A 144,179-nucleotide genomic window follows, 5' to 3' on the forward strand; every position below is an offset into this window, starting at 1 on the left:
CCCCCCCAATCTTTAGTGCAGTGCTCTACACACAGGAAGCACTCAATAAATGTGAAAAATTGTTTGGAGGAGATAGTTGGCCTGAGTTCCAGATGTGTAGCTACCTCAGCCATGAATTTCCCTCCAGAGAAAATGTCAAGAAGATGAGTGATCCTTTCTGAAAGAATGTTCATGGGAGTAGGTGTGGGCGACAAAATGATCTTTTTCTCAGAAAACGCACAGGAAACACTTCTTGTTGCAGTGGCCAGATTACCCTAGAGCTAATGGGTTCCTGCCTCTGTGGGGTGGGGCTTCCTGGCCCAGAACCCCACCCTTAAGAGTGAAATTCTGCAGACTGTAAGATTCCTGGGGGCTGGGAACGTGTCTACGAGCTCTATTATATTGTACTCTCCCAAGCTCTTAGTACAGTTGCTCTGTACTCAGTAAGCGCTCAATAAATACCATTGACTGATTGATTAGCTAAGAGTCTCTCAAAGAGTGGCTCAGTAGAAAGACCCCTTGCTTGGGAGTCAGAGCAAGTGGGTTCCAATCCCGGCTCTGCCACTTGTCTGCTGTGAGACCTTGGGCAAGCCATTTCACTTCTCTGCGCCTCAGTTACCTCATCTGGAAAATGCGGATTAAGTCTGTGAGCCTCATGCAGGACAACCTATTACCTTGCATCTAACCCAGTGCTTAGAACAGCGCTCGGCACATAGTAGGCACTTAACAAACGCCATCATCATTATTAGCGTTATTATTATACTAAAACTGCTTATCTGCAGAGCACTCTTGGCCAAAGCATCACATTATCAGTGTTTTTGGGTGGCAAGCAAGCTATCTCCATTCTGGCCAGATCTAAGCTTTTCCTGAGAACGGAGAGAAGGTCCAATTTATTTTTCCTCAACTGGATAACATCAGAGTGCAAGACCGTGTGCTATGCAACCGCCCTCTTCAACAGACTCATTCCAGTCAGATATCTTTTTTCGTTTATGGGAATTTAAGAACTGAGAGTTCTCCCGGGCTACAGGAAAATGGAGGAGGAGGAGGTGGAGGAAGAAGAGGAGGTGAGGGAGGAGGAGGGAAGACGAAGGAGAAGAGAGAGGAGGGAAGAAGAAGGGAAGGAAAGGAGGAGATGGAGGAGGAGGAGGAGGGGGAGGGTCTCCTGTTGGGAGTGAGGGATCACTGGCTGAGGAACAGGAGGAAGGCCCCCACCTCCGGCCCCCACCTCTGCAAGCCCTCCTCAGGGAGCAGCCCAGGAGCAGGACTACAGAAGGACTAGTCCCTCTCGTTCACCCCACACATCCTATCCGTTACCGAGACCTGCCGGTCTCACCTCTACAATATCGCCAAGATCCGCCCTTTCCTCTCCACCCAAACGGCTACCTTACTGTTACGGGCTCTCGTTATATCCCGGCTAGACTACCGTGTCAGCCTTCTCTCTGACCTCCCTTCCTCCTCTCTCGCCCCGCTCCGGTCTATTCTTCACTCCGCTGCCCGGCTCATCTTCCTGCAGAAACGATCTGGGCATGTCACTCCCCTTCTTAAACAACTCCAGTGGTTGCCTATCGACCTCCGCTCCAAACAAAAACTCCTCACTCTAGGCTTCGAGGCTCTCCGTCACCTTGCCCCTTCCTACCTCTCCTCCCTTCTCTCTTTCTACCGCCCACCCCGCACGCTCCGCTCCTCCGCCGCCCACCTCCTCGCCGTCCCTCGGTCTCGCCCATCCCGCCGTCGACCCCCGGGTCACGTCCTCCCGCGGTCCTGGAACGCCCTCCCTCCTCACCTCCGCCAAACTGATTCTCTTTCCCTCTTCAAAACCCTACTTAAAAATCACCTCCTCCAAGAGGCGTTCCCAGACTGAGCTCCTCTTCCCCCTCTACTCTCTCTGCCATCCCCCCTTTACCTCTCCGCAGCTAAAGCCTCATTTTCCCCTTTTCCCTCTGCTCCTCCACCTCTCCCTTCCCATCCCCACAGCACCGTACTCGTCCGCTCGACTGTATATATTTTCGTTACCCTATTTATTTTGTTAATGAATTGTACATCGCCTCGATTCTATTTAGTTGCCATCGGTTTTTACGAGATGTTCTTCCCCTCGACTCTGTTTATTGCCATCGTTCTCGTCTGTCCGTCTCCCCCGATTAGACCGTAAGCCCGTCAAACGGCAGGGACCGTCTCTGTCTGTTGCCGACTTGTTTATCCCAAGCGCTTAGTACAGTGCTCTGCACATAGTAAGTGCTCAATAAATACTATTGAATGAATGAACTAATGCCAAGAGAAGTGTCGTCTGAAAGAAAAATCCAACTGATAAAGCATGAGAAAATGACCACTCAGTTTCTCCTTTGACTAGTCTCTTCCCGCCCATTACTACTAAAGGTCGACTTCCTGACAAGGGGCACTTGAGGATTCCCCCTCTCACCTCCCACCACCTCAGGGTGCCCCTCCCCCTACAACCATTAATAGGCGGTGGGTGGGAACAGCCCCCCTCCCTCTCACCTGCCTCTGGCCATTTCAGCATGTGAAGTGGGTGATTTTTATGAGAACATGTTTGTGAGCTAGTTGTGATTTATACCGTCTGTAACAGAGAGTGAGCCCTTACGGCAGGGACTGTCTTTTCTCTATTACACCCATAAAAGTGTCTGGAGGCTACTAAGAAATGGGTGTGCCCCTAAGGAGAAAGTTCACTCTGTGCTCTGCCTGACTTTCTGTGCCCTCACCTTCTCCCCCAGAAGGCTTGGAAAATGCGGGATAAAAGCAAATCAAACGCACGGAACAGCCCGGCCTGCACCGGCCCCGAGAGAAATGCCCACGGCCCTCCCGTGACACATTTTAGGCACCTTCACGGGCTAACGTAAGCCAAGCTTTCCACGAGACGGTCCCGATGCAAGTGGCCACCTCTTTGCCCTGGATTTTCTGAGACGTAAAGGGCTGTGAGCCAAACCACTCAGGGACACGCCGAAAAGATTGCAGATGGTTGCGCCACTCCATATTTGATGTTGCATTTGCAGGCGTTTGGGTTTCGGCCTTAGTAGTAAATCTTCCTTTGTAATCTGTCCCCGACAGGCCACTGAGCGTTATTAAGAGGGAGTCAACAAGAGGGAGTTTGGCTGAAGACGATCTGACCCAGAATGAGGAAGCGATTCCCCTGTGCCGAGAAACTGTACAAATCGGAAGCTGGTGATAGCCCAGTAAAATGCCTTTAAAATAATCCTCCTCTAGGAGGTTAATCCTTAAAAACACAACTGCCCCTCCTCGCACCTCCCCGCCCCCCTCCCAGAGAAAACACGCACTGTTAGAGACCGGTCCCAGCGGGGCCAGTTTGGACAAATTTCCTGATGGTTGCCTGGGTTGGAAATGGACTGTGTCTGACCCAAATGTCTCGTATCTACCCCAGGATCTGGCACAAAGTAAGCGCTTAACAAAAACCACGATTACCGTCTAGACTGTAAACTCCTTGAGGAAAGGGATTCTGTCTACCAACTCTACTGCACTGTCCTCTCCCAAGCCCTTGGTAGGGAAGCGGCATGGCCTCGTGGATAGAGCCCGGGCCTGGGAGTCAGAAGGACCTGGGTTCTAATCCCAACTCCACCACATGACTGCTGTGTGATCTTGGGCAAGTCACTTCACTTCTCTGAGCTTCAGTCACCTCATCTGCAAAATGGGGATTAAGAATGTGAGCTCCATGTGGGACAGGCACTATGTCCAACCTGATTAACTCGTATCTATTCCAGTGCTTGGCACATAGTAAGCGCGTAACAAGTACCATAATAATAATAATATTTATTATTAAGCACTTACTACGTGCTAAACACTGGAATAATCAGGTCAGACACAGTCCCTGTCCCATATAGGACTCACAGTCGACGGGGAAGTTAAAGAAGACACTTAATTCCCATTTTGTCTCCTCTTACACTATCGAGTAGCCTCTTACCCGTAGCGACTCCATGGACACATCTCTTCCAGAACGTCCCACTCTCCAGCGGCGTTTGTTCTGCTGCGAGAACAACTGCAGGTGGGGGACTAGGGTCATGAGGTGATTCAAGCGCTTACCACAGTGTTGTGCACACAGTAAGCGCTCAGTACATAACGATCGAATGAATAAATGGTTTATCTATAGTTAGGCGGTTCTTGAGTAATTTAAATCAGGATATGTTTTTTCCAGGCTACAGTCAGGGCAAAGGGAAATACTTAGAGGTATAACCAGTCATAGAAATTGGTGGAATCCCTTCTCCCCAAGGGCTGAATTCTAGAGCGTTCACTCGGCAGAAAACACTGTGAATACTGTGAACTTCTCCAAAAAGCCCAAAGCATTCTCCTAGCAGTTATCTAAGTCACCTACAGTGCTCTGCTCACAGTAAGCGCTCAATAAATATGATTAAATGAAAGAGGAACGCCCTTCACATGTTTAGGTCCCATCTCCTTCAAGGGGCTTTAATGTTGGTATTTGTTAAGCGCTTACTATATGCCGAGCACTGTTCTAAGCGCCGGGGTAGATACAGGGCAATCAGGTTGTCCCACGTGAGGCTCACAGTCTTCATCCCCAATTTTACAGATGAGGGAACTGAGGCACCGAGAAGTGAAGTGACTTGCCCAAAGTCACACAGCTGACAGGTGGCGGAGCCGGGATTAGAACCCATGACCTCTGCTTCCTAAACCCGTGCTCTTTCCACTGAGCTTTCCCAATTAAAGCTTTCCCCCAAGTAAGCCCACTTTTCCCTGTCTCCCTCTCCCTGATAGGTCCTCTGTGCATTTGGATCCATACCCTTTTGGGCATTTGATATTTGCCCCACACTCACACAGCCCTTTCGTACATATCCATAAATTATATTAACGTCTGTCACCCACTCAAGACTGTAAGCTCTCTGTGGGCGAAGAACATGTCTACCAACTCTTTTGTATGTATGCTTAATAGAGTGCTCCGCACAGGGTAAGCGCTCAATAAATCCATTGACTGATTGAAAAATACACTGATTGAATGCTCCCTAGCTCCGCTTCTGTCCTAAGAACATCTATGAAGCTATCTTGAGCCCATGGCTACGTGTGACTGTGGCTATGTGAGATCAGTACATAAGTGCTAAGGGAGGCTGTGAGCACTTAAGACATTAGCGGGCACAGAAATGATGAAACAGCAGTGGGGGGCATAAAGAAGGGAACTTTCAAATAAATCAGGAAAGGTCTTCTGGAGGAGTTGTGATCTCAGAAGGACTTTGAAGAGGGGGAGAAGCACGGTCTGTCCAACGTGAAGGAGGAGGGTCCTCCAGGCAGGGGAAAGGGTTGGAGGTGAGACGGTTGAAAGCAGGACAGTGGCTAGAGTAGTTTGAGAGGAACCAATTGTGTGAGTTGGGATAAAGGGGAGAAGAGTGTGGATAATTAGGGGGGAGAAAGAGAGACGACTGAGCAGTCGGTCAATGCATCCACCATATTTAACAGTGTTGGTATTTGTTAAGCGCTTACTATGTGCAGAGGACCGTTCTAAGCGCTGGGGTAGATACAGGGTCACTGAGCACTCATTATGAGCAGACCCCTGTACTAAGTGCTTGTATCCCCGTGAAACTGTTTTAGCCACATTCATTCGTATTTACTGAACGCTTACTATGTGCAGAACCTGCCCTCCCCACCTGCCTAGCTGACAGAGATGAACATCTACACAGTATTTACACTGTTTAAGCGACTCTTGGCTGTAAACCCATTGTGGGCAGGGAACGTGTGTTATATTGTTATATCGCACCCACCCCAGCACTTAGTACAGTGCTCTGCACACAGTAAGTGCTCAATAGCTGTGGCTGATTGACTCACATCTAGAGAAAAGAGTGGTGGTATGAAATTTTATAGTAATGATAATGACATTTGTTAAGCGCTTACTACGTCCCAAGCACTGTTCTAAGGCCAAGCACCGTTCTAAGCGCTGGGATAATTTTTTTCAGTTTCACTGCAAGGCCAATAAGCTCAGCGCATCCACCAGAGGTGGATTTGGTATGGGTTTGGGTGTGTGTGTGTGTGACTCCAAAAATGTTCAACAACAGCACTAATTGGACGTCCAGCATACAGACCATTATTCTAAGGTACTTGAGGAATAATAGGAGTAGAAAGCACAGCCCTTGGCCTTGATGTTTGTGAATGGATGACTATTTGAGGGCAGGACTATCTCTGCATGTATAACCTATGATCATCAACAGCATTCAACAGCACTGGAAGCAGCGTGGCTCAGTGGAAAGAGCCCGGGCTTCGGAGTCGGAGGTCATGGGTTCGACTGCCGGCTCTGCCACTTGTCAGCTGTGTGACTGTGGGCGAGTCACTTCACTTCTCTGTGCCTCAGTTACCTCATCTGGAAAATGGGGATTAACTGTGAGCCTGACGTGGGACAACCTGATGACCCTGTATCTACCCCAGCGCTTAGAACAGTGCTCTGCACAGAGTAAGCGCTTAACAAATACCGACATTATTATTCACCGAGAGCTTCAGTGGAAAATGCGTGGCTCTGGGAAACGAGAGACCTGGCTTTGCAAGTAAGGGGATGCCAGCTGGAGCTATGCCATCACTGCCGAGAAGCAGCATGGCCTAGTGGAAAGAGCACGGGCCTGGGAGTCAGAAGGCCATGGGTTCTAATCCCGACTCTGCAGCACGTCTGCTGTGTGACCCTGGGCAAGTCGCTTCACTTCTCTGGGCCTCGGTTACCTCATCTGTAAAATGGGGATCAAGATGGTGAGCCCCATGAGGGACATGGGCCGTGTCCATCCAGATCACCTTGTATCTACCCCAGTGCTTAGAACAGCGCTTGGTGCACAGTTAGTGCTAAACTAATACCAAAATTATTATTATTATTATTCTCTGTGCTTCAATTTCCTCATCTTTAAAATGGGGATTAAATACCTGTCCGTGCTATTTCGACTACGTACCCCATGTGCGACAAGGACCGGTCCAATCTGCATATAACTGTGAGTGCTTGGCATGTAGTGAGTGCTTAATAAATAATAACGGTGGCATTTCTTAAGCGCCTACTACGTGCAAAGCACTGTTCTAAGCGCCGGGGGATACAGGGTGATCAGATTGTCCCATGTGGGGCTCACAGTTTTAATCCTCATTTTACAGATGAGGTATCTTAGGTACAGAGAAGTTAAGTGACTTGCCCAAAGTCACACAGCTGGCAAGCGGCAGAGCCGGGATTAGAAGCCATGACCTCTGACTCCCAAGCCCGGGCTCTTCCCACTGAGCCACGCTAAATGGCAGATGCAATGATTATCATTATTGGTGCACATTTCTGACTGAAAAATAATAATCGTGATAATTGTGATATTCTTTAAGCGCTTACTATGTGCCAGGCACTGAACTAAGCGCTGGGGTGGATACAAGCAAATGGGGTTGGACACGGTCCCTGTCCCAGGTGGGGCTCAAAGGGAGACAGGCCAGCTGGAAAATAGCTGGCTAACTTGGGTGGAGAAGACTACAGCGGGTGAAAAAGACCACCCTGCGGTCACTCGTTGGGTCACGGAGTCGTGGCCACCGAGAAGGGGCACTGTGCTGCAGTGACTTCACGCAGCCTGGCTCAGTGGAAAGAGCCCGAGCTTGGGAGTCAGAGGTCATGGGTTCGAATCGCGGCCCCGCCACTTGTCAGCTGTGTGACTGTGGGCGAGTCACTTCACTTCTCTGGGCCCAAGTTCCCTCTTCTGTAAAATGGGGATTAACTGTGAGCCTCACGTGGGACAACTTGATTACCCTGTATCTACCTCAGCGCTTAGAACAGTGCTCTGCACATAGTAAGCGCTTAACAAATACCAGCATTATTAAACTCACCGTGGGCAGGGAATGTGTCCGCTAACTCCGTTGTGTTGTTCCCTCCCCAAGCGCTTGGTACAGGGCTCTCAACAAAATAAACAGAGAGAAGCTGTACGGCGTAGTAGACGGAGCTCGGGCCTGGGAGTCAGCAGGTCGTGGGTTCTCATCCTGGCTCCGCCACACGTCCGCTGTGTGACCTTGGGCAAGTCGCTTCCCTTCTCTGGGCCTCAGTTCCCTCATCTGAAAAACGGGGATGGAGACGGTGACCCCCACCGTCAGGGACTCAGGGGCAGGGACTGTGTCCAACTCGATTTGCTTGTAACCACCCCAGCGCTCAGTTCAGCGTCTGGCACATAGTAAGCAGCGTGGCTCAGTGGAAAGAGCCCGGGCTTGGGAGTCAGAGGTCATGGGTTCTAATCCCGGCTCCATCACTTGTGTGATGTGGGCAAGTCACTTAACTTCTCGGAGCCTCAGTGACCTCATCTGTAAAATGGGGATGAAGACTGTGAGCCCCACGTGGGACAACCTGATGACCTTGTATCCCCCCCCAGCGCTTTGAACAGTGCTTTGCACATAGTAAGCGCTTAACAAATGCCATCATTATTATTATTACCACAATTATGACTATTACTGATAAATACTATTGGTTGATTGATTGATTGACTGGGGCACATGCGAGTTCGGTGTAGAGAAACCAGCAGGAGTTCTTGACAGTGTGCTGCTCCCTCTGCCTGCCTACTCACTCACTGCACTTCCATGTGCCCCACGGATGAAAGTGACGGAGGTCGGGGTTCTTATTAATAATAAAAATAATAATAATAATAATGGTAGTATTTGTTAAGCGCTTACTATGGCAAAGCACTGTTCTAAGCGCTGGGGGGGGGGGATACAAGGTGATCAGGTTGCCCCACGTGGGGCTCACAGTCTTCATCCGGGCTCCGCCACTTGTCTGCTGTGTGACCTAGGGGAAGTCACTTAACCTCTCTGTGCCTCAGCTACCTCATCTGTAAAAATGGGGGTTAAAAAATGTGAGCCCCACGTGGGACAATCTGATTACCCTGTATCTACCCCAGCGCTTAGAACAGTGCTGTGCACATAGTAAATGCTTAACAAATGCCATAATCATTATTATTAATCTCCCTTTTCCAGATGAGGTAACTGAGGCACAGAGAAGTTAAGTGACTTGCCCAAAGTCACACAGCTGACAAGCGGCTGAGTTGGGATTTGAACCCATGACCTCTGACTCCCAAGCCCCTGCTCTTTCCACTGAGCCACACTCTTTCTTGGTCCTAAAGTCTTAGAAACGAGGCTTGTCCAGTGCTGCCAATGGGAGAAGCCATCCTTGCGTGAGGAGCACGGTACACCGCGACCGTAACCGCAGCCAAGTATTTTCTAGACTCCTGCTGGGTCCAAACATCCACTGTGAGAAACACCTTAGTTGATTTGCCGCCGCAAACCTTCAGCGCTGAGGTACGGCCCCCCCCAGGCAGAACGGGGACTAGGCCCAGGTGTTCCGATCCCCAAAACTGGGCTCTTTCATTTGTTTATTCATTCAATCATATTTATCGATCGTTTACTGTGTGCAAAGCACTGCACTAAGAGCTTGGGAGAGTAGAATATAACAACAGACAGACATTCCCTGCCGAGGAACATACGACAGATGATAATATAAATCACTAAATTACCAATACGTACATAAGTTCTGTGGGGTTGGGAAGGGGGATGAATAAAGGGAGTAAATCGGGGCGAGGGAGAAAGGAATGGGAGAAGAGGAAAGGAGGGCTTTTGTGAGCAAGGGGAAACTGGCCCAGCTGTAGAACTAGGTGGGCCCTTAAGAAAATTCTGACATGGTCTCTGCCCTTGAGAGACTTACAATCTAATGGGGAAAACCAGCACACATAAGATAATGGGTGTGTGCGTTAGTGGAAAACGTGAAAATAGATTAAAAAAGAATTAAAAAAATAGCACACGAGTAGATGTGTTACATGAGTGTCAGGAGCTACAAGGGAGAGGGAAGAGAGGAAATGTGGGGAGAGGAAAAGAGGAGAGAGCAACAGGCTGTCATTCATTCATGCATTCATTCAATAGTATTTATTGAGCGCTGACTATGTGCAGAGCACTGTACTAAGCGCTTGGAATGAACAAGTCGGCAACAGATAGAGACAGTCCCTGCCCTTTGACGGGCTTACGGTCTAATCAGGTCAAGGCGGGGAGGGTTAATTTCCTTCTCTCGATGTGTATGATCAAAGTCGGTGTGAGGGGTTCTGAGCGTGCGTAGGAGACTGAAAGAGACATATAAGCGCGGAGGGAAGAAGGGTGCAAAATGGGGAATTGGGGGAAAGACAATAATAATAATAATGTCGGTATTTGTTAAGTTCTTACTATGTGCAGAGAGCTGTTCTAAGCGCTGGGGTAGATACAGGGTAATCGGGTCGTCCCACGTGAGGCTCACAGTTAATCCCCATTTTACAGATGAGGTAGCTGAGGCACAGAGAAGTTAAGTGACTCGCCCACAGTCACACAGCTGACGAGTGGCAGAGCCGAAAAATCGAACGCATGGCCTCTGACTCCCAAGCCCGGGCTCTTTCCACTGAGCCACGCTGCTTCCCCAAGGCAATGGGCCCCCTGTTATTTGCACTAGCTTCCAGACTGGTGGAGAGGTCCCAGGGGTGCTCCCCAACAGCCGCACAGCTTAGATCCCCGACGCCCAGGGTGCACAGGCCTCAAGCTTAGCTCCTTGAGGAGACAAATGACAGCCACCGTCTATTGTTCTCCCTCCAGCGCTTAGTACAGCTCAGAAAAATCCGTGCTTATGATTGACTTTGGATTTGCCCACCTACGAAGCAGTGCTCGTCACATTTTTCTCATTCAGGTCTCCAAGTGGTTATGATAGTCGTAGAGCTATCAGGGGAACTGTGTATGTGAGGGGCGATGGATGTGTAAAATAGAGATGTTTTCACTGGTGTAGGGCAGGTACTTTAAGCAGCGAGTCTTACTGGAAAGAGCACGGGCTTGGGAGTCAAAAGTCATGGGTTCTACTCCCAGATCTGCCATTCGTCAGCTAGGTGACTTTGGGCGAGTCACAATAATAATGATGTTGATATTTGTTAAGCGCTAACTGTGTGCAGAGCACTGTTCTAAGCGCTGGGGGAGATACAGGGGAATCAGGTTGTCCCTCGTGAGGCTCACAGTCTCAATCCCCATTTTACAGATGAGGTAACTGAGGCACAGAGAAGTGAAGTGACTTGCCCACAGTCACACAGCTGCCAAATGGCAGAGTCAGGATCCGAACCCATGACCTCTGACTCCCAAGCCCTTGCTCTTTCCACTGAGCCACTCAACTTCTCTGGGCTTCAGTTACCTCCTCTGTAAAATGGGGATTAAGAATGTGAGCCCCATGTGGAACCTGATTATCTTGTATCTACAGCCCAACGCTTAGAACAGCTGCACATAGTAAGCGCTTAACAAATACCGGTATTATTATTATTATCCTTAATAGTCAATACCATCATTATTCTGATAAGCTCCAGGGCTTGGGTCAGTAACGTACGGTTTGGAAGAGGTCGAAGGATCCAGGATAACGATTTGCGTTTCAGCATTCCAGGGAAGGCAAAAGGACACCTTCGAGGGCCTCGCTGCATAGCCGCCTTTCGGAATTTGTCCGTGTGCATGTGCTTGCCCGCGCTTGCCTGGTGCTCCAGGAGCTCCTCAGCCTGTTGCTTTTCCAGTGTCTGCCCGAAGCCATGCTAATGCATGCCGAGAGGGCTTCGCTCCTATCGATTCCAGAATGAAGGAACAAGGAAACTTTCGGAGGTGAAGCCCAGGCACACTTGAAAGGGCCACAGAAACTCCTCTCAGTGAGTCTTCTCACCCCCAAGGACGGGGATCTGGTCTAATTTCCACCTGTGTACTCTCTCCCAGCGCCTAAAACAGTGCTCTGAACCCAGGGAGCACTTGATGCTGCTGTAAATATTACTACTAGACCAATACTATTAATAACAATAACGATGGCATTTGTTAAGGATTTACTATGTGCAAAGCCCCCGATTAGACTGTAAGCCCGTCAAAGGGCAGGGACCGTCCCTATCTGTTACCGATTTGTACATTCCAAGCGCTTAGTACAGTGCTCTGCACATAGGAAGCGCTCAATAAATACTATCGAATGAATGAAAGCACTGTTCTACGCGATGGGATACAAGGTGATCAGGTTGTCCCACGTGGGGCTCACGGTCTTAATCCCCATTTTCCAGGTGAGGTAACTGAGGCCCAGAGAAGTTAAGTGACTTGCCCAAAGTCACACAGCTGACAAGCGGCGGGGCTGCGGGGCTCAGTGGAAAGAGCATGGACTTTGGAGTCAGAGGTCATGGGTTCGAATCCCCGCTCAGCCACTTGTCAGCTGTGTGATTTGGGGCAAGTCACTTAACTTCTCGGGGCCTCAGTTACCTCATCTGTAAAATGGGGATTAAGACTGTGAGCCCCACGTGGGACAACCATTCCCCCTGTATCTACCCCAGCGCTTAGAACAGTGCTCAGCACATAGTAAGTGCTTAACAAATACCAACATTATTATTAGAACCCATGACCTCTGGCTCCCAAACCCGTGTTCTCTCTACTGAGTCACGCTGCTTCCCTACTACTTCTCCCTCTAGACTGTAAACTCGTTGTGGGCAGGGAATGTCTACCAACTTTGTTGTATTATACTCTCCCAAGCGCTTAGTACAGTGCTCTGTACACATAAGTGCTCAAAAAATACTATTGATTGGTACTGTAGAAGCGGGACGACGATCGCTCTCCCTGAAGACAGGCCTCTCCTGCGGGAGAATTTGTTCAATCGTTCATTCGTTCAGTCGTATTTATTAAGCACTTGCCGTGTGCAAGAGCACTGTATTAAACTCTTGGGAAAGTACAATACGACAATAAACCGTGACATTCCTTGCCCGCAGTGAGCTCACAGTCTAAAGGGGGAAGTAGCAGAGGGAGAATGGGAGCGACTGAAAGGTGGTTAGGAGCCCAGGAGAGAATGTTTATTAGTTTTGGCAATACCTTGATGCTTTTAAACCCTCCCTGACCATTCGCTCGAAACATTTCTTGGAAACCTAGTCACAGAGAAACGATTAACTCACTTGTTTTGGGAAAGTCTATAATGGCAAAAAAGAGAGCAAAAGGTAGAGTCACAGAGAAAGTCCACTTACTAACCGGGCGCTGATCTACCACTGGCCTCCTCTCACAGTTACCAGGCTCGCAGACGAAGGGGCTTTGCCACAGTAATTCCTGAGATGTCGGTCGAAGAGCTTACTGCTGCAGACTGATGGTGTGGAACCAGCCCACGGCCGTTCAGTACATTAAGGCGCGCGTTTAAAACGCCAATCTGATTTTTAAAAGGAAAATGTGAAAATGGAGAATCTAGACGGTGCCTCGGAGGCTGGGGAGTGACTTATTCCTGGAAGAGGTTCATATTCACCTTGTTCACATTAAAGATGTCCCCTCCAGATTGTAAACGCGTTGTGGGTAGGGAATGTGTCTACCAGCTCTGTTATACTGTACTCTCCCAAGCACTTAGTACAGTGTTCTGCTCCCAATAAGCACTCAATAAATACGATTGATTGCTGCATAATTTATTTTGATGATATTGATGCCTGTCTACTTGTTTTTTGTCGGCTGTCTTCCCTCTTTTGGATTGTGAGCCCTAGTTGGGTAGGGATCGTCTCTGTTGCCGAACTGTACTTTCCGAGCGCTTAGTACAGTGCTCTGCACACAGTAAACGCTCAATAAATACAGATGAATGAATGTACCTCACTGACTCTTAACTCTGCTGCCTTTATGCCTCGCTCACACGGTTCTCCAGGCTGTACTCTCCCAGGACAGTGTAATGCATATAGTATGCGCTCAAATAATACCATAAATTGATTGGAGCTCCTTCCTTCCCCACGACAGACCCCAGCTCTCCCTGAATTCGAATCCCACCTCCTCCAACAAGCTTTCCAGGGAACATGTCTACCAACTCTGTTGCACTGTACTCTCCCGAGCACTTAGTACAGTGCTCTGCAGATAATACACGCTCAATTAAATACCACTGATTGACTGGACTGAGCGAGAGCGGTATGACCCAATGGAAAGAGCATGGGTCTGGGTTCTAATCCCGGCTCCCGTCCTCTGCCTGCTGTTTGGCCTTGGGTAGTCACTTCTCTAGGCCTCGCTTAAAAATGGCCATTAAATCCTACTCCCTCCTACTTTGACTGTGTCTGACCTGATCAACTCGTATCCACCCCAGTGCTCAGAACAGTGCTTGACACATATTAAGCACTACGATACCAGTTTCCCTCCAGCAAACCGTGAATGTATCGATACCCTTCTTAGCACTCAGGTACGTCTCATGATGTTGTCGTCTCCGACCCGTAGCAACGCCATGGACACATTCATTCATTCAATATTTATTGAGCCCTTACTGTGTACAGAACACAGTACTGAGTGCTTGGAAAGTACAATTCGGCAACAAATAGAGACAATCCCTACCCAGCAACGGACACATTTCTCCCAGAATGCCCCACCTCCAAATGCAATTGTTCCGGTAGTGTAACCACATATAGGCCCACTTTATTTTTGACCATTCTAGTTGTAAATATCTTAATGGTTGTCTGCCCAGCCATCTCTGCCTCATACAGAAACTCTCCACTGGCTTTAAGGCATCAACCAGCTCTCCCCTTCCTATCTTACTTCCTCTGCCGCTACTCTCCTCACTGTACCATTCTCTCGCCTATCCTGCCGTTGACCCCTGGCCCGCGTCCTACCTCTGGCCTGGAATGCCCTCCCTCCTCATATCCGCCACTCTCATCCCCTCTTCAAAGCCCTACTGAGAGCTCACCTCCTCCAAGAGGCCTTCCCAGACTGAGCCCCCCTTTTCCTCTGCTCCTCCTTCCCTCCCCATTGCCCCGACTCTTTCCCTTTGCTCTACCCCCCTCCCTGCAGCACTTGTGTATATATATATGTACATATTATTCTATTTATTAATGATGTGTATATATTATTTTATTTATATTGATGCTATCGATGCCTGTCTACTTGTTTTATTTTCTGTCTCCCCCCTTTTAGACTGTGAGCCCATTGTTGGGTAGGGATTGTCTCTATCGCCAAAGTGTACTTTCCAAGCGCTTAGTACAGTGCTCCGCACACAGTAAGTGCTCAATAAATACGACTGAATGAATGAATGAAAGAAAATGGGCACCCAGTAAGTAACTACCACCACTACTGACCACCCGGCAAACATTCTGACAAAGCTCTCACCTTTCAATCCCCTAACACGTAAAATATCCAGAGAAACCCTCATTTCACTGAGGTCTTACACAGCTTTAATACCAATAAAACCTGCAACTATCGGATCCGTTGACTACGTCTGAGTTACGGGTCACCAACACAATCATTCTGATCCAGGTTTCGGCTTGGAAACACTAAAAAGGTTAGAGGAATAAGTATTTTAATTCTGATACTATCAGTCTGAGTAAGGGTACTTTATTGGGTGAGAAAACAAGTCACTGATTTTCTAACACCAAAAATAAGATGAAGTTCGAGTTGCTGACAAATGACTGAAAAATTGACGTTATTGAACAATTAAAACTCTAGTTTCCAACTGTACAGGTTATTGAATACAGTTCAACATCAATTCTGCCCAGTAAAACTAAGAATCCAGAAAAAGTTTTAATCTGTCAAAAATCCACTCATATATAAAACGTTTTAAAATCTCCTTATACAAAGCCCACAAAAACGGGGCAACCTTTCAAGTATTCACAAGTACACTCGTTTGATAAACAACTGTGTGTCCGCCACTCGACTTTCTAAAAGACAATGTAAAATATTTTTGCACTGAATCCTCTGGCTCTCCAAACACAATTAATAGAGTAATACCCTGAGTTCTGCCGTAATGCTTGTTTGCACTATATATTTTGGACAGAACATGACAGGTGTAATGCCTGGATACACATGCATTTTCCTTAACGAGGGGTTCTCCGGAACTGGAATCCCCATGTTATAGAAGAACTGCCCACAGTTAATAGTTGAATGACTAACGATACACAAATGCTGGCCAAGACCTCTCAAGTCACTCTTATCGACATTATTACATGGCAAATATTCACATTTATCAAATGGAGCATGGAAACCCAGGGAAAGGAGGTGGCAGGATTCAGATGCCCAGACGCCCTGTCTGGTGCTGTTTAGGACCAGGATACCCTCAGTTATGCCCTTCAAAGCCCAATCCGTGGATCTCACACACGAGCAGCAGAATCAGTGTCTGGAATCTGGCAAGAAGACCGGGAACGTCTTCGTTTTCCACAATAATCAGACAGCTCTCTCTAGGAAAAACTTCCCAAAACTATTCAGAACCAGCCAATTATCAGAATTTCAATTATTTCAATTATCAGAATTTCAATTATCAGAATTTCAAGATCCTTAAGAATTTAATTTCTCACGATTTGCAGGAGGAAGGAAAGTAACCACTTGGGCTTACAAAACGGCAGAACCAACAGGAAGGTCTACGTGCTGTGAAACCCAAACAGGACAGATGAGGACAGAGTCTCTCTGGGGACAACAGATCTGTGATTCCATTTTTTGGATCGGTTTCTACTTGTTTACTAGGCCACAGAGGGCACTCATGAGGGAGAACTATAAAGGCTGGTCTTATATTTTGAACGTTAAGGTCACCATTTCTTTTCATCTCTTCAGGCACTTGGATGAGTTGGTTGGAGCACCTAATTTTAGAGCATGAGAATGCCAGAGCTTTAGGGGATGAGACTTCCAAGCAGGGGGAGGAGGGAGGCTTCCAGGGCTGGGACCTGTCCACTCCCTACCCCGGACCAAAGGGGGGTGGGGGGGAGAAAAAGCCCCCCACAACCCAGAGTTTGGGAAGGAGGGGAGAAGGGTAAGGGTGACAAAGGGTGAAGAGAATCTTTACCTGGGCCCTAGTGTCTCTGACGCTCCAAACAGACTCCAGAGTCAAACATCTAGTACAGGGCGCTCGGTACCCAGTAGGGTCTCTCTCAATAAATACTTCTGATTGGTTGGTTTGGATCTGGGATACGGCAGGAAAAAGTCTCCCACCTGGCTCAGAGTGGGTATCCTGGCCAGGTTAATGGCATCTCTCATTTTTGGCCTAGTTCCAGGGTAGTGTGGCCTTCCAGCAGTGGGGGAAGGAGTACAGCCATACCTTGGCCCCAGGAGGCTAAGTGGTCCAGGTTACGCTGTTTGCCCTACCCCAACGGGGGGGGGGGGGGGGGGGGGGGGGGGGGGGGGTGGGGGGGTGTGGTTGGAGCCAAGGAATGAGGAAATGATTACCATTTTAAAAACCAGAGCATTTACAGAACTGCTACTATATAATAAGCACTGTGCTAAGTGCTGGGGAAGATGCAAAATGACCAGATTGGGGGACAGTCCCTCTCCCACACAGGGCTCACAGTCTAGGGAGGAGAATGGATATTAAATTCCCATTTTACAGATAAGGACACTGGCCCAGAGAAATCATGTGACTTGCCCAAGTCACACAGCAGGGAAGTAGCAGAGGTGGGATGAGAACTCGGGTCCTCTGACTCTCAGGTCCGTGCCCTCTCTACTAACCCCTACTGCTTCTCAAAACTGTTAGGGACTTGGATTGGGCCTTCTGCAATGTCCCAAACATAGTCTTGTTCTGTCTTACAAAGTTCTGTAATTTCCAAAAAATCAATGACCCAATCTCCACAGATCAGTCTTCCCGTTCTGCCGTTAATGATGGGACGCCATCCGGAGGATTCTTATTTGAAGGTTGTTCATTTCAACCGCTGCACCCACTGCCAAGGGCTGATAATTAATTGCCACTCGCCAGTTTCCAGATCCCACTTTAGGCCCTGGTCAGAAAACCAATGAGTCATTTTCCTTGTTCTGTAGGTTGACTCTGCTGCCATTAGACTATTTGTATCTTGACAATTTCTGAGAAACAACTTTTCAAAACAAACAAAAATCAGCAACCGTCAAAAAGCTCTGTGTGCACAAAACACAAATCTGTCCAGTAATACTTGTTAAACAGAGCAGGAAAAATGGTTTCACGGTGGTTTCATGTTGAGTGACAGCAGTTACTGCAGGAGAAAAGACTGTGACCCCCAGCTTCAGTTTTAGCCCAGGAATGGCTCGATTTTCCGGAGGCTTTGCCATACGCTTTTGCCATCAGTGGAATGGCCGCCCTCTTCCACGCTTACTCTTCAGGTGATTGGCCGAGCGGCGAAGTCTCTTCCTTTCCAGGTGATGCTGCTTTTCAGCTTCCTGTTGTTTCTTCTGCTGCTCTGACTAAAATATTTAAGTGGAAAGAGGGGAGGAAAGAGAAAGGGGGTGTTACACAAGCCAAAAAGAGCAAATTCCTCCTCGTTTGCTAGGTCTGTCTTTTTGATCGTCCATCTGGAGTTACGCAGGGTGAGTTGGAGACTGGACGGGGACATGGTATGTACCACATTACTGAGAACAGCAGGAAGAACCAGACTATTTACTTTCACTATTTAAAGACCAGAAATCTTCCAGGGACAGGAGATCCCCTAGGCAAAAAGACAACTCAACACCTGGTTTACTGCGATTTACACTTCAAAAGACCAAAAATATTTATTCATTCTTTTCTCATAGATGCTGGATAAGAATAAAACTTCCAGTTGATAGCCGGTTTCAATTCAGAAGACACCTCCGCCCCAACTTTGGGGGGGGGGGGGGGGGGGGGCGAAACATCCTAGAAATGTGGACGTTGCCTGAAAGAAGTGAGGCTATGGATCAACATTGAACATTTCAGTTCTTTGTTGATGGTTATCGCTCTTTCAGTTCCCTTTCCCAGCAGCTTAGCCAAACCTTGAAGGGAACAGCACATTTCAGAACATTTCGGAACAGCTATGTAGTTAACCTATGCAAAATTAACAAACCCCGGTTGTTTTACTGTCGTCTTATGAATGTCAATTCATAAAGAGTCCAACTGCAAAATAGTTGAGAAAAGCAACAATTTCTATTACCAAGGCTTTATGAAAAGACTACTGTTTCCCAGACAATTCATTTAATTACTACTGGTTGCTGCATGTTCAGTTACGGATTCTACTATAATGCGGTCAATTTTTCATTATTCTCGAGCTAATTATCTAGTGTGAGGGATCTTTCAGGATTTGTTTTACGGGGGCAGCCATTTCACTGTCTAGAACTTCTTCCAGGAGGTGGATAGAGACACGGAAAGGATGAAAAATTCAAATCAGCCAACTGTTAGTTGCTGCTCAGGGAAAAAAAAAATATAAAAATGCTTATGGGAACTTTTATGCATGTTCTTTGTACACATTAGTTATACAAGCTACTGCAAGACCATGGATATCTAAGGACAGCGGCACCTCAACCTTTTCTATCTGAGGCTGATGTGATATTTCAACAGGACATTCTTTAGATTAAAAAAAAGTAAATTTTAAAGTTTTAACGCCAACTGATAAAAGAAATGGACTTGAGAATAAACGGCCATTGTCTAACATAGTCACGGTCTCTAATGTATTGAAATATTTTAAAAGGAAATAATTCAGTACACCTACACTTACAAGTTAGGTCTTTTACAGTCTACTACAAGAGGCCCACTTTAAACCACTTCTAGGGTTTTTTTCTACCTTGAGTAAAAAAATATATAGTTTGAGGCTGATCTTCCCATATTTTCTTACAAGCAGGAACTGAGTGTCTTCTTGTCAGCACTTTATAATTTGAAGCGGCTATAAAAAATCTGCTTCTGAGCCCAGTGAAATGCGTTGAAATGGACTGTCAATGTCATTCCTATCGGTTCCAACAGTTGGTGAGCTCCTGAAATACGGATTCCTCTCCCAGCTGCATCAAGCTGCAGAACTCTGGCCAGGCTCATCATTTTTGGAATTCCAGGGAGAATGCGTATAAGGTGTTGGAAAGGGGTTACCGTAGGGTATGGATCTTTTGGGGAAGTAAAACGTAAGTAACGAGGTGATTATTGTTTTTTCGAAAAAAAAGAAAAAGATTTAAATGTCTGAGTGCTACTTATGTCTTTATTGTCATGATTCATATGTAATATCTACATGGCAAGCACTTCTTTGAAACTCTTACTCCCTTCCAACATTTGTGAGGGCTGCAATTGGCAGAGAAAGAACACTCAACATCACAGCTCCCTGATGGAATTCAGAGGAAAGTTAAGATCATTTTGCTTAATTTAGGTCTTCAAACTCCAGCACCACTACAAAAGGCGCCAAATCATGGTTTTGAGGTTAGGGCTCTTTAACGGAGCGAGAAGAATATGACATATGAGAATGTGAGATCACAAAAACCTGACAACGGGTGCCAACTGTCCAAGGAGATGCCAGACTTTTTACAGAATGGAAAGAAGGAAGATTCCCCAGAAATGAAATAAAAGGACAAATCAAGCATCGCTCAGTGGAAAGAACCTGGGCTTCGGAGTCAGAGGTCATGGGTTTGACTCCCGGCTCTGCCACTTGTCAGCTGTGTGACTGTGGACAAGTCATTTAACTTCTCTGTGCCTCAGTTACCTCATCTGTAAAATGGGGATTAACTGTGAGCCTCACTTGGGATGACCTGATTACCCTGTATCTCCCCCAGTGCTTAGAACAGTGCTCTGCACATAGTAAGCGCTTAGCAAATACCAATATTATTATTATTATATTAAATTCCAAACTACATGTCCATTCTACTGACTGCCGTGATGCCACGAGAACTAATCCTGTAAGTGCACTAAATCCATTTCAATTGACCCTGGCAGATTTAAGATGGACTTGGATTGACAAGTTCATTCTGTCCGTGAAAACGTCACGAAAAATTTAGCCGTGCTTTAAATTATATCCTTGAGGTTTTGGTGTTTTCATCCCAATTGAAAACAAATGAACAAATGACTTGAAATTAGGTTCAATCAGATGAACTCGAGCCAGGCTGACCCCCAGATGGGTGCCTGGAGATTAGTAGTCCGATGAGGCCCCTTCAAGAGTGGCAGTTCAGACCCAGACTTGGCGTGACTCGCGAGGGTCAGGGAGAGCAGCGGTGCCTTTTTCCCGAGGAGGCCCGGCTCCCTCCCTCACGGCCACCAGGAACCTTTGGGCCCTGCCAAGCCCTAGGCTGCCATCCGGACACATCATCTGGCTGTTCACCGGGCCCTGGATGACTATCTGCCCCCAAACTGACCCAGCCGACTTCAAATTATTTAGCTGGCGTAGGGTAGCAGAGAGAAAATACCCCCTGAAGGATGGCTAGCTGATTTGATAAGGGCTTCAACTTGTGGACCAAGAAAACAGGAGTCTAATGCAGAGTGTCTGTCTTGTCTGCATTGAGGGAGTGTTTGGAATAATCAGGGGCAGAATCCACGGCTCTCTTTTCTCTAAGTGGTACAAGTGACCTTTGGTAAACTCGTTTCATTAAGCAAAGGAATCCAAAATACCCAGGCCCATTTCACTTGCACTTACAAAGCAGAGCTGCTTTGCGACAGGCAGTGCTAAAAAAGAATAAACCAGGTTCAGGCAGGGAATGCACTACCGTGACGACAGCTTTTGCTGTAGAAAAATCACAAAATTACCAGCATCCGGAGAAACAGGCTTGTCACTAGTGAAATTAAAATTTACAGTGAGCACTCTTGCTCTAGGAAGGTGCTCTAAACACGCAGTTGTTTTGGCTGGTTGGAACCTTGGTTTTAAACTCCATTTCGAAAGACATCACCTCAGGCAGCCCAGCCACTCAGATACTACCTGGGGGTATTGGTCCCTAACTAACTCTAGAAGGATTTGGGCTGGCTCCTAAATCACCAGGCAAGCGTCCTTGAAGACCTGGCAATCCAACGTGGCTTTGCCCACTTCAAGAAATAGACGCCCAAACTGGGCCGGTCCTGGCTCTGGATGAAACATTAAAATAGGGAACTTGTTCTTCCTAGAAGAGAAAAGCTTGGGAGGTCTGAAACCACTGTGAGGTCAGCAACACACAGAATGTTGCCTAAGGCTGAGATCTTTTGGGTGGAAGTTGAGGTCATTTCACAGATCAACTGGGAAAGGAAACATACTACTTTTTAATGCTTTTCGCCTCTCTAAGGGCAGAAAGACGAAGGATTTACCTTGCTTCTGTGTATGCTGCCTTCCATAAGCTATTTGAAAGAAAAAAACTTACCCTCTTTAATGTGAATGTCAATTGCTTGCTGCCAACGGAGGTATCAGACACATTCAGGGTTCCAAGTTTTGCTTCTAGCTTCAAACGATCTTCAAGAGTTTTTCTGTAGAGGCGGATGGAAAATAAAGATACATTTCTTTCCACTGCCTTACAAATTACAGAAGACTGTTTACATAACAGAAGTCATCCATTCAGGCCAAAAAAACGGAGCTTTCCACAGCAACAGGGAAGATTTGAAATGACATTATTTACTTTCATTAGTTAATTTAGCATACCAGTTGGTCAAAAAAAATCACCGATCAGTCGATGATTTGGGAAAATGACAATGCCACATTATTTAATGGTTCCCCTTTACCAACCCAAAACATTACACAAAATAGGGCCTAACCATCTTTCCTAAGCTCTTTATTTGTTGGTCAAAGTAAAATGCCCTAAAGCATAATTTGAACAATGCTCACAAATGATGTTTGAGCACTAATAGTTATCCAAATTCTATAAATGAAGAAACACTGTGAAATGAAATGATTCGGCCCAATGCTAATCAGCAAGACGAGTAAAGGAGCAACTGAAGGAAAACAGTGATTGTTTCCAGCACCTAGGAATGTGTTTAGCTCTATCAATCGCAATGCTTCTTTCAGTTATAACTACTGCCTTCACTCACTTCACTCTTCTAATGCCAAACTACTCACTGTACCTTGATCTTGTCTGTCTCACCGCCGACCCTGAGCCCACGTCCCGCCTCTGGCCTGGAACACTCACCCTCTTCATACCCAACAGACAATCACTCTCCCCACCTTTAAAGCCAGATATGAAGACACAACTCCTCCAAGAGACTTTCCTTGACTAAGGCCTCATTTCCTCTTCTCCCGCTCCCTTCTGCGTCGTCCTTACACTTGGATTTGTTCCCTTTATTCACCCACCCTCAGCCCTGCAGGACTTTTGTACATATTCATAATTTATTCAGTTATATTAATATCTGTCTGCCCCTCTAGACTGTAAGCTCCCTGTAGGCAGGGAACACATCAACAATGTTATACTGTACTCTCCCAAATGCTCAGTACTGTGCTCTCCACACAGTAAGCACTCAAATATGATTGACTGCCTGTGGAATGGCTAGTGTACTATGGATACACCTGAAACAACGTTGCAAAAATGCTTCTGTTGGACTTAACTGGGACAGTGCTCAACGTTAAAGCAATTACCAATACTCTACCTGTCCGGATCATTTTTCTAAAAAAAGTTCTGTTGACATCTCCCTGCACAAGATCTTCCAGTAGTTGTCCATCCATCTCAGCATCAAACAGAAACACCTTACCATAGGCTTTAAAGCATTTAGTCAGCTTGCCCCTCTACCCCACTTTGCTGATCTCCTACTACAGCCCAGCCCACACGCTTTGCTCCTTTAATGCCAGCTTGCTCACTTTCTACTTAACCTTCTCTACCTAACTGTCGATCCTTTGCCGGGAACACCCTCGGCCTCCATATACAAGACTACCCCTCTCTCCACCTTCAAAACCTTAAAATCCTAACTCCTCCACGAGGTCTTCCCCAATTAAGACCTCTTCCCCTCTACTCCCTCTCCCTTCGGCACTGCCTATGAATTTAGATCTGTTCCCATTAAGCACTTGATAGTCACCCCACCTTCAGTCCCATTGCACTTAGGGACCTATCTGTAATTTATTCATTTATATTAATGTCTGTATCCCCCCCGTTTAGAGTCTAAGTTCATTGTGGGCAAGGAACACGTCTCCCCAACTGTGTTGTACTGAACTCACAAGTGCTTAGTACAGTGCTCTGCATAGTATGCACTCAATAAATACCATTGATTGACTGATTAAATTCTCAAAGGCTCAGCAAAAGTACATTCTCCTCGGCATGGCGAAAGCAAAATTTTACAGGTGGGTATCATCTTTGGAGGGGAACTGAGGAGGAAAAAAAGGAACCTGCTAAAAGCACCAAAATGCACACCGGCACATTCCCCTGAAGGTTCTACCTCTTTATAAAACAATAAACCATTGGTATTCAAAGCTAATAAGAGTTCTGAATAAGTATGGAGCCACTGGGACTAGCTGGATTATAAAGAACAATAATTTGTGTAGAAAATGATTTTTCAAGTAAATTGAGTAAAATTACTGTCTTGTAAGAATGACCTTACTTCCTCCATGATCAGGAATTTAAATTCTGGTTTTTCTCCACTGTACTTTCAACAAGAACCTGTAAAAACTTGTTTAGTCTGTGCTATTTGGGAAGACAAGTTAAGCTTCAGCGTGAACTATGGCAGAAGATCAGTCGCTGACGGCGACTGTGTTCTGAGATTTCTACATTAAAGAAAGCTCCCTTCGAAAGTCAATTTGGTGAATGTAGGTGCTAACCTGCAACTCTCCAAATGACTGCTTGCACAGCACTTCAGAGGCAATTGAAAAAGTAAAAGACAGGCATTGTAGGTGTTAAATATAGGAAAACACCCTTGAAAATGCTCAAATTCTACAGGAAAGGTAAAAAAAATTCCAAGCTAAAATAACAGATTACATTAGTACCTCCAAAACTTTGAGAACATTAAAAAAGTTGCAATAAGAATGTTCAAAGATTTGTGAAATACTCAAATAGGACTTCAGTTAGGTATGTTCCATTTGCAGAAAATGACAAAATCAACACAAATTGAATGAAATCTATCCCCCAAATCTAAATTAATATCAAAACTAGGAAAGTGTAATCAAGGAAGAGCTAAAGTGGAAGCACATTAATTAGTACCTAGTCAAAAGGTGAGATGGGGCTTCGGGTGGTGGTCTATAGAGACTGAGGTTATTTAATCGGGAAAAGAGAGCTGTGAACAAGAGGTTCACACAGCAGTCTTTAGCGCATGAAGGACGAAACAGGGTTTAAATCAAAGCAAGGGGAATTCATATTTGACAAGGGAAACCTTGGTTATAATAGCTGTGGAATAATAGACTATGCGCCTCTGGGGAATCATAAGCTCATTCCTTACAGCACTGACAAATTATGTACTTTTATACATATCCTTATACTCTTCTATTGCCCTTAGCTGTAATTTATTTCAACCTCTGTCTCCCCCACTAGATTATTAGCTCCTTGAGGGCAGGGAATAGTGTCTACTATCTGTTATACTGTATCCCTCCAAGCGCTTAGTATAATGCTCTGCACACAGTAAGCTCTCAATAAATACCACTGATTTATTGAGACCTGGGATGGTTTTGGGTACAGTCGGTACCGACTGGTAATGGACGATGGACTGGATGATCTCTTGAGATTGCTTCTAGCCCGGAGACTGTACAATCCAAACTGGACACAGAACAATTCTTAAATGAACTTGTCTAAGAATTAAGGTCGAGCATTTAGGTTTTAGGTTTAGCATTTAGGTCGAGAAGCAGCGTGGCTCAGTGGAAAGAGCACGGGCTTTGGAGTCAGAGCTCGTGAGTTCGAATCCCAGATCTGCCACATGTCGGCTGTGTGACTGTGGGCAAGTCACTTAACTTCTCTGTGCCTCAGTTCCCTCATCTGTAAAATGGGGATTAAGACTGTGAGCCCCATGTGGGACAACCTGATTCCCCTATGTCTACCCCAGCGCTTAGAACAGTGCTCGGCACATAGTAAGCGCTTAACAAATACCAACATTATTATTATTATTATTTAGCTTCTCTATTAAGGGACAAATCTGATTTACTCCTCCCTAGAACCTTATTTTTGTATTCAATCGTCCGAATGAATGTGGATGGCATGAATAAATGAAATCCACATACAATCCAAAAACCTCGCCAGAACAAGTGGCTTCATTCTCCCCCCTGATCAAGGTATTTTGCTCAGGCTATGAGCGAGCAGCAGATTGATAAATTTATATCTTTTTTGTCCTGCCTCTCCACTAATGAGCTGAGAAGTAGCCACGAGGAAGGCAGAAGAAAGAATAAGGCTGGACAATCTACAAACCAAATAATCAGCCACTGAATTATTAAGTGACTGTGCAGGGGGTTATTAAAATTCCTGTTTTAAATGTGTTCATTTTCTAGTGTGTTACAAAGGCTTTCTTTGTTAATTGGTCTGCAAGGAAGCTATTAGTGCAGCATCCCACCCACTCTGATGAGAAAGTTCCACCTAATATGGTGAGAGGGATTACGCTGTCTAACCCCCATACGAGAATGTAAAATGGAAGAAGTGCACTTGAAAGACTATCTTGGGCAATATGCAATAACTGTTTAAGTCCACTGAGGAACCCGCACAGATTGACAAAGTGCACCCTATATGGTCTTCGGTAAGGATAGGAGGCTTAAAAGAGTTCCCTCCATATTGCCGCCGACATCTTAATTATGTTGACAGGCTCTAGCTTTCTGACTTACTTGACAGAAATAAAGACTCAATTGTTATCCCTAGAGTGGGAGAACTGCATTTTTGTCCCTTTGTTATACGTAACTCAATGAATTTTTTCTCCAATTTTCCAAAATGATTTTCTTTTGGCTTAGAAAAAGAGTGGAAAAGTTTATGCCAAAAGGAAATTTTTTTTACTTAGTACTGAGAGGAGGGAAATGGAAATTTAGAGTGGTTACATTTTCAGCTTTAAGCATAATGGCCGTAACAGAAGCAATGGAAAACACATCACCCATCACTTCAAAAACTTGCGCTTAATCACATTTGATATTACTAAAGGGGGTATATTAAATATGAACATAAGACTACAGTTCATGCACTTCCATTTTTCTGTGAAACACATCAATGTCCTTTAATCTTAAAATACAGGTCACTTCACAAATGTGTGAGCATAATTGATAGTTCCTGTCATTGGCAACAATGTGGCGAATCTAAGACCAAACTTCCTAAGAGGCTCAAGCTTCTCTGTAACATTAAATCACTTGTGAGGACATACTATGGAAGATAAGAACCGGATTCCTTATTTTGGGGCTACGGTGTTGATTCCCTTCTTTTCCGCTTCAGAGCTGAAACTAAAAAAGTCTCAGCTTAAAGCCTAAGAGTGAGACACTACTCCAAAGTTGCTTGCATTTTTTTTTTTTTTTTGCTTATAACACGGACTTTTCTTTGAAACCTCAAAAAATGAAAATCGAGATCGATTTTACTCTTTACAAGGAAAAAGGCTATTCTTAATGTGCTACTTGGAAATTGTGAAAAATCCATTTTAAATTAAAAAATGAACTTCGATTATATTGTGAAAAAGAAACGTTGGTCCCTAACAACTGAATTCCATTTGATTTTAAGTTCCTATAGGAAGGGAACATACATTTTGCTTCTGTTGTACTCTCCCAAGCACATCACACAGTATTCAGCAGGTGCTAAATAAATGCCACTGACTGGATGCTGTGAAGGGCAGAATAAGCTATATTCAATTGGAATCCCACAAAAATCAATCACCCCATGGGTATTCACAGCTTTGCACGCCCTCTTTCCAAACAAAATGTTAACTTACTATGACTGATTCATAAAAGTTTAACTTTTATTCTTTTCCCTCTATTATTCTGCTGCAATTCATGTCATTCGGAGACAGTGCCTATATTGCTCCTGTCAATCACCTTCAAGTTATAACCTACTGTTTCCTTCAAATCACGGCTAATAAGCATTTCTAATGTTTAGAAACAACTGCTTCAAACAGTACCTCAAGCCATAAGTTACTTCAAGCCATAAGTTTCTCAAAGTGAGTACTTTTCGTCTGGTATATGCCATCGATTCTCTATGCCATTTTCATTATCTAATTTTCTGATTTACCCATTACCTCCTTGAATCGGGTGGGGATTTTTTAATGGTATTTGTTAAGCACTTACTATGTGCCAGGAACTGTACTTAACGCTGGGGTAGATACAAGTTAATCAGTTTGGACACAGTCCCTGTCCCACATAAGGCCCATGGCCTTCATACCCATTTTACAAATGAAGTAACTGTGGCCCAGAAAAGTGCAGTGACTTGCCCAAGGTCATGCAGCAGACAAGTGGCAGAGCCGGGATTAGAACACAGCTCCTTATCACTCTCAGGTCCACTGCTCTATCCAGGAGGCCACGCTGCTTCTCTGATTGAATGACAGCAAACCAGAAGATAATTGAACCTTCAGAAAATCAATGGGTGGGGGAAACGCTTGAAGAAGCCATCTAATGTAATTTTATTTCCTGTAAGCGAGACAACAATGAAATAATTTCAGAAAATCCCAGTCCTGGAAGGCCAAGAAACCTTTTGGGAATTTCAACATGGGCATTTTTTACGTTCTTCATTGAGGTGACAGGCTTAGAGCTCTCTTTGCTGTTCTACCACTGTGGATTTCAGTGTATCAAGTGAGGCTTGGCATCAACCTTGCCATCAGGAAAGCAGTGTGGCTTAGTGGAAAGAGCCCAGGCTTGGAAGTCAGAGGTCGTGGGTTCCAATCCCAACTCCGCCACTTGTCAGCTGTGTGACTTTGGGCAAGTCACTTAACTTCTCTGTGCCTCAGTTACCTCATCTGGAAAATGGGGATTAAGACTGTCAGCCCCACGTGGGACAACCTGATTACCTTATATCTACCCCAGCGCTTAGAACAGTGCTTGGCACATAGTGAGCACTTAAATACCATCATTATCAACCAATCACATCTGAGTGCTTTCTTATGTGCAGAGCGCAGTATTAAGTGCTTGGGCGAATACAATAAAATATCCTCCCCCTCTAGACTGCCAACTCATTGTGAGCAGAGAATGTGTCTGCTTATTGTTATACTGTAGTCTCCCAAGCACTTAGTAAAGTGATTTGCACACAGTAGGCACTCAATAAATATGACTGACTGTATGAGTATAACAGAGTTGGCAGACCCATTACCTGCCCACAACGTGCTTATAGTCTAGAGGGAATACTATTTCTGATCAATTCTTGGTCTGGAAATTCTCTGTGGGGAAATCTCACCAGAGTTAACTATGGCTCTATAATCTTCAGGTTGGACTACTACAATGTAGCTAAATGAGCCAACCCCGGAGACTACCCAGGAGATTAAGAGTCTGACCTTGTAGCTTATAGTATCACATCATCTCACCACCACACTAGTCCTTACTTCACTCTGCTGCTTGACTGTAAGCTCCCTGCAGACAGAGAACGTTTCTATCAATTCTCTTATAATGTACTCTTAGTAAAGTCCTCTGTACACAGTAAGTGCTCAGGAAATACGCTTGAGAGATTGTCCGGATCCTCTTTGTAAAACACTGTTCAATTCACGACTCCAAACTCCTCAAAAAATCTCCAACGGTTGCCCATTCACTCCTGCATCCCACAGAAACTCCTTACCGTCTGGCTTGAAAGCATTCAGACAGCTCACCCGCTCCTATCTTACCTTGCTGATTTCCCACTATAACCCAGCCCGCGTGCCAATACCAACCTATTCACCGTACTTTGATCTCATCTATTTTACCACCGACCACTCTCCCGTATTCTCCCTCGCGCCTGGGACTCCCTCCCCATTCACGTACGGCAGACCACCACGCTCCCCACCTTCAAAGTCCTAATAAAATCACCTTTCTTCCAAGAGGCCTAAGTCCTCATTTCCCTTACTCCCTCTCCCTTCGCACTGTTTACGTACTTGGATCTGTACTCTTTACCTCCACACTTAGCCCTGGAGCACTCGTGCATATCCATACTACATTTTAAGGTCTGTTTCCCCCTCTAGACTATTCAAATGTCTGTTGCACTGTACTTCCCCAAGAGCTTAGTACAGTGCTTTGCACACAGTAAGCACTCGATAAATGCCACTGATTGAACCACAAGGCGGGAGTTTGCTCATAGGCCTAGGAGTCCCAAATGCCAAATGACATTCAGGTGGTGAATGTGAGGGATGTCTAACTACTTGGCATTTTTTAATGCAGGGCATTCACTTCGGTGAAAAGCGGGACCTTCCAGCAGGTTACCCACCACATTCTCTCACAGTGTGTCACCATCAGTGACAGTTTCTACACTACTCTAAATTTAAAAGGTAGTTACAATTACATGAGACACACTGCCAAGTGTATGCTCTGCTAACTAGCTTCCATGTGCTGCTAATTTAACTTGAGATACTAAGTCACTACAGCTTTGCCGCCTCTAGGACCTTGGTTACCTCAGAGAGTCTGCCTCATCATGGAGTGCAGTCTACCTCTGTTAATAGCACCATTTCTGCCACTGCTATGGCTCTGTTATATTCCCTTTCCCTTAAAGATTGCCATTTGCTTCTCAGGCTATTTACTCTCATGACATTTGTTTGAAGAAAGAAGGGTCTGGGGTTCACAGTTCCAAGATTTGCATGTCACAGAGTCAGAAGCAGAGTTGTACCGACGGGCAGGACTCTGGATAACCCTGAAACCACCACAGTAAAAACTAAATGACTGACTCCTAAAGGCTCTGCCCAAGATGCCTCCCTTTAAGCTTGGAGTGAAGCGGGCTTCCACCTCCTCTTCCCCAAAGAAGAAGGCCAAGGTGAGTGAATGGGCAGCGTGCCAGCACAAGAAAAACAGTGTGTGCCCCGAGTGCACGTGGAGATCTGAGAATGACCCCGCCACGCTAAATGAAATGTTCCTTACTTCATTAACTTTTGCTTTTTGGCAGAATCCTTGAAGCTTCTGAATTCTTCTCCTGCTTTGATCTCATAAAACTGGGGCTTCAGTACTGTTTGCTGATCCTCCTTGAGCCTTTCCTGCCGCCTTACTTTTTCCTCTTGGTGGATAAGTTTTCGCTGTTTCCTGACCTCTTCAACCCAGTCTTTTTCATCATCCGAAGTCTCAGAACTTTCCGCATCACTTGGTTTTCCTTCCCGTTCTTTCTCCTCTTCCTGAAGACAAAAATAGTCAGTGGCAGCACACATTTCCCCACCTCCCCCACAGCACCTTTTAAAACAGCTTTTGCCAAAACAGAATACGTGACCATTTCTACATTACTCTAATTTTACGACAGCTTTAATTATAATTTTCAAGGGAAACGTGCAGTTCATCTGAAATTCTAACTCAGCGAACACACCAGCCTCTCATTCTAAAGTCATATACGAGAAGACGGAATAAAACAACGATTTTAAGCCACTCCAAAGGGCAGGATGCAAGTTACCTGTTCCAGAGCTTCTTGTTGTTCCAGAAGTCGTAGCTTCTTTTTCCTTTTCTCACTGACTTTAGAAACAAGAGGATTTAGAAGTCTAAATTCTTCACTCTTCTCATCCACCTGGAAATCGGGGTTCTCAAACATAACTTTGAATCGATCATCAGAGAGAATGTTGGGTATGCTCTAAAAGACAGAGAGGGGAAAGATCGTTATTAGCATGTTTCGAAGTTAAACACGGCAAACATCTGGCTGGGGAAAAAAATAACTGACAAAAATTTCTCTCAATTACAGCTTTCAGTAGTTACAAAGCAAGAAGCTGAATAAGGCATGAATTAATCATCACCAAATTTCCTCAGAACTAGACTCACAGAGAACTTTCCGAATGCCCCTAGGTTTAAACTCCCACCACAAAGACAGCCCCCATTAATCAACTTCTCAGGTGGTCAGTTCTACTTGGCTCTCATGCACTCGGAGCAAACAATTATTCCTCAGAGAGGCCTGTGTCTTTTTTGGCTTAATGGTGCATGCAGGACACATTCGTCAGATTTGTTCAATCACCGTTCTTAATGAAAATTATATTTTCAAGAAAAACATTTTTCGGAATTATGAGATTTTAGGCTTAAAACCAAGCATTATTAACGAAAAACAATTCCAGACTTAACATTCAGGGCTGAACAAAAAGCCATATTATGCTTAAAATGAAATACAGAAAAAAATGAAACGGCAGGTTTCTCTGACTTGAACATGTTCGCTTTTGCATGACTTGGAATTCTTTCCAGGCAACTTCATTATTTTGTTCTCTCTGACTACTTAATCACCCTCAAAGAGAATGGGGCAAGATTTTGTACTTAAACAATATAAACCAAAATTTGGAAGTCCCACGACTTAAGGTGAATTGACTATTTAACAATCTTCTCCCAATTCCTAAAGAAATCTGTTTCATTTTTAAGGAGGCATTTGCATTTTAAGAGTCTGTATGAATATTTCCAGAGTTCCCCCAATTTTCCAACAACTTGGAAGTTGCGGGTTTGCAAACCCATTCTTATGGGAAACTCACCCTGTCATGCTCACCCGTTCAGATACCATGTGCACATGCAAATACCAGTTCCCATGACCCAGCGGGCACATTACATACAACCAGGCTTATGTGACCGGACAAACATTCCTGAATTCCCTAATGATGTTCTAGCTGAAGCATGGGTTCTGGCAAGAAAGGGTATGAATATTTATTCTCTATGCACCCTAGAGCAAAGATGAAACATTGCCTACATAGATTACATTATTTGATTTAAGTTGGTGGAAAAGTTGAAGACAACCACATTTTAGATTAACATTTAGAAATGAAAAAAAAAAAAAAAGACAAAAAACCTTTCTGACCCAGCTGCAAAAATACCACCACCAGGGGCTTTCCCTGGTCCAATTATTTGTTTTCACAGCTGTCTAGAAAGGAAAAAATAAAAAAGGGTTTGGTTTAGGTTGGAAATGTTTTGTAAGTTTATGAATGTCTAGCTAGTGATTTACCCTAAAACAAACTAATAAACCAAAATGCAATCACCTGCCACTATAGGGAGATATTCCAAACAGGCTTTACCTAAGAATACTACTTCGCAAAGGCTACGAGTCTGTTCTGAAGAGGATATTTGAAACTGCTGCTTCTGATAGAGCTCCCTTTATCCAAGACCATCAAAGCATTTATAAAGATCAGTGCTTTGAATAACTCATAAAAGATGTTGGAAAAAATGGATACCATTGCCCACTTGGAAAGGCAGAATGTTAAAAAAAAAAAAAAAAAGATACCGTTTGCAGATGTTGCAAACTGATTTGGCGCAATAGTTTCCAAGCAGCAACCTTCTAGAGTGATGATTTATTATTTTGATTCAAAGTTCCAAGTCTTATTTAATCATCTCTGAATCTGTCAACACACCTCAGACACAGCCACCCAGACAAGGAACACCCATGGCTTAAAGACGTCTGATGTTGCACTATGTCCCTTTGAACGAGCTGCTGCAAGAAAATACCATGAGCGAATGAATGAAGCATTTAAGTTTGGAACAGAGGTGACGGTCCTTTTCCTGATTTGAACGTTGCAAACAAAAACTGGCAAACCTAACAAAAAGTGTGCGTGCGCGCGCACACATACACAAACACGTCGTTTATTGTTGCAGAGCCATGGTATACAGGGTGAGGAGGAAGGTGACACCCACCTAAGTAAAACGCCCAAACTGAAAGCTTTGGGGAAATGTCTCCGAGGAAGGACGGATATTTAGGATTCCTTCTGGCTGAGCAGATACTAGATGACAGCATTACTGGAAGGGGCAAGTGGTGCCTAGCGAACCCCTCTCAAATTTGCATACACTTTCACCTGAATTTGGTCCTTCCTTTCGACCGGTTCTAAAATTCAACATCTTTCCATTTAGACGTTTTTCAGACAATAGGGAGTGGGGCTGGGGGCTACACTTCCCATAAAGGTATGCTTTGTAACAACAGATCAAAGTCAAAAACTTTTTAATTAAACCTCTTCAGTTGGCCATCTGAATTGTTGATTGGTTAGATTGCATTTTATTTATTACCAACCCATTTGCTCTGTTTGCCATCTAACAATTTTGACACTTGGCTGGTTACCACGACTTGGGCACATATAAATCTCCCTCGCCTTTGTTAAAAGCTTCCACTGTACCCATGCTCCCACAAAACTGCACAGAACTAATTCCCAAAAGATTGTATCCAAAAGCAGCAGGAGCTATCACAGCTATTAAGGTGGCTGAGGTTTTGAAGATCTTAATTCAAAGTCAACACTAATTATCTGCTAATGGTTTTAATGCTTCATCTCAAGTATGGAGTGCTGTGAGGAGGCCCATTGTTCAAATATGTGAAATGAGGCTCTTGACAGATGAAGCCTCTGGTTTGTGGTGTTCCTTTAAATCTTCCGTTCAGCTTAGGTGGGGGGTTCACGGACTGGGGAAACTGAGGTGACAGGAGGAGAGGAGTGAGAGGAAGAAAACGAGACTCTTTCTACCTTCCTGGCTTCTACTTTGCTTAAAACTTCTGGGCTGTGTTCTGGAACGAGACAGGAAATGAGAACGGAGAAGGAAGTGGCAGGAGTCTCTTCCTCTGAAAATTTCTGACACCCAAATCACAGACACCAAAAGTCATTATCCCACTTTCCATCTTCTTCCACTTCTTCCATCTCCCCCTCCACAAAAGCCTATAGGTGGTTGGAGGCACCCCTACCAATGCCAACTTGGACAATCAGAGGGTTGCCCAAACATCAAACATGTTTAATTATGCATGTCTGTAACTGTTCTATCTAGTCAGAGGCTCTGTGGTCGAGGCACGATCCCAAGAATGCTTTTTTTAAATGAATGACAGTATGGAAGAAAACTGGAGGGGAGGATGCACCAGGATTTGGGACCTGGAGTCTGAGCAGGCAGAACGGAGAGGGCCACAAATAAACAAAAGAAGAGGTGGAAATTAGCACAGTGGCAGAAATAGATAGGGCAGGTTAAGTAGTCTGGACTATCCATCGTAAAGTCTTCAAGGCTGTTGCTGAAACTGTCTTGGATATTTCAACGCTCTCAAATTACAGGGTTACAAACCAAGTTACGTGACAATCATAAACTTGCTGCCTCCACTTATCAATGGTATCTACCTAGTGCTTACTAAGTGTAGAGAACTGTAGTAACCACTTGGGAGAGTACGATACAATAGAGTTGGTGGACACTATCCCGGCTTACAATCTGATGTGGGGAGACAGACATTAAAATGAATTACAGACAGATGGAACAGAAGAACATAAGGCTAGGTAGATAAGTGTTGTGTGGGCTGCGGAGGGATGCGAATCAAAGTGCTTAGCAGAACACTTATCGATAGAGAAAATTTCAATGCCATAGTTCCATCAGTTCTAAGTCAAGAGGCCTAACTGATGCTCTCAGGATTTTGGCCACTGGGTTCTGATTCTTTCTGTTCCCACAAGGACACCGTTTCAGAAACACGGTGAAACGGTGTCTTCCGTAACACCAGCCTAAGAAGGGACTCTCCACAGGATAAGGCATGAAAAAAGCCTAAAAGCGCTCAACAAATTTTATAGAAAACTACTCCAAATGAAGTCTTAATTATGGAGAACTGCTCCCCAAGGAATCTTACCTTCATCTTCTTTTTCCATGTGGACTGCTGCCGCTCCTCCTCTTCCTCAATCAGCTTGAGAGCAAGCTCTTTATTAACCTTTGGAAGTTTCTAATAAAGAAGAAAAGAATGAGCAGATGTTAGGCTCACACACATATACTTGAAGAAGTCAAACTGTTTTCAAAAGGACCGAGACCAAAGAGAATTAAATAGCCTTTATATGGGCAGACAATGATTATAATATGAACCATCTGAGAAATGGGAAACCTGGTCCAAGTGAGGTTTCATTAGGATAGGCATGGCCCTACTGCAGTGCGGCTCGCACTACCCTGGACCAGCTCCCAAGAGTTGGATATTGGCTGCCCCTCTATGGCTCAGAGTGTGTGACCAGAGAACCTCTGATGCTGGGGAATGCAGGAAAGCAAACACCAGAGGTTGCCTTTCTCTTCTTTCTCTCCACCCTCCTCGACATATACACACACACACACACACACACTCTCTCTCTCTCTCTCACTCCCCCCGCCCCATACATCCCATAGAGGCTAGTTTCAGTTGGCTGATTTACGTGACAAGGAAATGCCCAGTTGCAGCTTAAAAAAGAAGGATTAAAGGATCAAAAGAGGTGCAACTATTTAAACTGCAAATTAGGTAGATTGACAGTGAAAAAATACCACTGGGATTACTGCTTGGGAAAAAACTTGGACAGTGCAGGAGCACTGGCAGAGCTGAGGGGCAGCAGTCACCCCGGGGGGCCCGTTTCCTTGGATTCCCTAGAATCTGAAATGTCTCCAGATTTGGGGACACTTCCAGGACTGGAGGCTACATTTCAGAAAGCAAACGAGCAAGATATTGGTTTCTCCATCAACTGGCTGGGTCTCCTACACCTTCTTGCTCAAGAGAAAAGTCCACAGCAGGGGTAAAGAGCCAGAAACACTTGCTCCCATCCTTTGGAAATAACAGTCCCAAGACCAGAGTCAGCTTCTGCTCGGAAGACAAGTCTACCTACTTTCTGCTCTGGGGTTGATCCTTTCTCAATATCTAAAGGTTCTTTCCAACTCCGATTCTTCCACTGGAATTGACAACTCTCAATTGGACTCTGTGATTCTTCCAATTGGAACGGACAGTCTATTAATTCTTACAGCAAGAACAGCTGTGGATTTTAGGGAAAGCCATTTTTTATTCTTCATTGGCTTTTAAGTTGCACAAAACAAGCTCACCAGGTCTTAAAAAAGGGAAAAATCCCTTATCCTCTTCTCTCTTGCATATTTACTATGATTTGAAGGGAGGGAGAAAGGCGGACATCTTGAGGAAGTTTCAGGTGATTGATATATTCTATGTCCTTTTAGCCGGGTGGAGTGCTACCTGTTTTAGGTTCTTGCAGCATTTGATAGCTAATGAAATGCACCCTCTCTTAAGCATTTGATATAAAATATGTATTCCCTTACCTAGATTAAGGATAAAATCCAATTTCGGTTGGCAGGGAAGATTTCAAAATGGAGATGACAGCAGATTTCCCACATCATGCAATTTGAGAAATAAACCCTTACCAAATTCAACGGTTACCATATTTACCTTTATTTTGACTCTTTGAGCGCGTGCTTCTTCTATTTTCTGTCTAATCTTATCCTTTTTGTATTCTTCATATGCAAATGGGTTTACCATCAATTTCACCTTATGAACACAAGCATGAGAAATAAGAAAAAAATATGTATCAGTAGCCTAATTCATAAACATCTTGGCCATTGTTTAAAAGAAAATGAAATAATATTTTCAAGTTACATTTGTAGTATTTCCACATTAAACAATACACATCTGGGAAGCAGGGTGGCCTTTTGGGAAGACCCTAGGCTTGGGAGTCGGTACATCCCTCTATGGGTCTTGGCTTTGTCATCTGTGAAATGGGGATTAAATATCTAAGTTTCCCTCCGACTCAGACTGTGAGTCCCAGGTGGGAGAAGAACTGTGGCACCTGATTGCTGTAAGCTCGTTGTGGGCAGGGAATGTGTCTGCTTATTGTTGTACTGTGCTCTCCCAGGCACTTAATGTAGAGCTCTGCACACAGTAAGTGCTCAATAAATATGACTGAATGAATGAGTTGGTATCTACCCTACTGCTTAATACAGTGCTTGGAACATAGAGAATGCCTATCAAATAGTCTAATTAATACTGTTATTATTATTATTGTTATACAGACATCTAGGGAAAAGGTTACAGTTAGGTTAAGAACCGAATTTGAGTTTTGTGTTTACCTTGTGGTACAGTCTTATATCCATGAAAAAGCCATGCATATATGCTCTGAGGAGAGGTGATCCAATGAGATGAGTAAGTCCTGGGGAGGGAAAAAAAAAGAAACATACAGTCATATTAAAAAAACATACACAAACACATGCAATTTAAGAGATCTTCTGAACAATGAAGATTTTTTCTAAACAAGACTGTAGTCTGTTTGCTTTAGCCAACTACTTAGATTTGATTTCCATAATACTTTACAGAATTTCATGAAAATTTATCACCCAGGGAGTACAAACTGAATAGTGGCAACCAGGAACAGCTTCTCTTCATATAAAATAAATGCCTGAGAATAGCAGCTAGGCTAACCCCTAATGCTAGAAGCTCTCTCACCCATAATCTCACTTCACCCGGGAGGAAAAAAGAAATCAGGTTACTGCTGCCTCAGTGAGGGGCTGTCAGGTGCCCTTATTCTCTTTCACCACTCTAGGCTGTATACTCACTTTGGGCACCGTATACCCACGGCTGTTGCATTGTACTGTTCCTAGTGCTTAGTAGAGTGCTCTGCACACAGTAAGCACACACAGTAAGCACACACTGATAGACTGATTTAACCAGAACTGGGCCAACAAATGTCTCAGGTTTGAAAAGCAAACAAAACACCTGTATTAAGTTTCCACGAATGCTGAGCAAGCCTGTATTATTCCTGAACATCACCTTATACTTTAAATACTCAATGTGATAATGAAAGCAAAGAAGCAAACAATGGAAGGATGAGAATGAACTAAAAATGGAAACTGCAGATCCTGGGGGAAGAAGAGAAATAAAGATTTACCAGCAATCCACCTTCAGAATAAATTATCAATGGGTGCATATATTTTTCAGAACTTTGTGGTTCCCGATGTAACATAATGAGTTAGGATTGCTAATATTTTTTAAGCACAGTGTGAATTATTTAATGAGAGAAGCTGTGAGAATGTTTGTCTTACAACAAAACATTACAGATAATACGTTGCTTGTGTGATAAGAGGATAATGAAGTGAGGTGTAAATTCAAAATAATAGCATAATGTAACATAGATCTTCTTCTAAAGTAAATACTGCCCTTGGCTTCTCACTTGTGGAAGAGAACACACACACCCACAACATACCAGAAATCAGACCACCCACATCAGGAAAAAAGAATTCCAAAACGTTAAAATTAAATTCCAAGGACATTTCAAAAACTAGTTTCTGAGCTAGCAAATATCTTCGTAAAGCACGGTAGTATTTAGACAATTTACAGATGGATGAACCTATTGAAGGGACCTAAGATTCATTCCACTTAATAGATGATTGACACAGTTTATATTCCATAGAAAGTTTTCTAAATTTGTACACACTTGGATAATGGATGGATTGGCAGGTGTTCTGTGTTCATTTTGCACCCAGAAGATCTATTCATATAGTAAAATAACCTACATGGAGAATATAAAAAAAACTATCACTGGTATAAATGTTAAATATTCTCCATAATTTTACATGCTTCCCTTAAACATGTATTTTTAATCCTCTTTGTTTCCCAATGTGAAGGCAGAAACTGAGTATAAATGTAAAAGGCATTGTCTCATGTGGCAAAAACTCTCTCACACTATTATCACACCTCTATTTTTTCTTGTGCACCATCGATTTTCAATATTAGGAAAATTTCTGAATCCAGACTGTAAAATATAGTTGTGATATTTGTTAAACTCTTACTATGTGCCAAGTACTGTACTAACATCTGGAGTGCAGAAAAAGATAATGAGATGGGACACAATCCTTGTCCCACATGGGGCTCACAGTCTAAGCAGGAAGGAGACAGGTCTTGTATCCTACTTTTACAGAAGAGAAAATTAAGGCCAAAATGAATTAATGTGACTTGCCTAGGGTCACAGAGCTGTCAACTGGAGGAGGCGGGATTAGAACCCAGGTCATTTGACTTCCTGGCCCACGCTCTTACCATTACGCCTGTGACAAATTCTCTGTAAAGACAGGAAGTTGGAGGGTAGAGAGAGGAGGAAAATTTGGTCCATATTGCTATTAAATATGGAAATTTGAAATGCCTTCTAAAATTATCTTACCTGATAGGAGTTTGGCCTAGGCCTATTTCAAACTATTGCTTGTTACCTACTGTACTTTTCTCATTGTCAAAAAGCAGACAAGACGCAAAGTACCTGACACAGTGTGGTCACAGAGAAACCCAATAAGTAAGAGGTTTGGAAGTTTTCAAGTTAAATAGTTGGATATCCAAGAGTTACAAAGAAGAAATCTCTTTCAGAGCATTTATCTGAAGACGTGTAGATACGCAGTGGTTAAAACAGCCTGGCTATTAATGTTTTTATTTTGTTACGACTAACACTTATGAACAGCGCCTATATCTTTTGAGGATCGCTACGGATCTGAAAGACAGTCATTAAGCTTAGCAGCCCAACAGCCGAAGAGAGAGTGGGACTGCTAAAACAAGTTTATAATTAGAGCAACCCACTGTTCAGAGGGATGAAGTGACTTTCCTCAGAGTCACCTCAAAAGGCAGTCTCTCCTCTCCTTCTCCAGCCTTCTTCACTTGAAGATCGGTTTCTCAACAGGAAATGAAAGCAGAACCCAATCAGCTGCTACTGGGTGTTTCTGTGGTCAACTAAGCCCTGCCCAGACTTGTAGAGTGTGGATCTTCCTTTTTTCTCCCAGGTTACTGAAGACTTAGTGCCAAGTCTTGACCCCTAGCAGCTGAACTGTATGAGCATAATGGGTCAGTTCCCTTTTCAGTGGTTGCCAGGGTGTGTGAGGATGCTCTTTAATAATACTCTACAGCTAGGAAGAGGAATGGAATTCCTGGGGTGCTTTCAAACCATTGGGATGTTTGGCTGAGGAATATAAATTAGTGCTTAGTTCCACTAATAGAATGGATGCTACACATAAAACACAAATTAGCTTTCTTCTCAGTATTTATGATTAAAGGTATTGAGATTCTATGATTAAATACCACTATTAGAGCAATGAAATGTGTTTGCATCACTGGAAAAGAAGGACAACAATGCTAGACTGTAAGCTCGTTAAGGCAGGGACTGTTTCTAATAATTATGATACTCGTTAAGCGCGTACTATGTGCGGGGCACTGTAACTCTTGTATTGTGCTTTCCCAAGCACTTAATACAGTGCCCTGCACAGCGTAAACACTCAGTAAATACAACTTATTAATCGACTGGAGGGAGAGAATACCAGGGGAGGGGGAGGCAGACCATCCAATGCATGATCCTGTTGGCTCACTGTGGCCACGGAATGTGTCAATCAATCAATCCTATTTACTGAGTGCTTACTGTGTGCAAAGCATCATACTAAGTGCTTGAGTACAATATAACAGAGTTAAAAGACATGTTCCCTGCCCCAGACGGGCTTACATTCTAGACTGCCTACCCACTCTGTTGCATTGTACTTTTCCCAGCACTTCGTATAGTGCTCTATACACAGTAAGCACTCAATAAATACCACTGATGGTAATGAACTCTGACGGGGGAGCTGCTAATGACCGCCCATTCTGTTTTGCTCATATACCCATCGATGGGTGTGTGGTCGCCGATGGTGACAAACTCAGAAAGAGGAAAAAGGAAGTCTGGAAAAAGAAGTGCGGTGTGACTATTAATAAGCAGAGCAGTTTCTTACCTAAATTTTCTAGGTCTTTCTTGGTGACGAATTTGTAATCATCATAAACTGTGCTTTCAGGATTCTCCTCTAGTTCTTCGGTCAGGTTGTCTAAGAAGGAGCACCATCTTGGGGCAGGGCCCAGAACCTAGGGACAAACATGACAAGAAAACCATGAATTATTCTTACACAGCCCAACTCTTAAAAATGCAGTTAACTATTTACAGTTCCTCACCAGGGAGAGTCATGAATCCCTTCGTTTTCATCAAGGAAGCTATGGAAAATAACATCGGCCATTCATAAGACTAAAAGGAGATGGGGTGGCACAAATACCTTTTTATTTGAAAAAGAAAATAATAATAATAATGGTAATTGTTAAGCGCTTACTATGTGCCAGGCACATATGTGAATTCAAGCAAATCAGTTTGGACACAGTCCGTCTCCCACATGGGGCTCCCACACTCAATCCCCATTTTACCGATGAGGTAACTGAGGCATAGAGAAGTAAAGTGACTTGCCCAAGGTCTCACCGAGGACAAGTGGAAGAGCCGGGATTAGAACCCTTGACCTTCTGACTCCCAGGCCCGTGCTGTATCCACTACACCATACTGCTTCTCTATCTATGAAAAATCCATTTAGCCTGTTGCCCCTGCGACAGAAATATATATGTATATAATAAGTGCAAGTTTTCTGCAGAACTGTTAGAATTTGTGTCTTTTAATTTGGATGTATATTGCCCAAAGTCTTCAAAGAGAGTTGAGGCTGGCTGATTTAATTAAGAGGTTCATGAAGTTTTCAGTTGATGTCACGAGGCAAAAAAAAGCAAACTACTTTTTTAAATATGACGAGATTTTAAAATTCACTCATGCAATAAGTAATTATACTACACCTCAATCTACCCTTTCATTTTATTTAAAATGCAACCTTTCTTCCTCTCCTTACACACTTGCAAAACTTACCTAAAGACACTTGGAAACACCCTCAGAATTTCATATGAATTCTATCTTATGTGGAGAATCTCATTTAAAAACTGTTCTTGACAACATGGGTTCATAACTTATGTGGGCAGTATTCTCTGCTTCCAGACCACTAATAAAATAATAGTTAAGTTTAAACTCCCTCTACTTCTGCCAAACACCACAAATATTTTCAGTATCGCTTTTCCAGGGTTGATAGGAATCTTTTTCCAACTTGGCTCTAACAGTCACACCCACCCGGGAAGGACAATTATTCCAGCAGGTGTGCTCGTTCAGTGGAAAAAGACCACTACGAAAATCAGCCCTCATTGGACTCCATTAAAGAGGACCTCTTTAATGGCTGGTTTTTCCTTTTCTATGAGGTACTCATCATTTTAAATGAGGGGAAAGAAACAAGACATCACAATGGAAATCGTTAATTTTTTTACATGAACTACTCTTCTGAGGGAGTTTAGCAATGATAATAAAGGAAATTCACCCCACCAAAACTTCATTTTAATGTGATGGGCCAGATCACACCATTAATTTGCTGGCTACAAGTGACTATTCCTCTCCCCCCACCCCCCACACACAGTTTTGAGAATTTTCAAAAATTAAATGCTTATTTAATTATGAGCAAGAAGAATCCTACTGTCCAGGCCTAATGTTTCTATTCCAAACTAATTAAAGAACCAAAAATAATTCAGTAATCAATACTGCATTTGCTCACAAAACTGCTCCAACTTTTGCATAATTTGTGCAACCCCAAAATTGTGGGGGCTATTTCCTAGGTAACTAAGTCTAGCAATAAGGGGAGCAGGAGAAAAAAAAGGGGAGGGGAGATTGAAAAGGAAGGCAAGAGGACACTTAAGACTGCTTTTCTTATTTCTAAGTGCATTCTCCCCAAGGGCTGCATACAACACACACTCAATGAATTAACTCATTTCCCCCTTCAAAGCCTTACTGAAGGCTCACCTCCTCCAAGAGGCCTTCCCAGACTAAGCCCCCCTTTTCCTCAGCTTCCCCTTCCCTCTCCATAGCCACAACTCTCTCCTTTTGCTCTGTCCCCTCTCCCCATCCCACAGCAACTGTGTATATATGTATATATCTATAATTCTACTTATCTATATTAATGCCTGTTTATTTGCTTTGATGGGTACAGATCTATAATTCTATTTATTTATATTGATGCTACTGATGTCTGTTTACTTGTTCTGCTGTCTGTCTCCCCCTTCTAGACTAAGCCCGTTGTGGGCAGGGGTTGTCTCTCTTTATGCTGATCTGTACTTTCCAAACGCTTAGTACAGTGCTCTGTACACAGTAAGCGCTCGATAAGTACAAATGAATGAACTTCCCCCATCCCCTCCTTAGCCCCCACCCGCAACCTGGCCATTACCGTTTACAAGTACTTGGCACAAAAAATTATAATCCTTTATTTTCTCCTCAAAAATTGGGGTGGGGCTATTACAAGGTGGTGGAGGCAATTATGTGAGTAATTACAGTGAATGTATTTGATTGAAACCATTGAAATCTATTAAAAAAACCACGGCAACTGAATATCAAAAAGTTTAGAAATCTGCCAAATCATTCTTAGGACATTTCTCAAATGTAAGCTGTAACAGTGAGGCACAGTTTAGTGAAAGACATAGATTAACGATCGATCCATGGCAAAAATAAACAGCTATTCCTCGTCTGCTGAAAATGTGAAACCTCAATTTAACACAGGTGTGTGAAACTCACCAAAATATTTGTTAAAACAAGTGTCTATTATTTTATCCAAAGATAACTATACCCACATATTGCACTCTCATTAGATTTTCAATGAAGGACACACTTGCTAAGCATAACATACTTTGCCTTTCTTTAAAGGGGCTCCGGCTGGCAGGGGATTTCAACAAAATCACCCTGACTCTCCATATAGCTCTTCCCTAGTCTCTCTGCTACTTTTGAAAGTGCATTTGAATTGGTTTCACTGGGACAGGCGCTGTGAATGAGACAACCAAAATTTCCCCTCCACTCAGAAAAATGTAGAAACAAGACTTGTTTTTAATAAAAACATTTTTCTTTCCTGACTTCTTTGAGGTTAGGATGCTAATCAAACAACAGATACTTCATACAATCTTTCAGAGACAAATTTACTTTGATAAGACTAAATGATTACTATACACACTACAAGAAGTTTCACATAGCTTCATTGTAGGTTACCTACAGTGCATTTTGACTGAACTATCCTCAGGGGATAGACTTTGGGGATTACAATATCCACCTCCACATCAAACAGAAACTCCTTATCAACGGCTTCAAAGCACTCAATCCCCTCCTACCTTATCTCCTTGATTTCCTACAACCCATCCTGCACACTTCGCTGCCAACCTACTCACTGAATTTTTGATCTCATCTGTCTCACATTGAGCCCATGCGGTCTTGGCCATTCCTTTGCCCATGTCCTCCCACTGGCCTGGAACTCCCACCTCCTTACTAAAGGACAGACAATCACTTTCCCTAATTAAAATCACACCTCCTTTGAGAGGGTTTCCCCAACTAAATCCACATTTCCCCTACTGGCCCTACCTTCTGCAAAATGCATACAAAGCCAACAATGGAGAGACCAGTTGGCAGATTTAAGTAAATGAATGAGAATGTTGAGCTACAAACTTCATTTGAGAAGCAGTGTGGCTCAGTGGAAAGAGCCCGGGCTTGGGAGTCAGAGGGCATGGGTTCTAACCCCGCCTCCGCCACGTGCCAGCGGTGTGACTTTGGGAAAGTCACTTTACTTCTCTGTGTCTGTTACCTCATCTTTAAAATGGGGATGAAGACTGAGCCCCACGTGTGACAGCCTGCTCCCCTTGTATCCCCCCCAGCGATGAGAACAGTACTTTGCACATAGTAAGCGCTTAACAAATACCACCATTATTATTGTTATTATTCATTTTTTGATGAAAGTGCCCAGGGTACTGGAATGCCACCTGCCTATGCTGAAAACAGCAAGCAGTAATATTTTGTAACAGTCCACTTCAGCAGCGTGGCTCAGTGGAAAGAGCACGGGCTTTGGAGTCAGAGGTCATGGGTTCAAATCCCGGCTCGGCCACTTGCCAGCTGTGTGACTTTGGGCAAGTCACTTAACTTCTCGGTGCCTCAGTTACCTCATCTGTAAAATGAGGATTAAGACTGTGAGCCCCACGTGGGACAACCTGATTCCCCTGTGTCAACCCCAGTGCTTAGACAGTGCTCGGCACATAGTAAGCGCTTAACAAATACCAACATTATTATTATTATTGTTATATGTCAGATATTTTCCCCCAGAGAATGATCAAAGTGAAACCAAATCTATAGGAATTATTTCAAGATGATATCATATAAAGCCAATCTGAGGTGTTCCAATGAAAAGACAAATTATTTTGACAACCCATGAGGCAAGGGATGAGCTGGATCCCTTTTCTGACCGTAAGACAAGGTCCTGCTCCCCTGCCCCGGGGGTCAGAATGGAGACCCAGATGTCTCTTCCTTTCCTTCCAGCTTCACTTCCCAGTGGGAAGTTATTTTTAGCTCACCTCCGGCCAGAGGCTGAAAGAATGGGATGATTCACAGTAAACATCTGACGAGCGTTAAAAATTTCAGACATCAGATATTCAGAGAAGCAACATGGCCGAGTGGATAGAGCCTGGAGTCAAAAGGATCTGGGTTCTAATGCCATTTCACCACTTGCCTGCTGTATGACCTTGGGCAAGTCACTTCACTTCTCTGTGAGGGACATGGGCTGTGTCCAACCTTGTCGCACATAGTAGGTGCTTAACAAATGCCACTTAAAAAAAAAAAAGACTTACAAGTGGGGTGCACAGGGCGTTAGGGCAATATTTTTGGCACAAATTTCTTTTGATACAAAACGTTCTGAGATTGATTTTTAACTCCTGGGGTATAGTGACATAAAATGGAAGAATCAGATGCGGCATCGAAAATGCAGTTCTGCTATAAAGAGAGTACATTTATTTGCTGTACTGCAATATTCTGCGTGGCTCTTCAAACTTTTGGGAAAGGAGCAAAAATGAGCTACATGCTAAACATGGGAAAAATCATGTACTCTTATTTATATATATATATATGTATATATATAAATAATGTAATATATATAATGTGACATTTGTAATATAATGGTATCTACACACTTGATGTGTGGATAAAGATAGGATAGATATCTATTACAGCACAGGCTTGGTAGTCAAAGTTCATGGGTTCTAATCTCGGCTCCGCCACTGATCAGCGGTGTTACTTTGGGCAAGTCACTTGACTTCTCTGTGCCTCAGTTACCTCACCTGCCAAATGAGAGATTAAGACTGTGAGCCCCATGTGGGTCACCCTGATTACCATGTATCTACCCCAGCACTTAGAGCAGTGCTCGGCACACAGTAAGCGCTTAACAAATGCCATTGTTATTATTTATCCACACATCAAGGATTGCCATTTCCCTAATGCATCACCAACAAACGCAGGACGCTGTGCCCTGGGAAGAGGGAAGAGCACGCTGGCTGTAGCAGCCCGGACAGTGGTGCTGGTGATAGAACCAGCGTGGCACAGTGGATAGAGCTCGGGCCTGGGAGTCAGAAGGTCCTGGGTTCTATTCCCGGCTCCTCCGCTTGTCTGCTGTGTGACCTTGGGCAAGTCATTTCACTTCTTTGGGCCTCAGCTCCCTCATCTGTCAAACGGGCATTAAGACTGTTGAGTCCCATGTGGGACACCGACTGTCCGACCCGATTTGCTCGTCTCTACCCCAGCGCTTAGTAAAGTGCTGGCTCCTGGTAAGCGCTTAACAAATATCTTAGTTATTATTAGTGGCTGTAGCTTTTGTTTTTTCCACTCCATTCCTAGTTGGGATCCTACCAGAGGACTTTAGGGGCCGTTAAGAAGTGGACAAGCGGGTAAAGGAGAAAAACTATACCCGCTGCCTCGCTGGAGTTCCCGCTTTCTCCAGGATTCTACTAGCAGCACCGTGGCGGAAGCAGGTAAAAGCAGAACTTAATAATAATAATGTTGGTATTTGTTAAGCGCTTACTATGTGCCGAGCACTGTTCTAAGCGCTGGGGTAGACACAGGGGAATCAGGATGTCCCACGTGGGGCTCACAGTCTTAATCCCCATTTTACAGATGAGGTAACTGAGGCACAGAGAAGTTAAGTGACTTGCCCACAGTCACACAGCTGACAGGTGGCAGAGCTGGGATTCGAACTCATGACCTCTGACTCCCAAGCCCGTGCTCTTTCCACTGTGCCACGCCGCTTCTCCAGCCAGTGTCTGCAATGTCACTCCACCTCTCTGCCTGCGTTTTTGGTATATGAGCCTCTATCCTGCTGGGTCTATCTCCCTCTTAACCTCAGAGATGGCACGGGTAACTTCACTTTGACAGTGTTGACTAAATTTTCAGAAACACTCAAGAGTATAATCGTCAACCTCCGTATGCTAGTAGCATCAGAAACAAACAGAAATTGGTGAGTTTATTATTGGTACCAAGACATCCTTGCACCGGGGCTAGTAACTCCACCACATAGCAATGTATCACCTAACCATTAGGCGAGTCGCTCATCGCCTTTTTAATGAGCCCATTTATCATGTTTTCATGTTTTCATGACATTTTAAACTAACTGTACCAGACCTGCACCTGAAAAGCAAAATCGGCCACTAGCAAATCTCCAAGATGCTTAGACATGAGTTTTGAAGCGCATTTTAAAGCCACCATAGAGAGTTACGTGAGAGTGTGCCCTTGATTCCTTCTCTCCAGTACCCCTATCGCAGGTTAAAAGGTACCAACCACAGCTGCATATATTTTCAACTTTTGACAGGCGATGCTTAATAGTAAACTATTGTGTAGGCCCAAGACAAGAGAAACAACTGGGCAAGCCTGAGGGAGTGGTCGTGTATTTAAGCATGTAATTGCATTTTCAACATAATTAGTTGTCTAATTGTACATCCAAGTTTACATGCACTTGCATGAGTAATTATGATTCATTTAAAGGCGGTCTGCTTGTAACGCTTTGTTCTCTATTTCCTAAAAATCAGATTAGTGAAGGACCGATTTGATTTCAAAATAATTTTAAAAGGTTTCTGTCATATATGCTTACATGAAAAGTATATACTTACATACACATAAAATCTGTAAAATTGTGTATATATTTATAATTCTATTTATTTATATTGATGCTATTGATGCCTGTCTACTTGTTTTGTTGTCCGTCTCCCCGCCTTGTAGACTGTGAGCCCATTGTTGGGTAGGGATTGTCTCTATTTGTTGTCGAATTGTATTTTCCAAGCACTTAGTACAGTGCTCTGCATACAGTAAGCGCTAAATACGATTGAATGAATGCATGAATGAATTTTAAAAGAGGTGGATTCCAAAGGTTATGCAAAAAAGAAACAGGATTAAATCAGTCAAAATTACTTGCTATACCTATGTGTATAGAGGCTAACTAGTACAGCAAGTCAACTTTCCAAAAGCCCCCAAAAAAGAAAGTATCGTCAGCAAGAAAATTCAAGCCCAGGGAAATGGTTTGATGCCCTACCTAGGTCTCTAGACCTTTCTCCTTTGTTTTTGGCTAAAACAGTATTTTGAGAAAAGGTTATAAAAGTAAATTTAAGTGGATCCAGTTTTATCCAGGAAAATGAGGAATAGGCTCCATATTCCCTTTAGCCTCAACAAACATTTCAGTACTACTCACCAAGGGTTTACTAAACTGTAATCTCCTAGTAGGCAAGAAGCCTGTCTACCAACTCTGTTGTATTCTCCCAAGAACTTAGTACAGTGTTCCCCATACGCTAAGTGCTTAATAAATACCACTGACTAAATAAATACTGTAGCTGCATGTGATAATGTAGGATATGAAGTAAACATTAGAAACTTGTAGTCTACTGGATAGAGCATGGGCCTGGGAGACAGAAGGACCTGGGTTCTAATCCCAGCTCTGCCATTTGTCTGGTGTGTGACCTTAGGCAAGTCACTTCACTTCTCTAGGGCTGAGTTACCTCATCTGTAAAATTGGGATTAAGACTGTGAGCCCCATGTGGGACAGGGGCTATGTCCAACCCGAGTTGCTTGTATCCAGCCCAGTGCTTAGTATAGTGCCTGGCACAAAGTAAGCCCTTAGCAAATACCATATTATTATCATCAGAGGAGAATTCTTAAGGTATTCTTATGTTACTGCCTGACACTGTTACAGAAACAAGTCCAACAATTTTTCATCCTGTTCCAAGGTTTATTTTATGCGGTGGAGGTAGGGGGGAGGACACTGCATACTGCAGTACTTTTGCAGTTTTCCAAAAGCAGTCTTATGCAGCTGTCTTCAGCGGTGCAGAAACCACTGAGAAAACTCTTCGCAACTGCCCTACTAAGGGTAACGGCTGCCCCTAAGTTTGAAGACTAGTCCCAGGATTAAAAAGGAAATGGATTCCTTTTGGCAAAAAACATCTAAAAGGGAATGTGGAAAGGCAAATTCATCTCTGCTCCCATGAATAAGTGCCTTGAATTAACAAAAAAAAGGCCAAAAGACAAACCAAAACAAAACAAAAAAAAAGCAAATGCAAATTTGTGTGCAAAACAAGAAAACTGAATGAAAATCATCCAATGTGGACGTTTCAAAACAACATCAATAAAATGAGATCTTATTATTGACCGGTATTTATTGATCACTTACTATGTGCAGACCACCGTACTAAGTGCTTAGGCGTGTACAATACAACAGTATGAGTAAAGTTCCCTTCCCATCACAAGCTTACAGTCTAGAGGGGGAAAGAGACACTGATATACATAAGTATTGATGCAGAATAATTTAGGGGACAGAAGAGGAAAAAATGTGAATAGTGCAATGGGATGTGGTAGCTATGTCTACGAAGACAAACTTGTTGGTATCTGCCCATGCTTTACAAACTAACGAGATCAGACTCGTCACCCAGCTAATGATGGATTTACTGATAGTACTTTTTATTGCAATTCAGCACAGAGTGCTGAAAAGTGAGGTGAATAGGAAGAGCGTTCACATTTTTTCCCCACAGGAGCTATTTGCTCATGGGAATGTACTGATTGGCCCAACAGCCTGCCCAATTGACAGTTTTGCCCAGTACAGTGGGTACATGGGATTCTAGGCCTTCCTATCCCCACCTTCTCCCCACAGCCCTCCATGCCCCCCAGTACCCACGTCTTGCTTGTGTGGATTCTGTGATTGTCCTGAGACCACCTAGAGAAGCAGTTGGATGAAAGAATCGGGCTTCTTTACAATGGAAAGGGATGAAATGCTGGCTGGTGAATGTGTTGATGTCAGAGTTCCCTGCTCTGAACCCCTTCAACTGCAGCCTGAAGAATAAACCTGTGAAATTTGCACTGGAGAGGGCACACTCCCCCACCCCTTCCTCTCTGGCATAAAATATCTGTTTCTTGGTGCGATGGGGGTAGGGGGAGGACACTGCATACTGCAGGTACTTGTGAAGGAACTGCTTTCATGGTTTCTCCCATCGCTTGTCAGAAGGACTGTTCACGGATTTATCCACATGTACAGCTACCTTCCGGCTCCAAAAACAGAGTCCTGACAGGGAAAGTTTTCCAATGCGTGCTGCTCTGGCTGAGGAGGTCACTGTGTGACTGGCTGATCTTTCTCAATAAATACGACTGACTGAATGAATGAATGACAAGGATGCAAACATCTCTTCTTGATCCCTGTTTAGGAGAAATGCAAGGCATCCCCCTAGACTCTAAGCTCACTGTGGGCAGGAAAAGTGTCTAACAACTTTGTTAAACTGTACTCTCCCAAGCATTTAGTACAGTACTCTGCACACCATATGTGCTCAATACCACTGATTGAATGACAGGAGGTTGGACGACTGGTTTGTGGCACTAAAAACACCGGTCCTCTTTGCAAGCTGTTGTTCATTCGAAATAGATGTACCTTCTGAAAAAGATTTTTTTAAAAAATGCTTGCCGCTAGCATAGCTGTTAATGCGTAAAGTACTGAAAAGGGACGTTTGACCCCAATATGAATTTCCCCCAAGAAAATCTAAAATTGTTCTTTTCTCCATGAGCCCCTTAAAGGGTTGTGGTAAAAGGCTAACTGAAGGAGAAAGACAATGGAGAGTCAACAGTAAGCCAAATCACCTTTCTGCTCAAGAGCAACACTTGGGATCATCTTTCATTGAGAGCAGCGATTTCCAAAAAGGTTATCAGGCACATCCACACAGAGTTGGAGGAAATAAGCTAGTTCACACAAACAATGGAAATAAATTAGGACGGGAGGTTTCTTTTCATCTAATTTGACACATAGGGCTTCATTCCCCTAGTCAGATTTTGACAGACACCCCATGTAAATTTTTAACTGCACAGCAAGCAGTATGTGCCACAAGCTAAAACCAGAGACTTGGGGACCTGATTTGATTGGGCTTGGTACTTTTTAAAAACCGATAATGATACAGTGGGGGAGGGAGGTCTCTCGTCTACCCTTGGAACAAAAAGGAACGAATGAAGAAATAAGAATTTGTTTGACTGATACAACTTTGGAAATCTCCTTTATATTTACGGTACACTCAGCAATTTTTCACTGGTTTCTACCTCTGACTTGCTTCATGGTGGATGAAACTGAAAACTGCTATTGTTGAAAAAGGCAAATTCATATGTTGCATTTTTGGAATCTACTGTCTGATGTTGCCACACTGCACACTCCAAGCTCTCTGCACACAGTAAGCGCTCAATAAATACGAATGAATGAATGAATGATGTAATACTGTGTTATATTAGGCATGAAGCCATTGGAAATGTTGGGGTGAGGTTTGAGGTCTTAGATTTTTATAGTTTACCAAGAAAATATAGGTGCCAATTTAAGAATCAAACAAACTTAAAACAGAAAACACACGCATATCCAAATACCGGGTATCTGACCTCTTTAGTCTCCAAAAAAAATTATCACCTATTGAGCGCTTACTTTGTAGAGAGCACTGTACTAACTGCTTAGGAGATTTCAATAGACCTGATAGACCTGTTCCAGGGGCTTACAGTTTAATTGGGGAGAGGCATTAAAATAAATTACAGGTAAGGGAAGCAATTCAGTCATAAGGCTATGTATGGAAGTGCTGTGGGGGTGAGGGGAGGGGGGTGAGTACCTAAGTGCTTAACGGGAGACTAAGTCAAGTAATCAAACAATGGTACCCACTGAGCACTTACTCTATGCAAAGCACTGTACTAAGTGCTTGGCAGAAAAAAATTGGTAGAAACAGATCCCTGATCAAGAGAAATTTACAATCTAGTGAAAGAGACCACCACTGATATCGATTCAGACAAGGGAAGTAGCAGGATAAAAAGGTATATGCGTCAGTGCTGTGGGGCTGAAGATGGGGCGAATATAAAGTTCTTAAAGTGTGCGAAACCACACAGAGCGGAGTGAGTAGGAAATAAAGGCTTAAGCGGGGAAGGTCTCTTGGAAAAGATATTATTTTAAAATAGCTTTGAAGGTGGGAAAAGTGGTGGTCTGTCGAAAATGAAGGTAGAGGAAGTTCCAGGCCAGAGGAAGGACATGAGTAGGCAGTCAGTGATAATAACGATAATAATTAAAGTATTTGTTAAATGCTTACTATGTGCAAGCACTGTTCTAAGCGCTGGGGTAGATACAAGGTAATCAGGTTGCCCCATGCGGGGCTCACAGTCTTAATCCCCATTTTACAGATGAGGTAACTGAGGCATAGAGAAGTGAAGTGACTTGCCCAAGGTCACACGGCAGACAAATGGCAGAGCCGGATTAGAACCCACGTCCTCTGACTCCCAAACCCGGGCTCTTGCCACTAGGCCATGCTGCTGCTGAGATAGATGGGATCGAGGTACGACGAGCAGTTGCATCAGAGATGTGAAGTGTGCTGGCTGGGTGGTTGGTAGTAGTTGATCACAGAAGTAAAGTTAGGAGGGGGAGAGCTGACTGAGTGCCTTAAAGCCAATGGTAAGGAGTTTCTCTTTGATGCCCAATTGGATGGGCAACCATTGGAGGTCATTTAAGTGGGAAGACATGGACGGATTATTTTTGTAGAAAAATAAACCCGACAGCAGAGTCAAGTGTTGACTGGAGTGGGGAGAAACAGGAGTCGGGGAGGTCGGGAAGAAGGCTTATGCGGAAGACACTGCTTGGATAACTGTAGTAGGAACTTGGATGGAGGAGAGAGGGCAAATTTTAGAGATGCTGCAGGTACAACTGACAGGATTCGATGACTGAGGGTTTGAAGCTGTGGGTCGAATAAGAAAGATGCGTCAAAGAAAATGTCAAGATTACAGACTTGTGAGATAGAGAGGATGGTGGTGCTATCAATAGGGATGGGAAAGCTAGGGAGAGAACAGGGTTTGGAGGAGAACCTTATGAGGAATTCTGTTTTGGACATGTTTAAGTTGCAGGTGTCGACATCTGAGTAGGGATATCCTGAAGCAGGAGGACATGCAAGACTGCAGAGCTGGAGAGAGGTCAGGGCTGGAGAGGTAGATATGGGAGTCATCAGCCTAGAGATGACATTTGAAGTCGGTCTGGGTAAAGATGGAAAACAGAAGGGAACCAGACTGAGCCTTGAAGGACCCCTGAAGTTAGAGAGTGGGAGGTAGAGGAGGAACCTGAAAAAGAGACTGAGAAGGAGTGGCCACAGAGAAAGGAAGAGAACCAGGCATGGCAGTAGGGAGGAGAAAATAAGGAAGGGGAGAGTTGGGGAATGAGAGTTGGGTTTGGGGAGGTTTCCTAGAAGAGATGTCATTTCATTAGGACTTCGAAGATGAGGAGAGTGGTCTGTCACCTATGTAGTGCTTGGCACAGAATAAGTGTCTAACAAATGCCACAACTATTACATATGGGTAGGGAGTTCCAGACAGGAGGGAGGGCACAAGCCCCAGGGACCAGCAGCAAATTCTCCAGTGATTGCCTATCAACCTCTGTATCAAACAAAAACTCCTCACTATTGGCACTTAACAAATACCATCATCATCAATCAAAGCTCTCCATCACCTTGCCTCTTCTTACCTCACCTCCCTCTTCTCCTTCTACATCCCAGCCCACACACTTTGCTCCTCTGGTGCTAACTTTCTCACTTTGCCTCGATCTTGCCTGTCCCGCCATCGACCCCTGGACCACATGCCACCTATGGCCTGGATGCCCTCCCTCCTCAAATCCGCCAAACAATCACTCTTCCCTGCTCAAAGCCCTACTGAAGGCTCACCTCCTCCAAGAGGCCTTCCCAGACTAAGCCCCCCCGCATTTTCCTCAGCTCCCCCTCTCTTCTACATTACCTTGACTCGCTCCTTTTTGCGCTCCCCCCCGACCCCGGCCCCACAGCACTTATTTATATATCTATAATTCTACTTATATTGATGCCTGTTTACTTGTTTTGATGCCTGTCTCCCCGTTTCTAGGCTGCAAGCCCAGTGTGGGAAGGGATCATCTTCCTTTATTGCTGAGCTGTACTTTCCAAATGCTTACTACAGTGCTCTGCACACAGTAAGCGCTCAATAAATACAACGGAATGAATGAATGAGGCAAGAGTGAAAGACAGGGTCTAGGTTGGTGGTAGAGGAGCGAAGACTGCAGGCTGGGTTGTAGCAGGACAGGAGCGAGGATAAGCTGGGGGAAAGAGCTCTTTGAGGGCCTTGAATCCATTGGTGAGGAGTATCTGCTTGATGCAGAGATGGGTGGTCAAGCCTTAGGGTCACTAGAGTAACGGGGAGACAAGCAACCGAACGATTTTTTCAGAAAGACGATTCAGGCAATAGTGAAGTATGGACTGGAGAGGGGAGAAAATGGAGGCAAGGAGCTCAGTGAGGAGACTGATGCAGTAGTCGAGATGGGACAAAGCCCGTCGATTAGACGGTAAGCCCGTCAAACAGCAGGGACTGTCTCTCTCTGTTGCCGACTTGTTCATTCCAAGCGCTTAGTACAGTGCTGTGCACATAGGAAGCGCTCAATAAATACTATTGAATGAATGAATGAGTGGCTGAATCCGTGTGGAAGCAGCTTGGAGGGAGAGACTACCCTCAGCTCATCTCTCTCATACAACCCACATATTCAATCTCATCGATTCCTGTCGGTTCTACCTTCGCAACATCGCTAAAATCCCCCCCATTCCTCTCCACCCAAACTGCAACTACGCTGATCCAAGCTGTGGCCTAGCCTGCCTTGACTACTTCATCTGCATCCTCGCTGCTGATCTCCCTGCCTCCTGTCTCTCCCCACTCCAGGCCAGACTTCAATCTGCGGACCAGATCGTTTTTCTAGAAAAAGTTCAGTTCAGACCTCCAAACTTCACGAACACCTCTACTGGTTGCCCAGCTGATCATTGGATTTAAAGCACTCACAGTTCACTCCCTGTGCTTACCCTATCAAGCCGCCGCCCCCTCTCACATGTCCTCTCTCTGACCTGAAACTCCCTCCCTCTCTAAATATGCAAGACCTCCACTCTCCACTTTCAAGACCTTATTAAGGTCACATCTGCTCCAAAGCACCTTCCCCTACTAAACCCTCTTTACCCACTCTCCTTTCTGTGTTGTACCCTTTGAGCATTTAGTAATTCGCCCAACTTCAGCTCCACAGCACTTAGGCACATATCCATAACTTATGTATTCACGTTAATGCCCGCCTCCCCCTCTAGACCGTAAGCTTGTTGTGAGCAGGGAATGTGTCTACCAGCTCTGTTACACTCTCCCAGGTGCTTAGTACAATGTCCTGGACAGGGTAAGAGCTCAATAAATATCACTGATCGATTGATTGCAGCTCCTCACGATTATAACAAAATAGAGGCTACAAAAATCTTGCAATGTTAGATATATATCAAGTTAAGGAACACATACGACCAGTGGTGGAGTGCCAAATCTGGACCAAGCCAGGGATGCACTGACCACCAAACTAAACATTCTATTACTCATCACTAAAGAAGATTTATCGGTCCCGGACACACTACGGCAACACTAAAGATCACAGAGAACCACCCGCGTAGCAGGCAAAGTGGAAATATTCCAGTGACGGTAGAGACATGATAAGGAAACTTCTGAACACGCTTTCCACGATGGAAGTAGAAGTCTGCCAAAGTCTAGAAAACCAGCCAGAATGTGAAGTCACGACTCCTGTTCTGACTTATGACAATGTAACTTCACAGTATATGCCAGCATGGCTTAGTGGAAAGAGCCTGGGCTTGGAAGTCAGAGGTCATGAGTTCTAATCCTGGCTCTGCCACTTAGCTGTGTGACCTTGGGCAAGTCACTTAACTTCTCTGGGCCTCAGTTACCTCATCTGTAAAATGGGGATTATGAATGTGAGCCCCACATGGGACACCATGATTATCTTGTATCTACCCCAGCGCTTAGAACAGTGCGTGGCACATAGTGACTGGTTAACAGATACCACCATTATTATTATTATTATCATCAAACTCTCAACTATGATAGCACTCCTCCACATATGAGGAGGAGGAGACCTATTCATCAGGTATCTGCATATGGGAACCCAGAGGAAATGCCACAAGATTTCAAAGATACCCTCATAATCACCACCTTCAAGAAGACAGGAGACAAAGCTGATTGCGGAAACTACCATACTGCTTTCCAGTGCCAGCCAGATTCTAGCTAAAATTCATCTGGACAGACTACTGAAGAATAAAGTCAATCGTATACTTCCTGAATCACGATATAACTTCAAACCAAAGCACAGTACAATAGATATGATTTTTGCAGCCTGAGAGGTCTAGGGAAACTGCAGAGAACACCACTGCTTTTATACATTGTTTGATCTTATAAAAACATTTAATGCCATGACTATACCGGGGCTCTCACAGTGGCTCAACAAAGTTGGCTATGCTGAGAAATTCACCAGTATCTTTAGGCTACTTCACCACAGTAGTACGGTTGGTGAGATCAGAGTTGAAGATTTCCACTCTGCTTTTTTCCCCTCTAATCAAGTGAAGCAGTTCTGTGTTCTCCCTTAACCCACAGGCCAGAGATCCAGCAACAGGAGTCAATCTATGCTTCTTAGCCACTGGAAAACTTCCAGCTTAGCATGCTAGAAGCACCATGATTCCGGTTTAGCTAACTGCATAAGACTTGTGCATTTCAAGAACATACACAAAGCAAATAATTACGTATCACTTTGTTCACTTAGCACAGTGCTATGTACTGATAATATATCTGTGTGAACCAGCCTACACTGGGGAAAATCAATCGATCTGTGGCATTTATTGAGCACTTACTGTGTGCAGAGCACTGTTCTATGCACTTGGGGGAGCACAATACAACAGAATTAGCAGACACGCTCCCTGTTCTTAACAAGCTTTCAGTCTAGAGGGGGAGTCAGGCATTAATATGAACAATTCCTATTCCATAATTCATAAACATAATAGTTGTACTATTGGTAGTATAGTAACAGTAGCATAATATAATATTAGTTCATATTATATATTTTAAAGATATGTAATCCCTGGGGGGTATGGGGTGGGGAGATTATCACATGTCTAAAAGTCTCAGGTTGAGATGCACAGATGACATAACGGGGAGAGCGAGCCTGAGAAAAGAAGGCTTAATCAGGGAAGGCCTCTTGGAGGAGAAGTGACCTTAATAATGCTTTAAAGGTGGAGAGAGTGGCAATCTGGTGTGTATGAAGGGGAAGGGAGGTCCAGGCTAGAGGAAGGGTGAGCTAGATGAGTTTAGGGCACAGTAAGGTGGGCTAGAGGAGCAGAGTGTGCCGGATGGGCTATAGCAGGAGACTGATGAGGTAGATTAGGGCAAACTGATTGAGTGCTTTAAAGCCGATGATAAGGAGTTTCTGCCTGATGCAGAGTGGACAGGCAGCCCTTGGAGGTTCCTGAGGAGTTTGGAGACACAGACTGAATTTCTTTGTTGATAAATGATCCGTGCAGCAGAGTGAAGTATGGATTGGAGTGGGGACAGACAGGAGGCCGGGAGGTCATCGAGGAGGCAGGTGCAGTAATCAAGGCGGGACAGGTTAAGTGCTTGGATCAGCATGGTAGCAGTTTGGATGGAGAGGAAAGGGTGGATTTTAGCGATGTTGCGAAGGTAGGACTGACAGGATTTGGTGACAGATTGAATATGTGAGTGGAAGAGAGATGAGTCTAGGATAAGGCCAAAGTTACAGGCTTGTGAAACAGGGAGGAGGATGGACACCCAAGTAGACATGTCTTCAAGACAGGAGGAAATGCAAGATTGCAGGGAAGGAGAGATGTCAGGGCAGGAGATGTACACTACAAATCACCAAAGATGTTCACTGGCAGTACAGAACTTAATCCTGTTACTAAATTCTACTACCTAGACAGTACACTCTCCTTCAGTACGACTCACAAAAGTAGAAGAAAACAGAATAAAAAGGCCAGTATGACTTTTGGAAGACTGATAATAATGATGGTATTTGTTAAGTGCTTATTATGTGCAAAGCACTGTTCTAAGCGCTTGGGGGGGAGGGGGGGGAATACAAGGTGATCAGGTTGTCCCACGTGGGGCTCACAGTCTTAATCCCCAATTTACAGATGAGGAAACCGAGGCACAGAGAAGTTAAGTGACTTCCCTAAAATCACACAACTGACATTTGGCAGAGCGAGATTAGAGCCCATGACCTCAGACTCCCAGGCCCGGACTCTTTCCACTGTGCCACGCTGCTTCTCGATGGTGACTGATCGAAGACTGATGGTGACAAAAGGGCATTTTGGTTCATACCAAAATGGAGGTCTATAAAATGGTTGTCGGGTCCAATTTTCTATAGGGCTCATTTGTGGATTTACTACAGAAGACATGTTCAGCACCTTGAACCTTTCCCTCAGCAGTCAAGAGAATGCATAATACTAGAGCCCTTCGGACAGTACAATAAAAAAGACAGACGTGATTGCCTCTCCCATATAGCTCACCTAGGAAACCATATTTAACACCAAATGCAGGAACAACAACAAGGTTCCAGAAATGATTCCGATCGCCAGCAATGTTCACAAAAACACATCTTGGTCCGCGGCCCGCACACTTGGGTCCTCTATTGCTAGTCTTCCCACTCTGCCTCCATCTCGCCTGTCTCACCTCCGACCCCTAACCTATGTCCTGCCTCTGGCCTGGAACGCCTTCCCTCCTCAAATCTGCCAGATAATTACTCTCCCCTGCTTCAAAGCCTTATTGAAGGCACATCTCCCTCAAGAGGCCTTCCCAGACCTAGCCCCACTTTTCCTCATCTCCCACTCCCTTCTGTGTTGCCCTGACTTGCTCTCTTTGCTCTTCCCCCCTCCTAACCCCAAAGCGTTTATGTACACATCTGTAATTCCATTCATTTGTATTGATGCCTGTCTCCCCTCCTTTAGACTGTGAGCTCGTTGTGGGCAGGGAATGTCTCTGCACACAGTAAGCGCTCCATGAATACCTAAATAATCAATTGAATAATAATAAATAAATTGAATGAATGAAGGATGACAGCAGAACACTCAAGTGTGTGTAAATGGAGCACTGCAAGCCAAGAGGCAGATGGCATTAGGCTGTTGGGAGACACTTTGGTAGAAAGACCAGCCAGAAAGTGAGGATGGGGAGGGAGGGACATCTGAGGGAGGAACTGTACTCCCTGAACCAAGACTTTGCAAAGATCAGGATATCAAGAGACAGTTTCAAAAAACCACTTGGGTGTTTCTGAAGCTATTTATGGAGGTCTGAACCCTATTCCCATGTTCAGCTGAAACAGATGTCAATTGACAAACAAGTACTTATTCAATTTTGCGATCCAGAAGAGTTTACCTCATGAGAAAAATTCAAAATCAAGCCTGATTTGGAATCCGGAGCTGTTCTTCACTAACCCATGGAAGACAATGAATTTCCAGGAGGCAAAGTGAAATTTGGCCCACACAGTTCACTGATGCAGTAGTGGAGGCCAGGGTGGCATGGAACCCCCTCAAGACCGGGGCCTCCGAAGCCACCCAAGCAAGGCTGTGCCAGCAACCCACTAGAGCATCACAGAGTGCCTCTGATCAATAAGAACATTCAGAGCTGTCCAGTCCTGGGGAGGCCACTGTATTTTTTTTAAAATGGTACTTATTAAGTGCTTAATGTGTGCCAGGCACTGTACTAAGCTCTGGGGTATATTCAACATCATCAGGTTGGACATAGCCCATATCCCCATTTTACAGACATGGTATCTGAGGCCCAGAGATGTGTGTCCTTCTCTTTGAAATCACAGACTAGGCCTGGAGCCCTGAGGTGTGGAGTCTCCTCTCTCCAAGACCTCTGATTAGATACCTTATTTTACATTATCATCTTGTAACACAGATTTTGTATTTAACTGTTATTGTTCTGTCCATTTACCCCCATATATTTTGCAAGTCATGGACAGGAACCTCTCAGATATACTTGCTTGGCAAACACTGCAGCATGGAGCTAAGCATAGTGCTAAGAAATGAAATGGAGCCCCTAACATCATCATCAACATCATCATCATCATCAACGGTATTTATTGAGCACTTACTGTGTGCAGAGCTCTGTACTAAGTGTTTGGGAGAATACAACAGAGTTGGCAGACACGTTCCCTCTCCACGAGGAGTTTGCAGTCTATAAGACAGAATTCCTCAGCTCTTAACTGCAACCTGGTATAAAGTTAGACTCTTCTGATCTATTTTTACCTTGAAATTGCCAGATTTCAATGCTATCAGGGCTGAGCTCTTGCAAAATCTCAAATTAAGGGATTCATCCCATGCCTGCTCTCCATGCGCACGAACCAGTTCTTCCAACACCACAGTGCACTGTGTCCAAATAGGCTCACATTGTTGGATGAATCTTCCCTAATTCCCTGACATAACAAACGTAGAGAAACAGTGTGGCTTAGTGGAAAGAGCATGGGCTTGGGAGTCAGAGGAGGAGGGCCAAATCCTGACTCTGCCATTCTCAGCTGTGTGACCTGGGGCAAGCCACTTAACTTCTCGGTGCCTCACAGTTACCCCATCTGTAAAATGGGGATCAAGAGTGTGAGCCCCACGTGGGACATACTGATGATCTTGTATCAACCCAGCACTTAAAACAGTGTTTGGCACATAGTAAGTGCTGAACAAATACCATAATTATTATTTTTACGTAATAATAGTAATGCTAGAAATAAAAATATGCATTACAGTAGAACTGAGTGAACATCTAATGGGTACTGTCTTAGTCACACTGAAAACCACTGGATTTTGGGGTGCTTTGATCCCAACCCTCAAATGGACCCATAATTTTGAGTAGGAACTTAAAGTAACTCAGATTCCGAGGAATCTTCTGGATCAGGAAACCTGGAATTACAAGAGATATCTGAAAAGGGGAAAAGGGGGGGGGGTGCCTTTCGCAGAGTGGGAAACATCCGAATATTTCTCTGTATGGAAATTTCAATCCATCTTTGAGGAAACAGGCTAAACTAACCTATGCTACAAGTCAGTATTTAACAGTAGGTGGGCCAGTGTTCAGACATCCAGGTTCCTTTAAATGAACATTTGATCTGAGACCAAAGAGGAAGATAATTTTGACTTCCATCATCCTGAAAGTCTATTTAAGGAAGGTAAAAAAGGTTCCTCGAACTGATCCATCCCCCTTCAAAGACCACCATAATCCAAGAAAATAGATGTGGGTTTATCAGGACAGGTTCCTTTGGGGCTTTTTTTTTTTTGGAAGCTTTGACATAGTCCCCATGCACCCATTATTTGCAATTTATTACCACACTTCTTTAGAAAAGCCTAAAGCCTCAACCCAACTCCAGAGTTTGCAATAACAATCATTCCAACACTCCTACAGCAATATCCTTCCCACCCTCTTCCTCCCCGTAATTTCCTAAATGCATCAAAATACTGTTTGCAGGATGTGTAGACGTATACAAGCACATGCAGACGCGCGTATGCACACCCTCCCACACGCCCCCATACGCACGCACCCCTTGGGTGCCGCAGGCACAAGGCCAACTTGCATCATGTGAGCATGTATTTATCTTCTGGATCACACACCTGGCCACATGCATTCCCTGAGACCTGTTTACAGTGTGGCTACTGCCAAGAGTGAAACAGATGGTTTCAGAGGATCAGCCTTGGTGACAGCCTCAGCGGTTTCCTGATCTGTTTTACTTCCTTCCAGGCAAAAGTCTTTCTGAATTATTTTTCAGGGTCTATTCACCAGCACCTTACAATTCTTTAACCTCCTTTAAGTGTACGTATCCACACCGTGAGAGTACCAAAAACCAAGAAAGGGGGAGGGGGTGGAAGGGGGTGGAAGGGGGCATTGGGGGATGGGACTTGGTAGGTGTTCAAAAAGATCATAATAAATTTCACTTTTTACAAATCAAAGATTCCCCTTGAGGTTCTTTAGACTTTGGTAAAATGATGTGCAGATCTCAGCCCCAAAAATTAAAGGAAAAAAAAAAAACTATTCACAGAGCATCTAATTCTGGGTAATAAGTACTCTAAGAGTGCTTGCTATGAAAATGGATATTTTAAATTCCAATAATCAAGTTGAGAATCAGTACATTTAAAGGTGATCATAAACTCAACATTACAGAAAGCCTATCTATTTTGTTAGGAATTCAGAATTACCAGGTGGCTGGATCATAGTCATAAAAAAGGAAAAAAAGAAAAGACCTGGACACAAAACCTTTTCCAGTAGCATCAACTGCTTTATCCCAGCCAGTTTCAAAGGCCACAGGCAGTGAAGCTTCTATTACTTCCTTTTAGAAACTATTCCAATCTTGAATATGACACAAACTGCTAGGAAAGAAGTCATTTCAACCAGTTTTAAATTCTCTTTAGGGGTAGTTCATTTTAATATTGGTCAATGACGATTCCCATCAGTTGTTACAGTCACTGCAAGGTCATGGATGATTTTTATTTTTTTTGCCTCATTTTAACAGTCTGATCTGTAAATGTGTAGTACTAAAGCAGACTGAAAGAAAGCATTACGGCTGTGGCTGGGCTTCTCCAGCACTAAAGCGGGAAGAATTCAAATGAGAAACAGTTTGGACTCGTGGAAAGGGCAAGGCCTGGGAGTCAGAAGACCTAGTTTCTCATCCCGGCTCCACCACTTGTCTTCCTCTGTGACCTTGAGAAAGTCACTTTACCTCTCTGTGCCTCCGTTACCTCATCTGTATAAATGGAGATTAAGACCGTGAGCTCCAAGTGGGAAATGGGTTGTGTCCACCTGACTGTCTTGTATCTACCTCAGTGCTTAGCACAGTGCCTGGCACATAGTAAGCACTTAACAAATACCTTTTTAAAAAAATGAGCTACGACAAAGCAGCACCGTATCTTTTAAGCTCCCCAAGGTTGTCAGAGGTGTAGGGAGAAAAGGAGGAAAGGGAAGAGAAAGAAAGGATAGTGGGGGAGAAGGAGATGACAACAAGCCAATGGAAATTGACAAAATATTTGTCTAGTAACAGACTAGAGTACGGTGACCTAGCTACACCAAATTGTATCACTCTAAGTTAGTTATAGGTAAACCTGCAGAGAACAAGCATGGGCCACTTTTTATTTTAATACAAAATGCACAACTACTTTCCTAGTAGAGCAAATTTTAAACTATTACAGCTTTTTTAAAAAATCAACAGGATACCCAGAAAATTGCTTCCTGTCACCACGTTGATGCTTTTTGTATCTCTGCTATTCTTGTGATTCATTAAGTTGTGGTGGGAAATGGAGAGGATTTCCTTTGTTGAAAATAAGCCACATATATCACGTTTTACTCTCAACATGTTTAGATTACAACAGGAAGCCCAAATTTCCCGTTGGTAAAAACACAAACAACTTGTTTGCCTTGGATTTGTGAGCAAGGCAAAACGATTTATTACTCACTGGCAATTATTTCTCAGTCTCATACCAAACGATATCCCCGGTGATAACCATTAATGAAAAAAATGATGTGCCTGCACAGTGTAACAAGAGGTGTCTGCCTAACAGGAATATCTCAGTTAACCTAGAATCGATTATTGATATGCTTTCTCATTTTAGGATACACACCATTTTGAGGACTTACTATATTTCTTAAGGAAGATGATATAAGCAATCTGGAGTTTTCATTTTCTGGTTCCAACACTAGTATGCTCTTCCATCTCAATTTTCCTCTAAATTTTCCTTCCGCATCGGGTTTGAAACATTTTTAAAACTTAACCTTGCAAATAATATTTTAATTTTCAGATTATGTGCCTTGCTCTAACCTGACAATTAAAAGCTATAAATTGGAATGAATTGTGTATCTACCTACACCCATGGGTATGTACTGTTTCTTACCTCCCCGTCAATCTCTTAATCACTGCCTCCTCTCCCTACTTATCACTTCTATTGACTCTTTTGTCAGTCCATCTGTTTCTCCTTTCACCTGTATCTCCCCATATTTGGTCTCTGTCTCCCCCTCTCTGGCCTGGTACTCCTGCCCGTCTACTCCCTCTTGAGGCTTCTCATTTTTCCTGCTCAGTCCCCTTTTCCTTCACCCTTAGATGTTCCTCTGCATCTTCTCCTGTTACTCCACCATTGTCCCTTTAAGGAAGACTGTAGCTTTTTCTTTAGGGTATCTGTTGAGCGCTTACCACGAGCCAGGCGCTGGTATTATACGCTATAGTACTAGGGCACTATACGCTGGGATAGATAGGAGCTCATCGGGTCGGACACATTCCTTGTCCCACATGGGGTTCTCAGTCTTAATCCCCATTTTACAGATGAGGGAATTGAGGCCCAGAGACTTGCCCAAGGTCACCCAGCAGACAAGCGGTTGAGTTGGAATTAGAACCCAGGTCCTTCCGACTCCCAGGCCCAAGCTCTCTTTGAACTCCCCACTTCTCGTTTCTTTACCCGGGGTCATTTCTGCTACTATTATTTGTCTCTTTCCCTTTGTCAGCTGTTCCACTCTCCTCTTTTCTCCAGTCTTCTTCCTTCTCTCTCACACTCTTTCCTCAATTTCCCTTTCGGCTCCTTTCATCCCTTTATGCCTGTGGAGCGGTCGCTCAATTCTGGGACGTCAAGGGAGTCACCGGCTCAGAGGGAGAGGAGGCGATGGCTCCCTGGTGTGTGCGGCTCAGCAATATCTCCTCCCTGGAACTCAGGCACTCCATCTCCAAGCCGGGCTATTTATTGAGCGTTTACTGTGTGCAGAGCACTGTAATAAGCACTTGGGAGAGTACAGTAGAAATGAATCGGTAGAATCAATCTCTGCCCACAAAGAGCTCAATAGTTTAAAGCCCAGACAACTTCCTGCCCCCAGTTGCAGGCTGACAGGCTCACCATGAACACGTGGAGGGGAAGGGGGATGTGGGGGGGTCTCAGTCTCCCAGATGGTGATCCTCCACTGGGGGTGGGAAGAATGATAATGAATCCGTTCGTAGTATATATCTGCCAGAGAAGGCACTGGGGGAGTCTGCACCGAACTGGGCCTTCCAGAGGGGCTCTAGAGCCCTCCCAGCCTACCTGAGGGGAATTGATAAATAGCATTTGAGAGCTTACTGAGTGCAGAGAACTGCGCTAAGCACTTGAAGGGGGAGTTTCCCAACCTATACCTACCACCAACTTCTCCAGGGGTGCATGGGTCCTGGAGCAGGTACTCGGAGGCTGCCGAAGGTGACACGCATCTCTGCGATGGTCCCAGGAAGCCACTGCGAAAGGGCTCTGTATCTGGGCTCCTCTGGCAGGGACGTTGCTTTCCTTCTCGTTCCTCTTCTCTTGGTAACTCTTGCTAATCAGACAACTAAGCAACCCCATGATAGTGGGAGGACGTAAGGGAAAAGAGCTGTGTTGCAGTCAGGAAGATCTGGCGGTACTATTTCTGATCCTCTAAGAGCCTTCTGGACTCTGCAGAACACGGGTCTGGGAGTCAGAAGGCCCTGGGTTCTAATTCCGACTCTGCCACTGGTCTGCTGTGTGATCTTGGGCAAGTCACTTCACTTCCCTGGGCCTCAATTACCACATCTGTAAAATGGAGATTAAGACCATGAGCCCCAAGTGTGACAGGGACTTTGGCCGACCTCGAGATTAGCACTTACAACAGTACTTGGCACACAGCAGGTGCTTAACAAGTACCATAATTATTATTGTTATTATTAGTAGTATTACTATTATCTTGCTGAGGGGTTTCAAAAGGGCTCTTGCCAGGTCCCCCCCAGTCTGCTCATCATCAATTTTACTATTTACTATGCATCTACAGTGAGCACCACACTGGGTCTTACAGAAAGCCGAAGTAGAAAAGAACTGGCCCCTTGCCGGAAAGTAGCTTGCTCACTGAAGGTAAGATCACATATTCCTCCGGCCCCGCCAAATTTGGCTACGGTTGATAAAAAAGATTCAGTACAAACTCATTATGAGGATATCCAGAATATCAAATCGTCCCGGGTCAGCCCGACCTCCCAACCACCGAGGAGGACCAGCCCCACCCTTAGGGAAGCAGGGCTGGCAGAGAAGCCTGCCAAGCTCCGAGCTGATGGGACTGGTCGTTTGGCTTTTGGGAGGCTGGGACGCTGAGGCGGGAACTGGCCCGGAGCAACGTGGCTCCACGGGATCCCCATTCCCGTCGACCCTTAGTTTGCTTCTCATTCACCTCTTGTGCTTCTCTGCAATCTTGCCTTTTCCTATGGGTCTGCCTTGACCCGTTTAATCCGTGAGCCCCTTGTGGGACATGGAGTGGGTAGAAATTGTTGTTTGCATGGCATTTAGCAGAGTGCTCAGCAACAAATAAACCAACTTGTACTCACTGAGTGCTTGCTCTGTACAGAGCACTGAAATAAGCGCCTGGGAGAGCTTAATCAACTTTAGAACACATCATCCCGGCCCTCAGAGACTTTGCAATGTACCACATAGTAGGTGCTTAATAATATCATAATCAATCGATCATCTTTTTTCTCCTCTAAGCCATTATTCGCTCTCACGGCTTTGACTACCATCTCTACGCAGATGACACGCAGATCTACATCTCCGCCCCTGTCCTCTCCCCCTCCCTTCGGGCTCGCATCTCCTCCTGAGCTCCTCATCTTCCCTCCCAAACCCGGTCCTCTCCCAGACTTCCCTATCACCGTGGATGGCACGACCATCCTTCCCGTCTCTCGGGCCCGCAATCTCGGTGCCACCCTTGACTCGTCTCTCTCGTTCACCCCACACATCCTATCCGTTACAGAGACCTGCCGGTCTCACCTCTACAATATCGCCAAGATCCGCCCTTTCCTCTCCACCCAAACGGCTACCTTACTGCTACGGGCTCTCGTTATATCCCGGCTAGACTACCGTGTCAGCCTTCTCTCTGACCTCCCTTCCTCCTCTCTCGCCCCGCTCCGGTCTACTCTTCACTCCGCTGCCCGGCTCATCTTCCCGCAGAAACGATCTGGGCATGTCACTCCCCTTCTTAAACAACTCCAGTGGTTGCCTATCGACCTCCGCTCCAAACAAAAACTCCTCACTCTAGGCTTCGAGGCTCTCCGTCACCTTGCCCCTTCCTACCTCTCCTCCCTTCTCTCTTTCTACCGCCCACCCCGCACGCTCCGCCCCTCCGCCGCCCACCTCCTCACCGTCCCTCGTTCTCGCCTATCCTGCCGTCGACCTCCGGGCCACGTCCTCCCACGGTCCTGTAACGCCCTCCCTCCTCACCTCCGCCAGACTGATTCCCTTCCCCTCTTCAAAACCCTACTTAAAACTCACCTCCTCCAAGAGGCCTTACCAGACTGAGCTCCTCTTCTCCCTCTACTACCCCCCCTTCACCTCTCCGCAGCTTAACCCTCTTTTCCCCCCATTTCCCTCTGCTCCTCCTCCTCTCCCTTCCCATCCCCTCAGCACTGTACTCATCTGCTCAACTGTATATATTTATTACCCTATTTATTTTGTTAATGAGATGTACCTCGCCTCGATTCTATTTAGTTGCCATTGTTTTTACGAGATGTTCTTCCCCTCGGCTCTATTTATCGCCATTGTTCTCGTCTGGCCGTCTCCCCCGATTAGACCGTAAGCCCGTCAAACGGCAGGGACCGTCTCTATCTGTTGCCGACTTGTTCATTCCAAGCGCTTAGTACAGTGCTCTGCACATAGTAAGCGCTCAATAAATACTATTGAATGAATTGAATGAATTATGACTGGTACCTTCTCCCCGCACCCAATCACCACCGACTCCAATGCTACTGTCACGGAGGATGAAAGGATGCTCGAGCCAAGAATTGGAAGCAGCTGCTCTAAAAGTATGGTTTGCCAATAAAAACGTTGAGTAATTTGAACCTACAGTTTTGGTGACCATTTCAAACTAATAAGTTTTGTGCTCTTTAACGAAGCATAGCTTTGTTTACCTGTAGCCCATTACTGTCCTACCGCTACAGCGATCAGTTATTTAATCCTCCTGCTTGCTCTCTTAATGGAAATTTCACCTTTTAACCAGTCACAAGAACGATAAGCAGAGAACCCAGGACCTGTGTGCCACTCCAGCCAATGAGGGAGACGTGAGATCCCATTCCGGCTCCGCATTATGCAGCACCTTCGTCTCTCGCACCACTCGCACCCCCACACTCCCTTCTGCTTCAAGGACGGCATATCGCCACCATCCTCCAGGTCCAAAGGAACAACTGAGTTGAAGGTGAAGTAAATTGGGGACATCCTGTGCCCAACCTGTCCCTATCCTGTTTCCATTCAGACAAACATCATGGTCTAGTGGATAGAGCACAGACCTGGGAGTCAGAAGGATGTGGGTTTTAATCCCGGCTCTACCACTTGTCTGATGTGTGACCTTGGGCAAGTCACTTCACTTCTCTGGGCCTCAGTTACCTCATCTGTAAAATGGGGATTAAGACTGTGAGCCCCATGTCGGATAGGGACTGTATAGAATCCGATTATCTTGTACCTTCCTCAGCGCTTAGAACAGCGCCTGGCACATAGTAAGCGCTTAACAAATGCCACAGTTCTTATTATTATTTTGTAAGGGAGGAGGATAATATGGCCTTGAGGACCAGGGCTATTTCATTTTTCCTGGAAAGGCAATTCTCTTAAGGATTTCTGGCATGTGGGAAGTAGAATGTGCTGCCATCTTTCTTAATATTCACAGCTAGTATGTGGGTCTATAAATTAGTCACTCCTTTACTGTAAACTCCTCTCTCTGTGCCATTCACACTCACATTACTATACAGTCTTGGATCAAATTGTGACCTCTGCACTTCAAAAATGATGCAGAGAAACTGGAAAGGATCCAGATAAGAACAACAACCATATGACCAAGGTGCTTAGTCATCACTTGCATGGAGCCGGGGGGGTGGAACAAATGATCTACCGAGTTCCCTTCCAACTCCAGGAGTCCCCAGATCGATGAAAATCAGAGCGTGCGGTAAAACCTCCCCGCTTAGTGAAATCACCATGTCCCTGCTAAAAAAAAAAAAAATCCTCTCTCTATTAAAATCCTTCTCAAAAGTCTGCAAAATGGCCTTCCGACTTAGTGTCCCAGTCCTCAATTTCCCATATCTCTATCATGCTCCAGGACTTACTGGACCCTCTCTCGACCCTCTCTGGCTCATGACCCTCTCTGGCTCATCGCTATCGCCACGCCCTACAAATACCCCCAAATAACCCCAGGCAGCCTGCGGTCCTACTCACAAAACATGCCTAAAAAACCATCTCTTCCACAAAGCATTTCAATAACTACTTGTTCTGCTAACTCTATGTTCTGTCATGTACATCCCTTATGTGCTTTCAAGTTCCCCAGGGTGAAGCATTCTTCGTATTTGGCAGGAGTACCGCCAACCAAACACTGTGTGCTTGTGGGGCTAAATAACAGTAATTTCTACCTAAATTGTTTATGACGCCAGTGTATAACAGGCTTTTACCTAAAATGGACATTTCTCATGAAATGAGCAATCTGTCGCTTTCAGATCCTACATGAAGAGCAACATTGTTCGACCAGCTTCTGGCCTCCCCAGAGGCACGGGAATCGCCTGGTGTATGCCCACTCCTATCCATACTCGTGAACTCCTGGGCCTTGCCTATATTTATGGAATCAGGGGAAGAGGATGGAGGGGGGAGGCTGCTGCTCCTCCAGAAGCCCCTCCCGCCTCCCCCACAGGAATCTTGATTACTATTGGGGCCCCTAAGAAGTTCCAATCCAATTATCTCCCCCACCCGAGAGGACTGGGGTCCTTGGGGGAGGACACAGAACAAATCAGTCTCCCCTGGGCTCGCCAAATCACCGGTTAGCCTCGGTTCAAACCACCTAGCATAGCTACTGATCTCAGGGGGCTCCCAAAGCCTGCCACAATCTAGATTCAAACCACAGCCATGGGGCAAAGATATAAGCATAGCAACTCCAGAGCAGCACGATCTAGGGGAAAGAGCACAAGCCCGGGAGTCAGAAGGACCTGGTTCTAATCCGGGCTCTGCCAATTGCTTGCTGTATGACCTTAGGCAGATCACTTAATTTTTCTGGGCCTCAGTTTCCTCAGCTGTAAAACGGGGATACCTGTCCTCCTTCCTACTTAGATTGTGAGCTCCATGCGGCACAGGGACTGTGTCCAACCTTCTTCATTTGTACCTACCCCAGAGCTTAGAACAGTGACACATAGTAAGCACTTCGCAAATACCATTAAAATAAAAGAAGAAAGAAAAAAATCGCATGCCTGGGGAGTCAGAGGACTTGAGTTCTAATACCAGCTCTGCTATTCAGCTGTGTGACTGTGGGCAAGTCACTTCACTTCTCTGTGCCTCAGTTCCCTCATCTGTAAAATGGGGATTATGACTGTGAGCCCCACGTGGGACAACCTGATTCCCCTGTGTTTACCCCAGCGCTTAGAACAGTGCTCTGCACATAGTAAGCGCTTAACAAATACCAACATTATTATTATTATTATTACTCCGCCACCTTAGGCAAGTCCGTTTAACTTCTCTGCGTCTCAGTCTCCCTATCTATAAAATGGGTTCTCCCTCCTACCTAGAATAGTGAGCTGTATGTAGGCTGGGGATTGTGCCCAACCCAATCATCTTATATATGCCCCAGTGTTTGGTGGAGTTCTTGGCACATACCAGATGCTTAACAAATACCTCAGTCACTATCACTAGTTTCAGAGCCAGGCTCGTTTCTAAAGGGTTGGTCCCAACAGCCTGACAGCTTCTGCTCTAAACAAAAATTAGTGGAGTGTTCTGGGGAGGTGAAGAGGAATGTCCAAATGAACCTCCAGGCAACACACACATTTTTCCATCCGTCTCTAGAGACGTAACAAACAATGGGTCTAATGGGTCACTTGGCTCTGGAACTCAACATTTAGATTTAGCCAACAACTGCGACAGAGTAACTGGAGGTCTCCATCTTGCAAAGCTTTCAAGATGCAGGCATGAATGTATTAATTTAAACTTCCCTCTGGCTTCTGAACTGACTGCAAACGAGGACATTCATTCGTTCAATCCTATCTATTGAGTGCTTACGCATGCAGAGCACTATACAACAATAAACGCATTCCCTGCTCACAATGAGCTTACAATCAAAAGGTGGGGAGACAGTCATCAGTACAAATAAATAAGTTACAGATATGTACATACGTGTTGTGGGGCTGTGAGCGGGGGAGAGCAAAGGGAGCAAGTCAGGGAAATGCAGAAGGGAGTTGGAGAAGAGGAAAGGAGGGGCTTGGTCTGGGAAGGCCTCTTGGAGAGGGGCCCTCATTAAGGCTTTGGGGTTGGAGGGAGGGTAATTGTCTGTCAGATTTGAGGGGGGAGGGCGTTCCAGGCAGTAGGATGTGGGCAAGGGGTGGGCGGCAAGACAGGTGAGATCGAAGCTCAGTGGGAGGAGCGAAGTGTGCGGGCTGGGTTGTAGGAGAGTAGCGAGGTGAGGTAGGAAGGGGCAAGGTGGTGAAATGTTTTAAAGCCATTGGTGAGGAGTTTTTGTTTGATGTGGAGGTGGCTGGGCAACCACTGGAGTTTTCTGAGGAGCGGGGTGACGTGTCCTGAAAAGCAGCAGAGAGGACACTGTCCAACAATCACTGCTTATAATCCCAAAAAGATAAAGAAGAGTAACTATTGGTACAAGCAGAGAGATGTGGTGAAAAGAGAACGGGCCTGGGAATCAGAGGACCTGGGTTCTAACCCCAGCTCTGCTACTTACCTGCAACTCACTTACCTTCTCTGCACATCGGTATCCTTACCTGTAAAATGGGGATTCGATACCTGATCTCCCTCCTACTTAGATCAAGAGCCCCATGTGGGACAGAGATTACGTAACACCTGATTATCTTGTAGCCACCCCATTACTTAGAACAGTCCTTGGCAAACAATAAGTACTCGACAAATACCAGTTATTATCATGAGTGTCCCTGCTTTCTTACACTGGCGAGTTATCGTCGTCATCATCACCTTCCCTGCCCGCTTGGAGCTCACAACCTAGAGGGAGGCACACAAATGTTAAACAGATAACCTGGTTCTCCGTGCTGTTGCAGGCATTGAGACAGATATAAAGTAGCTTGCCTCCCTGCCCCACCCAAAGCAGCATCTTGGCCCCCCTGCATTGCCAAGAGGACCCCACATTCCCTTCTATACCCGGGACAGAGTATGGCCACCATCCTTCCGGGTCCAGAACACCCGAGTCGAGGAGCTGTTACATTCTGCACGGAAAAGGAGTACAGTATGGTCCTGTAGCAGTGGGGCTAACTGATTTCTCCAGGAAAGGCATTTCTTTTAGGGATTCTGGCCTCTAGGAACTAGAATCCATTTCTCATGCCGAGGGTTGGAGATGAGGCTGCTTATATTCATTCAACTTCCAAGTAAGGATGCATTCTTACTCAATACTTTAGCAAAGATTTCACCCGTACGCTTTAAAATCCATTCTCTCCCATGCCGTGCTTCAATGATCGAGGCGGGCAAGTGTACTGCAGGATTCTGAATGGTGGTCACGGCCAGCAGAGGCTTCACTACAACTTGCATGACATCCCGACGCTCTCCGCCCCCGTGGGCGAGCACCGACAGGGCCAGAGCACAAGTGCTGTCTTTGGTCACCCTACAGTCTGGTTATCAGAGAGCTAATTTTCTCACACGAACGTTGGGAGAAACTGAATTCCACGTGCCTGAAGAACCAAATCCGGCAAGACACCTAACCTTCAACATTAGTCAAAACTTCCCTCTTCTGTTTGCTTTACTTGGGGTTGTTATGGGAATCTGAGACGCAGTACAGTCTAGTGGAAACAGCACGGGCCTGGGACTCAGAGGTCCTGGGTTCTAAACCTGGCTGCTGTGTGACCTTGGACAAGTCACAACTTCACTATGCTTCAGTTTCCTCACTTGCAAAATGGGGAGTCGATACCTATTCTCCCTCCTCCTTAGACTGCGGGCCCCATGGGGGACAACGACTGTGTCCAATCTAATAATCCCGTATCTACCCCAGTTGCTTAGGACAGGGCTTGACACTCGGTAAATACTTAACAAGTAGCATAACTAATTACCATCATTATTATCTGCGTTATTGTTATCATGACCCCTGAAAGCTTACCCTATTTCTTACCAGGTGATCAGGTTTAATACCAGAAGAGCAGAGACTTGGATAGTGCCACTAGTCAGAACCCCACGCTTTACACCATTAAACTGTACACCCATAGCCCTCTGCTCACGCAGGGCTTCAAAGATGTCATTTGTGCTTTCCCTCCTGAAAATCCTCCCTGTCAACTGAACCCTGACCTTTGGGCTCCCTTAACAGGATCCCACTGTATTTCAGTTTACGCTCAGGGAGTAGTAAGGGAAAATTAAATGGCTTTTCCATTTATTCTTGAGATGGACTCTGTGGGAGGATTTGTGTGAGGATCTCCAGAACACCACCCCCACCGTGCAACTTAACAAAGAGAGTGAGTTTTGTAATCATCTGCTCAGAAGCCAAAATGACCAACTTCGACTGTGGCTGACACTCATCTTTCCCACGAGTACATTACCACCACAGACGGAAATAAGTTGGCGCAGTTCCTTGACCGCTAAGGGAGAGATCGTGGAAGGGGTTGAGACATATGCATCCCCAGGTGGCCCCGAGACCAGAACAGTCAAAAGAGGGGGGCTCTCACTGGACTGTGAACTCCTCGGGGGCAAGGATAGTGTTTGCCCACACTACTGTATTTTCCCAAGCACTTAGTACAATGCTTTGAACACGGTATGCATTCAATAAACACCATCGACTGATCTGACTGGGAAACGAGTGCCATGTAGTTAGCCCATCAGCACTGTCCTCGTCACCTTCCCCCAGGTCCCCGCTTGGGGGTCCAAAGCGGGGTCGTGTATGAGTTCGTGAGATCACGTAAAACAGATCAAGTGTAACAGCCAGATTAGCCTCCTATCTGTTGAACAGGTCTGCAGTTTAACGAGGGATGCAGATTCTTGAAATGGAGGTGGAATTCAATTTTTCTTGTTACGGCCGACGTGCTTCTAAATGATTAACACTACATAATCGTGTAATGTTCATTTTGGCAATCAGATGGCAGATCCCCCAAGGGAGCAATTTAGCACTTGCATTAGAGGAAAAGAAGCTAACGTGGCACCTTCAGGTAGATACGATTCATTCATTCAATAGTATTTATTGAGCGCTTACTATGTGCAGAGCACTGTACTAAGCGCTTGGAATGAACAAGTCGGCAACAGATAGAGACAGTCCCTGCCGTTTGACGGGCTTACATACGATGACTTGTGGCCAGGCATAATCAGAGCAGGCAAGGGGATCTGGCCAAATGGTGGGAAGGGTCCTCTAGATTGTAAACTCATTGTGGGCAGGGAATGTGTCTGTTTAAAGTTATACTGTACTCTCCCAATAATAATGGATACATAGATAGATAATAGTAGATACAAGGTAATCAAGTTGTCCCCCGTGGGGCTCACGGTCTGAATCCCCGTTTTACAGATGAGGGAACCGAGGCCCGGAGAAGTTAAGTGACTTGCCCAAAGTCGCACAGCTGACAAGTGGCGGAGCCGGGATTAGAACCCACAACCTCCGACTCCCAAGCCCGGGCTCGCTCCACTAAGCCGGGCTGCTTCTCTAGAGCTTAGTATAGTGCTCTGCCCACAGTAAGCGCTCAATAAATATGACAGTGAATGAATAAACGAAGGGTGGCAGGGTCTGGAATGGTGGCTGGGAAGAACCGACCCGGGAGAACTGGAAAGAGAAGCAGGACAGTTGATAAGAGACTTGGGCTTGGCAGCGGGGACAGACGGTTGCCCACCGAGGTCACCACCTCTGAGAGCTCTGATCTGCTCGGAGGTGACTCCTCCCAGACAAAGACTGACTCGAAATGTTCCCAACGGATAGATGGGGCAAGGGAAAGGGGAAAGAAGAAAAGGTCCACACGAAGGACCAGGGAGGGAGGAAGACTGCAGCCCAAGAGCGGGGAGCTGTCGAAAGCGCTGGAGGAGAGGAGATTGGAGAGCTGTGGGAACAGTGACTGGCGGGGAAGGAACAGTGGAAAGCACTGTGTTCTCTTGCCTGTGCTCTCTCCAGCTGTTTCCATAGCAGCTGCTACTCCTGGGCCCACTGTTGCCCTCATTCCCACACAAATCAATCCTTACCTACAGGGCTGTCCTCTTCTCGTCCCCCTACTCAACTGATTGCTCTCGAGCCTGGCCCTTCTACCTCCACGGCTTCTCCCTCCTCTTCCTCACCCACCTAACCCACGAGAAGCAGCGAGGCTTAGTGGAGAGGGCACGGGCCTGGGGAGTCAGAGGACCCGGGTTCTAAGCCCAACACTGCCCTGAGTCTGCTGTATGACCTCGGGCAAGTCGCTTCTCTGTGCCTCAGTTACCTCGTCTGTAAAATGGGGATTAAGACTGTGAGTCTCACGTGGGACACGCAGAGTAAACACTTACATTGAAACACCAAAACCAAAACACACAGATGGAAGTAGCTGCAGTTCCTCTTTCTCCTTCCTTCCCCTCCCTCTTGTCCCTGCTTTTGCCTTACGGAACATAAAGAGAAACAAAAGAAGGCTGCTGCCTCTCTACCCATCTCCTTTCTCCCTTTTCCTCTACACTGTAAGCTACTGTGGGCAGGGAACTGTCTACCAACTCTGTTCTGCCGTACTCTTCCAAGCACTTAGAACAGTGTTCTGCACAGATTAAGCACTCAAAAAATACCACTGATGAAGATGCTGTCCCTGACGTGCCCCTCACCGGTGGCCAGCCTGGAGATCACTGCGCTGCTTCACCCCCCGCCCGCCGAGAGATGGAACAGCTCTTGCGTTCCGAGGACTCCGGAGCCCCTAACCCTATCTCGATTCTAGACCCTCTGCTCTGCTGACATCTGAGTGACCCTAAAATAAAAATCCGCATCCTGTAGCAAATTAAGGAACTCCCGGGTGGATAAGAGTTGAAACATGTTCCTCTCACGCTCGTTCCTCAAGTTTGCACAGATTAAAGTTCTTGAAAGTTTAATCAAAGCAGCTCTGCCATGAGTACAATTATACTTTGGGGAAACACATTCTGAAAACTATGAGCGTTAAGCTAAGTGAATAGTACAGTCCCCCAAAAACTTGGTTTCCAAGTTTTTGCACTAGATGGACCAAAGGTACTTTGCCAAAGCCGGCAGATGCTGTTAGATCCACCCAGCAAACCACCCTAATTTGGCATCTTGCTCATCTATTTGGGACTGACACCTTCTTCCTTGCCAAATATCAGCTCTTTAGCTTGACTTGATCTTCAGAAAATGGCATGATTTCAGACCCCTGGGCTATCTCTCCATTTTGGAGGAACATTAAAAAGAGCAAGGACTATATGGCAAAGTAAAACATCTCAAAGCCAGATCATGCCGTCTAAAAAACTGTGCCAAGGGAGAGGGAAAAATTTAAAAAACCTCAGATCATAGATGTCAGCGTAATGCTGTCCTTAGCTACAGTAATTTGTGTTTTTGCCCTGTCCCCTCAAGAGAAGTAGCTAAGAAACAGGCTTTTAAGGCTTGGGTTTTTCACAGCTATCAGTTAAATCTGAGCTCGCAAGGCAAAATTCAACGCTTTGTCCCTGGTGCATAACACCCTTTCAAGGACTTTCACAAAAAATTTCCAAGGATAATACGTTGTTAGGGGGAGGTCCCAATTGGGTACTGCTTTTTTTAAATGATGTTTCAATATCACCCCTTGCAAGTTAACAGACGCCTAATTGCTCTCCCAATTGTGGTAATTATGCACCTCTTCCAGCATGCTCACAGACTTTTCAATCCTCAGATCTCTGAAATCAGGTATAATTATACTTAAGCCTAGAAGAGTCCAAAGACTCACTTGTTGGCTCTGCTGTCTACAGTCGAGTGAAATTTTCATTAGCCAATGTAGAACATGCCTAAGGACCTCCCTCAGACTTTGTTACCCTATCAGGATTTTGAAGGGGAAGGCGGATATTCAGTCATATTCCCTCAGCGGATTGAGAATTAACTCTGAGATACCACATCAGTGGTGCGGCTCGTCAGAAGGTTGCCCATTACTCCTATCCCAAAAGGCTATCTGATTCCTATTATTCTCTTATTCCTTCCTCCTCCTTCCACCGTTCGTGAAAACTGTTTTGTAACGTCACAAATGAACTGGGAGAGAGAGTGGGCAGTGAAATCTCAAAGTGTACAGAGGACACAAAACTCTTCCAGGTGATGGAATACCCTGAAGATGAGAATGCACGCCAGAAAGACCTCATAAAGCTGAATGAGTGGGCTGAAAATTGGCAGAAGAGCTTTAATGTGAGCCAGTGCAAGGAAATGCAGTAGGGAAAAATCATCCAAATTGCAAATGCATGATGACGGACTTGGAGCTATCAGTCATGACTTAGGAAAGAGGTTTGACTCACTGTTGACTCTTCTTTTAAATCAGCAGTCCCGTGTGTGGCAACAGCCAAAAAGGCTGGATGGGGATGGAAAACCAAAGGTATAATTTTGCCACAGACTAAAACCAGGATATGCCTGTAACTGGAGTACGGCCAGGTCTCCTATAAACTGGGGAAAGGGCGGTGAAGAAGGGGGCGGGGGTTGTTCATTCTGGCAAAAACCCACACATGGGAAAACTGGCATTGCAGTGCTCGCCGTGACCAATGTCGCACATATGCTAAAAACCGTTTCTTCCAAAAACGAGGTGTCCCGTGTCCGAACAGGCTCCCGGTGTCGGAGGGGTGTTCCCCAGGTGCTTAACCGTAAGGGTATGAGAGAGAGAAGGTCTAATGAGATGATCAACGTAGGAACTTGCTTTGGAGGAATGGTTTAATGACTTAGGACTCTTCAGCCTGGAGAGATCCAAAATAAGGAGGAATATGATTGAAGTTTTTTTTTTTTTTTTAAAAAAAAAACGACCCTTAAAACATGAGGGCAGGGCAAATGGAGAATATGTTCCTTGCCAAATCCTGAAACTGAAAGGGCACCAATGCTTTAGAGGTACAAAACAGACAAAACGAAGCTTCACACAGCTTGTGAAGTCTACTTGAAGATTAACACAAGCCACACCAGTTGGTTCAAAAAAGAGTTACATAAATTCACGGATGAGCAATCTATAATAGGCTATTAGAAGGAAAGTTAGGGATGTAAGAAAGAAAAATTAGGAATTTAGATGGTGTATCCCTAAAAAGTAGGATCGATATAAAGGAAGGCAACAACATGGGCTAGTGCCCCGGTAGGAGTCTGAATACTGGGACTGAGCCGGTGGTGCCTTGAGGATTTAAGTTGAGATTTTGCTTGAGTAAATCTGAGGCCTAACAGATAATGAGGTGAAAAATCTCAACCCCTTTTAGGAACGGAGATCATGGTGCAACAAAAATACAAGTACAACTTTGTGATTTTCTGCAGTGAACGTGGGGCTAAGAATTATGCGGGACAGTAGACGTCACTGTTTAAATGACCGTTCATTAGAACTGATAAATTCAGGAGTGGCATGCCCCTCGAATCTATCAGCAAGCATAACATTCAGAGCATCACTAACGGAAGGGGCAGATCGACGTGGGCCTTGGGGAAAAAGTAAGACTAAATAAAACCTCGAATAGAAGACATACCCACCATACGTGTTCTGAGATTTCTTTCATAGCCTGAAGTCCAAACCAAATTACACCTAGCATGCCTGCCTTCCTTCCCTTATTCTTATTATTATTATTACTATTAATCGTATTTATTGAGCACTCACTGTGTGCAAGGCATTACACTGAGCGCTTGGGAGAGCACAATATAACATCAAACACATTCCCTGCCCACAACGACCCTTATTACTGTTCTTTTGCCCATGAAGCACAATCAGTATAATTTCCCTTATCACTAGAGCTGTGCCTTCAAATCACTGGAAGGATCTGGGTCTTCTTGTTACTGTCCCGTGGTGCAAAGCTCAACCCTGGAGTGACTGGAAGACCTAAAAGCCAGCAGTATATGACCACAAGAACAGTAGGAACTTCGCATAGTTTTTTCAGGAGTCAATACCTTTTCCACTGGAGGTTCTGGGCCCTCAAAAAGATCTCCAAGTACCCTCCCTGAAATCGCTAACTGCTATAAAACAGAACTTGTTCCAAGTAAACCAACTCAAAATTACATGAGCAGGAAAAATGCTACACTTTTGACTTCAAACAATGAGAAACTGACAACTACAGCTCTGATAGGGTACTTATTCTTTTAAGTTTGCATTTGGCTCTGCATGTCAATAACATTCTCAAAAGGAAAAATTCTAGAGCAGTTAGAAAGTAAAAGGAGAGCCGTATATACCAACATCACCATTTCCATTAGTTGTTTTACCTTGAGATTCAACAACTTCCCTTCTGGTCTTTTAAAATAAACATTTTGGCATTTTTCTAACTCCAAGGAGTTAATTCAATCCCCAAACAGATCTGTTGTGCATCATTTAAATAGTGAGACTCACACTCCCTCCGAGAACAGACGGCTTAAATGAGCTACTTTGCTCATTTCTCCTTTCACTACAGCATTTGTTTGTTGTACTTACCGGAATGTAATAGACACCCATTTTCGGGGTTTCGTTGGCTGTCAGAAGCATTCCTAAAAACACACAATGACAATGACGTGGTCAACACATTTTGCCATGAAAGATTATCTTTCCACATTTGTTCTTCCCTTTTAAAATATTTGGATAAAAAGGAGCGATTGCTTGCTTTGAAGGAGATCCAGTTGCACAAAAGACTGAATGCTTTTTAAAAGAATTCAAGGGACACTGGAAGAAACACTGCAGTTACAATACTCGGTACCTGTAATTAGTAAAAGAAAAGGCCGGGGCCTCTCCCAGTCCCAAATCAAGAAAAAGCAGATCCCAGTTTTTGCACTGAGATAACGAGGTTCTTGGAGAAATGTTCATTCATTCAATCGTATTTATTGAGTGCTTACTTACTGTGTGCAGAGCACTGTACTAAGTGCTTGGAAAGTACAATTCGGCAACAAGTACAGATAATCCCTACCCAACAACAGGCTCACAGTCTAGAAATGTTCTCTATCCCTCCATTTCTTTCCAACTTGTAACTTCTCAGATGCTTTCAAACTAGTGGGCCTTTAAAGACCATCACACAGTACAGCAAGACTATCACCACCAACTCTTCTCTCATCTACCCTGCTGTGATGTAATCTTAGGGAATGGTTCAACTCTAGACCAAGAAGAAAACTTTGTGCTTTTAAAAGAAGCCCAGTAAGATGAAAATGAGCCCCAAATTTCTGTGATCGCATCAGTATTCTTGCTTATTCCATCATCAATTTGGAAATATGGTGGCGGAACCAAGTGACGGAAGACCAAATTAAATGTGGAGCTAGAGAGTTAAGATGAACGCGTCAGAAGATCTATGCCACAGGTCCCTTTGACAAACGAATGTAAAAAGTAATTATTTTGTGGATCAGCTCTGTGGGGCCCAAAACAAGATAGAAGGTTAATATTAAAGAAAATGTGTCATGATAAATATTCTAGTGAGGCTGAGAAAAGGGTCAATTAATATTCCATCTGAGAGGAGAATGCATACCCAGCCAGAATCACAACGAACCATTGCAGTGTGATATCTCAAGCTCACTAGATTTAAAAAACAAGGAGAACCGGCACATATTCACATACCTACCCGGAGGAGACCAAAACACTGAGAGATACAATAAAGGCCAAGTCGGAAACACAAGAATATGGTGCTCAAAAAAGTAAAAGTCAAAATCTTCTAGAAATGTTTTCTGTTACCTTCAGAAAGGCCAGAAACACTTTATGAATTCTTCCGGTGCCTAATGGGACCTGTAAAACCTCTGGCATCTGAGCATTTTCTAAAGCTCGAGAGACAAATAAAAGCTTCATTCAATGAGAGGGAGAGCTCTGGAGCCAGAACAGGAGAACGCAAATTATACTGATTGTGCTTCATGGGCAAAAGAACACAGTGTTGGCAACGCACACTCCAAAAGCCTTCAGCCATAATTAAAGAGGAAAAAATCTTAGGGACTGAACCTAGCAGTAGTATCGAGCCCTGCACGATACGGGAAATCTTACAACAGAAAAGGAGCGTCCTGATCAAAAGGCGTCTCTTCTACCTGTCTCCACTGGCTCAGCTTGTTAACACTGAGCATCTCACAAGGGAACACAGCCACACCTAACAAACCACATAGCAGACTCTAATCTGATTACATATGAGAGAACTCAGACTGGATTAAACTAGATTCTTTTCTTCAATGGGACAAGATCCATTGAGACCATATAAAGTGATACAAACTGATCTGTTATCAATCTAAGGTGGTGAGGGGGCGAGGGGGAGGGAACTGAAACCAATGACGAATGTGGAGAAAAATAAGCCTTTCAAAAAGCGTAAGGAATGCCGGAAGTTTCTACCGGTAGAGACGGAAAAATAAAATGACTATTCGAAAAGCTTAATTCAGCAGAAACATCAAAGACCTTCAGAGCAACTAAGGTGAAAAGATGGAAGTCTTGCAAGAGCTACGCGTCAAGGTGAAACGCTGATTGTCAAGAATAAATCCCCATACCCGCACAATCAAACTGCGATGAGGGAGCTTTCTCTATTTTCCTCTGAAATACCTAGGACTGGCTGCTGTGTCAGAAACCATACTAGTTAGCAGACTAATGGATACCGAGAAGCCTTTTTCCCCCCGACAGAAGGGGGCTGACCAGGACTTTAGCTACTGTGCCCTTCGGCACTATTAAAAATCACGGATGATCTGTACGTGTCCATTCCTCCGTTAAGAAGAGTATGCCCAAAGCAAAGAGTATTTAGTTCCTATACTGACAGAAAATACACGGCCTAAGCAAAACATTTAATAATGATAATAATAATAATGTTGGTATTTGTTAAGCACTTACTATGTGCAGAGCACTGTTCTAAGCGCTGGGGTGGACACGGGGGAATCAAGTTGTCCCACGTGGGGCTCCCAGTCTTAATCCCCATTTTACAGATGAGAGAACTGAGGCACAGAGAAGTTAAGTGACTTGCCCACAGTCACACAGCTGACAAGTGGCAGAGCCGGGATTCAAACCCATGACCTCTGACTCCAAAGCCCGTGCTCTTTCCACTGAACCACGCCGCTTCTCTATTCAGGCTTTCTAATAGATGTCAAAAAGAATCACTGCCCGAGAGTTTCTCGAATAATGGCAGGTATTTCGAAAAGATTTTCAGCTAAAAGACATCGAGAATTCTCCTTCCCCAACTCAAGCAAAGTCATTAACTCCAAAACTAAACTTCATAAAGTAAAGGTAAGAAAATAGGGTCTCTCCTCAGCAGCTATAATAGAAGAGAGGAGTAAAGGAGTAGAGGAGAGTAAAGTAGAGGAGTAAAGAATTTGCTTATTCTGTTGAACACTTTCTAAATGATTAAAATCGTAGGCTAGGCTGTTACAGCCTCCTGACTCCCCCTTCTCCGGTCCGTATGTCTACCCACCAGGTCCTTTTCTATATCATCCTGTTTTGTCTCCCCACTCCTCAAAAACCTTCAATGGAGGCCAATTCCTCTCTGCATCTTGCAGAAACTGTTGACCACTGGCCTAAAGGCACTAAAATCAGCTCTCTCCTCAAGCAGCGTGGCTCAGTGGAAAGAGCACGGGCTTTGGAGTCAGGGCTCATGAGTTCGAATCCCAGCTCTGCCACCTGTCAGCTGTGTGACTGTGGGCAAGTCACTTCACTTCTCTGGGCCTCAGTTCCCTCATCTGTAAAATGGGGATGAAGACTGTGAGCCCCACGTGGGACATCCTGATTCCCCTGTGTCTACCCCAGCGCTTAGAACAGTGCTCGGCACATAGTAAGCGCTTAACAAATACCAACATTATTATTATTATTACTCCCACTCTCTTCTCCCATTGCGCCCCAGAGTTTACACTCTTTGTTCCTCCAAAGCTAAACTTCTCGCTGCGCCTAATCCTTGACCCTCCCTCCTCCGACCCCTCGCTCCTGCCTGGAACTCCCTCCCCATTCAAATCCATCAGGCCACAATCTCTCCCATCTTCAGAGAACTCCTGAAATATCACCTCCTTCAGGAAACTTTGCCCAATTCATTTTACTTCCCTCCCGGTCACACCCTCCCAAGTGTCACTTCAGCAATTTTCCTCCACATTATTATTTATGCCCTCATAGTCACCTGAAGCACTTTTGTCCATTATTTATTTCCTGATCCAATATATCTGGGTTTCCAATCTTTGCTTCTTCCTATCTATAAACGACTGTGTCGGTCTCCCATCAGGCGGCGGGCCGTATATGGGCAGGGGTTGTCTCGTCTTTCCCAAGCTCCGCACACGAAAAGCACTCAATAAACACCGCTGGTTAACTGATTCTATCTCTCCTCTCCCAAAATTCACAGTGTATTCTCTGCACGAAGTAGGGCCTCGATAAACCGAAACACGGAACATCCCCGGCAAGCCCATTCTGGATCCCGCTCACCCCCTGCCTCACTCTGCTCATCCTGTTGCCGTCGCTGGAGACGGACTTCTGGGCCAGACTGACCACTCGAAGATTTTAGTTCAAGGGTTGATTTTCGGTCCTACTTGCAACCTGACCTACTGCTCCAAGGGTTTGTGTTGCTTCTACCCCTTCCTACAGTGCCCCGTCTGAGTCCCGGGCAGCTTCCGAACTCTCTCTTCATCATCACCCTTGTCTGGGTAACCCGAGCGGGCCTGGGAGGAGAAAGATCAATCCGAGAAACGCTAAGAGCTCCCTAGAACACCAGAGAAGCAATACAAGCAGACCATGATTCACGGCTCCCACTACAACTGCAGCCAGTCTGGGACAAACTTCTGCCTCCCACGTTCCCTCTCAGAGCGCGCAAACACGAAAACGTTGCTAACGCAGAAGTTAAAATATTTGCTTTACTCAAACCGACTGGGAACAAAATGAGGAAAATGTCAAAGCATTTGAAGGCGGGGGCTGGGGGAGGGCATTACGTAATGAGAGCGAGGATTCTCCCAGCTCGTGCATCAGCGGAGCTAAGGGCCAAACCACAAAGAAACAGTTAAAGGTCACGTCCACTTGTGTTTATACCCCGCAAGAAACTATTTCCTTGGTTGTTCTAAGTCTGCCTTTTTAATTAATTTCTGCAAAATACTTTGAAGATGAAAAGCTATCTATAGAATAAATATTATTATTGTTATATACGGGATATACACACTGATATTTTCTTTACATAATTTTTTAAGCTAACAAGGGATGAAATTAAAATAAACGCAGTTAGGAATGAATGGCCATAGATGTACATCGCCAGACATTTCTTCAGCAGAATGAAAATATGGATTACTGCACTCCTGTTCAAATATTTGATTTACTTATTTACAGAATGCCCTTCACTTAAGCAAATGCCTGAGGGAAAGATAATGAGACGGAGGCACTGAAGGCTGCAAAACCACCAGCAAGCTGACGAAAACTCAGTTTTTAGCTCCATTTTCATTCAAACCCAATGGGGTGTGCTAGGAAATTTGTCCAGCTGAGTTAGGAGACGGTGTTAAGATGGGTGAAGCAGCGTGGCCTAGTGGATAGAGCACAAGCCCGGGAGTCAGAAGAACCTGGATTCTAATCCCTGTTCTACCACTTGTCCGCTGGGTGACCCTGGGCAAGTCATTTCACTTCTCTGTGCCTCAATTACCTCATCTGTAAAATGGGGATTAAGACAGTGAACCCCATGTGGGACAGGAACTGTGGACAACCTGAGTAACCTGTACCTATCCCAGGGCTTAGTATAGTGTTTGGCACATAGTACGCACTTACCAAATTCCATAATTATGATAGCCAAGTTCTAGCCAGGTGCAGAAAAACTGTCTCTCTGTTGAGATCATGGCTCTGTAAAAAAATGGCCTACACTTTTCCAACTGAGTATTTGATACGTTCCACATACCTGAATTAGGATACAGACACACATCATTAATATCATGTTCCGGCTCCATAGAAGTAAATATTTTCCCCTGTAAGAGTAAGCAGAAAAGAAACTGGAGAAATGCCTGCACTTCGTTATAACAAACACCACAGCCCTAGGGAACATTCTTTTCAGGTATGAGCCCAACCAACCACTGATATGTCAAAGGATACATGCAAGCTTGAAGGGATCCATAGGAAAGGCTGGAATTTGCAGCAAAGTTGTCTGGACTGAGTCTGGGACGTAAGAGCAGGTGAAAAATTCCAAAATGCCTAACCTATCCCACAAGCTGTTAGCAGAGCAGCCGAATCTAAAAGAAACCAAAGGTCTACCAAGAGAGGGCTAAACTTAAAAAACAAATGAAAGATCTGAGCGGCTTCACCCCCGAACGCTGAGGAAACTGAGCTTCACAGCCCTGCATTCTGCTACCGCCACGACAGACACGCTGCGTACTCTCTTCGCTTTGACACGCGCGCACGTTCACACAACACTGAGCTACAAGGGATCATCTGAAACTCCGGGCAGCCGATTAAACCAGAGTTTTTCTCCCAGCTGCACATTAGGCCATTTCCATCAATTGAGAGTATTTACTGCGTGCTTACCCCGTGCAGAGCAGTATAGTGAGCATTTGAGAGAGCCCGGTACACCTGAGTTGGTAGGCAGACTCCCTGCCCTCGAGGAGCTTACAGTTTAGCGGTACTTCAGAGTACTTAAGGGAGCGTGACCACTGTAAGAGCAGCAATAACAGCTGATACCGCAGAGCCGCTCCTCAGTGAGCTCTGCGCGGAGGCGAGAACGCTGGGGGGAGTCAGCGAGGCGAGGGCGGGAGCAACCAACGAGCGAGAAGCAGCGTGGCCTAGTGGACAGAGCAAGGGCGTGGGAGTCGGAAGAACCGGGGTTCTGATCGCGGCTCTGCCACTTGTCTGCTGGGTAACTTGGGCAAATCGCTTCATGTCTCTGGGCCTCAGTTACCTCATCTGGTAAATGGGGACTACTACCGTAAGCCCCTTGTGGGACATGAACCGTGTCCAACCTGATTCGCTTGTATCGAGGGCAGCAAGAAATGGCCCAGGTCACACCAACGCCAGGGAGCCGGCAGTGGCAGTTACATGAGCACTTTCTCTTGTGTACGTGTGTGTGTTTGGGGGGGCGGTGGGGAGAGGCAGAGGCAGAGGGATCGATAGGGAACTATTTAGGAGAAACTTTGAGACAATACTCCAGGTTCTTGGCAAGGTTTAAACCCTTGGCTGAATCCTCTGGGACAGAGAGCTGCCATATTTTTCTTAAAGATCTCCAGGGATGGAGACGGCAGTACTGTTTTTCCTTGCTTATGTGGTCTAACAATGTATAAAAGGCAGGGACTGCTCTTCAGGAAGCCTTGTTGGTTGCTTCCCGGTATCAAATTAGTACAGTGCTCTGCAGACAGTAAGCGCTCAATAAATGATTGAATGAATGAATTGAATGAAGCGCTCTTTTAGGTAGCCACAAATTTACTTGCATAATAATCCGTTACCAGGTCAGTGTTAAGGGTGACCGCCGATATTATCTAGCCTTTTAGCAGGCCAGACGTAACTTAAGTCCTTCGCTCTTAAAAGGAAGAAAACTGTATAGGGATAGATTTGGGATGTTGAGTAGAGATTCCTGCATTTAAACCCATGTGGGTTCACAATAAAGAAAAGGTTTAGAAAAACATTGTGTGGAAAAATGCTTAGTACACTGCAGAGCACATAGTAAGCACTTAAATACATAAAAAAGAAGAGTTTAGGATTATAGCTGGCTTCTCCCATTCAAAGGATATTCTAAGGACACAGAAATACCTCCACATTCCTGATGCTCATTAAAAGTTTCAAATCAACAACTGTCCAATTTCCCCCCTCAATTTCAAATTAAAAATGCATTCATAATCTGAGACCACCACCCAAAATCACTTAGGTGGCAAGCACTTGCACCTTGCTATGAATGACTGCACTTCATAATACATGTACTATAGTTTCGGGATTATCTAGTACTTAATAATAACGTTGGTATTTGTTAAACGCTTACTATGTGCCGAGCACTGTTCTAAGCGCTGGGGTAGACACAGGGGAATCAGGTTGTCCCACGTGGGGCTCACAGTCTTAATCCCCATTTTACAGATGAGGTAACTGAGGCACCGAGAAGTGAAGCGACTTGCCCAAAGTCACACAGCTGACAAGTGGCAGAGCCGAGGTTCGAACCCATGACCTCTGACTCCAAAGCCCGTGCTCTTTCCAGTGAGCCACGTACTTCATTGAACCAATACTCAAAACATCTCAAGAATTTACCCAAAGCCAAATGAGATATAATCATGGCAACCTAAGTCAATTCAACATAATACTTACAGTGTCCTTGTTCCACATTTTGATAATTCGTGAGTCGGCAGACAAAATCATATCCAAAGAATCCTGGAACTGGATTGACCTGATAGGTAAGTCATACTGGTGGTCCTTAACTATTAGTGGTTTACTAGAGCGGAGATCATACAACAAAACCTGCAAGGAAAGTTTTTTTTAAGGACTTAGTGTTTCAAAATTTGTTTTGAAACATGAAATGTAAATGAAACCAATTTAACATTCTGAAAAACAGACTGCTTTTTATTATTTTAATTCAGTTACAATAACTTAATATTTCATTTTATCCAATAATCACAAGTTTTCTCTTTTCACTGAAATAAAAGTGAATTGTTCATTAACCTACTTTGAATGAATGTTGGGATTAATCCTGGTATTCAGAAGTTTTTGTTGTTTTTTTCTTTTTGGAAGATGGAAGAATAATTGTAGGCCAAGACATAATTTTACCTAGAATTTGAAATCACCAAATTTTATAGCTGGAAGAAGAATAACTAAACTCTTCAGGACAGATGTTTATTCTCTTCTTAAAAGGCCACCAGAAATGGAAACTCAATTAATTTCTTCCTTGTTTACCAGTCCATCGTTTTATTAAACTGATAATTTAAAAGTGCTACTTCAAATCCTTGAAGACAGAAATTACCTCAGTCTTTTCTCCTTGAAGCTAAATCATTCAGTTTATAGAATTTTGAGTGTTTACTAAGCGCAGTGCGCTGCACTAAGCACTTGGGAGAGTGCGATATAAGGAGAAAACCCACTCCGTGGCCATAATCTAAAGGATTATAAACTCAAATATCTTTCAACTCAATCATCTCTATCATTCTTCCCTGGCCCCTCTGTGGTTTCTCTACTTCCGTGATCCTCACGGATCAAATGAGGTAAGGTTAAGTTAGTAGTCACTGCTTATCCCAAAATTAAGCTGTTCAAACAAGTCTCTTCTTCTTTCTGCCATCTAAAAGTTACCCAGCAGTGGCTACATCCAAGGTCACTCTCAGTTATTCATCAAGGCACTCTTGAAAATAACTAGGCCATACACTCTTCCTTTCCTCTTCCAGTCGTCCTACAATACAAGGATTGCGTTCTTGACGAACCTGGTGTTTTTAGAGAAACGCGGGCAACAGTATGTGTGCCTTGACCTCATGTTGTATGTACGCACACAACTGTTTCTTCAGCTGAATACTACACCAACTCTATTCTGCATTTTACCCAGATAGTTGTGGGTTGTCGAAAGAGCCCTCCCTAAATAGCATTCTACCCAAAACACACAGTAGCGACGCTCATGATGGGGTAAAAGTGATTCCAGCTCTCAGTCAATTGACAGCATGATTACCTGTCCCGTAGATGTCCCAACTGCCATATTCAAAGCTCCATTAAATTTCAGGGCTGAGATGGTTGGTAAAGTCTCTATTCTGGAAGAGATAATGTAAATGTTCTATCTGAAAGACCAGGCACCTTGCCTAATCAATAAATGATATTTACTGAGCACTTAATACAGTGCTTTGCACGCAGTAAGCACTCGATAAGAATGATTGAATGAACTGAGCACAATATGCAGAGCATTGTACTAAGTGCTTGGGAGAGTAAAATACAACAGAATTACCAGACACATTCCCTGCCCACAACAAGCCTACAGTCTAGAGGGAGAGACAGACATTAATATGAGTAATTTATAAAATATAATTTACAGCTATGTACATAAATGCTGTGGGGTTGGGAGTGGGACAAAAATCACATGTCAAAAGGTCGTAGATCTAAGTGTATAGATGACAAAGAAGGGAGAGTGAGCCAGGGAAAAGAGGGCCTAATCAGGGAAGGCCTCTTGGAAAAGATGTGATCTAAATAATGCTTTGAAGGCTGGGAGGATGGTGGTCTGATGTATACGGAGGGGCAGGGAGTTCCAGACTAGCAGGAGCATGTGAGAAAAGGTTTGGCAGCGAGACAGACAAGATCGGGGCACAGTGACTAAGCTGGGGCTAGATAAGCGAGTGTGCAGGCTGGGTTGTAGTAGATTAGTGAGGTGCATTAGGATGGGGCAAGATGATTGAGCGTTTTAAAGCCGATGGTAAGGAGTTTCTATTTGATGTGGGGATGGCCAGGCAGCCAGCCACTGGAGGTTCTTCAGGAGTGGGAAGATACAGACTGAAATGTTTCTGTTGATAACTGATCCGTGCAGCAGAGTGAATTTTGGATTGGAGTGGGGAGAGTCAGGAAGCACGGAGGTCAGTGAGGAGGCAAATGGCGTTGTCAAAGCGGGATACGACAAGTGCTTGGATCAGCATGGCAGCAGTTGGGATGGAGAGGAAAGGGCAGAATTTAGCAATGATGTGAAGGTAGAACTGACAGGATTTGGTGACTAGGTGGGTGGAATGAGAGATGAGTGGATGACAACCTTTAGGTTACGGGCTTGCGAGGCAGGACAGCGGTGCTGACTACACTAAGCGCTTATGACTGTGTGTTCTGCACACAGTAAGCGCTCGATAAATATGACTGAATGATAAGAAAGAGAGGGGGAGGATAGGTTTGGCTGGGAAAATAAGGAGTTCAGTTTTGGACATGTTTAATTTGAGGTGTCGGCAGGACATCCAAGTAGGGGTGTCTTGAAGGCAGGAGGAAACGTGAGATTGCAGGGAAGGAGAGGTCAGCGCTGGAGATGTAGATTGGGAATCATCTGAATAAACATGGTAATTGAAGCCATGGCAGCCAATGAATTCTCCAAGGGAGTGGGTGTCGAGGGAGAATAGAAGGGGACCTAGAACTGAGTCTTGAAGGACCTCCCCCCCTACTGTCAGAGGGTGGGAGAAAGAAGAGAAGCAAGCAAAAGAGACTGAGAAGGAGCAGACAAAGAGATAAGAGAACCGAGAGAAGACAATGTCAGTAAATTCAAGGTTGGATAAAGTTTAAAGGAGCAGGGAGTGGTCTACAGTGTCAAAAGTGGCTAAGAAGTCTAGGAGGATTAGGATGGAGTAAAGGCTGCCAGATTTGGAGAGAAGAGGGTCACTGGCTACCTGAGTGAGGGCTGTTTCTGTGGCGCAAAGGGGGCGGAAGCCAGATTGGAGAGGATCTAGGAAAGAATACTCCTCTCAGGATCGCACCTGGGGGGTTTCCAGTACTCTACCAGACTTGGCTACAGGAGGAAGAGTCAAGCAGAGGCCCACCCATTCCATTCCCAGCTTGGGCAGCGGCTAGCAAGTGGAAGGCAATGTGTTACAAGTCAAAATTCGCCTGTGTTAGCAGCGGCATGGGAGAGAGTCAAGGGCAGAGACTCAAGTTTCCTGGGCGGAAGAAGTCTATGGTAAACCGCTTCCGTATTTTTACCAAGAAAACTCTATGGATCCAGTACCAGAGGAACTGCAGATGGAGAAAGGGCATTCTGGGAGAGGTATGTCTATGGAGTTGCTATGGGTTGGAAAGTACTCGAAAGCATAAAAAAAGGAGAGAACTGGAGGATGGGAGGTGGAAACAGTGGGCATAAACAACTCTCTCAAGAAGCCTGGACAGAATAGCAGCCACCTCCAGATTTCAAAGGAGCCAGTCATCAGATTTCAAGCCACACACAGCCAATATAATCAGGAGGATTACCTAGGACCAGAACTTCAACCTCATTTTAAGAGAAAACTGTGTCCAAACTATAATGCCCTCATTATAAAATACATGAGAAAAAAACAATATTAATAATACCATACTGCCTTTTGCCAGGGAACATGGGAAGAAATTTAACTGGAAGGGAACAGAACTTGGGAGAGTACAGTGGGATTAAATATACATTTCTCTGACTTCAAGTTGATAGTCTAATGAGCGAGACAGGCAAAAAGTTATTTACGGATAGTGAAAGATGTTGAAAGAACAAGTATAAACAGTCCAAACACATGAGGATGAAAGAGCTAAAAGCATAATTGAATGCAGAGATAAATATAAAAAAGTACACACATGAATACCAGGTGTTGAGAGTTTAAGTGACAAGGATGACAAGGATGGGTCCTAGCTGTTAATATTCACCCCACCCTTAGTTTCAGTTAGAGAAGCAGCGTGGCTCAGTGGAAAGAGCCTGGGCTTCGGAGTCAGAGGTCATGGGTTCAACTCCCGGCTCTGCCACTTGTCAGCTGCGTGACTGTGGGCAAGTCACTTAACTTCTCTGTGCCTCAGTTACCTCATCTGGAAAATGGGGATTAACTGTGAGCCTCACGTGGGACAACCTGATGACCCTGTATCTACCCCAGCGCTTAGAACAGTGCTCTGCACGTAGTAAGCGCTTAACAAATACCAACATTATTATTATTTCATAGCATTTATATATCCGTGATCGTTTATATTAATTTCTGTTTCCGCCTATACACTTCAAGTTCTTTTAGGGCAGGCAACATGTCTACCAACTCTGTTGTACTATACTCTCCCAACTACAATGCTCTGCACACAGTAACAATGAATTAATTCCATTTATTAATAGGAGGGGAAGAGTCAATCAAGTGTCGCTTGTCTGCTGTGTGACCGCTTAACTTATCTGTGCCTCAGTCACTTCATCTGTAAAATGGGTATTGAGACTGTGAGCCCCACGTGGGACAGAGACGGTTCCAACCTGACTTGTCTGCATCTACCCCAGCGCTTAGTACAGTGCCTGGCACATGGTGAGCGCTTAACAAATGCCATTATTATTATTACTTCAAAGTCAATGGCAAGGAGTTTCTTTTTGATGTGGAGATGGACTGGCAACAATTGGAGGCTTTTGAGGAATAAGGGGAGATGTGCACAGAAAGGTTTTAGAAAAATAATTCAGAAAGCAGAGTGAAGAATGGGCTGCAATGGGGAGAGACCAGAGGTAGGAAAGTCAGCAAGAAGGCTGATGGGTAGTCGAGGCGGGACATGATAAGTGCTTGGACCAGTGTGATTGATGGGGAAGAAGGAGTGGATTCTAGAGTTTCTGTGAAGGTGGGACACACAAGATTGAGTGAGACAGAAAATGAGAGCTGAATTAGACGTGTTGAGAATACTGCAAAGCTAAGGGGCAAATGAGATCAGGAGGTTGGTGGTGGTGTGTACAATAATGGGGAAGTTGCAGGAAGGAGAGGGTTTGGGTGGGGTGATGAGGTATTCTGTTTTGGGCATGTTTAGTTTGAGCTGTCAGCAGAGCATCCACGTAGAGATGTCCTGAAGGCAGGAGAAAATATGAGACTACAGAGAAGGAGAGAGGTCTGCGCTGCAAAAGGTAGATTTGAGAGTCATCCATGTACAGACGGTAGTTAAAGCCATGGGAGCAAGTGAGTTCTCCAAAGGAGTAGGTATAGATGGAGAACAGAAGGGGATCCTTGGGGGCGGGGAACGTTTCTACCAACTCTGTTTTACTGTACTCTCCCAAACTCTTAGCATAGCACACAGTAAGAGCTCAATAAATGCATCGATTGACCCAGAACCAAGCCTCGATGATCTCCCACCGAGAGCGGGTGGGAAGCAGGGGAGCAGCCGGAGAAATCGGAGAACCCTTTATTCATTCAATCATATTTACTGAGCACTTACCGTATGCTGAGCACTGTATACTAAGCGCTTGGGAGAGTACAATCTAACAATAAGCAGACACATTCCCTACCCATAACGAGTTTACAGTCTGGAGAGGACAAGGTCAGTGAAGCCAAGGGTGTGGTGCTTTTTTGCTGTTGTTGTTTAACGGTATTTGTTAAGCATTTACTATATGCCAGGCAGTGTACTAAATGCTGGGGTAGACACAAGAGAATCAGGCCAGACACCGTTCATGTCCCGCATGGTGTTCATAGTCTTAATCCCCATTTTACAAATGAAGTCACAGAAGCACAGAGAAGTGAAGTGATTTGCCCAAAGTCACACAACAAACAAGGGCAGAGCCAGGTTTAGAAGCCGGGTCCTCTGACTCCCAGGCTCGTGCTCTTTCCACTAGGCCAAAAATTAGGAGAAGAGGGTGGTCCACAGTATTGACGGTAGCCATCTAGGAGGACTAGAACGAAACGGAGTCCATGGGATTGGGCACGGCTGTCATCGGTCACCGTGCAGAGAGCAGTTTCCATGGAATGGAGGGGGCAGAAGCTAATCTGCAAGGGATCAAGGAGAGAACTGGAAGAGAGGAAGGAGGCAGTGGGTGTAAACAACTCATTTGCGGAGTCTGGAAAGGAATGGTGGGAGGAAGATGAAGCGATAACTGAAGCGGCTACGATGAAAAGATTAGCGGAGGGCACGCTCTTAATACGATTTTCCCCGTACACTACAAACCCATGCAAAAGAATTAAAAGCGAAAAGTTTAACATCAACAACTCTAGCAAAAGGTGCCTAGTAAATGCGATGTTGCCATGGTAAACTGTAGTTTACCGATACCAACTTTTCATTTTCCTCAAACTCTGCCGGAAGCGAAAACCGGTTGTGGCCTCGGTTGCCAGAAAATGAATTTCTTCTTACTTACTCTGTATTTGCGGTGACGCTGCTTAAAGCACAGTCCAAGAGGCCAACTCTATTTCTGGTTCTTGGATCCCAACATTCCACCCTCCCCTAGAAAGGAGAGACTTTTATTAGTGACCCAGCTGAGGCTGCAAATGATTGAAAAGGGCAATTTTAAAAAGTCCACCTACTTCATTGGACTTACAAATTATTTTGGTATTTCTATGACATCACTCAGACTGATGCCCTTGGTCTGCACTTCCCCAGAATGTGTTTCGTAAGCTGTAGCAAATTAGGTAATTTGTGGGGCACAGCACGCCACACGCCACATTTTAAGTTGGAAAAGTTTTTTTTTTTTGGTTTGTTCCCTTTTTTCTTTTTAAATGGTACTTGGTAAGTGCTTACTATGTCCCAAGCACGTACTAAGTGCTGGGGTACGGTTAGACTTTGAGCCCATTATTGGGCAGCGATTGTCTCTACCTGTTGCCGAATTGTACATTCCAAGCACTTAGTACAGTGCTCTGCACAGAGTAAGCGCTCAATAAATATCAAATGAATACAAAATAATTAGGCTGCACGGAGTTCCTGTCCCACGTGGGGCTCGCAATATAAGTACGCGGGAGTAGGATTTAATCCTCATTGTACAGGTGAGGTAACTGAGGCACGGAGAGGTTAAGTGGCTTGCCCAAGGCCACACAGCAGACAAGTGGCAGAGCCAGGACTAGAACTCAGGTCCTCTGCCTCCCGGGCCCGTTCTCCATCCACTAGGCCGCAGTGCTTCCCCTGCTTCTGACACACTGTAAACTTTATATCATCGGTACACCCAAACCTTCTGACCACCAAATAAGGAAACATTAGGAAGCAAAGCTATGGAAAAGGAAAATAAAGACTCCAAGTTCCTGAAAAATCGGACATGGGTTTAAATTACAGAGTGAGATAAAAAAAATCAAGAGTTTTATACTTAACCAAGATCTAAATCTTCTTTTAAAAGATGCCTCATGGCAGAGGCTTCAAATTTTCCTCTAATGATCTTTCTGATCTAATTTTATGGATTTCACTTCACAACACAAAATCCGATAGGTAAGAAAAGCAATTATTGACAAACACCTATGACACACTTTGCTTTTGAAGTGTTTAGAGCAGAGAAATGCTGTGAACAAAAAGTAAAGCAAAGTTTAAAGGCACTTAAAACATTTACCTCTATTGTCCCGGTAGCAAATAAGCCATGCATGGAATTTATGTCACATACGTTATTCTCCCTGAAATAGTAAAATAGAACAAGATTAATAATAAAACCTCATAGATCATGAATAGGGACATTATCCTGTAATTTATAGATGGCAGAAGTGAATTACAGAAAAGTTAAAGTGCCTTGATCATGGTCATATAAATGGACTCTTGTTCTGAGTTTACAGTGGTTTCCCTTTCTGGGATGGTAGTATAGACTATCTGGTAAACACTAACATAACTAATAAGACAAAACCAGTAAAAATTTATCCTGCTTTACAGCCCCACCTCACCTAATGACCCTAGAAAAACAGCATTCTGTTCTGTTTTAAAAACCCATGGCAAAAGTTTCTCTCAAAGGATGAAGGAAATATAACAGAGGCCATAATACTTTTTTTCATTTTCACAGCTGTTATATTCTTACCTTCTTAATCAGTGGCATTTATTGAGTACTTACTACGGGCAGCACACTGTACTAAGCAGTACAATACAAGAGAGTTAGCAGACGTGTTCCCTTTCCACAACACGCTTAGGGTAATGATAATAATAATCACGATCGTATTTGTTAAGCACTTCCTATGTGCCAGGCACCGTATTAAGCACTGGGGTGGATACGAGCAAATCTAGTTGGACACAATCTCTGTCCCATGTGGGGCTCAGTCTCGATCCCCATTTTACGGATGAGGCACAGAAGAGTGAAGTGACTTGCTCAAGGTCACCCAGGAGACAAATGGTGGAGCTGGGATTAGAACTCATGACCTTCTGGCTCCCAGGCCCACGCTCTATCCACTGCACCATGGGTCCCCAGTCTACTATGCACTTCCTCTTACTTCTCAACTGCAGCCCTGACCCCACTCTTTCTCTGCAGTCTTACATTTACTCCTTCTTTCTGAACACCTCCCCTTGGATTCCCACTGACACCTCAAATTTAACACATCCAAAACGGAACTCCTCATCTTTGCGGGCCATCTCTCTCCTTCCCCCATTTTATCTATCCCTGTAGGCAATCTTCCCTATCTCACAAGCCCGTAACCTTAGTATCTTCCTTGACTCCTGTCTCTCATTCAGCCCACATAATCAATCAGTCACCAAATCCTGCCAGTTCAACCTCTTCCCAACGTCCCTAACATTCACCCTTCCCACTCACCAGAAGCGCTGATCCAAGCACTTCTTTTCCAACTAGACTACCACACCGGCCTCCTCGCACACCCGCTCTACCCACCCCGGTCCGTACTTCGCTCTGCTGCCCAGATCATTTCCTAAAAAAAGGTTCAGTCGATGTCTCCCCACTCAAGAACCTCCGGCGGTTGCCCATCCACCTTCTCATTAAACAGAAACTCCGTACCACTGGCTTTACATTCCTCAATCAGCTCTCCCCATCGCACCTCACCTCACTGATCTCCCACTACAGCCCAGCCCACATCCTTCGCTCGATTGCCAGCTTGCTCGGTGTACCTCGATCTTGGGTCTCTTGTCGCCGTCCCCTTTCTCAAGTCTTCCCTCTAGCCTCGAACTCTTCTCCTTCGTATACACCAGAACCACTCTCTCTACCTTCAAAGCCTTCTCCGATTAAGGCCTCTTTTCTAGACTCCCTCTCCGTTCGGTGTCATCTACACACTCGGATCCATAAGCACCTGATATTCACCCCTCCTTCAGTCCCACAGCATTTACACACATATCCGTAATTTATTGGTTTATATTGTCTGTCTCCCCCTCTAGTCGGTAAGCTCTTTGTGGGCAGAAAAAGGTGTCTACTAACTACATTATTCTGTGCTCTCCCAATCGCTCTGTACAGTGCTCTGCACACAGTAAGCGCTCAATAGATGCTATCGTTTGATTGACTGATAAATAGATTCAAAATCTTGCCCCAAAGCCAAGAAGGACATTCCCACGGAACGAATTAACTAAGCCAAATTTGATTTTAGTTCTGATTTGGCCCTCAATTCCCCAAATCCTTCTTCCTCCCGGCAAAAAACAAGGAACCCTCAAGGCAGTCCACGAAGCTTGGGATGCGGTGCTTAAGGAGTTCTGCAGTCTTCCTCTTTGAATCCTCTCGATTCATGAACAAAACCAAAAAAACCTACTACCATGACTTATTACAACTTCTAGAAAGCCACGAGTCTTTTGAAAAGCTTTAGGGGCACAAGTGATTCTGAAGTGGTGCCAAAAAACATCAGGGGCAAACGGAGCGCGGAGAAGACAACAGTGGATACTGCCTGTTAAATGCTTGGTGCTTGAGATGATTAACACCTCTGATTAAAAAATTGGAATTTATAGACAGCCACACTTGGAATTCTTTATAAACAAAATTATGGCTATGTAGTAGCCCACTCATTACCATCCATCTCTTATATGAGGAATGCTAATACCCTTAGTGACTGGCTCCACCTACTGTTGGAAAGCAAGAGCAGAGGGTGCAAGATCAAAAATACTCACGAAGCATCTGTCTGTAGGGGATTCAAGTACCGTCCTTGTTCCAGATTTAGCCTATACACTTCAGAGCTGAAATGAAAAATAAAAAATTTTTAAAAACCCCCAAGAAATAAACTAAATTCTACTCATGAAAAAAGTAATAGCCGTACCGCCAATATCAAATAGAATATCCACAATATGCCAGATTTTGAACCAAAAAAATCAGTTTTCAAAATATTTAGCGTGAAGAAATTAACCTTTTTTTTTTTGGGCTTGTGAAATTCTTCACCTGAAAAATAGTCACCCTGGTAACTCATTTAGCATCTTAGAAACTTTATTTCAAATTCAACAGGGAAGCGACGTGGCCTAGCGGATAAAGCACGGATCTGGGAGTCAGAAGGACCTGGGTCCTAATCCTGGCTCGCCACTTGTCTGCCGAATGACTTTGGGCAAGCCACTTCATTTCTCTGGGCCACAATTACCTCATTTATAAAATGGCAATTAAGACTGTGAGTCCCATGTGGGACATGGACCGTGTCCAACTGATTACCTTTACTACCCCAGCGCTTAACACAGTGCTTGACACAGATACCATTATTATTATATTATTATTAAATTCAAAATGAAAGTTCACTATTAAAGGAGCCTTCTGCTTTCAGGTTAAACTAAGTTTTTGCAAAACTTCCCGGATTTTGTTGAAAGCATGTTCCTCTCCCCACAACCCCTCACTTTTCAAATTTTACCCAGATTTTTCATTAACCATCCAAGATTTCGGGTGTTTAAACACATTTCATCTACCCAAACATTCCACTGGATGAGACAGGCGGCACCTGGATCCTGATTCTAACTGGGGGGCTGAGATTCGAGGGGTAAAGGGGTTCTTTCCTTCCGGCAATCCCAAATCCAGGTTGGGAAACAAGTTATTTTTAGCTCTGGAGGTTGTGGGAAAACATGGGACCCGATTCCGAACCAAAATAAATTATGTCACTTCTCCAGAAATACCATTTGCGTCTCTACGTTTCTCGTGCATCTATAGGGGTTCGCAAGAAAAAAAATACCCCAATTTGTCAGATAAAAAATAAAAGGTCCTTCGATCAGGCGGTGGATGATGGCACGGAAGTTGTGAGTTACCTCAGGACATGTGTGTGATCAACTATGTGGGACCAGGAATCTGGGCACATCCAAAGACTGTTTCTCTTGTGCTGATGTACCTGCTGTTTGCTACAGCTAGTGCTACTTGGGGTTTTCCCATCAGCCTCAAAACCCCCCTGGAAGGTTCAACACAGAAATGGCCGGTCAGTCAACTGAATTTACTGAGTGCTTACTGTACGTAGAGCACTGCGGCCACAACGTTCTCGACTGCAAAGAAATAGGCTGACAACGTGGTCAGAGCATGGGACTGGGAGCCGGGAAACCCGGGTTCAGTCCCAGCTTCCCGACTTGCCCGCTCTGTGTCCTTGGGCAACTATGGTAACTGTTTGGTACCTCAATTTCCTCATCTGTAAAATCGGGGTCAAAATAGCTCTTCTCCCTCCCTTTGGAACTGAGGACTCCATTTGGAAACGGGATGGAGTGCAAGAGGATCGTTTTGAATCTACCACAGCCTTCAGCACAGAGCTTGGCACATCAAATACCCCGGCAGTTGTTTTTCTCCTACTATGGCATTTGTCAAGAGCTTCTTATGTGCCAGGCAACGTACTAAATGCTGGGGTAGATACAAGCCACATTGGACAAGTTCCTTGTCCCACAAGGGGGTCACAGTCTTAATCTCCATTTTACCCGTGAAGTAACTGAGGCACAAAAGTGAAGTAACTCGTGCACGGTCACACATCAGACAAGTGAAGAACCCGGGATTAGAACCTAGGTCCTTCTGACTCCCCGGCCCGGGCTCTACCCACTTGGCCACGGCCACGCTGCTTCTCACTCAGCTCTAACATCATATGGCCTGAAGCTGTTCTTCCCTCTTTGAACACAAACTATTTTTTCCCTGGTACTGCTTTTCTGTCACTCCGTTTCCACTCATCATACTGCGGTTATTCAGACATCCCACTGGCACTCATTCTACTCACGTTTCACTTGGTGATCCTGCGGTGAGGTGAAGAGAGACTTGAAAAGCCATCTCTTTAAAGCTGGGAGACCCCTCCACAAGGAGAATCCAACACCTAGCTCTTAAGCATCAACCGGGTGTCTCTCACACTCTACCCACACCCTACTCTCTGTACCTCGGTCTCATCCATCCCATCACTGACGCCTTGCCTGTGTTCTCCACTGGGCCTGAATTCCCTCCCGCTCCATGAACAACAGTCCACCACTCTCTCCACCTTCAAAACCCTCCTAAAATCACATCTCCTTCAAGAGAACTTCCTAAACTAAATCCTTTATTTCCCCTACCCCTCCTGGCCCTGTGTCAGCTACAACTGGTTGCCTAGCAACCTCTGCACGAAACAAAAACTTCTCACACTAGGCTTCAAGGTTCTCCATCACCTTGCCCCCTCCTACCTCTCCTCCCTTCTCTCTTTCTACTGCCCACCCCTCCTCCGCTCCTCTGCAGCTCACCTCCTCACCAACACCCGTTCTCACCTATCCCGCCGTCGACCCCTGGGCCACATCCTCCCGCTGTCCTGGAATGCCCTCCCTCCTCACCTCCGCCAAACTAATTCTCTTCCCCTCTTCAAAGCCCTACTGAGAGGTCACCTCCTCCAAGAGGCCTTCCCAGACTGAGCTTCCCCTTTTCCCTCTGCTGCCCCTCTACCCCCGCTTCACCTCCCCTCAGCTAAGCTCCCTTCCCCCCACCCTTCCCTCTGCTCCTCCCCCTCTCCCTTCCCCTCCCCTCAGCACTGTGCTCGTCAGCTCATTTGTATACATTTTTATTACCCTATTTTGTTAATGAGATGTACATCCCCTTGATTCTATTTACTGCTATTGTTTTAATGAGATGTACATCCCTTTGATTCTATTTATTGCCACTGTTTTTGTCTGTCTCCCCCGATTAGACTGTAAGCCCGTCAATGGGCAGGGACTGTATTTGTTGCCGATTTGTACATTCCAAGCGCTTAGTACAGAGCTCCTCACATAGTAAGCGCTCAATAAATACTACTGAATGAACCTTGGCTCTGTACCCTTAAAGCCCTTTAATATTCACCTTAACCCCCACATTATTTATGCAAATATTCTTATACTCAACCATTTCCCCTATGCCCTTCTCCTTCTGAAGACTGTAAAGCTCCTTTTGAGCAGGGTTTGAGTCTATCAACTCAGGTGAATTGTACTTTGCCCAAGGGCTTAGTCAATCAATCAGTGGTATTTATTGAGCACTTACTGTGTGCAGAGCCCTGAGTGCTTACTAAGTGCTTGGGAGAGTACAATAAGAAAGAATCGGTAGTCACGATCCCCGCCTTCAGTGAGCTTAGGCTAGAATTACTCTTAAAGAATAACATAGGTGTACGTAAGTGATGTGGGGCTGAAGCTCCCTCTCCAGGCTGTAACCTCACTGTGGGCAGGGAACGCGTCTATTTAGTGTTATATTGTACTCTCCCTAGTACTAAGTACAGCACTTTGCACACAGTAAGCGCTCAATATGATTGGATGAATGAATATCAAGTGCTAAAAGGGACAGAACCGAGTGCACAGATGACAGAGAAGGGAGAGAGAGTCCGGGAAAGGAAGGCTTAATTAGGGAAGGCCTTTAGGAGGAGATGGGACTTGGTACTCTCCCAAGTGCTGGGGAAGGAGCATGACCTAGTGGACAGAGCACAGGCTTGAGAGACAGAGGACCTGGGTTCTACTCCCGGTTCCACTGCTTGTCTGCCGTGTAATCTTGGGCAAATCGCTTAAATTTTCGGTGCCTCAATTTCCCCCATCTGCAAAACGGGGATTAAATCCTACTCACCTATTTCGACTGTGAACCCAGCGTGGTAAGGAACCGTATCCGACCTGAACATCTTCTATCTACTCCAGAGTTTGGCAAACGATAAGCCCGTAACAAATACCATTATTATTCTTATAATTACCATTGTAAATAAGGCTTTGAAGGTGGGGAGAGTGGTGGTCTGGCACATATGAAGAGAGGTGGAATTCCAGGCCAGAGGGAGGATGTGGGAAAGGGGTCAATGACAAGGCAAGACGAGATCGAGCAAGCTGGAGCTAGAGGAGCGGAGTGTGCGGGCTGGGCCGTGGTAGATCAGTGAAGTAAGGTAGGAGGGGGTGAGCCGATTGAATACCTTAAAGCCTACGCTAAGAAGTATCTGTCTGACGCGGAGGTTGATGGGCAACCCCCCTCTTCTTGAGGAGTGGGGAAGACCTGGACTGAATGTTTATTTTTAGAAAAATGATCTGGATAGCAGAGTGAAGTATGGACTGGAACGGGGAAAGACAGAAGGCGGGGTGGTCAGAGAGGATGCTGATGTAGAAGTCAAGGTGGAACAGGATAAGTGCTTGCTGGAGAGGCAAGCGTGAATTTAAGTGACGTTGTGAACGTAGAACTGACAGGAGTTGGTGACGCACTGAACATGTCGGTTGAATGAGAAGAGGCGAGGATAATGTCACTGTTTCGGACTTGTGGGATAACGAACACAGTGATGGGAAAGACAGGAGGTCAGGGTTTGGGCGGGAAGATAAGAAGTTCATTTTAGACATGTTTAGTTTGAGGTGCTGGCAGGATATCCACAGTGAAATGTCTCGAAGGCAGGAGAAAATCAGACTGTAATAATAATAATAACGTTGGTATTTTTTAAGCTCTTACTATGTGCCGAGGACTGTTCTAAGCGCTGGGGTAGATACAAGGTAATCAGGTTGTCCCACGTGAGGCTCACAGTTAATCCCCATTTTACAGATGAGGTAACTGAGGCACAGAGAAGTTAAGGACTTGCCCACAGTCACAGCTGACAAGTGGCAGAGCCGGAATTCGAACTCATGACCTCTGACTTCCAAGCCCGTGCTCTTTCCACTGAGCCACGCTGTAGTGGAGAGAGAGAAGAGCTGGAGAGGTAGATTTGGGAACCATCCATGTAATGATGGTAGCTGAAGCCCTGGGAGTGAATGAATTCTCCAAGGGAGTGTAGATGGAAGATGGAAGGAGTGCCAGAACTGAACCTTGAAGGACTCCTGACTGTGGGGGGGGGCGGAGGCAGAGGAGGAGCCTGCATACAGTACACTCTGAGTAAATATTCATTCATTCATTCATTCAATAGTGTTTACTGAGCGCTTACTATGTGCAGAGCACTGTACTAAGCGCTTGGAATGAACAAGTCGGCAACAGATAGAGACAGTCCCTGCCCACTGACGGGCTTACAGTCTAATCGGGGGAGACGGACAGACAAGAACAATGGCAATAGAATCAAGGGGAAGAACATCTCGTAAGAACAATGGCAACTAAATAGAATCAGGGCGATGTACATCTCATTAAAATAAATAGGGTAATGAAAATATATACAGTTGAGCGGACGAGTACAGTGCTGAGGGGATGGGAAGGGAGGAGAAGAGGGAAATGGGGGGAAAAGAGGGTTAAGCTGCGGAGAGGTGAAGGGGGGGGCGGCGGTAGAGGGAGTAGGGGAGCTCAGTCTGGGAAGGCCTCTTGGAGGAGGTGAATTTTAAGTAGGGTTTTGAAGAGGGGAAGAGAATTAGCCTGGCGGAGGTGAGGCGGGAGGGCGTTCCAGGACCGCGGGAGGACGTGGCCCGGGGGTCGACGGCGGGATAGGCGAGACCGAGGAACGGCGAGGAGGTGGGCGGCGGAGGAGCGGAGCGTGCGGGGTGGGCGGTAGAAAGAGAGAAGGGAGGAGAGGAGGAGAGAGGTGATGGAGAGCCTCGAAGCCTAGAGTGAGGAGTTTTTGTTTGGAGCAGAGGTTGATAGGCAACCGCTGGAGGTGTTTAATACCGCTGAGTGACTGATTCGTAGGTTCACTTAATGCTGCACTGTTGATGCCATTATGGGCAACAGCTGCTATTGTTCTAGACAAATGTTGCAATAATAGTAACTGTAGTATTTGTTAAGGATTTACTGTGCACCAAGCAATGTGGTGGCTACAAGCAAATCGGGTCGGACACAGTCCCGTCCCACGTGGGGCTCACAGTCTTAATCCCCATGTTACCAATGAAGTAAGTGAGGCACAGGGAAGCGAAGTGACGTGCCCAAGGTCACACAGCAGACAAGTCGAGGAGCCGGGATTAGAACCTATGACCTTCTGACTCCCAGACCCATCCCCTGTGCCGTGCTACTTCTCAAGTTATGATCCTGATGGCCATTTTCTTAATGTTACCTAATCTCTTCTAAGGTTTTATCTTCCAAGTCTAAACTCAGCAAACACAATCATTTGGTGGGACCAGATAATTTTAGGGCACAATTTCTAATAATAATGGTAATGACGTTGGTATTTGTTAAGCGCTTACTAGGTGCAGAGCACTGTTCTAAGCGCTGGAGTAGATACAGGGGAATGAGGTTGTCCCACGTGAGACTCACAGTCTTTATCCCCATTTTACAGATGAGGAAACTGAGGCACAGAGAAGTGACGTGACTTGCCCACAGTCACAGAGCTGACAAGGGGCAGAGCCGGCATTCGAACCCATGACCTCTGACTCCCAAGCCCGGGCTCTTTCCACTGAGCCACGCTGCTTCTCTTAAAGTTTTGATATTGTTTTGTTGTCTGTCTCCCCCTTCTAGACTGTGAGGGATTGTCTCTACCTGTTGCTGAATTGAACTTTCCAAGAGCTTAGTACAGTGCTCTGCACAAAGTGAGCGCTCAGTAAATACGATTCGATGAATGAATGAATATCATTCCTGAGACAGACCTATCTGCCCCTCTGAAAAGCTTGTGCCAGTCCGACCTCAACCACCTCCCGACGGAACTGGTTTATTAATAATGATAATAGTGGTACTTGTTAAGCATTTACTATGTGCCAAGCACTGAGGTAAATACAAGGTAATCAGGTTACCCCACGTGGGGCTCACGGTCTTAACCCCCATTTTACGGAGGAGGGATCAGGCACAGAGAAGTGAAGTGACTTGCCCAACGTCACACAGCAAACAAGTGGCGGAGCCGGGATTAGAACCCAGGTCCTGACTCCCAAGCTCATGCTCTTGCTGCTGCCCTGCATTTTCAACATGAACGACAGTAACTAATGAACTGTCAGTGACACTGGAGCAGATTCAACCAGTCTTCAGGAAAATATACGAAAAGAGCATGACACTTCCAGGTAATTTACCTTGCGCCAACGAAGTACAGGTCACAGGATGGATAGTGATAAGAGAAGTCTCTCCCAAACTTCGGTATCCTGGTTTTATAATAGTAACCTCCTTGTGAGTGAAATTCAATGTATCTATCATTGTGTAAGAAAACCACCTGGAACGGTAAAGCGGAGACTTGGTTTCGGTAGATTCACAGAAGAAGGCTTAATCAGTGAGGATTAACAAAGTCTGCGATACACAAGTATTTTATAATTGTCTTTTTTTTCCATAAATAACGCACCCCACAAGTCATCAAATTGCGTTCTGGTGCATGGGTAAGGCACCCACCCAAAATAATACAAAATGACCAAAGAGAAAGCACCAATTTCATAAAAAAATTAAATCTTTCTCTATTCAAATCACAAACTATTGGATTTATAACAATTCACCATACCTTTGAGTAGTCGTCAGATAAGATTTCAAACGTGACCACTGAAAAGAAAATTTATGGAAAATTGAAAATGTTATTCACAAAATATTCTCAGTTAATGAACTAAACGCATTAAATGCAGTGCTTAAACACATATTCATTCAAGGGTATTTACTGAGCGCTTACTATGTGCAGAGCACTGTACTAAGCGCTTGGAATGTACAAATCGGTAAGAGAGAGAGACAGTCCCTGCCATCTGCAAACAAGTACTAAAAAACTCCGGTATTCCTGAAAATGTATGTGCCGAGACCACGGGCCATACATTTTTTCCCCGATGGAGCAATTCCCAAGAAAACCGTATTTCAGATCTGCTCCTGTTCCACCAAATGTAAATTTTGAGAAAGGGGTTGATCAACTGGCTTCTTCAAAAATGACAGCCAAAAACCCACAAAGATTTCTACATTGAAAAAGAGTCTGAGACACACACTGGTCCTGCTCGCGTTTCCCTGGGGCACTGGAGCCAATTAAATGAGCTAATTCATAAAATGCCGGTTTTCCCTTTGTAATTTCTCCTGACGGCTCCTCGGGACAATGGGGCTTTTTAAACTTTTAACTGGACATTTATGAATGCACAATAATTAACTTTGTACCTACAAAAGAATAATGGTGAGTTTTCCAGCTATGAATGACTGACAAAAATTCCTTTGGCTATAGATGTTTCAACTAGTCCTCCCAAAGATTATGCAAACACACAAAGGAAATATTACAATCTCTACAGGTTCACAAAATAACGCACTTCAAATATGGATCAAATTCAAACTTTAAAAACTTAGTAGCCGAAGCGAAAGGCTCCGCCAACCCTGAGAACATAGTGAATTCGGATAAAGCGCGTCAAGTGATTACCCATTAGCACGATTTGCTTTCGTTCGAGTTCACGTTCCCCCGTTGCTCTTCAAAGGGGAGGGGCGGAAGACAGAACAGATGGCTAAAATATGTTCTCTACTGAGGCATGTTCCCTTTCTCATCTCCCCTGCCAGGCAATGGGCCAATTAGGACCAAAGCACACCAAAAAAACCCTTCTCATCCTTTCTTCTCCGTGACATTTCAATTTCTGGGAGGCTCTTCGGCTACACCACCCTGAACGTGCCCAATCTCGGAATCGAAGCAGGGTCGAGCCTGATTAGTACTTGGAGGGGAGAACACCTGGGAATACCAGGTGCCGTAGGCTTCTTTAAACGGAAGCTCCTCTCTAGACTCCTGGTGAGCAGGGAACGTGTCCACCAACTCTGTGAAACTGTACTTTCCCCCAAACGCTTAGTACAGTGCTCTGCACACAGTAAGGGCTCAATAAATACCACTGACTTATTGACCATGGAACAGATGAATGACTAGGGGCATTTTGTATTGATTTATTTGGGGATATTGATAATCAAGGTCCCTAGAAATCGAGACTGCTTCAACCGACTTCCTTTCAAAATTAGGACCCTGGCTTCCAACCTCAGTTTCCAAACCCAGGCAGGTAGATATTCTGCCTTTCTCCCAAACTTGGAAGCTCAATGTCTGGGGAATTTTAGAAAGCTATCTTCTGCCCACTCACTGTTTCCCTGTTGGGGGAAGCAGGACGTAGAGAGTCGGGGGGAGATCTCCACACATTTTTCCTCTCCAAGACAGAAGCCCCACATCCGGACTCCCATTTCCGCTCTTTATCCCAAAGGAGAGTCACCTCTCCATGGGTAGTGGAAGAGAGCAGTATGAGAGGCAGAACACTCACACCACTGTCACTATCCACTTCTCTGTGCCTCAGTTCCCTCATCTGTAAAATGGGGATTGAGACTGTAAGCCCCACGTGGGACGGGGGCTGTGTCCAACCTGATTTGTCTGTATCTACCTCTGGGCTTAGTACAGTGCCTGGCACGTGGTAAGCGCATTTTAAACACCATAATTATTATTATCATCCGCAAAATGAGGATTAAGACTGTGAGCCCTAGGTGGAACAGGGATTGTGTCCAAACTGGTTATCTTGTATCTACTCAAGCGCTTAGTACAGTGCCTGGAACATAGTAAACACTTAACAGGTACTATTTAAAAGGAAAAAAAAGGGGGGAGGGGGAAGCTCCAGTTTGCCCCGGGCGATGCCCGGGGCTGAGGGCTCTTCCCTCCGACGACCCAGCAACTTCGTGCCCCACTGGAAGCCCCGTGAGCTGGATCGCTTGGCTGAGATATAAGACTGCATGCGCGGCTTCAAGCTCCGTACAAACGGCCTGGCTCCCCGCTGTCTCTCTACCGGCATCCTGACCCTCAGAGGGCTGGATCACACATAAGCCGAACTCTTCAGAGGTGAGTCCAAAAGGCTAAAGGATTCTGGCCCCAGTCTTTTTTCTTTTAGAAGCCCATCAGAAAGACCCCGTGGGATGTTTAGAGAAGAGTTAGATGTTTCAATTCCGGGAAAATAAAACTGGCTGTAGCTTGCTCTAGCCAAGGGAAAGCTTGTCCCTTTGGAGAAATTCATCCTAAATGAAGCTAGGACCAAGTCTACTGCCTTTGAAAACCTATGTCCAATTTTATTTTTAATTTCTTCAGCTCAACCCCCATACTCACCATCTGAATCCAAGCACCTTTCAAATTTCAATGATAACTGATAGGTGTCATAGCATCGAACACGTGGTTTGTATGTTCCTAGAGTAAATATAAAATCATAGAATGAATAAAGCAAACAACATAAGAAAAATTTAATGGTTAAAATACAACCGCTCGCTAAATCCCAGTGACATATACACACCCCCTCTTTGTTCACTACAAAGAAAACTGTGTGGTTGTTGCTATCATTTCGTGAACCTATGATAAATCAATACGGGTGCAAACTGCATCATTCCACCCACTTGATTTAATAATTGTTAAAACAGCACGACCTAACCTGAAAAATCAAATCTGATTTTTTTAACTCTAACTTCGAAAAATGCATAGTACATAATGAGCCCCTACACACATACTGACCTAAGGGCCAGAAACTCTAGGAAGCAGCATGACCTTTCTAGAAAGAACACAGAGCTGGGAATCAGAAGACCTGGATTCCAATCCCACCCCTGTAGCCGGCCTGCTGTGTGACCTCGGGCAACTCGCTCAACTTCTCCATGTCTCAGTTTCCTCATCTGTAAAATGACCATCTAACGCTGGTTCACTCTCCTATTTAGACTGAGAGTCCATTGAGAGACAGGGTCGTGTCCAACCTGATTATCTTCTATCAAGTACAATGAGTAGTCCTGAAATAGCCTGAGTTTCCCCTTTTCCCTCTGCTCTCTCTCTACCCTCTCTTCACCTCCCCTCAGCTAAACCCCCTTTTCCCCCCCCTTTCCCTCTGCTCCTCCCCCTCTCCCTTCCCCTCAGCTAAGCCCCTTCCCCCCATCCCTCTCCTCCTCCCCCTCTCCCTTCCCCTCCCCTCAGCACTGTGCTCGTCCACTCATTTGTATATATTATTACCCTATTTATTTTGTTAATGAGACGTACATCCCCTTGATTCTATTTACTGCTATTGTTCTTGTCTGTCTGTCTCCCCCGATTAGACTGTAAGCCCGTCAACGGGCAGGGACCGTCTCTATCTGTTGCCGATTTGTACATTCCAAGCGCTTAGTACAGTGCTCTGCACCTAGTAAGCGCTCAATAAATACTATTGAATGAATGAATGCTCAGCAGATAGTAATGATAATAATAATGATGGTACTTGTTAAGCACTTACTATGTGCAAAGCACTGCTCTGAGCGCTGGGGTAGATACAGGGTAATCAGGTTGTCCCACGTGGGGCTCACACTTTTAATCCTCATTTTACAGATGAGGTAACTGAGGCACAGAGAAGTTAACTGACTTACCCAAAGTCACACAGCAGCCAAGTGGCAGAGGTGGGATTAGAACCCACATCCTCTTTCCACTAAGCCACAGTGCTTCATATAGTAAGTGCACCACAAATACTATTATTATTAAATAATAATAATAATAAATCTGGCTGGAGATGATGACAAATTTGAAATTAGTGAGTTTGAGCCTTAGTACTGTAATTCACTAATAATTTAAACACCCAGGCCTCAACGTGAATAATTTTTCTCCATTTTTTTCCACCTGCATTGATCAGATTAGCCAGGAAAATATCTGTGTACTTTCATCTTCTGAATATACTTACACTACTGAATTAAAAGATAGATATTTTAATCTATACCAATAGAGATAAAAACAGAGAGTAACAGAACGAGTGTCAAATAAACTGTTCCTAAATACAAAACACGAGTCACTGGTAAAAGGATAGAAATCTGAAGAATGTAATCATAAAAAACTGATCAGAGAACCTCAATCCACATTACGTAGCTAGAAGGAAATAACCAACCATCGATAAAATGTGCCATTATAGAGGTGAACCTCATTAATCAGGTCACATCTCAGATCAGGGAAAGGTTTAATACAGCCAGTAATAACCAAAATGGCAAGGTAAACTGCTAAGATACTTCGAATGGTAAAGTTTCCCACTTCTTTTAGCATGTAATAATAATAGGTGGTTAAAAGGTTAAGGTCCTCACCAGTTGCCAAAATATACTGTCCATCTTTTGACACCTTAATAGTGGTACTAACTGTAGGCATTTCAAAGTCCTGAATAAGCTCAATTCTTCTTCGAACATCTGCAAAGACATAAAATGGAAAAACAGTGTGAAGAAGCTACAGACCAGAAGATACATTCCCCACAAGGAGAAGGAAAAAAGAGCCCCGCAGGATTGCCAAGCCGATATGATCATATTAGAGAAAGTCCTGATGAACAGACTGGAAAGGTAAACCTTAAAAATTATAAATCAGGTTACACGAAGACAGCTGGCTCTGGTGGAAATAGCTTGGGAGTCTAAAGAACCAAGTTCTAATCCTGGCTCTGCCACTGGCCCGCTAGAAACCCTTGGCCAAGTCAATTAACTACTTAAGGCCTCGGTTTCCCCTTGTATAAAGTGGGGATTAGGCACCGGCTTTCTCTCCTCCTTAGACTGTGTCTGACCAGATTACATCTATCCCAGGGCTTAGCAGAGGGCATGGGTACCTAGTAAAATATTGCTTTTCAGTACTTTTTTAAAAAATGCAAAACACCAGATGGAAAAAAATCTGGAAAGATAAAAAAGTAATTTCTGAAATGTGCCAATAATTGTAGGAGGAAATTTCAGTAGAAATCATTCCTGCACATTGCATGATTTAATACCTTTTGACAGTGCAAAATGCTTTTGTTCACTTGAAAGTAGCTTCTTCAGAATGCGGCTGTCACGTTCAGAGTTTTAAAGATTGGGGTTTTTTTTTTTTTACATGGAAAATGTGTCTGGTTTTGTTCAACAGATCTAGCTACCTTCAAAAAGGTAAAGGAGAATGGAAAAATCTCACCCAATATGAAGGGTTCTTTAAGGACTCCGAAACGCAAGTGAAAATGCACATTTTTGATCATTCCATTTTGTATTCAAACAGGATCCTGATTCTCCGGAAGTCCAGAGGCTGAATTTCATCGGGAGAAAACCCCGATCTGAAGCCCACACCCATGCAGCAAGCAGAAGCTCCCGAGATCGCATGAATCCCCAGAGGGGACTCCTGGTCGCCCACAACCGTCTCCTCTGGCCATGTCACCGCCCTGAGCAGCGGGCACAGCAGAAGCAGCTTACCAGCCGGTCTTCCACGATAAATCTGACACCCACAGAAGTGGGCCGGGCAGAAGAGAGCTGGGGGTCCCCAGAGGAGTAGCACAGGTTCGTGAGTCCTTGGAGCGTGCCAGCGGGCGACACCTCAACCACTGCAGAAGCCTCCCCACTTTCCTCAATGCCTCGGCCTGCCCGGGGGTAGGAGAGGTCAAACAGGGTGCCAGACCCTGCCCAGGTTACTAGGGCGGATCCGTGGGTCCCTGCCCGTCTTGGGACACCACTCAAAGTTGAATTCTAGGTCCCCTGGCACAGATCTGTAAGGACCCTCATCACTCACACGGGGAAATTAGGCACCACCCGACTCAGCACTCTCTCTGCCACTGCCAGGCTGATTTCCTCTGCACTCAGGAAGTGGAGCAGCTTCCTGGAAGTCCCATAACACCACTTCCCTGTTTCCACCATGTTTCCACTTGGTTCCTGGGTGCCCCTAGGCAAGTCGCATGACTTCTCTGAGACTCGGTTTCCTCACTGTAAAATGGGGATGAAATATCTGTTCTCTCTCTCCGCCTTAAGACTGACAGCCCCATGTAGAATTGAGATTGTCTGACCTAAATGTCAGTGCTTAACACACATGGTAAGCATTTAACAAATATTATCGTTATAATTATTATTCAGGGCAAAAAATTAAAATCTTACCAAGTACAATTCATATAGTTCTTTTTGGCGTTCGGAAACGATGCTGTTTACGCACTTAATTACTCACACCACCCTCAGCCCCACGGCACTTTTGTACATATCCGTAATTTATTTATATTAATGAAAATACAACTAACGTGTCTCCCCCTCTAAGCTGTAAACTCCTTGTAGACAAGGATTGCGTCTACCAACTCTGCTGTACTGTACTCTCCCAAGCACTTAACCACAGTGTTCTGCACACAGTAAACGTTCAATTAACACCACTGATTGACTTCATCTCTCGGGAGGTTGTGACCAAATACAGTCCCTTCACCGAGAGGACAGCTGTCCCTTTGTTAGAAAACGCTGCTGATGGTGAGACTGTATTCATCACTGACTGAGAATCCCGAGCACCCGTGAACACGTGTGTGTCCTTGTGATGAAAATTCAGTTGGGCATCCTTTTGGGCCCTTTGCCATTTGGAGTGAGCACTGACTCGTGGTTGAGAGGACATAGGTATGGCCTAGCCTCAGGATGCCGTGTGCTTGGCTTGTTTTTGTAGTAGTGAAGGTCTGGGCTGAGGCATTCACATTCTCTCACTCACTTGGGCTTAGCGGGCAAGCACTGGGAAGGCAGTCGAGAGAGAGAATAGGGGAGGTCTGAGGTCACAGGATATCTCCGACCACAGCAGCTGCGGGAACCACCGTGCTCTGACCAGTGCCTGGTTGAACACGACAGTGTCGACGTTCACAGGAATATCCTATAGGGATAGAAAGGGACTATACAAATAGGGTTATTGCTGTGGCTGAATTATAAAAAAGAATCACTCACCGACATCCTTCTTTTGCAGCGCTCTCTTCTTCCTGTCAGAAAGCCACTGAAAGAAAAGGGGAAAAAAAAAACAGCTAATGGGACCACAGATCCTGCACGGAGTTGGGTTTTTAAAGATGGTCTTACAAGCAACTGCAATTCAGTTTCTGTGATGAACCGCTTCAAGACTCAGAACCGATTTCTTCCCCAGGAGAGAAGGCAGAGTCACCAAGGGTGGGGATGGTGTCCTCTCGTTGCTTAATCCAAGTGTACTGTGGCCCAAGTCTCACGGATGTTCCAGGTCCCTCGTGATTTAGTCAGAACCGGGCCCCAGGCCACCCTGAACTCAGAACCCAGGGTTCCTCCTGCCTATCCCAGGTCGGGGGGGAAAACGCAAAGGGCCGACCGCCAGTCTGACGGGGCTGCTGAAAGGCGGCAGTGACTCGCCAGCTCTGAGCTACCTCCCCCCGCCCTCAATCTGGGGAAAAATTCATCAATCAATAGGTCTATGGTATTTATTAAGCACCTGCTGCATGCCAAGCACTCTACGAGTGCTTGGGAGGAAACGATACAGGAGAGTTCGGAGACACCATCAGATCTCTTCCCACAAGGAGGATACGGTCCAGAGGCGGATACGGACGTTAAAATAAATTTCAGCTAGGGGAAATGGTAGCATCAGAAGCAGCAGAAGGCGTGGGAGTACCTGGGCCAGACTCAGGTCTTGCAAAATGGAATTAAACTGCATATCGATAGCATAAAACGATGCCGGTACATTTGGATTCAGCGAGGGATTTCACATCTTGACTAATCGACAGTGGCTACGGCCAGGACACCTGTGGCCTTCGCAAACCCGGACGTGGCATTTCGATGAGGAGCAGCGTGGCCTACTGGATAGAGAGCAGGCCTGGGAGTCTTTCTGACCTGGGTTTTAATCCCAGCTCTGACGCTTGACTGCTGCGTGACCTTCGGCAAGTCATTTAACTTCTCTGTGCCAGTTACCTCATCTGTAAAATGGGGGTTATTACTACAGGCTCCACGTGGGACCTGTGTCCAATCTGATTAGGCTTTATCTGGTCCAGAGTTTAGTACAGTGTCTGGCAAAAATCTGTGCACATAATTTGGGTACGATTTATGTACATCTGCGATCCATTTGGGGGCACGTACGAAGTTAAACGTGGACACGTCCATCATGCAGGTGACGTAGCCGGCAGAGACCGCTTCCGTGGAGGTGAGGAACCTTGAGGGATAATCCCTTGCCCAGAGTGCCCGTGAAAATGCACCTGGCGCCTTGTCATTTCAGGTGAGCGCCGCTCAGACACCGATGTTAAAACACAGAAAGCTTTCCTGCTCCTGACAGGCCCCGCTCTTGAATCGCCTCCGCAGCAGTGGCGACGGTTTGCACTGAGGCATCCCCAATCTCTTGTCCGGTTCCCCGGGTCCAGTGGGCAACGCCGTGAGAGGCTGGTTGGGAGTTTCCAGTTATAAAAAATGTTAAAGGGTTTTGGGTTGTTTTTTTTTTAAGTCAAAAATGTATCACAGTTACCCTTAGGCCTGTCCTTTGTCGATTTTGCTCTTCTCACAAAAACTGATCCAGTTACCACACATCAGAGGTCAATGGCAGAGAAGAGACAGAAGGTGCTGAGGGAGCACACCACAAGACATGTCTGCTAGGTTATAAACGGCCCGTGGAGAACGTGGTCTGGGCTGATTCAGAAATCCACCTTCTCAGTACCTCGGGAACTACTTTATCTGACCATCAATGGCGTTCAAGTGTTCGGCCATCCTCTGCCCTACCAGACAGCAGCTGGGGTTACTTAAATAGCCGATTCCTCGGACTGTGAGCCCCTTGAGGGCCAGAGACCCTTTCTCATTCATTTCATTCATTCAGTAGTATTTATAGAGCGCTTACTATGCGCAGAGCACTGTACTAAGCGATTCCCCACCATGTACTCTTTCCCCGGGTTTAGTACGGCACTCCGCACACGGTAAAGAACCTAATACGCCGTCAACTTTAAGGCAATCAGCTCTACGCTTTCCACCTACCCCTCGCTCATCTCCCGCTACAGCCCCGCCCAAGCAACTCAGTCTCTGAGACCGGCTCTGCCTGGATCTCACCCGTCTCATCGCCGACCCCTTGGCTCACACCTTCCCCCCCGCTCGGAACTCCCTCCCCACCTCCGTATAAGCCAGACCACCTCTCTCCTCACCTTCAAAGCCACCCTAAAATCACATCTCCTCCAAGAAGCCTTCCCTGACTATCCTCTCATCTCCCCACCTTACCGGCTCTCCCTATTGCATCGCGTAAACTCTGGGATCTGTACCCATTAGACACTTTGGGATCGCCCCCCACGGCACTTCTGTACCATTTCCCCTCCCCGCAATTTTTTAAAAATCTGCCTCCCCCACTGTTCATTCAGTTGTATTTACTGAGCGCTTACTTGTGTGCAGAGCACTGTACTAAGCACTTGGGAGAGTACAATATGAGAAGCAGCAAGGGGTAGTGAACAGAGCAAGGGCCTGGGAGTCAAAAGGTCATAGGTTCTAGTCCCGGCTCTGCCACTTGTCCGCTGCGTGACCTTGGGCAAGTCACTTCACTTCTCTGGTCCTCAGTCCCTCATCTGTAAAATGGGGATTGAGACTATGAGCCCCACGTGGGACAGGGACTACATCCAACCCGATTTGTTTTTATCCACCCCAGTGCTTAGTATAGTGCCTGGCACATAGTAAGAGCTTAACAAATACCATCATCATCATGTAACTCCTTGAGGGCAAGGGTTGTGACGATCAACTCTACAGTACTGTACTCTCCCAAGTGCTTAGCACAGTGCTGTGCATAATAACAACTGTGGTATTTGTTAAGGACTTACTGTGTGCCAGGCACTGTCCTAAGCACCGGGGCGGACAGAAGCAAATCGGGTTGGACGCGATCCCCGTCCCACGTGGGGCTCACCGTCTCAATCCCCATTTTACAGATGAGATAACTGAGGCTCAGAGAAGTGCAGTGACTTACCCAAAGTCTCACAGCAGAAAACTGGCAGAGCCTGAATTAGAACCCATAAGCTTTTAATAATAACGATAGTATTTGTTAAGCACTTACTATGTGCCACTGTTCTAGGCACTGGAGTAGATACAGGATAATCAGGTTGTCCCACTTGGGGCTCACGGTCTTAACGCCCTTTTTACAGACGAGGTAACTGAGGCACGGAGAAGTTAAGTGGCTTGCCCAAGGTCACACAGCAGACGAGTGGCAGAGCCGGGATTAGAACCCACGAACTTCTGACTCCCAGGCCCCGGCTCTTTCCGCTACGCCATGTGCCTCACCATCATCAGTGGTACTTATTGGGCACTTACTATGTGCAGGGCACTGTACTAAGCACTTGGGAGACTACAATACAACAGAGTCGGCAGAGACAATCCCTGCCTACAACGAGCTTTCAAGGCTCAATTCATTCAATGGTATTTATTGAGCACTTACTGTGGGCAGAGCACTGTACTAAGCGCTTGGAAAGTACAATTCAGTAACAAATTGGGAAATCCCTACCCAACAAAGGGCTCACATATTAAAAACTCGATAGATACCGCTAATAGATTTGGGGCTGGGGGGTGTCAAGCATTGCTTTGGTTTAATTCTCCCGGAGGAAGAGGAGGAAGAGGAGGAAGAGGAGGAAGAGGGGAAGGAAGGGGGGAAAGAGATATAGCTCAGTGGCAGAGCACACCCTTTACATGTACAGGGTCCCAGGTTCGATCCCTGGCATTTCCATTCATGAGAAGCAGCGTGGCTTAGTGGAAAGAGCCCGGGCTTAGGAGTCAGAGGTCGTGGGTTCTAATTCCGAGCTCCCCCACTCGTCAGCTGTGTGACTTTGGGGAAGTCGCTTCACTTCTCTGTGCCTCATTGACCTCATCTGTCAAATGGGGATGAAGACTGTGAGCCCTACGTGGGACAATCTGATGACCTTGTATCTCCCCCAGTGCTCAGAACTGTGCTTGGCAAATAGTAAGAGCTTAACAAATACCGGCATTATTAAAAGGAAGAGGGGAAGGAGGAGGAGGAAGAAAAGGGGGAAGAGGGGAAGCAAGAGGAGGAAAAGCAGGGAGAAGAGGGAGAAGGGGAAGCAAAGGAGGAGGGAGAGGGGAAGGAGAAGGAAAGGTGGGGGAGGGAGAGGAGGAGGAAAAGGTGGAGGGAAAGGAGGAGGGATAGGGGAAGGAGGAAAAGAAGCAGGAAGAGGGGAAGGAAAAGGAGGAAGGAGAGGGGAAGGAAAAGGAGGAAAAGGAGGAGGAAGAGGCTCTGCCATTCATCAGCTGTGTGACTTTGGGCAAGTCACTTAACTTCTCTGGGCCTCAGTTCCCTCTTCTGGAAAATGGGGATTAAGACTGTGAGCCCCACGTGGGACAACCTGATCACCTTGTAGTCCCCCAGCGCTTAGAACAGTGCTTTGCACATAGTAAGCGCTTAACAAATACCATCATTATTTATTCATCTGTAAAAGGGCGATGAAGACTGTGAGCCTCGTGTGGGACAACCTCATTTCCCTGTATCTCCCCCAGCGCTCAGAACAGTGCTCTGCACAGAGTAAGCGCTTAACAAAAACCAATATTATTATTACAAGGAAAAGCAGCGTGGCTCAGTGGAATGAGCCCGGGCTTGGGAATCAGAGGTCATGGGTTTGAATCCCGGCTCCGAAGAGAAGCAGCGTGACTCAGTGGAAAGAGCCTGGGCTTGGGAGTCAGAGGTCATGGGTTCGAATCCCAGCCCTGCCACTTGTCAGCTGTGTGACTGTGGGCAAGTCACTTCACTTCTCTGTGCCTCAGTTCCCTCATCTGTAAAATGGGGGTGAAGATTGTGAGCCTCACGTGGGACAACCTGATGCCCCTGTATCTCCCCCAGCGCTTAGCACAGTGCTCTGCACATAGTAATCGCTTAACAAATACCAACATTATTATTTGTCTGCTGTGTCACCTTGGGCAAGTCACTTCACTTCTCTGGGCCTCAGTGACCTCATCTGTGAAAATGGGGATTTAAAAACTGTGAGCCCCACGTGGGCCAACCTGATGCCCCTGTATCTCCCCCGGCGCTGAGAACAGCGCTCTGCACATAGTAAGCGCTTAACAAATACCACCAATATCATTATTAAAATGGGGATTAACTGTGAGCCCCACGTGGGCCAACCTGATGCCTCTGGATCTCCCCCAGCACTTAGAACAGCGCTCTGCACACAGTAAGCGCTTAACAAATACCAACATTATTATCTTCTCTGGGCCTCAGTGGCCTCATCTGTCAAATGGGGATGAAGACGGTGAGCCCCACGTGGGCCAACCCGATGCCCCTGGATCTCCCCCGGCGCTTAGCACAGCGCTCTGCACACAGTAAGCGCTTAACAAATACCAACATTATTATTATGATTAAAATGGGGGATGAAGACGGTGAGCCCCACGTGGACCCACCTGATGCCCCTGTCTCTCCCCCGGCGCTTAGCACAGCGCTCTGCACACAGTAAGCGCTTATCAAATACCAACATTATTATTTTCTCTGGGCCTCAGTGGCCTCATCTGTCAAATGGGGGATGAAGCCTGGGAGCCCCACGTGGGCCCACCTGATGCCCCTGGATCTCCCCCAGCGCTTAGCACAGGGCTCTGCACCTAGCAAGCGCTTAACACATCCCAAAGGAGAAGCAGCGTGGCTCCGTGGAAAGAGCCCGGGCTTTTGGAGTCAGGGCTCATGAGTTCGAATCCCAGCTCGGCCACTTGTCGGCTGGGTGACTGTGGGCAGGTCACTTCCCTTCCTCTGGGCCTCAGTTCCCTCATCTGTCAAATGGGGATGAAGACGGTGAGCCCCACGTGGGACACAACCCGATGCCCCTGCGTCTCCCCCCCAGCGCTTAGAACAGGGCTCGGCACCTAGTAAGCGCTGAACAAATACCAACATTATTATTATTAACGTTATTCTTATGAGGAAATGGAGAAGGGAGGAGGGGGGGGGTGGGGAGGCACTGACCTCGGGCAGGGATTTCCCGCAGCTGAGGCTGTAGATCTTCACCTGGTTGAGGCTGGACACCTGCATGGCGCCGCACGCGGGACCGCACGCGGAACCGCGCGCGCGCGCGCCCCCGCCCTCCCTCCACGCCGCCGCGCGCCGGAGGCGGAAGTGACGTCCACGGCCCCGCCCCCCGGGGGAGGAGGGAGAGGGAGGGGGGAGAGGGAGGGGGGAGAGGGAGGGGGGAGAGGGAGGGGGGAGAGGGAGGGGGGAGCCCGGAGCCCGAGCCCGGCCCGGCCACTGGGGGCGCTGCGGGCCCCTCCCCCCCCCCCCGCCCCGCCCGGGCCAGCGGCGGCCTCCTCTTGCTCAGGGGCGGCCTAGTCATTCATTCATTCATTCATTCAATAGTATTTATTGAGCGCTTACTATGTGCAGAGCACTGTACTAAGCGCTTGGGATGAACAAGTGGGCAACAGATAGAGACAGTCCCTGCCGTTTGACGGGCTTACAGTCTAATCGGGGGAGACGGACAGACAAGAACAATGGCACTAAACAGCGTCGAGGGGAAGAACATCTCGTAAAAACAATGGCAACTAAATAGAATCAAGTCGTAATCAGCCCCAGCAGCCTCATAATGTTGGCATCTGTTCAGCGCTCACTCTGGGCCCAGCGCTGTGCTAAGCGCCGGGGGGAGATTAATAATAATACTGTTGGCATTTGGTGAGCGCTCACTCTGGGCCCAGCGCTGTGCTAAGCGCCGGGGGAAGATTAATAATAATACTGTTGGCATTTGGTGAGCGCTCACTATGGGCCCAGCGCTGTGCTAAGCGCCGGGGGAGATTAATAATAATACTGTTGGCATTTGGTAAGCGCTCACTATGGGCCCAGCGCTGTGCTAAGCGCCGGGGGAGATAATAATAATAATACTGTTGGCATTTGGTAAGCGCTCACTAATAATAATAATAATGTTGGTATTTGTTAAGCGCTTACTATGTGCAGAGCACTGTTCTAAGCACTGGGGTAGACACAAGGGAAACACAGTCTTAATCCCCATTTTACAGATGAGGTAACTGAGGCACAGAGAAGTGAAGTGACTTGCCCACAGTCACACAGCTGACAAGTAGCAGAGCCGGGATTTGAACCCATGACCTCTGACTCCAAAGCCCGTGCCCTTTCCACTGAGCCACGCATTCAATAGTACACAGCGATGTGCTAAGCGCTGGGGGAGATAATAATAATAATGTTGGTATTTGGTAAGCGCTCACTATGGGTACAGCACTGTGCTAAGCGCCGGGGGAGATAATAATACTGTTGGCATTTGGTAAGCGCTCACTATGGGCACAGCGCTGTGCTAAGCGCTGGGGGAGATAATAGTAATACTGCTGGCATTTGGTAAGCACTCACTATGGGCACAGCGCTGTGCTAAGCGCCGGGGGAGATAATACTGTTGGCATTTGGTAAGCGCTCACTATGGGCCCAGCACTGTGCTAAGCGCTGGGGGAGATAATAATAATACTGTTGGCATTTGGTAAGCACTCACTCTGGGCACAGCGCTGTGCTAAGCGCCGGGGGAGATAATAATACTGTTGGCATTTGGTAAGCGCTCACTATGGGCACAGCGCTGTGCTAAGCGCCGGGGGAGATAATAATAATACTGTTGGCATTTGGTAAGCGCTCACTATGGGCACAGCGCTGTGCTAAGCTCCGGGGGAGATCCAGGGGCAACAGGTGGGCCCACGTGAGGCTCCCAGGCTTCATCCCCCATTTGACAGTTGAGGGAACTGAGGCACGGAGAAGATCATAATGCTGTTGGTGCTTGGTAAGCGCTTACTCTGTGCAGAGCGCTGTGCTAAGCGCTGGGGGAGATCCAGGGGCAACAGGTGGGCCCACGTGAGGCTCCCAGGCTTCATCCCCCATTTGACAGTTGAGGGAACTGAGGCACGGAGAAGATAATAAGGATAATAACACTGTTGGTATTTGTTAAGCGCTCACTATGGGCACAGCACTGTTCTAAGCCCTGGGGGTGATAATAATGATGTTGGTATTTGTAAAGCGCTTACTCTGTGCAGAGCACTGTGCTAAGCGCTGGGGGAGATCCAGGGGCATCAGGTGGGCCCACGTGGGGCTCCCAGTCTTCATCCCCATTTGACAGTTGAGGGAACTGAGGCACAGAGAAGAAAATAAGGATAATAATACTGTCGGTGTTTGTTAAGCGCTCACTATGGGCACAGCACTGTTCTAAGCGCTGGGGGTGATGGTAATGATGTTGGTATTGGTTAAGCGCCTACTGTGTGCAGAGCGCTGTGCAAAGCACCGGGGGAGATCCAGGGGCATCAGGTTGGCCCACGTGAGGCTCCCATTTGACAGTTGAGGGAACTGAGGCACGGAGAAGATAATAATGATAATAATGCTGTTGGTGTTTGTTAAGCGCTTACTCTGTGCAGAGCACTGTGCTAAGCGCTGGGGGAGAGACAGGGGCATCAGGTTGGCCCACGTGAGGCTCCCAGTCTTCATCCCCATTTGACAGTTGAGGGAACTGAGGCACGGAGAAGATAATAATGATAATAATGCTGTTGGTATTTGTTAAGCGCTCACTATGGGCACAGCACTCTGCTAAGCGCTGGGGGAGATAATAATAATACTGTTGGCATTTGGTAAGCGCTTACTCCGTGCAGAGCACTGTGCTAAGCGCTAAGCGCCAGGGGAGATCCAGGGGCATCAGCTTGTCCCATGTGAGGCTCCCAGTCTTCATCCCCATTTGACAGTTGAGGGAACTGAGGCACGGAGAAGATAATAAGGATAATAATGCTGTTGGTGTTTGTTAAGCACTTACTCTGTGCAGAGCACTGTGCTGAGCACCGAGGGGGATACAGGGGAATCAGGTTGGCCCACATGAGGTTCACAGTCTTCATCCCAATTTTACAGTTGAGGGAACTGAGGCACAGAGAAGATAATAATAATAATAATGTTGGTATTTGTTAAGCGCTTACTACGTGCAGAGCGCCGTTCTAAGCGCTGGGGGAGAGACAGAGTCATCAGGTTGGCCCACGTGGGGATTACTTCCCTCGATCCCCATTTTACAGATGAGGGAACTGAGGCACAGAGAAGATAATAATAATGTGGATGGGGGTTCTTGGTAATAATAATACCGTTGGTATTTGTTAAGCACTTACTCTGTGCAGAGCACTGTTCTAAGCGCTGGGGGAGATACAGGGGAACCAGGTTGGCCCACATGGGGCTCACAGTCTCGATCCCCATTTTACAGATGAGGGAACTGAGGCGCAGAGAAGTTATTAATAATAATTCATTCATTCAATAGTATTTATTGAGCACTTACTATGTGCAGAGCACTGGACTAAGCGCTTGGAATGGACAAATCGGAAACAGATAGGGACAGTCCCTGCCCTCTGATGGGCTTACAGTCTAATCGGGGGAGACAGAATAATAATAATAATAATAATAATAATAATGTAGATGGGGGTTCTTCATAATCATGATAATAATGTTGGTATTTGTTAAGCACTTACTATGTGCAGAGCACTGTTCTAAGCACTGGGGGAGATCCAGGGTCATCAGATTGGCCCACGTGGGGCTCCCAGTCTTCATCCCCATTTGACAGATGAGGGAACTGAGGCACAGAGAAGTTAATAATAATAATGTTGGTATCTGTTAAGCTCTTACTGTGTGCAAAGCACTGTTCTAAGCACTGGGGAGATACAAGGTGATCAGGTTGTCCCTCGTGAGGCTCACAGTCTTCATCCCCATTTGACAGATGAGGTAACCAAGGCCCAGAGAAGTGAGGTGACTTGCCCAAAGTCCCAGGGCTGACAGGCAGCGGAGCCAGGATTAGAACCCATGACCTCTGATTCCCAAGCCCGGGCTCTTTCCGCAGAGCCACGCTGCTTCTCTTAACCCCTTCCTAGGTGCCAAGCACCGTCCCGAGCACTGGGGCACACAAAAGGAGGAGCGTGCCTCCGTGGACAGAGCCCAGGCTCGGGAGTCAGTCAGAGGTCATGGCTTCCGACCCCAGCTCCTCCGCTTGTCAGCTGCGTGACCTTGAGCAAGTCACGTCGCTTTTCAGTGCCTCAGTGACCTCATCTGTCAAATGGGGATGAAGACTGTGAGCCCCACGTGGGACCACCCGATTCCCCTGCCTCCACCCCAGCGCTTAGAACAGTGCTCGGCACATAGTAAGCGCTGAACGAATACCAACGTTATTGTTATTATTCTATTTATTTTCTTAATGATGTGTAAATATAATTATATGTACTTATATTGATGCTATTGATGCCTGGCTACTTGTTCTGCTTCGTTGTCCGTCTCCCCTCTTCGAGACTGTGAACCCATTGTTGGGTGGGGATTGTCTCCGTTGCCAAATTGTTCTTTCCGGGCGCTTAGTACAGTGCTCTGCGCATAGTAAGCACTCAGTAAATACGATTGAATGAAGGAATGAATGAATAAGTGCAGAGTACTCAGGAGGGACATGGTCCATGACCCACCCAGTCTTAGTCTCCATTTTTCAGATGAGGTAACTGAAGCACAGAGAAGTGATGTCACTTGCCCAGGGGCACACAGCAGACAAGTTGCAGAGCTGGGATTAGAACCCAGGGCCTTCAGACTTCCAGGCCTGCGCTCTCTCCACTAGATCATACTGTGAAGTGCTTACAGTGTGCCGGGCACTGTACTAAACACTCAGGTAGATGCAAGAGAATCAGTTTAGACACAGTCCCTGCCCCGCAAAGGACTCACAGTCTTTATCCCCCTTTTGCAGATGCAGTAACTGAGGCACAGAGAAGTTTCAAACAATGTCTTGTATTTATTGAGCATGCGGTGTGTGCAGATACTGTACCGAGTGCTTGGGGGAGTACAACAAGTCAGAGTAGGAATGATAATAACGGTATGTGTTAAGCGCTCATTATGCGCTAGGCACTGTATTAAGCACTGGGATATATACAAGCAAATAGGGTGGGACACAGTCCCTGTCCCATGTGGGGCTCACGGTCTCGATCCCCATCAGAGGTCATGGGTTCGAATCCCGACCCTGCCACTTGTCGGCCGTGTGACCCTGGGCAAGTCGCTTCACTTCTCTGGGCCTCAGTTCCCCCATCTGTAAAATGGGGATGAAGACTGCGAGCCTCACGTGGGACAACCTGATTACCCTGCATCTACCCCAGCGCTTAGAACAGTGCTCTGCACATAGTAAGCGCTTAACAAATACCAACATTATTATTATAAGGGAACTGAGGCCCAGAGAAGCAAAGTGACTTGCCCCAAGGTCATACAGCAGTCAGTTGGCAGAGCCGGGACGAGAACCTGTGACCTTCTGACTCCCAAGTCCGGGCTCTATCCTCTACGTGCCATTCTCTGCCCATAGTGAACTTACAGTCTAAGAAGTTAAATGACTTGCCCAAGGTCATACAGAATACATATGGCAGAGCCGGGATTAGAACCCAAGGTCCTCTGACTCCCAGGCCTGTACTCTTTCCACTGGGCCACGCACTTCTCAATACCCAGATTGGGTTAAGATGGCTTGGGGTTGTCGTTTCTTCATTCATTCAGTAGCATTTATTGAGCGCTTACTATGTGCAGAGCACTGTACTAAGCGCTTGGGATGTACAATTCGGCAACAGATAGAGACAATCTCTGTCCAGTGACGGGCTCGCCGTCTAAACGGGGGAGACAGACGGCAAAGCAAAAGAGAACAAAAACAAGACAACATCATCAGGATAAATGCATTCAATTCATTCATTCAGTAAGTATTTATTGAGCGCTTACTATGTGCAGAGCACTGTACTAAGCGCTTGGAATGTATAAATCGGTAACAGATAGAGACAGTCCCTGCCCTTTGACGGGCTGACAGTCTAATCGGGGGAGATGGACGGACAAGAACGATGGCAATAAATAGAATCAAGAAAATGTACACCTCATTATCAAAATAAATAGGGTAATAAATAATATATAGAAATGAGCACAGTACTGAGGGGAGGGGAAAGGGGAAGAGTGGGGGGGGGCGGGGGGGGAGGAGAGGAGGAGCAGAGGGAAAAGGGGAAGCTCAGTCTGGGAAGGCCTCTTGGAGGAGGTGAGCTCTCAGTAGGGCTTTGCAGAGGGGAAGAGAGGTAGTTTGGAAGATCTGAGGAAGGAGGGCACTCCAGGACCAGAGCTAAAATGTGGGCCGCGGTCGACGGCGGGACAGGCGAGGACGAGGCAGAGTGAGGAGGTGAGCGGCAGAGGAGCGGAGCGTACGGGGTGGGCAGTAGAAAGAGAGAAGGGAGGTGAGGTAGGAGGGGGCAAGGTGATGGAGAGCCTTGAAGCCAAGAGTGAGGAGTTTTATTGTTCCGTGCGAAGGTCGATAGGCAACCACTGGAGGTTTTTGAGGAGAGGAGTGACATGCCCAGAGCGTTTCTGTAGGAAGATGATCCGGGCAGAGGAATGAAGAATAGACAGGAGTGGGGAGAGACAGGAAGAAGGGAGATCAGAGAGGAGGTGACACAGTAATCCAGTCGGGATATTATGAGAGCCTGTACCAGTAAGATAGCCGTTTGGGTGGAGAGGAAAGGGTGGATCTTGGCGTCGGTGACGGATCGGATGTGTGGGGTGAATGAGAGAGCCGAGTCAAGGATGAGACTGAGGTTGCGGGCGGGAGAGACGGGAAGGAGGATAGTGCCGTCCACAGTGACGGGAAAGTGGGAGGGAAGTGGGAGGGAAGATAAGGAGCTCAGTTTTAGGCATGTTGAGTTTCAGGTGGCGGGCAGACATCCAGGTGGAGACGTCCTGGAGACAGGAGGAGATACGAGCCTGGAGGGAAGGGGAGAGAACCGGGGAGGAGATGTAGATTTGGGTGCCCTTGGCGAAGAGATGATAGTTGAAGCCGTGTGAGAGAGCGAGTTCACCAAGGGAGTGAGTGTAGATGGAGAACAGAAGAGGGCCAAGAACTGACCCTTGAGGAACTCCAACAGTTAGAGGATGGGGGGGGGGGCGGGCAGGGGGAGGAGGAGCCCGCGAAGGAGACCGAGAATGACCGGCCAGAGGGATAAGAGGAGAACCGGGAGAGGACAGAGTCCGTGAAGCCGAGGTGAGATGAGGTGTGGAGGAGGAGGGGATGGTCGACAGTGTCAAAGGCAGCTGTGAGGTCGAGGCGGATTAGGATAGAGTAGGCGCCGTTGGATTTGGCAAGAATGAGGTCACGGGTGACCTTCGAGAGAGCAGTCTCGGTAGAACGGAGGGGACGGAAGCCAGATTGGAGGGAGTCCAGGAGAGATTTGGAGTTAAGGAATTCAAGGCAGAGAGTGTAGACGACTCCTTCTCGGAGTTTGGAAAGGAAGGGTAGGGGGGAGATGAGGACGATAACCAGAAGGCAAGTGGGGTCGAGAGAGGGTTTTTTAGGATGGGGGAAACATGGGCATGTTTGAAGGCAGAGGGGAAGAAGCCATTGGAGAGTGAGCGGTTAAAGATAGAAGTTAAGGAGGGGAGGAGGGCAGGGGTGATGGTTTTTATAAGGTAATAATAATAATAATCATGTTGGTATTTGTTAAGCGCTTACTATGTGCAGAGCACTGTTCTAAGCGCTGGGGAAGATACAGGGTCATCAGGTTGTCCCATGTGAGGCTCACAGTCTTCATCCCCATTTTACAGATGAGGTAACTGAGGTACAGAGAAGTGAAGTGACTTGCCCACAGTCACACAGCTGACAAGTGGCAGAGCTGGAGTCGAACCCGTGACCTCTGACTCCGAAGCCCAGGCTCTTTCCACTGAGCCACGCTGCTCCTCTAAGGTGAGCGGGAATGGGGTCCGAGGCACAGGTGGAGGGGGTGGCACTTGGGAGGAGGGAGGAGATCTCCTCTGAGGGTACTGCAGGGAAGGATGGGAAAGTAGGGGAGAGGGTTGGAAGCGGGGGCGATGGAGATGGGGGAGGAGTGAGTTTGGGGAGCTCAGACACGATGGTGTGAATTTTCAGCAGAGGCAGAGTATTGGGCTGAATGATCACCGTACGTAAAAATAATAAAAATTCTGGTATTTGTTAAGCACTTACTATGTGCCAAACACTGGGGTATGTCCAGTACAATCGGAGCAGACGCAATCCCTCTCCCACAGGGGAATCTCAGTCTATAGGGGAGCGATAACAGGTAAGGAATCTCCATTTTATAGATAAGGAAACAGGCGCAGAGCAGGGAAGTGATTTGCCCAAGCCCACACAGCAGTCTGCTGATGGAGCCAGGACTATCATTCAATCGATCAGTGGTATTTACTGAGTGCTTTTTACGTGCAGAGCACTGTATTAAGCACTTGGGAGAGTATGATACGACAAAGAGAGCAGGCACGCTCCCTGCCCATAACAACCTTACAGTCTAGGAGGGGGGACAGACATTACTGTAAATAATTTATACTAATTAAAATATATGTACATAGTGCTGTGGGGGCAAATATCAGATTCTCAAAGGTCACAGATCTAAGTCCGTAGACGACGCAGGAGGGAGATGGAGCCAAGGAAGAGAGGTCTTAACTGGGGAAGTCCTTTTGGAGGAGTTGTGCACTTAATAATGCTTTGCAGTTGGGGAGAGTGGCGATCTGGCATATATGGAGGGGAAGGAAGTTCCAGGCTAGGGGGACGACGTGGGAAAAGGGTCAGCACATCTCCTCCAAGGGGTCTTCCCGGACTAAGCCCCACTTTTCCTCCTCTCCCACTCCCTTCTGTGTCGCCCTGGCTTGCTCCCTTTGCTCTCCCTCCCCACCCCCGGTCCCACAGCACTTATGTTATGTACACATCTGTAATTTTATCCATTTGTATCGATGTTTGTTCATCTGTACTGTTGTCTGTCTCCCCCCGCTAGACTGTGAGCTTGTTGTTGGCAGGGATTGTCACTCTGTTGTCGTACTTTCCCAAGTGCTTAGTCCAGTGTCCTGCACACAGTAAGCGCTTAATAAATATGATTGAATTGATTTAAAATGAGATAGAAGCGATGGGGCATGAGTAAGCTAGCACTAGAGGAGTAAAGTGTTTGGGCTGAGCTGTAGTAGATCAGTGAGATGAAGTGAGGTAGGATAGGGTGAGCCGATTGAGGGATTTAAAGCTAATGGCAAGAGTTTCTGATTAATGCAGAAGCTGAGGGGCAGCTTCTGGAGGTTCTTGAGGAATGGGGAGCTTTTTTTTTTAGAAAAATGATCTTTCAGCAGATTGAAGTATGGACTGGAGCGGGGAGACGGGAGTCAGCGAGGAGGCAGATGCAGCAGTCAAAGCGGGAAAGGATAAGTGACTGGATCGGCACGGTAGCAGTTTGATGGACCAAATGGGCAGTGTGACTGTAGAATATTGAAGGGAGTCAAAAGACCGGAAATCTCTCTGGGAAAACGGGACAGATTTCCAGGGGGTGGATGTATGGGGAAAAGAGCAGGTGAGGAGGCTGTGGTCTGGCAGAGGAATTTCAGAATCGGTGAAGGTAGAGATTGAATTTACTAGAGATTATAAAATCAAGTCGGTGAGTTTGTGAGGCGGGTGGAGCAGAAGGTCACTGGAGTAGAGGAGCGAGAGAAGGTGGACAGCGGGGGGATCGTCGGGTCCATCTACGAAGATGCTGAAGTCCCAAAGGATCAGTGTGGGACTGGAGAATGAGAGAAGATTGTAAGAGAGGGATCAAAACGTGATCAGAAAGTTGGGGGTGGGACCTGGGGGGCTGTAGGTGACCATGACTAGTAATTGGCGTGGGTAGAATAATAATAATAATAATAATGTTGGTATTTGTTAAGCGCTTACTATGTGCAGAGCACTGATCTAAGCGCTGGGGTAGACACAAGGGAATCAGGTTGTCCCACGTGGGGCTCAGTCTTAATCCCCATTTTACAGATGAGGTAACTGAGGCACAGAGAAGTTAAGTGACTTGCCCACAGTCACACAGCTGACAAGTGGTGGAGCGGGGAGTCGAACCCATGACCTCTGACTCCAAAGCCCATGCTCTTTCCACTAAGCCATGCTGCTTCTCTAGGGAAAGAGTGGGATGGGGGAAGGTGGGATGATGCGAAAGCAGCACTGGGGAGAGAGAAGGAAGCCGACTTCTCCCCCTTTCCCAGTTAGTCTGGGGAGGTGTGAGAAGATGAGGCCCCCTCTCCGGAGAGCGACAGAGGAGTCTGGGTCCTCTTGGGAGAGCCAGGTTTCGGTGATAGCGAGGAGGAGCGGTGACTGGGTCAGGTAGTATTTATTGAGCGTTTACTATGTGCTGAGCACTGTACTAAGTGCTTGGAATGTACAATTCGGCAACAGATAGAGGCAATCCCTGCCCATTGACAGGCTCACAGTCTAATCAGGGGAGACAGACAAAGAACAAGACAACTTAAGCACGATAAATAGAATCAAGGGGATGTACACCTCATTAACAAAATAAATAGGGTAATAAAAATATATACAAATGAGCACAGTGCTGAGGGGAGGGGAAGGGAGAGGGGGAAGAGCAGATGGAAAGTGGGGAAAGAGGGCTTAGCTGAGGGGAGGTGAAGGGGGAGCAGAGAGGGAGCAGAGGGAGCAGAGGGAAAAGGGGAAGCTCAGTCTGGGAAGGCCTCTTGGAGGAGGTGAGCTCTCAGTAGGGCTTTGAAGAGGGGAAGAGAGTTAGTTTGGCAGAGGTGAGGAGGGAGGGCGTTCCAAGACAGCGGTAGGACGTGGCCCAGAGGTCAACGGCGGGATAGGTGTGAACGGGGGACGGTGAGGAGGTGAGCGACAGAGGAGCGGGGCGTGCGGGGTGGGCGGTAGAAAGAGAGAAGAGAGGAGAGGTAGGAGGGGGCAAGGTGATGGAGAGCCTTGAAGCCCAGAGTCGGAAGTTTTTGTTTCGTGCAGAGGTGGATAGGCAACCACTGGAGGATTTTAAGGAGGAGAGTGACATGAAAGGAAGCTTTCCCATGGTGGAGTAGGGGTTCTACAAGCTGCGCTCGGCCGAGGCTGTGGGAAGGGTGCATGGGGTGCAGACCCCGTGAGAGTTAGGAAGGGGACCAAGACCTGGGCGTCCTGACTCTCCATTCCGTATTCTTTTTATCATTATTATTGTTGTTCTTGTTATTAATGATAATACTAATAATAACAATGCCTATGCTAAATGCTTATTATATTCCAAGCGCTGTGCTAGGTATTGGGGTAAATGCAAGGGCATCGGACTAGACGCAGTCTCTGCCTCAACAAGGGGCTCACAGTCCAAGAGGTGGGGGAGGACAGATATTTAATCCTCATTTTACAGATCAGGAGACTGAGGCACAGAGAGGTTGTTACTCACCCAACATCTCATAGCAGGCAAGAGTCTGTGATAGCAAGACGGTTACCCAGTCCATGGTACAGTTCAGCTTCCACCTACTAAGCTCTCAAAGAGTCTGAACATTTATTCTTCTTCATTTTTGTCCCTACAGAAGTTAGTAGGGGGAAAACAGAAATGCCGCCAAGATCTTCTCCAATTTTCCCCTTCCCGCTATCCCTTGCTACTTCCTTTTCCCTGGCTCTAGAGCAGTTTCTCATTTATCTTATGAGGATCTGACACAGTTGACTCACAGCTGACACAAAGATTTACTACGGTTTTGTTTCGTAGTGGGGAAAAAAAACATTATTCCACAGGTTGTCAGGGCTTTTTCAGTGGTGGAGGCTGTTGTGGCTGCAGATTATTTTTCTAAATCATCCATAATGTCCCACTTTTTTCCCTGACCATTAACCCTCTACAAGAGATATCAGCGTATTATGCCAATCGATGGTGTCCTTGAACAGAGCACTGTATTACACTTGAGACACGCTCCCTGCCCTCTAGAAGTTTATAATCTATTGAAGACCTTACAGTCAATCAATCGATGGTATTTATTGGGCATTTACCATGTGCAGAGCACTGTACTAAGCACTTGGGATAGAACAATACCACAAAGTTGGTAGACAGGATCCCTGCCCACAAGCAGTTTACAGTCTAATAAGTACTTGGATCAGCATGGTAATAGTTTGGTTGGAGAGGATGGGGCGGATTCTAGAGATGTTGCGGAGGTAGAGACGACAGGATTCGGTGAGACTGAACACGTGGGTTGAATGTCGGAGATGAGGCGAAGGTAATGTCAACTTACGGTTTTAAGAGATTGGGAGGATAGTGGTGGTGTCTACAGTGATGGGAAAGTCATGGGGAGGACAGGGTTTGGGTAGAAAGATGATAAGTTCTTGTTTTGGACATGTTAAAATTGAGATGTCAGTGGGACATCCACATAGAAATGTCCAAAAGGGCAAGAGGAGAAAAATGTGAGACTGCAGAGGAGAGAGAAAAAGCCGTATTATCATAATGTATATCCTGTGCACAGTAGACTGATTTCACTTTCTCACTGGCAGCGGAGATCATCTTGCCATACTCCAGCAATCCTCCGCACTTCCTGTGAGGCAGATATCGTTTCCCCCACTTTGCGGCTGGAGAAACAGAGCTAGAAATGACGGTTGACTTTCTTGGGTCACGGTCAGCGGAGTCAAGATCGAAACCCCGTCCCCCAACACCCAGCATGAACTCGTTCCGGGAAACTACTCGTTCCAGGAAACCGATCTCCACGGAGTCAGACCCTTCTGGGCTCCGGCTGCAGACAATCGCCGCCTATCCCCTCCCCCGAACCCCAGGACTGCTTGATGCCAATCTGGAAATAGCCAGAAGCGAGTTTCCAAGCACTTAGGGTTGGGCAGCGTTCCAGCTGATAGTGGACTGGTTTCAGCCGGCGCTGGCGAGCTGGGCATAGGCAGGGACTAGGGTGGCCACACCTGGCTCCACAGATTGGCCCCAAGACCAGCTCTCCCTTCGGGTGAATGGAGGGCAACTGGGGAAAGCGGTCTCGCCAGACTACCGTTCATGCAGGATCTGTTCTTCAGGCACAGAAGTCGGGGTGTGCCAGCAAAAACCGTGCATTACTAACCAACCTACTGGACCTCGATCTTGTCTATCTCGCCGCCGACCCCTCGCCCATGTCCGGCCTCTGGCCTGGAACTCCCTCCCTCTTCGTAGCCAACTGACCATTCATTCAATAGTATTTATTGAGCGCTTACTATGTGCAGAGCACTGTACCAAGCGCTTGGAATGAACAAGTCGGCAACAGATAGAGACAGTCCCTGCCGTTGGACGGGCTTACGGTCTAATCGACCATCATCTCCCCCCCTTCAAAGCTTTATTAAAATCACATCCACTCCACATCCTACTCCCTCTCCCTTCGGCATCGCTCTTGAACTTGGATTTGTACCCTTTATTCGCTCTCAGCCCCACGGCAGGTTTGTACGCATCCCTAATTTATTTTAATGTTGGTCTCCCCCCTCTACTGTCAGCTCCTTCTGGGTAAGGAACGTGTCTACCAAACTCCTGATATTACACTCTCCCAAGCTCTTAGTACAGTGCTTGGCGCACAGTAAATGCTCCAGTAAATGCTAGAGAAGCAACGTGGCTCAGTGGAAAGAGCCCGGGCTTGGGAGTCAGAGGTCATGGGTTCGAATCCCGCCTCTGCCACTTGGCAGCTGTGTGACCGTGGACAAGTCACTTAACTTCTCTGTGCCTCAGTTCCGTCATCTGAAAAATGGGGATGAAGACTGTGAGCCTCACGTGGCACAACCTGATTACCCTGTATCTACCCCAGCGCTTAGAACAGTGCTCTGCACATAGTAAGCGCTTAACAAATACCAACATTATTATTATAAATACGATTGATTGATTGATTGATTCACTGATACCAGTGCATATCCTTTTGTACTTTTAGCAATGAGATAGGAGCTAAGGAGAAGCAGCGGGACCTAGTGGAAAGAGCACGAGCCCGGGCATCAGAGGACCTGAGTTCTAATGCCGGTGCTGCCATTTGTCTGCCCTGTGATCTCGGGCAAGTCGCTTAAACTTCTCTGTGCCTCAGTTTCATCATCTGTAAAATGGGGATTCGATACCTGTTCTCCCTCCTGCTTAAACTGTGAGTCCCCTGCGGGTCATTCAATCATTCGTTCAGTTGTATTTATTGAGCGCTTACTGTGTGCAGAGCACTGTTCCAAGAGTACAGTGCAACAGTAAACAGACAGATTCCCTGCCCACTAGGATCATTCAGAAGGCCTTGCTCTCACTACAGAAGGCAGAAGAGTGAAACGCTACTGTGATGACTCTTTCATCCCCATAAACACAATGATTTGTGAGTTTACTGGAGGCTCTGCCCTTACAGAAAACATACTCAAAATGGTTTAGTGCTGTTCCGCCCGAAAGCTCATGCTGCGCACCGAATAATAATGTTGGCATTTGTTAAGCGCTTACTATGTGCCGAGCACTGTTCTAAGCGCTGGGTTAGATACAGGGTAATCAGATTGTCCCACGAGAGGCTCACAGTCTCAATCCCCATTTTACAGATGAGGTAACTGAGGCACCGAGAAGTTAAGTGACTTGCCCACAGTCACACAGCTGACAAGTGGCAGAGCCGAATAGCTCCTCTTAATAAAAATATCTAAAATGGCTCCCTAGGTCTACACAGCTGAGGGTCCAGGGAAGATTGGGCAGTTGTAAAATTCTCAAATATTGTGTCAGATTAAGAATTTCTTGGACTCTGCACCCTCAACCAATCAAAGTGAAGCTGAAGTCACTGTTAAACATGGTCTGGCGAGGTATTTAGCTGCCCAGGAATACATCATCATTAAGGGTCAGAGACTGTGTCCGGCCTGATTAACTTGAATCTATTCCAGCGCTCAGTGCGGTGCTTGACATAGAAGCGTCTAACCAACCTAGAGAAGCAGCGTGGCTCAGAGGAAAGAGCACAGGCTTGGAACTCAGAGGTCATGGGTTCTAATGCTGGCTCCGCCACTTGTCTGCTCTGTGACCTTGGGCGAGTCACTTAACTTCTCTGTGCCTCAGTTACTCATCTGTAAAACGGGGACTAACACTGTGAACCCCATACGGGACAACCTGATTACCTTGTATCTACCTCAGCGCTTAAGACAGTGCTTGGCACATAGTAAGCACTTATTTGTTAAACGCTTAAGTGCTGGGGTAGATACACGGTAATCAGATTGTCCCCCGTGGGGCTCACATTTTTTTAAATCCCCGTTTTTACAGATGAGGTAACTGAGGCACAGAGGAGTTAAGTGACTTGACCAAAGTCACCCAACGGACAAGCGGCGGAGCCGGGATTAGAACCCACGTCCTCCGACTCCCAAGCCCGTGCTCTTTCCACTAAGCCACGCTGCTTCTCTAAATAAATACTATTATGACTATTGAACCATTTAAAATAAAAAAACTCCCCCAAACTGTAGTGGGTTTTCCGTTCCAACATTTCATCTTGGATCAATGTGTTATTACACGTGCTGCTCTTTCCCACTCGGAGGCAGAAGAGAGCAGCGGCTCGGATTTTAGATAGGCCGGTTGGTCCCTGAATTTCACAACATCCAGACCTTGTAATTGTTGACACAGGAAATCCTAATCATTTCCAGGGGAGGAGTGAGGGTTCTTAAAAGAAATGCGTTGTTAACGCCATCTGAAAAAGAAGTACTTTTCTACTAGTTAAATAAATGGCCTAAATTCCACTACCAATCCTTCCCTTAATCTGGCCTTTCAAGTGACTTTTATGTCTTCATTTAGCCTACGTGGAAAAGGGAAAAGGCAGGCAGAAGTGGCACCGTGTGACTCACACCACCTCCATTCCTCCCTCTCTCCCTATCCTCCTCCTGTTAATCCTCTTGGGGGAAGGGAGGAGAGAAAGACCAAAAAGAAAAAAGAGCCCCCTTCTATTTCACCAACAACTGCAAGAGCTGGTCCCACCTACCCCAAATCAATCAATCAGTGTCGGTCAGCCATTCAATCATATTTATTGAGTGCTTACTGTGCGCAGAGCACTGTACTAAGTGCTTGGGAGAGTACAGTAGAGAAGCAGCGTGGCTCAGTGGAGAGAGCCTGGGCTTTGGAGTCAGAGGTCATGAGTTCGAATCCCAGCTCTGCCACTTGTCAGCTGTGTGACTGTGGGCAAGTCACTTCACTTCTCTGGGCCTCAGTTACCTCATCTGTAAAATGGGGATTAAGATTGTGAGCCCCATGTGGGACAACCTGATTCCCCCGTGTCTCCCCCGGCGCTTAGAACAGTGCTCTGCACATAGTAAGCGCTTAACAAATACCAACATTATTTTTATTATTATTATTACAATATAACAGTGCCACAGACACATTCCCTGCCCACAACGAGCTTACGGTCTAGAGGGGGAGGCAGAAATCAGCATAAATAAATAAATTACAGATATGTACATGAGTGCCGCGAAGCCGGGAGAAGAAATGAATAAAGGGAGCAGGTCAGGGTGACGCAGAAGGGAGTTGAAGAAAAGCGAAAGAGAACTTAGGGAAGGCCTCTTAGAGGTGATGTGACTTCAATAAGGCTTTGAAGCAGGGGAGAGTAAATGTCTGTCGGATATGAGGAGGGAGGGCGTTTCAGGCCAGAGGCAGGACGTGGGTGAAAGGTACGGGGTGAGATAGATGAGATGGAGGTACAGTGAGTAGGTTAGCATTAGAGGGGCGAAGTGTGCGGGCTGAGTTGTAGAAGGGGAGTAATGAAGTGAGGTAGGAGAGGGCAGGGTGATCCAGCGCTTTAAAGCCAATGGTGAGGAGTTTTTTTGTTATCAATAAAATGGTCTATATTGAGCACTCACTGTATGCCTAAAACAGTACTAAGCTCTAGAGACAGTAAAACAGTACAATAGATTCAGTAGACGCGTTCCCTGCCCACAAGGAGCCTACGGTCTAAAGGGGAGACAGACCTTAAAATGTATTATGGAAAAGGAAAATAGTAGAGTACAAGGATAGGTACATAAGCGCTGTGGGTGTGGGGTGAGCCTCAAAGTGTTTAACGCTAATAGGGAGGCAAGAAGAAGCTTAGCACCTCACTAGGCTGTGGGAAGTTCAATGAACTGTTGAATTTCTGTAAAACTTCTCTTGCTCAGATTGGGAGCCAATGTCTTTCCTTTTTTTTTTTTTTTTTAATGGTAAGTGTTAAGCACTTATTATGTGCCAGAAACTACACTAAGACCTAGGATAGACGTAAGCTAATCAGGTTGGATACAATCCATGTCCTACACATGGACATGGGCTCATAGTTTTAAATCCCTATTTTATAAATGAAGTAACTGAGACACAGAGAAGTTAAGTGATTTGCCCATGGTCACAAAGAAGACTCTGACTTCCAGGCCTCTGCAGTTTCCAACACACTGTAGTGCTTTGAAGTGCTCCATAAATTATGACGGTCATTTTCAGAGATAATGGAAGCAGAATGTTCTAGTGGATAGAGCATGGGCCTGGAAGTTAGAAAGATCTAGGTTCTAATCCCAGCTCTGCCACGTGTCTGCTGTGTGACCTTGGGCAAGTCACTTCTTTTCTCTGGGCCTCAGTTACCTCTTCAGTAATATGGGAATTAAAACTGAGCCCCATGTGGAAGAGGGACTGCGTACAATCTGATTAGCTTGAATCCAACCCCAACACTTAGAACAGTGCTTGACATATAATAAGCACTTAAAAAATGCCAACGTTACGATGAATGCTATCAACTTTACTCATCTTGCAAAATGTATTCTGGGGCTTTTGGTTCAGCGGCTTTGATCTGTACAATCCGCAGGATGGATTGCTGTCTCCATATTGGGCTTTCCAATGTCATCCATAAGAGCGGCAGCCTCCACAGCACCAGCTTCTTCAAAGGAAAAGGTTAAACCGGGCAAAATATCACCTATCTTTTTCCTTGTCCATTTTCATTCACTCATGCGATTGTATCTATTAAACACTCAGTGTGTGCAGAGCACTGTCCTAAGTGCTTGAGAGAGTACAATACAACAATAAACAGACACATTCCCTGCCCACAGCAAGCTTACAATCTAGAGGGGGGAAGACAGGCATCAATACAAATAAATAGCTTGGCATAGTGGAGAGAGCACGGGCCTGGGAATCAGAAGGCCTGATCCCGGCTCCACCATTTGTCTGCCGTGTGACCGGCAAGTCACTTAACTTGTCTGTGCCTCAGTTATCTCACCTGTCAAATGGGGATTGAGACCGTGAACCCCACATGGGACAGGGACTGTGTCCAACTCAGTTTGTTGTATTCATCCCAGTGTTTAGCACAGTTCCTGGCACGAAGTAAGTGCGTAACAAATACCGAAATAGCGCTTAATACAGTACTTTGCGCAGAGTAAGTGCTCAATAAATACGATTAAATGAATGAATAAATAAATTACACATATGTACATAAGTGCTGTGGAGCTGTGAGGGGGAAGAGCAAAGGGAGCAAGTCAGAGTGACACAGATGGGAGTGGGAGATGAGGAAAGTGAGGGCTTGGTCTGGGAAGGCTTCTTGTAGGAGCAGCGTGGCTTAGTGGAAAGAGCCCGGGCTTGGGAGTCAGAGGTCATGGGTTCTAATTCCGGCTCCGCCACTTGTCTGCTGTGTGACCTTGGGGAAGTCACTTAACTTCTCTGTGCCTGTTACCTCATCTGTAAAAATGGGGATTAAAAAGTGTGAGCCCCACGTGGGACAATCTGATTACCCTGTATCTACCCCAGCGCTTAGAACAGTGCTCTGCACATAGTAAGCGCTTAACAAATACCATAATTATTATTATTCTTCTTAGGAGGTGTGCCTTCAATAAGGCTTTGAAGCTGGGGCGGGGAGGGTAATTGTCTGTCGGATTTGAAGAGGGAGGGTGTTCCAGGCCAGAGGCAGTACGTGGGCTAGGGGTCAGTGGTGAGATAGGTAGGTACCTTCTCGGACAATATCTCGTCATCACTGGTAGGAGGAAATTAGATTGGTTCGTAAACCTAGAAGTAGTAGGGTGAAATTATTAAAGTGGAATCATATAATAAGCCCTGATGTGGGGGTGAGATGGAGGCACAGTGGGAAGGTTAGCACTAGAGGAGCCAAGTGTTTGGGCTGGGTCATAAAAGGAGAGAAGGGAGGTGAGATAGGAGGGGGCAAGGTGGTGGACTGCTTTAAAGCCAATGGTGAAGAGGTTTTGTTTGATACAGAGATGGATAGGTTACCCCGGGAGTTTTTTAAGGAGCAGGGTGACCTGTCCTGAACGTTTCTGTTGAAAAACGATATGGGCAGCAGAGCGAATTATGGACTGGAGTGGAGAGGCCCCACTTCTCCGATAAAGGGGCTAATGAACAGCGAAATAGCCAAAAAAAAAAAAAGGAGACTGAAAGGGATGGCTTGGTTAATTCACAAGTTATGAAATGGGTTCCAGAATAATTAAGAATCGGTTATTCATCCTTACTTCCTTAAAAGTTGTTTTACGAATCTGATTCTTAAATAAATCCTTCTAAAATTTCTGAGAGTTGTGCAATCACTCGTGGCCTTCTCAAACATTGTGATTTACATTTTTGCAACTTTGAAAATATCTTAATATAATATATCTTAATATAAGAATTTATTTTGACAGTCTCTAAAATCATTTTGGCATCAGCTAGGTCTAGTTTTTTCGATCACCATGATTTTAATTTGTAAACCTATTTTTAAACTAGTATTTAAAGAGCAGGAAATTACAAAAAAAAAGAGAATAGATTATAATACATTTAAATATTTCAGGCTCTTATTTCCTGAATAGAATTTTCCAACTGCTGTCCCTAAATCATTCAGTGTATAAAATGGCCACTTCTTCACCCAGGGAGACCTTAACACGTAGCAATTCTAAAAATTCTAACGTTTTTGTTTTCTTTTTTGTCTGATTATTTTTTAAATTAAATTAATCACTGCTATTTTATGCCCGCCTAAGTGGAATTGGGTAAGGTGGAAGAGAGGTCTTAAGCTTATCTCCAAAAATATTTTCCAGGAACAGTGGCTGTTGAGAAGAGAAGCAAGAATATTTTGAATAGCAGACTGACATCAACAGACTTCTGCATTCTTTTGCTCTCGCAAAGATACGATCACTGTTGCTATTACTTAGCATTTCTAAAGTAACTAGAAAGAGCTTCTGGTCTGTTGATAGAACCTGTGGTCTTCGGTATCACAACAAAAGTAAGGATGAGTGAATTATAATGGCTTTGCTTACTGTATCATCTTTTTTCTTGGTTGGTTCTGCTTTATTGGTTACTGAGTGCCTTCAGTATACTAGGCTCTGACCAATTAGAACAAATGGTCAATTTTCTCCCAACCTCCTACCTCTCCCTCTTCAATCTATCGTCCACACTGGAGCCCAGTTCATCATCTTCTTAAAACGTTATTCAGCGCTCATCTCTCCTCTCTTTAAAACCCCCCAGTAGCCTCAAACAAATCTGGCCTCTAAACTGTAAGCTCAGTCTCTAGACTGTAAACTAGTCTCTAGGCTGGAAACTCATTATCTCGTTGTAAACTCGTTGTGTCTTGTCGGTAAGCTCCTTGTGTACTGTTTATTGTGTCTGTTTATTGTTGTGCTCTCCCATGTACTTAGTACACACAGTAAGCACCCAATAAATACACTGAATTAACGAGTTACCATTGACTTCAAGGCTTTCCACCAACTTCTCTTAATCCCTATTTTACAGGTGAGGTATCTGAGGCACAAAGAAGTGAAATGACCTGCCAAAGGTCACCAAGCAGACAGGTGGGGAACCGAGATTAGTACTTTCTGACTCCCAGGCCTGTGATCTATCCACTAGGTCACTCTGCTTCTCCGTTTCTTCACTTGCTTTTCCCCGGGTCCCACTCTTCCGTTCTCCCAAGCTAACCTTCTCAATGTCGCTCACTCTCAGCCCTCCCTCCTCAGGCCTCCTCCTTGCCCAGCACTTCCTGCTGCCTGGAAGTCTCTCCCCCTTTCCATGTCCTTCTTAGTTACTACCTCCACCAGGAGGTTTTCCCTGACTAATTTTCTTCTCCCTGACTCATATCTTTATTTTATGGAATTTGCTAAGTGCGCATTATGTGCCAGGCACTATACTAAGCGCCTGGGCCCACGGGTTATCAGGTTGGACACAGTCCAAGTCTCACATGGGGTTCACTGTCTTAATCCCCATTTTACAGAGGAGGCAACTGAGGCCCAAAGAAGTGGGGTGACTTGCCCAAAGTCAGAGCAGACAAGTGGGGGAGCCAGGATTAGAACCCACGTCCTTCCGTCTCCGAGGCCTGGGCTCTAACCAGCGTGGCTTAGTGGAAAGAGCATGGACTTGGGAGTCAGAGGTCGAGGGTTCTAATCCCAGCTCTGCCACTTGCCTGCTGTGTGACCTTAGGCAAGTCACTTAACTTCTCTGTGCCTCATTTACCTCATCTGGAAAATGGGAATGAAGATTGTGAGCCCCATGTGGGACAACCTGATTACCGTGTGTCTATCCCAGCGCTTAGAACAGTGCTTGGCACGTAGTAAGCGCTTAACAAATACCATCATTATTGGCTCTCCATCACCTTGCCCCCTCCTACCTCTCCTCCCTTCTCTCTTTCCAGTGCCCTCCCCGCACGCTCCGCTCCTCTGCCGCCCACCTCCTCACCGTCCCTCGGTCTCGCTTATCCCGCCGTCGACCCCTGGGCCATGTCCTCCTGCGCTCCTGGAATGCCCTCCCGCCTCACCTCCGACAATCTAATTCTCTTCCCCTCTTCAAATCCCTACTTAAAGCTCACCTCCTCCAAGAGGCCTTCCCAGACTGAGCTCCCCCCTTTTTCCCTCTGCTCCCTCTACCCCTGCCTTCACCTCTCCGCAGCTAAACCCTCTTCTCCCCCATTCCCCTCTCCTCCTCCCCCTCTCCCGTCCCACCCCCTCAGCACTGTACTCGTCCCCTCGACTGTATATATCTTTATCACCCTATTTATTTTGTTTATTTTGTTTAATGAGATGTACATCACCCTGATTCTATTTAGTTGCCATTGTTTTTATGAGATGTTCTTCCCCTTGACTCTATTTATTGCCATTGTTCTTGTCTGCCTGTCTCCCCCATTAGACCGTGAGCCCGTCATTGGGCAGGGACTGTCTCTATCTGTTGCCAACTTGTACATTCCAAGCGCTTAGTACAGTACTCTGCACATAGTAAGCGCTCAATAAATACTATTGAGTGAATGAATATTGTTATTAACCACTAGGATGAGATGCTTATCCTCCCGAATGCCTTCTCGGCACTAATGTATGGACAGCCATCTCTGTAGGTTCATATCAATTTATGTGCTTGGTTAAGCACTTGGTACAGTGCTTGGCACATAGTAGGTGCTCAATAAATACAATCAAATGAATGAATGGCATTTAATTCCTTATTTATTCACTTTTCCATGTCTCCATTCTCTTTTTATTACCAATTATATAGCTCTTTTTTCTCCTGTCAATAATTTTGGTTCTGTCTTCCCTGTTAGATGTAAGTTCCCTAAGGGCAGGAATCGTGTATTTTAACTCTCTTGTATTCTTCCAAGTGCTTAGATAGTGCTCTGCCCCTTGTGTGCACTCAATAAATGTTGATGATTTGTTGATAATGAACAATAAACAGACACATTTCCTGCCCACAATGAGCTTACGGTCTAGACGGGGGAAGACAGACATTAATACAAATAAATAAATTACAGATATGTCCACAAGTGCTGTGGTGCTGGGAGGGGGGACTAAAAAAGGGAGCAAGTCGGGGCACTGCAGAGAGGAGTGGGAGAAGAAAAAATGGGCAGGAGGGGTGGGGTGGGGGAGGGAGGGAGCAGCTTAGTCTGGATCTGAGAACCCAAGCTGAGAACAGATATCGAATTCCCATTCTACCGATGAGGAAACTGAAGCACGGAGAAATTAAGTGGCTTGCCCAAGGTCACCCAACAGGTAGAGTCGGAATTAGAACCCAGGTTTTCAAAATCCCGGGGCCAGGCTCTTTCCACTAGACAGACCACTCTGCTGGTTCGACGTAGAACTAAAGCGAAGCCTGTCTGTGAGGTGAGCACAAAATGCGTAGGCCCTTAGACTTAAAGGTGCTTTAATTACATTAAAGCCTGCTAAAGACGCAGAATGTCATTGTTCTTCCCTGAAGCTAGTCCGCAGTGCTATCCATTGTTCCCAGTGTTTTGTAGAGGCACCATTCATATGTGGACTTCTGACAGGAATATTCAGAATGACTGTGACATCCTGGGAGCAATGTACCAAAGACCGAAGATCTTTTGACCACATCTTCAGAGGAATCCTGGCCTTGGCTTCTGAAACCATCTCGCTCATACCCAGAGGCCAAACAGATGCCTCCCTCCCCTTTTCTTTTGCTTCAGCTCCATGCTTGATTGAGTTCGACAGCATTAGGGCTTTGGAAATACATAGATTGAAGCCACAGACAAGCACAGAGCTACCTCAGTGGGATTGGCCATCATCTGCTTAACCTTGAAAACCTCCCAAAGTGAGACAACCCCAACCTAATGGGAACTTCAAGCAGTAACTAAAACTGAGCTTTTTGGCTTCCACTTGATTTTTCAATCTTATTTTTGAAGGATCGTGGTGCTGATGATAATAATGATAATGTTGGTATTTGTTAAAAGCGCTTACTATGCGCAGAGCACTGTTCTAAGCACTGGGGTAGATACAGGGGAAGCAGCGTAGCTCAGTGGCAAGAGCCCGGGCTTCGGAGTCAGAGGTCATGAGTTCGACTCCCAGATCTGCCACTTGTCAGCTGTGTGACTATGGGCAAGTCACTTCACTTCTCTGGGCCTCAATTACCTCATCTGTAAAATGGGGATTAACTGTGAGCCTCACGTGGGACAGCCTGATTACCCTGTATCTACCCCAGCGCTTAGAACAGTACTCTGCACATGGTAAGCGCTTAACAAATACCAACTGACTCCCAAGCCCGTGCTCTTTCCACTAAGCCATTCTACTTCTCAATACTTTCCCACCTCCGGCCCCCTGCCCTCGCCATCTTCGATCCCAGACTGAGCCCCCCTTTCCCTCTGCTCCTCCTCCCCTTCCCATTTCCCCCCCTCCCGCCCTCTGCTCTTCCCCCTTCCCCTCCCCTCAGTACTGTGCATATTTGTATATATTATTTATTGCCCTATTTATTTTGTTAATGAGGTGTATATCTCTATGATTCTATTTATCTTGATGATGTCTGTGCTAGACTGCTTGTTTTGTTCTGTTCTGTTTTGCTTGGCTGTCTGTCTCCCCCATTTAGACTGTGAGCCCGTTATTGGGCAGGGATTGTCTCTTTCTGTTGCCGAATTGTACACCCCAAGCACTTAGTACAGTGCTCTGCACGTAGTAAGCGCTCAATAAATACTATCGAATGAATGAATGAACCCTCTTATAGCCCACTTTCCAGATTCATTCCTGCCTCCCCCCACTCTGGTCAACCAGCACTCACCCATGGCAGTCTATAGAGAGGAGCAGCATGATTCAGTAGAAAGAGCCCGGGCTTGGGAGTCAGAGGTCATGGGTTCGAATCCCAACTCTGCCACTTGTCAGCTGTGTGTGACTGTGGGCAAGTCACTTCACTTCTCTGTGCCTCAGTGACCTCATCTGTAAAAGGGGATTAAGACTGTGAGCCTCACGTGGGACAACCTGATGACCCTGTAACTACCCCAGCGCTTAGAACAGTGCTCTGCACATAGCGCTTAACAAATACCAACATCATTATTATTATTAACATTAGTATTATATCTGCACCCACCTTCAGTTCTTAAGCGTATTTCAAAAATACTTCCTTCTACACCCATCCGTAGCACATATGTGCATATTGAATTTAGATGTTTATAATCCATGCATTGCCTGTCTACCCCATTAAATTTTACGCTCTTTGAGAAAATGAACTATGTTTTCTCCCTCTTTTGTTTTCTCCAAAAGGTTTTAGTACAGTGGTATGCACAGGGGAGGCAACGTGGATCATAGGAGGCAGTGTGACCTAGTGGAAGAAACCTGGGCCTGGGAGTCAGAAGATCTGGATTTATACGCCTGGGATAACATCCTGTAGTCTGTAAACTCCTTGAGGACAAGGAACGTGTCTCCCAACTCTGTTCTATTGTATCTTGGACAAGTCATTGAAATACTCTGTGTCTCGCTATCCTCGTCTTGCAAAATAAGGGTCATGCCTGCCTCTCCTTCCCTCTTAGGATATGAGGCCGGTATAAGCAAGGCACTGAAATTCATTATAAGAAAGGCACTATCTCAGCACTTAGCACTCAGCATAGTGCTTGGCACAAAAGTAAGTGATTAATAAATGTCACTATAATAACAGTAGGTGCTCAGTAAATACTATGATTGATTGATTGGATGACTGAAATGTCTGGAATCCATTAGCAAGTGTTTTCAGTTCCCTATTTCTGCTTTTCGGCCAATCAGTCAATTGTATTTATTGAGTCCTTACTTACTGTGTGCTGGGCATTATATTAAGCTCTTGGGAGAGTAAAACAGGGAATGTTATCTGTCTATTGTTGTATTGTTACTCTCCCAAACACTTAGCACAGTGCTCTGCACACAGTAAGTACTCAAAAAATACTATTGAATGAATGAATGAATGAACAACACAAAATATAACAGACACATTCCCTGCCCACAATGAGCTTCTAGTCTAGAGGGACCCTACAGTCTAGAGGGAGAAATTAGTTGGAGAAATTAAGATTTTTTTTCCCTTGTGCATTTTGGAATCATCTTTCAAGGAAGAAAATTATCAATTCAAATTATATACACCAACCACATTCCAGGAATTGCATTACCTAGAGTGGTATTATTTATTTTTCCCAGTGACAGCGAAAACAACTCACAAATCTTCAACATCCAACTAAACTCTGTTGTTCTACTCACATTTATTCTTCAGCTTTTTAAAGTTACGCCAAATGACTTTCAATTTCAATGAAAAAAGTCAGAAAGTTCTTAAAGTGTTTTAAAGACTAACGTACTTAACACCGTGGAAGTAGGTGCTAGTTAAGACGTTCTCGTATACCCTACTAGATTGTAAATCCCTTGGGGCAGGGATCTTGTATACCAAGCCTGTTGTATACTCAGCACTGTTGTATGCTGAGTACAGTGCTCTGCCCACAGTAAGCGCTCAATAAATATCAGTGACTGATGGATATCGAATGTATGACATTCTGTACACATAATGTGTGAGGCTCTAAATATAGGATATCACTTATTTCAGTGTTCATTACATTCTCT

General features: G+C 45.7%; 1 protein-coding gene and 1 non-coding gene across 2 annotated transcripts; one reads left to right on the forward strand and one right to left on the reverse strand.

Moving 5' to 3' along the window:
* Nucleotides 1–17,297: 17,297 nt before the first annotated feature.
* On the reverse strand, nucleotides 17,298–118,297 carry NOL10 (nucleolar protein 10). The gene is made up of 21 exons (XM_029073524.2): nucleotides 118,193–118,297; nucleotides 112,222–112,267; nucleotides 109,633–109,731; nucleotides 107,669–107,746; nucleotides 105,095–105,132; nucleotides 104,679–104,815; nucleotides 97,506–97,571; nucleotides 95,041–95,101; nucleotides 93,868–93,953; nucleotides 88,780–88,858; nucleotides 87,444–87,593; nucleotides 85,066–85,132; nucleotides 79,716–79,768; nucleotides 40,950–41,076; nucleotides 37,293–37,372; nucleotides 36,616–36,714; nucleotides 35,065–35,154; nucleotides 30,931–31,104; nucleotides 30,414–30,661; nucleotides 21,895–21,997; nucleotides 17,298–18,054 (listed from the first exon to the last, which is right to left on the reverse strand). Exons 1-21 carry the CDS (start codon nucleotides 118,256–118,258, stop codon nucleotides 17,935–17,937), a joined length of 2,067 nt encoding a protein of 688 aa, XP_028929357.1. The 5' UTR covers nucleotides 118,259–118,297; the 3' UTR covers nucleotides 17,298–17,934.
* Nucleotides 90,524–90,661, forward strand: LOC114816688. Its single transcript, XR_003764493.1, has one exon. It is a non-coding gene; the product is annotated as a small nucleolar RNA SNORA7 (small nucleolar RNA).
* Nucleotides 118,298–144,179: the final 25,882 nt, after the last annotated feature.

The sequence above is a fragment of the Ornithorhynchus anatinus genome, chromosome 1, assembly GCF_004115215.2.
Source record: "Ornithorhynchus anatinus isolate Pmale09 chromosome 1, mOrnAna1.pri.v4, whole genome shotgun sequence".
NCBI classification, from domain to species: domain Eukaryota; kingdom Metazoa; phylum Chordata; class Mammalia; order Monotremata; family Ornithorhynchidae; genus Ornithorhynchus; species Ornithorhynchus anatinus.

Bases quoted from the DNA above. Each gene is read 5' to 3' on its own strand.
- NOL10 (XM_029073524.2), bottom strand. From the start codon at position 118,258: ATGCAGGTGTCCAGCCTCAACCAGGTGAAGATCTACAGCCTCAGCTGC. The intron at 104,816-105,094 runs GTATGGTGAATT...TTACCGTTCCAG, and splicing joins TATCTGACGACTACTCAAAG to GTGGTTTTCTTACACAATGA. The intron at 21,998-30,413 runs GTAAGGAACATT...CCGCCTCTACAG, and splicing joins AAAAAGCAAAAGTTAATGAA to AAAAACTCTTGAAGATCGTT.